We start from the raw sequence: 141,291 nt of genomic DNA, 5'->3' as shown, positions 1-141,291 counted from the left end.
GGTCTCTTATATTGCTTTCATTTTTTTGATTTGGCTTTCTGTCTGCTGTTTTGATTAGGTAATTTCCTTTATCCTATCTTCCAGGTCATTTATTCTTTCTTCTGCATTATTCATTCTGCTATTCATTGCCTTTAACTCAGCTTTCTCCGAGTTAAAGGCAAATGAATTTTCTAATTTTTCTTGGTTCCTCCTTATAGTTTCCAGTCCCTTTTTACAGTAATCTGCATTTCTATCGATAGCCTTTCTTAATTCCTTCAGTATTTTCATTACCTCCTTTTTGAACTTGATGTCTATTAGACTGAAGAGGTATGTTTCATTGTTCCTTCAGGGGAATCTCTTGGTCTTTTAACTGGGGGTGGTTCATTTGCTTCTTCATTTTGCTTATATTTCTCTTACTCTGTGAGTTTAGGAGAAACAATTATCTACTGTAGTCTTGGAGGGCTATTTTATGCAGGAGCATCCCTGTGTAAACTGTGTGGGTTTAATATCTTTTTGGCCCGAGGGCTGTTGTTGGTTTGGATGCCTGCCGTCTCTTTCCTCGGTATGTGCTGGCTGTTATCCCCTTGGTAGTGGGTGTGCAGGTGCGTGGCCTGAACACGCTCCTGGAAGGCAGGGGCAGCTGTTGGTGCCCGGTTCCTGGACCCTCGGCAGCAGGAGCAGTCTGCACCTGCCTCTGGAGTTCAAGACGGCAGTGGACGCTTACACCCACCCCTGGAGCATGTGTAGGTGGTGTTCTGCTGCCTGAGAGTGCACACGGAGAAAGAAGCTCCTATGGCAGTCCCGCCCCTCTTCTCGTGCACCTCCCAACAATAGCACCTTCCCTCCCTGGTGGGCCCAGGCTTCTTCCCATACTCCCTCAGTTGTGGTGACCACACCCTAGTCCCCTCAGGCTGTCTCTGCACAGCCAACCCCAGCCCTGTCCCCGGGGTCTGACCTTGGAAGTCTGAGCCTCAGCACGCAGCCCCTGACCACCACAATGCAAGCGTCTGAGGCTGGGGAGTAGACTTCCCAGTGTGTGGAAACCTTTCTTCTTTCACAGCACCCTCCCAGGGATGCAGGACCTGTCCCAATTCCTTTCTTTCTCTCTTTTTTTTTCTTTTGCCCTACCCAGTTACATAGAGACTTTCTTGCCCTTAGGTCTTCTGCCAGCGTTCGGTACATGTTCTTTGAGAATCGTTCCACATGTAGATGTATTTTCGATGTATTTGTGGGAGAAGGTGAGCTCCACATCCTACTCCTCCGCCATCTTGATCCAATCTTTTGTCATATTTTACATTCCACATATAAGTGTTATCATATGGTATTTGTCTTTCTCTTTCTGACCTATATCACTTAGTATGATAATCTCTAGTTGCATCCATGTTGCTGCAAATGGCATTATTTCATTCTTTTTTATGGCTGAGTAGTATTCTGTTGTGTATATATACCACATCTTCTTTATCCATTCATCTGTTGATGGCCATTTAGGTTGTTTCCATGTCTTGGCTATTGTGAATAGTGCTGCTATGAACACAGGCATGTATGTATCTTTTTGAATTATAGTTTTATCTGGATATATGCCCAGAAGTGGGATTGCTGGATCATATGGTAATTCTATTTTTAGGGCTTTTTTTGCCCCCTGCAGTGGAAGTAGGGAGTCCTAATCACTGGACCACCAGGGAAATCCCTATTTTTAATTTTCTGAGGAACCTCCATACTGTTTTCCACAGTGGCTGCACCAACTTACATTCCCAACAACAGTATAGGAGGGTTCCCTTTTATCCACACCTTCTCCAGCATTTGTTATTTGTAGACTTTTAAAAAGTATTTATTTATTTATTTGGCAATGTCAGGTCTCAGTTGCGGCATGCAGGGTCTTTAGGTGCAGCAGGCAAACTCCCAGTTGTGGAATGTGGGATCTAGTTCCCCGACCAGGGATTGAACCCAGGCCCCCCACACTGGGAGCATGGAGTCCTAGCCACTGGACCACCAGGGAAATCACCTTTGTAGACTTCTTCTTTTTTTAATCAGAGGTACCCATGTTATCCATTTTTTTAAACATTTATTTTGGTTGCTTCGAGTCTTAGCTGCAGCACATGGAATCTTCGTTGTGGAATGTGGCATCTTTCATTGTGGCGTGTGGGCTCTTCATTGCAGCACATGGGCTTCTCTAGTTGTGTGTGGGCTCAGTAGTTGCGGCACACAGGCTTAGTTGCCCCGTGGCATGTGGGATTTTAGTTCCCCAACCAGGGATCGAACCTGCATCCCCTGCACTAGAAGGCAGATTTTTTTTGGCGGTACACGGGCCTCTCACTGCTTTGGCCTCTCCCGTTGCAGAGCATAGGCTCCGGACGCGCAGGCTCAGCAGCCATGGCTCACGGGCCCAGCCGCTCCACGGCATGTGGGATCTTTCCGGACCGGGGCATGAAACCATGTCCCCTGCATCGGCCGGTGGACTCTCAACCACTTCACCACCAGGGAAGCCCCTGGAAGGCAGATTCTTAACCACTGGACCATCAGGGAAGTCCCCTGTAGACTTTTTTTTTTTAATTAATTAATCATTTATTTATTTATTTTTGGTGTGTTGGGTCTTCATTGCTATGCACGGGCTTTCTCTACTCTTCATTGCAGTGTGCGCACTTCTCACTGTGGTGGCCTCTCCTGTTGCAGAGTATGGGCTCCAGGTGCGCGGACCTCAGTCGTCGTGGTGCATGGGCTCAGTAGTAGTGGCTCATGGGCTCTAGAGCGCAGGCTCAGTAGTTGTGGCGCACGGGCTTAGTTGCTCCGCAGCATGTGGGATCTTCCGGGACCAGGGCTCGAACCTGTGTCCCCTGCATTGGCAGGCTGATTCTTTTTTTTTTTTTTTTTTTTTTGGCGGTACGCGGGCCTCTCACTGCTTTGGCCTCTCCCGTTGCGGAGCACAGGCTCCGGACGCACAGGCTCAGTGGCCATGGCTCATGGGCCCAGCCACTCCATGGCATGTGGGATCCTCCCAGACCGGGGCACAAACCCATGTCCCCTGCATCGGCAGGCGGACTCGGCAGGCCGATTCTTAACCACTGCCCCACCAGGAAAGTCCCCCCTGTAGACTTCTTAATGATTGCCATTCTGACCGGTGTGAGGTGGTACCTCATAGTTTTGGTTTGCATTTCTCTAATAACTAGTGATGTTGAGCATCTTTTCATGTGCCTATTGGCCACCTGTATTTCATCTTTGGAGACATGTCTATTTAGGTCTTCTGCCCATTTTTTGATTGGGTTGTTTGTTTTTGTTGTTGTTGTTGTTGAGTTGTATGAGCTGCTGATATATTTTGGAAATTAAGCCCTCGTTGTTCACATCGTTTGCAAATATTTTCTCCGACTCCATAGGTTGTTTTTTCTTTTTTTTTTTTCCTTCTGTTTGTTTTGTTTTGTTTTGTTGGTTTCCTTCACTGTGCAAAAGCTTGTAAGTTTGACTAGGTCCCATATGTTTATTTTTGCTTTTATTTCTATTGCCTTGGGAGACTGACCTAGGAAAACATTGGTACAATGTATGTCAGAGAATGTTTTGCCTATGTTCTCTTCTAGGAGTTTCATGGTATCATGTCTTATGTTTAAGTCTTTAAGCCATTTTGAATTTATTTTTGTGTATGGTATGAGGGTGTGTTCTAACTTCATTGATTTACATGCAGCTGTCCAACTTTCCCAGCACCACTTGCTGAAGAGACTGTCTTTTTCCCATTGTATATTTTTGCCTCCTTTGTTGAAGAGGAATTGACTGGAGGTGCATGGGTTTATCTCTGGGATCTCTGTTCTGTTCCATTGATCCATATGTCTGTTTTTGTGCCAATACCACATTGTTTTGATTACTGTACCTTTATACTATTATCTGAAGTCTGGGAGAGTTATGCCTCCCTTTTTTTCTTCTTCTTCTTCAGGATTGCTGTGGCAATTCTGGGTCTTTTATGGCTCTATATAGATTTTTGGATTATTTGTTGAAGTTTTGTGAAAAATGTCATGGGTAACTTGGTAGGGATCACATTTAATCTGTAGATTGCTTTGGGTAGTATGGCCATTTAACAATATTAAATCTTCCAATCCAAGAGCATGTGATATCTTTCCATTTCTTTGAATCCTCTTTAATTTCCTTTATTAATGTTTTATAGTTCTCAGTGTATAAGTCTTTCACTTCCTTGGTCAGGTTTATTCCTAGGTATTTTATTTTGGGGGGCACAATTTTAAAAGGTACTGTTTTTGTACATTCCCTTTTTTTTAAACATCTTTATTATAGTATAATTGCTTTACAATGGTGCCTTAGTTTCTGCTTCATAACAAAGTGAATCAGCTATATGCATACGTATATCCCCATATCCCCTCCCTTTTGCGTCTCCCTCCCACCCTCCTTATCCCACCCCTCTAGGTGGTTGCAAAGCACCGAGCTGATCTCCCTGTGCTATGCAGCTGCTTCCCATTAGCTATCTGTTTTACATTTGGTAGTGTATATATGTCAATGTTACTCTCTCACTTAATCCCAGCTTACCCTTCCCTCTCCCCGTGTCCTCAAGTCCATTCTCTACATCTGCATCTTTATTCCTGTCCTGCCCCTAGGTCCTTCAGAACCTTTTTTTTTTGGATTCAATATATATGTATTAGCATACAGTGTTTGTTTTTCTCTTTCTGACTTACTTCACTCTGTATGACAGACTCTACGTCCATCCACCTCACTACAAATAATTCATTTTCGTTTCTTTTTATGGCTGAGTAATATTCCATTGTATATATGTGCCACATCTTCTTTATCCATTCATCTGTCGATGGACACTTAGGTTGCTTCCATGTCCTGGTTATTGTAAATAGTGCTGCAATGAACATTGTGTACATAACTTTTTGAATTATGGTTTTCTCAGGGTATATGCCCAGTAGTGGGATTACTGGGTCATATGGTAGTTCTATTTTTAGTTGTTTTGTTTTGTTTTGTTTTTTCGCGGTACACGGGCCTTTCACTGTTGTGGCCTCTCCCCTTGCAGAGCACAGGCTCCAAACGCACAGGCTCAGTGGCCATGGCTCACGGGCCCAGCCGTTCCGCGGCATGTGGGATCTTCCCAGACCGGGGCACTAACCCATGTCCCCTGCATCGGCAGGCACACTCTCAACCACTGCACCACCAGGAAGCCCTATTTTTAGTTTTTTAAGGAACCTCCATACTGTTCTCCATAGTGGCTGTATCAATTTACATTCCCACCAACAATGCTAGAGGGTTCCCTGTTTTCCACACCGTCACCAGCATTTATTGTTTGCAGATTTCTCGATGATGGCCATTCTAACCGTTGCGAGGTGATACCTCATTGTAGTTTTGATTTGCATTTCTCTAATGATTAGTGATATTGAGCATCCTTTCATGTGTTTGTTGGCCATCTGTATATCTTCTTTGGAGAAATGTCTATTTAGGTCTTCTGCCCATTTTTGGATTGGGTTGTTTGTTTTTTTGATATTGAACTGCATGAGATACTTGTATATTTTGGAGATTAATCCTTTGTCAATTGCTTCATTTGCAAATATTTTCTCCCATTCTGAGGGTTGTCTTTTCATCTTGTTTATGGTTTCCTTTGCTGTGCAAAAGCTTTGAAGTTTAATTAGGTCCCATTTGTTTATTTTTGTTTTTATTTCCATTTCTTTAAGAGGTGAGTCAAAAAGGATCTTGTTGTGATTCATGTCATAGAGTGTTCTGCCTATGTTTTCCTCTAAGCCTTTGATAGTGTCTGGCCTAACATTTATGTCTTTAATACAATTTGAGTTTATTTTTGTGTATGGTGTTAAGAAGTGTTCTAATTTCATTCTTTTTCATGTAGCTGTCCAGTTTTCCCAGCACCACTTATTGAAGAGGCTGTCTTTTCTCTCTTACTTCCTTTATCAAAGATAAGGTGACCATATGTGCATGGGTTTATCTCTGGGCTTTCTATCCTGTTCCATTGATCTATATTTCTGTTTTTGTGCCAGTACCATACTGTCTTGGTTACTGTAGCTTTGTAGTATAGTCTGAAGTCTGGGAGCCTGATTCCTCCAGCTCCGTTTTTCTTTCTCAAGATTGCTTTGGCTATTCGGGGTCTCTTGTGTTTCCATACAAATTGTGCAATTTTTTTGTTCTAATTCTGTGAAAAATGCCATTGGTAGTTTGATAGGGGTTGCATTGAATCTGTAGATTGCTTTGGGTAGTATAGTCATTTTCACAATGTTGATTCTTCCAATCCAAGAGCATGGTATATCTCTCCATCTGTTAGTATCATCTTTAATTTCTTTCATCAGTGTCTTATAGATTTCTGCATACAGGTCTTTTGTCTCCTTAGGTAGGTTTATTCCTAGGTATTTTATTCTTTTTGTTGCAGTGGTAAATGGGAGTGTTTCCTTAATTTCTCTTAAAAAAAGAGAACACTTCACAAATTTACATGTCATCCTTGTGCAGGGGCCATGCTAATCTTCTCTGTATCATTCCAATTTTAGTATATGTGCTGCCGAAGCGAGCACTACATTCCCTTCCTAGTGTTTCATTGTTGGTGTAAAGAAATGCAACTGATTCTGAATGTTAATCTTGTATCCTGCTACCTTGTTGAATTCGTTTATAAGTTCTAGTAGTTTTTGTGTGGAGTCTCTAGAGGTTTCTATATATAGTATCATATCATCTGCATGTAATGCCAATTTTATCTCTTCCTTTCCCAATTGGGTACATTTATTTCTTTTTTTGTCTGATTGCTGTGGCTAGGACTTCCAATACTATGTTGAATAGAAGTGGTGAGAGTGGGAATCCTTGTCTTGTTCCAGATTTTAGCAGGAAGGCTATCAGCTTTGCACCATTTAGTATTATATCGGCTGTGGGTTTGTCATAAATAGCTTGTATTATATTGAGATGTGTTCCCTTTATACGCAGTATGGTAAGAGTTTTTATCGTGAATGGATGTTGAATTTTGTCAAATGCTCTGTCTGCATCTATTAAGATGATCATGTGGTTTTTGTCTTTGTTTGTTTGTTTGTTTATGTGGTGTATTACATTGCTTCGCGTATGTTGAAGCATCCTTGTGAACTTGGGATGAACCCACTTGGTCGTGGTGTATGATCATTTTTATGTGTTGTTGGATTCGGTTTGCTAATATTTTGTTGAGAATTTTTGGGGTCCCATAGCTGCCTTCTCTAATTTTCTCCTAATGTCTGGGGCAGATTGAGTGGTAAAATGGGTATTTACTAGGACTTGCCCTTCAGGGGAGTCGGGATTAATATTGGTATACTTTCTAAAGGCCTCCACCAAACTGTCCTGGAAGAGGGCCAGATTTTCATCTTTTCCCTGCGTTACTTCCTGTGTTGTTCTTCGTCATAACTAACAGTCTTAACAACACACCTTTTCATCCCTTCTATGAAGCAAGTTATCATGTGGCTCCTGTGTTCAAGCCCTCTACCTCCCTGTTGGTAGTCTCAGTGGGAATCTTGGTCAGGGATTGCATCCCCTCCGTAAGGTAGATTATATATCCTTGATTTTGGGCTGCCAGTTTGTTGGCATGTGCCCAGGCTGCACCAAGGATCTGGCTTTCCAAAGGTGCAGCAGGTAGAAAGGAGGACCTGTGTGTCCCCCCAAGTAAGTTCATAGAACATTGTCAACTTGGTGAATTCCTCTATGAACCAACTGGGGTCCTTTGGAAAAACGTCCAAGTTTCTCTTTGCAAGTAGCTAGGTCAGCCATAGGAAAAGGGACGTGGACTCTGATTGTTCCTCCACCACCAGCTGGCACTTCCCTTAAGGGACAGAGTTTGGTATTTGGAGGCTGGTAGGTGGCCCTGCTTCATGTAGTACTGGCTGGACTCACCTCCAGTAATGGAGGACAGGACAAAGCTTGAGGGATAAAGTGGTGGGATTTCCAGCAGCCCAGGAGGGGCGCTTGGGGCAGATGGTCTGGAAACTGTCCCCTCTCAGAACTGGGGGGTGGGGTGGGTAGGAGTTCCTGGTTGTGGACCTCGAGGAGGTAGACTCATAAGGGAATCATTTAAAACATCAAACTCCTGTGGGGGAAAAAGGCACTTTGAAGGGGTGTGAGCCAGGCACACCCAGCAGGAGTTTTTTAGATCTGGATCTTGGAATAGGGTCGTGACCATTTGGATGTGTGGGGCTTCCCCCCATTTACCATTCCTTTTACAAAATACATCCAGCTGCAAGATGGTATTGTTTTGTTTTGTTTTGTATTTTAAATATTTATTTATTTGCTGTGCTGGGTCTTAGTTGCGGCACTCAGGATCTTTTAGTTGTGGCATGCGGGATCTTTAGTGGCGGCATGTGGGCTTTTAGCTGCGGCATATGGGATCTGGTTCCCTGACCAGGGATTGAACCCGGGCCCCCTGCATTGGGAATGCGGAGTCTTCCCCGCTGGACCACCAGGGAAGTCCTGAGATGGTATGGTAATTCAATGACCCATTTTCTGGCCAGATCTCTTGATCCCCCAGTTTGTACTGGGGCCATGGAGTATTGCAAAAGAAAATTAATTTCTTTTTTCTTAAACCATCCTGTCTAAATTCACCCCAGTTAGCTAATATGCATCCTAACGGGGAGTTCTTTGGGGTGTTTGTAGTTGCTTACATTTTTGGTTAGGATGTCATGACGAGCTAGGGACTTCAGTGGATAGACCCCCTCAAGGGGGTGTTGCAGAATTAAGTTTTGAGCATGAGAGAGGCAGCTTCCGGAAGGATAGTTTTCTTCCCATAGCTTGCAGAGCTAGCCCCAGAGAAGGCCTGGTCTACTGAATCCCCCAGATGCTTCTAGACCTCGCAGGTCACCCCAGCTACAGGGCACTGGAGGGACTATCCTGTAAATAAGAAGAGGATTCTGCTCCATTGGTAGGGGTCATGTGGAGCCCGTTAGAAGACACAGGATTGATTGATTGATTGATTTAATTTTTGGCTGCTTTGGGTCTTCGTTGCTGCACGTGGGATTTCTTCTAGTTGCGGTAAGCAGGGGCTGCTCTTCATTGTGGTGCGTGGGCTTCTCATTGCAGTGGCTTCTCTTGTTGCGGAGCAGGGGCTCTAGGCGTGCAGGCTTCAGTAGTTGTGGCACGTGGGCTCAGTAGTTGTGGCGCACGGGCTTAGTTGCTCTGCGGCATGTGGGATCTTCCCGGACCACGGCTCGAACCCGTGTCTCCTGCATTGGCAGGTGGAGTTTTAACCACTGCGCCACCAGGGAAGCCTGAAGACGCAGGATTTAGACCACTGAAGAATTCTGTGATCAGCTGGCCATGTCTGCCATGGGTGGAACATGGGACAGATGAGGTGTGATGGCTGTATGTTTGCAGCCCTTCGTTGTACAGTTGGGGAAACTGAGGTCCAGAAAGCAACTCTCCTAAGACCACAGAGCAAATTAGAGACTAACTGCTTCTCCTTTCCTTCAAGTGGTGATTTCCTTAGGGCAAATTCCCAGGAACAGGACTGCCGGGTCGAAGGTCATGCATATTTTTAGGCCTTTTAACATAAGCAGGTAAAACGCCTTCAGAAAGCATCTCCAGGTCCACGTCCTTGGCGGGTTGTGAGGCAGTTATACTTGTGACCCAGCCCTACTCTGGAAGCCGTTATACTTGCGGCCTGGGACAAAGCCCCTGGAATCCCCCTGAGATAGAAGGACTCACCTGTACACACATCAGGCCTCACCCTTCCCTCTGCGGGGACTCAGGGGTAGGCAAGCCAGCCCTGCCCTCCTGTAGTCTCATGGGGGCCCCACAGCTAGACAAACCCTTAGAGCACTGGTTAGGGGGTAGTGGGCACAGCGAAGGTACTTAAGTCAATCTGGGGAGGGGCGGCTTCCTGGAAGAGGCAATGCTAGGCCAGGTAGGAGGCAGCTGGCTGGGGACAGAAGGGAGAGTCGGTGCAGTCAGGCCTTGGGGTAGCCTTGTCCTGAAGCCTCCCTGGGGCTGAGCCTGATCCCAGAATGGAGCACTCCAATTCCATCATTCCTTCCCAGGCAAGGGTTGGGGTGTGGGCGGCCCCTCCCCACACCCAAGTTATTAAACTTCCCTGGGCCTCAGTTGCCACACTCACAGTAAAATGGGAACCTGGTAGAGGAGTTTGGAGAGCTTGTGTGAGGTCTTCAGCTTTGAGCAGGGGTCACTACTGGCCCCAGATACCCAGGAGGCAGAATTCTCCTTGGTGGGGGAGCGTGGCTGAGCCCACTGGCCGCTGCCTGAGGCCCTAGGACTCCCCCCAGTCCAGAGTTCAGGCTCAGAGAGCAGTATTCAGAGTCGTACTGGCAGAGGAGAGAGGCCTGAGACCACCTTCCTGAGGGCTTGCCCACACCCCCTTCCCTTCTCTCTGCCCTCTGTCCCCTGAGACCCAGCTCTGGGGCAGAGTGACCCAGCACCCTGCTCCTTGCACCCACCTGCAGGGTCACCAGACTGTGTTCCCCACCTTTAAGGCAGCACGTCCACCCCCTCGGTCCTCCTCCGGCTGGGGCACACCCTGCAGTGTGGCTGCTTGGGCAGTGCCTGAAAGTGCATCCCGGGGGCCTTACCCCAGTGGAGTGAGGTCCTTGGAATCCACTCCCAGCCCAGGGCCAGCGGCTCTGAGGGTATCTGGGAGCTCCCCCCGCCCCCTGCCCTGCCCAGCAGGCACACCCAATAACAGCTGCTGCTCCCATTCTCCCCGGGGCCTGGTGGCTCAGACAAGTCACTTCCACACCTGGTGAGACAGGTATCTCTATTATCCCCACTGAGTGAGGCTCAGAGAAGTGAGGGGTCACTTCTGAAGGTGGGACTGCAAACCAGTCTGCAAAGCCAGACTCTCTGCTAGGCCACAGAACTCACCCCACTGGGACGCGGCTGTATGTGATACCTCCCTGGCTCAGCTGTTACCAGAGCTGTGGTTCATGAGACATCTCTGATCATGGCCACAGCCCCCAAGGAGGGAATGGACTCATGGTGTAGAGGTGGCAGCTGAGGCCCAGAGAGGACAGAGCTGTCCCTGGATCACACAGCTTAGAGCCACTCACCAAGCCCAGGGCAGCAGTGGGCGCACACCTACATGGAGGCTCTCAGGAGTCTTGGGGCTGAGGGATGGTGCTATCAGAGCATTGTGTGTTCTCCTCAGAGTGACCCTTCATGGGAGGTCAGAGGCTGAGGACAGAGTGGAGTCCCCTCCCAGAACCCTTGAGTCAGATGAGGTGACTATTTGGGATCCTGTTGACTAATAGACCATGGTATGTCTGGCCTAGCAGGTGTTATACAAGAACTCGGGGTGTCTGAACTGGGAGCAGCCCTCAATGAGTCCAGCCAGTGTGCACAGCTGGGAGACTGGGGTCCAGAGGGTGTAGGAACCTAGCTGCAGGCCCGCTGACCTTTGGGGCCAGAGCTGGAGCCAGAATCCAGAGCCTCAGCCTCCCAGCCCTGCTGAGGAATACTCGGGCAGCTGTGCCTCTCCCTTGAGCCTCAGTAGCTTAGTATAGGCCCAGCATGGGCAGGTGCTGACCACTGCTGGGGCCTGAGCCTGGGGCAGAGCCTGGAGACTTAGGGCTGTGTTGGAGCTGCGACCCCACCTAGAGCCAGAAGTTGCCTGAAGCCCCATCCCCCCAACCCCCGCCTTACCCTGATGGCAGCTGCAGCGGATCATTTAGGGATTCTAGGAACCCCCAGTGTCATCAGGCCAGGCTCCCACTTCTGTCCTCAGGCATCTTGAGGCAGCCTCAACCTCCGTTCCTTGGAGGGACACAGTTCAGAGGCTGCCTTGGAATCGAAGGAGGTTGAAACTGTGATCAGAGCCCAGGTCTCGGTCTGGAGTTATAGCAGGGGCTCAGCCCTTAACCCCCTCCCAGGGTCCTGGGCTTGAGTGGGCTGGGGGACCAGGGATTCTGAGACTGGAGGTCAACAAGATGGGCAGCTGGGACAGAAGGGGCCCTTGGCCAGGTTTGGGAGGGAGAACATCCACCTCTACTCCCAGGCTGAGCCTGGCAGCCTCTACCCAGGGCAGTGGCCCCACCCCCACATGTTCCTGGGAGTCTAGACTGGGGTGGGTAGTGTACAGGGCGGGCATGCTCTGGGGAGGGCAGGGCCAGGCATTTCCTGCTGCCGGGTGCCAGGCTCCAGTCCCCTGAAGGGGTGATTCTTTAGTCTTAGAGGAAGTGAGGCAGGGCAAATGGGCAGTGTGTGTGCAGTGCCGCCGGGCCCGGTGGGGCAGGGTTGGGCGGACAGGCAGCTGTAGGAACCAGAGAGCAGGCCCGGCCCTGCAGGTCCCCTGCAGCCATATACACAGTATCTGCCCTCGACAGCCAGCCTGTTGCCCAGCACCTGAGTAGGGTCACCTGGAGACCAGAGCCCTGTGGTGACCAGCCCCAGACTCCGGCTCCCTCCTCCCCAGTTGCTGAGGCTCTGCTGCTCACCTGCTATGTGGCTTAGAGTGGTCACTTCACCCTGAGTCTCAGGGTTCTCCTCTGTGGAGTGGGGAAAACTGTGGTACCCATGTGCCCCTGACTTTCTCCCGCCCCAGCATCAGGAACCCACCCTCCCAGTTTGTCCCACTCTTGGGTCCTGGGGAAGGAGTCCACCAGGGTAGAGCCTATCTCCTCCTTGAGCAGAAGGGGCGTTCCAGTCCCAGACTGGCTGCTTGAATGGTTTATGTCACGCAGACGTCCCCAGGGGTGACACCCCAAGCCCTCTGGCCTTGGCTGAGCTACCTGCCTCCCCACCCTCTGGTGGCCCCCAGCAATTGGAGCCCCCATGCACTCCACTGGGGGATGAGTTACCAACACCATGGCTGCCTGTGGGCACCCGCCACAAGGCCACCACCCTGTCCCACAGCCCTGCTTCTGAGGCTGTGCCTGGGGCCCCTGATGTCTGGATTCTCGGGCTTCTGTCTGAGACAGCTCTGACCTCAGGGGGTAGGAGGTGCAGTTTCTGTCTTGATCCCCAGACTGGGACCTCTTCCCTAAGGCTCCACTGCTTTCCCTCTTAGGAAGCCCCAGCAAACGCTGGCCAAGTGGAGAAGGGAGGAAGCCTGCCGGCTCAGGGCTCCAATTCCCCAGTCCCTAACAAAAGGAGGCAGAAGACAGGGCTGTGTGTGGGGAGAGTCTGTCCTGGGTAGAGCCCTGGCCCCCCTGGCCTCTTGGCCAAGTGCTCTTGGGGGGGAGGCTAGCTCAAGGATGAACAGAAGTGGCCTTCAGCTAGCTCCCACCACAGAAGGTCACTGCGATCAGAGGCTAAGCAGGCGCCTGGTGAGGACTCAGACCAAGAGACCTCCTCTGCGTTCTCCACTCCATGGGCTAGGGGCTCCTCCCCACTTTGGTGCTCTCACTAGGGGCTGGGTGCTGGCTGAGGGCAGGAGCAGAAGCGGAAAGTTTTACCCCTCAGGGTCAGGGTAGCAGATCATCTCACCCAGCCCCCTTCCCACAGATAGGAAGACCAGGACTCAGGAAGGGAAGGATGGGGGCAGAGCCTGCTGTCCTCGTAGGTCCTTAGAGCGTGGCTCTGGCGCAGCTTTTGCTGAGCCCAAAAGGTAAGGAAGGCGAGGAGGGTCTCCGGATGGATGTGGCTGGGCCGAACCGGGAGAAAGTGCTGGGCTCTGGCCGGGCTGGGCAGCCAGCCTCCCTGCCCGGGGCCTGGGCTGGGTGGGGGCAACAGGGCTCAGGCCGGAGGGCTGTTGATGCAGCCCAACAATGATGAAATGGCCCCTTTGTCCCACGGCGCCAAAGTTTCTGTGACTGGAGGAGGCGTGACGTGAAAGGGTCATTGTTCCCACTTGGGCAGCCACTCAGGGAGCTGGAGGACCGGCCCAGGGTCGGCTTCCTGCCAAGGCTGCAGCCCTGCCTGCTGCTGTGTCACTCATGGTGTCCTGGGCTCCCGGCCTCCTACCCATGGCCAGCTCCCTCCCTGGGGCCATCCGGAGCCACAGGTACCCAGCAAAGGTGTCCCCCTCCCTCCCCTCCCTGCCCCTCTCTCCTCTGGTCTGGAACCATGATGTTACAGTGTTGGGGGCTGGGCTCTGCTCTTCATGCACGTGAACCCTGCTGGGCAGGATGCCTGGGTGCCAGGAGAGCTTGCGGGGAAAGCAGGTATTTTGTCCTGGGGCGAGGAAACATGCTTGACTTCACATCCCAAGGCTCTGGCCTTCGGGGACCCCACCCTGAACCTTGCAGATTAGGGGAGAGAGGCCCAGAGAAGGGAACTGGGTGGCCCTAGGCCACACAGCATTAGCTAGTCTGTTAACACCCAGGCTAGACCTACCTCCCCACAAGTCCCCACACCTGATGGACCTCCACTCTCTCTGGACACCTGAAGCTCCCTCTTTGCCAGCTCCCACCCGTTTCCTGCCCCTCTAATCCATTCTCGCCTGAGCAATCCATCCCCCACCCCAGACCACGATCTTTCCAAAACCCAAACCTGATCAGGTCCCTCCTTGGCTTCAAACCTGCCGTGTCCTCCCACATCCAGAGAAAGTTTCAGTTCTTGTGCTGGCATTCAAGGCCCTCACTGTGCTATAGCAGCCAAGAGTGAGAGGCCCTTTTGTAGAGACTGGAGTCTCCCTCAGCCCGTGTGGGGATGCTAACCAAGTAAAGGCCCTTTTATCTTCCGGGGGTCAGCCTCCACTCCTTTGCTCCCACAGGTCCTGCCCCCTGCAGTGCACCTCTCCCCTCCTCCTCCAGGTCCAACTGCCCCTGGCCTCTGCGGCTCAGGTGAAGAGCCAGGAGGCTGGGCAGGGTGATCCATGGCTGGTTCAGGCTCAAGCTGGAGGCCCCTTATCCCCACCCCAGGTGGCCCCGCTGGCTCCAGTGCCCAGAACTCCTCCCCGTCTCTCCACTGCCCCCAGCAGCTGGCATCAGGCTCAGCCTGACCCAGGCTAATTAAACCCTCCCCCAACCCAGAGGAGGCTTTGGCTCCAGCTCTAGGCTTCTTTCCCTGGAGGGACAGAGCTAATTAACCGAGAGGGTTTAATTAATCAATTAGCGTGGCCTCCAGACCCCTCCACTTAGCCAATGTAGTGGCAGATATTTATAAACAGGAGCTCTGGCTGGAACTAGAGGGGAGGGCAGGCGACCATGGTGGGCACAGAGGCAGGGAGAACAGGGGCTGCAGAGGCCAGAGATCCTGTCAGTCCCACCTCCTCAGCATTTCCAGAGGCAGATGCAGAATCAGCAACACCTGGACACGTGAGGACGTGTACTCTGGGGACACATGCAACATCTCTGTGTGCGCAGGTCACACAGGCCTGACATCCAGAGCTGGGCAAGTTCCCAGAGGTGCCTCAGACAGTGGCCAGAGGGATGATGATGCCCAGCTGGACCCAGCGTCCTGACAAGCAAAGCCTCCAGGGAATGGGGCTGCACAGAGGGCCATGGGAGCCAGAGGAGGTGCCAGAACCTCAGCTGGGGGAAGAGGCTTGAAGGACTTCCTGGAGGAGGAGGCATTTGAGCCAAGCTCAGGGAAAGAGTAGGCAGAGGTAGCCATTTGACAGGAGTGGTGGGTGATGAAGAGTATTCAAGGGGAGGAAATAGCAGGGGCAAAGGCCTGGAGGCAGGAACAGCAGAAGCTCCATCTTTACCACAAGATGTCCCCTTCTCTGGGAAGCCTCCCTGACACCTTACCTTTTAGAATTGGGTGTCCCTGAGTCTCTGCCCCTCCAGCCTTTGCAATCTGGGACAGCCTGGACTCAACACTCCCTCCCAAACCTCCCGAGGTGATGCCAGCTCTCCTCCTCTGCCTCCCCTGCCCAGCCTGGCCCAGGGAACCCACAGATGAATTGTAATCCCTTCAGAAAGGGGGTTACAGGCTCCGTCCCTCAAGATGCTGCTCCTAGGGTTGGCACCGGTGGGAGCCCAGGTGGTGTTGGGATTGGGAGGGGTCAAAGACCCCAAAGCCACCATGGACCTCTCAAGCCTGGGATATTTGAGAGTGTTAATGAGTCCAAGCTTGTACTGCTCACTGCATGACAGGCCAGTAAATCGAGAGACAAGTTGTTGGGGCAAGGAATAACGACTTTATTGAGAAAGCCAGCATACTGAGAAGATAGTGGACTAATGTCCCAAAGAACCACCTTACCAGAGTTGGAATTCAGGCTTCTTTCATGTTAAAAGGGGGAGGGGGTGTGGTTGGTTGGTGCAAACTTCTTGGTGTCAGAATCCTTCCTTCTTGCGTCTGTCCACTTAGCCCAGGTTCCTGTAAACCTCCAACAAGACAAATGTTATTCTCTGTTCTGCAACCTTTTATCTCTACATGAATGGAAAAGTGTTATACCTTTGAAAGTCAGAGCCTTGAGAATGGGCTGTCCTATATATTTCAGGCTACAGGCAACATTCTTAACTTGTAGCAAAAGTAATAGAAGTCAAAGGTTAGAGTAAAAGAAACAGGTCCAATACGGAGGCAGATTTGTTCTTCACTATGACAAGAGCAAGTATTCCAGAGTCAGCCAGACGTGCACCCAGACCCCAGTGCAGACCCTTCTCAACTTGCTCTCCTCGTCTGCCCCCTGGGGACAATCAGCACCCCCCTCCTAGGGCTTCAGGGAGGATTAAACGAGTTCATCATGTAAAGCCAGAGGGACTCGCACTGGTGGGAATGTAAATTGATAGAACCACTATGGAGAACAGTATGGAGGTTGCTTAAAAAACTAAAAATAGAACTACCATACGACGCAGCAATCCCACTACTGGGCATATACCCTGAGAAAACCATAATTCAAAAAGAATCATGTACCACAGTGTTCACTGCAGCTCTATTTACAATAGCCAGGACATGGTTTTCATATCTGTAAAAGAACTCGAAATGTGCATCAGATACCATTATCTGGGTACTTCAATTAGCAATAATCGCACCTCAGATAAACCTCATTGGCTACAATACTGCCACTGTGCAAAGCTATCTGGGTACTTCAGAGAGGGCCTACAGCAGAGGATATGGAGGAGGGGTCTGTCCCAGGAAGGCCCCATAGGGTCCTGCCAGGTTACACTGGGACCCTGTGTTCACACCATGGGTGCTGCCTCCCATGAGGCTCAAGTGCTGCTGGTCCTGCGGTTGTGTCCTTCTCTCCGCCTCTCCTCCCATGCTACAATGGTCCAGTCCCCACCACCCACTGTGACCATGCTAGCCTCCTCAACGTCCCCTGTCCTGAACACTTGCCCCTCAGCCTGTTCTCCACTCAGAAACTAGTGTTTTTTAATTTTTTAATCAATATTTTTAAAAGTGAAGCATTGTTGGTTTACACTGCTATGTTAATTTCTGCTGTACAGCAAAGTGATTGTTATATATACATTCTTTTTTTTAATATTCTTTTCCATTATGGTTTATCATAGGATATTGAATACAGTTCTCTGTGCTATACAGTAGGACCTGTTGTTTATCTACTCTCTCTATAAAAGCTTACATCTGCTAACCCCAAACCCCCACTCCATCCCTCCTCCAACCCCCTCTCCCTTGGCAACGTCCAGTCTGTTCTCTGTGTCCGTGATTCTCTTTCATAGATAGGTTCATTTGTGCCATATCTTAGATTCCACATATAAGTGATACCATATGGTATTTGTCTTTCTTTGTCTGAATTACTTCATTTAGTATGATGATCTCTAGTTGTGTCCATGTTGCTGCAAATGGCATTATTTCATTCTTTTTTATGGCTGAGTAGTATTCCATTATATATATGTACTACATCTTCTTTATCCATTCACCTGTTATTGGACATTTAGGTTGTTTCCATGTGTTGGCTATTGCGAATAGTGCTGCTATGAACATAGGGGTGCATGTATCTTTTTGAATTCTAGTTTTGTCTGGATATATGCCCAGGGGTAGGAATGATGGATCATACGGTAGTTCTATTTTTAGTTTTCTGAGGAACCTCCATACTGTTTTCCACAGTGGCTGCACCAACTTACGTTCTGGGGGATCTTTCTAGTGACAACTATAACTTAACTCTAACTGTCTATAGTGACAACTATAACTATCATGTCTAGTGACAGCGATGGGCTTAAAGCTATTTAGGGGCTCCCCTGTCCTCTGGACCACCCCCCTCCACCCCCCTGCTGGCCCATCCAGCCCTGAAGAAGGGGCTGCAGCCCCTCTTTACTTGCAGCAGGGATGGAAGGGCCCTGGGACTGGAGGAGGAGGTGTGGCTGTAGAGGGGTGGATGGAGATCCTACAGATGCACAGAAGCCACAAGGTAGATGATGCCCCCTGGAGGTATGCGATGGAGCAGACCTGGGAAGGGGGCTGCCTTTCTGAGCAAAGGGGGTTGGGCAGGGGCTGGAGTCCCCAGTTGCCTGTCAGGGCTCATCTGGCCCAGCCAGAGACAATGGCTCTGAGGCCTCATCTTACCTCTGGGGAGTTGCTAATGATGGTCTTTAATGGCCTTGCCTGGGAAGGGATGACCTCACAGGGCCACACCCTGATGAGAGGAGGCTGGAGTCAAGAGGCAGGCGGCTCCTCCATCACTGTGAGACCTGCTTGGGCTTGTCTTGTCTGAAGAATGAGGGGGCAGTGTGTGTGCACTCGTGTATCTGGTCCTTCGCGTGGCCAGAGGGAGAAGGCTGCCAGCCCGATGGGGGAGGCAGGACCTGGGTAAAAAGTCTCAGGGCAGCAGGGTGGGGAGGCCTTGCTTCTACTCAGCGTCTCTGGCTTCTGTTAAGGGTTTGGGTGTGGGTGCCAGTGTTCCCGGCCACATCCGTGCTGAGGCAGAGGGTCTGCCCGCTGCACACATAGTATCCAGGGGCAGGCCTGCGTGTACCAGGTGGTGGCGGCAGCAGGGGTGGGAGCAGGTTCCAGCACAGGCTTGCTGCCTGTCCCCGCCCTGCCCCATTCATCAGGGATGACTATGTTTGCACTCTGGGGAGGGGTCCTGTGGAGGTGGCCCCTCTCCTGAGGGCAGCCTCCCCCTCCCCCGGGCTCGGAGCAGGACCACTCTAGGGAAATGTTCATCTCTTTTATGGTGTCCTTGTCAGACCCCCTTCAGGGTGACTCCTCCACAGTGCTACAAGTTCTTTCTCGTGTCCAGCCTTAGTCACTCTTGCTGTTGCACCTGATTCATTTATCAGAGGACAAGTTGAGGGCCCCATTATCCTGCCACCCAGTCTGACATCACTGAACTTCCCTCGGGCATGTTCCCACTACTGGGACAGCCCAGTCGGCACAGGAAATGGCTGCTGGATGAATGTGCAAGTGAGTGAGTGACTGAATGAGTGGCTCAGATCCTCCTCCCATGAGAATGCTAAGCAGTGGCTAAGAAGTGGGTGAGGGGGTTCTGGGGGCCTGGGCTGAGATGGAGACAGAAATGGGGACCCAAAGGGAGGCAGAAGGAGGGTCAGGAGGAAAGAGATGGGACTGAGGGCACAGAGATGAAGCAGAGGCAGCCGAGAGCCAGGTGTCCTCGAGCCCCACTGGCATCCAAGGCCTCAGCCAAAGATGGCCTGGGACGGACAGGGCCCGTGGGGGGGAACAGCACGACCAAAACAAGGGGGAAGAACAGGGGCTCAGAGTGAGGGACCATGAGGCAGGAACCTGGGACCCAGGGCGGGGACAGCAGTCTAGCATGACCTAGACCAAGGTCAGAGCAAGGACCCGGGGCTCCAGCCACCCAGCCATGACCTATCCCTCTGCCCCCACCAGAAGGAAGCTGCAGGGAACCTCAGCCAGGCATGGTAGTGAGGTGGGAGTTTCTACAGGTGAGGACACCAAGGGTCGGAGGCCACCTGGCCTAAGGCTGCATAGGAGGTAAAGTCCCTCAGTGCTCGGTTGGAGGGGCCAGCTCAGGAGGAGACTGCGGCTCCCACCTCCGAGCCTGTGCTTGGGTACGGTGGCACTGCCAGGCACTTACTCGGCCTGTCGAGGGCCCAGCCCCCCGCCCAGCACCCGCGGGCTTCCCCAGCCCTGGCCGAGGGCAGCGAGGGAACAAAGGTCCAGTCTCTGCCTGCTCAGGCCCCCACCCCCTTGCCCGCCCCTGGCACAGAAGGACCAGGGCCCTGAGGGAGCCCAAGAGCCAAAGCAGCCCCCGCCCCTTTGCCGACACTGAGAACCCCCTTCCTCCCCCTCCCACGGGCCTGCTGGCTGCACTGCAGTGTCCCCCCTTCTAAAGATGGGAAGGCTGAGTGAGAGGGCAGAGGAGCTGGCAGCCACACAGCTGGGATTCGAGCCCACCTAGCCCTCCTCATAAGCGTGAGGGTGTGACTGTTCCCGTTGGATGTAACTCACGGGGAGAGATGGGGCAGGGACAGAGACGGCAGAGCCTAGATGGCCCAAAGGGGAGTGCTGGGGAAGGGGCTGAATTGCTCTCACTTTTCCGGCCCTGCCCACCTACCTGCCACCCAGGGCCAGTCCAATGCTGGTCACAGCAGAAGGGATAAAGCCAGGGGAGAGGCAGAGATGGGGAAACGGAGTCAGCACCCAGGTCCCCCTAAGTTCATGACCGGGGCTCACTCAGTCCAGTCAGAGGTGAAGCCCCTGCGGAGCTTCCGTTTCCCCATCTGTAACATGGGGCTGTGGGGCCCACTGGGGGCCTTGCTCCCCAGGCCACGGCCATCATTCTTCTCTAGGACCCTTGCCTGCCCCCTGCTCCCCGCAGGGCCTGGCCTTACGCCTCCAGAGGGGCCTGCATGGAGGGCTGATGCTCATCTGCTCTGGAGAAGCTGGGCACAGCCTAGCCCTCCCTGCAGGCCCAGGTCCAGACCAGGAAATGAACATGAGGTGTTCATCATGCCCGAACGTGAAAAGCACTGGGTATTTGGGTGTGACTAGCTCCACTGTACAGATATAGATACTGAGGCTCAGGGAGGCTGAGGGACCTGTCTGAGGCCACCCAGCTCCTGAGGAGCAAAGCAGGGCTGACCTGCTCACTGACCAGGCTTCACGTCCTATAAGCATCCCAGGGACAGAGGGGGAAGGAGGGAGCTTGATAAACACACACCCCATGTCCCGTCCACAAGAGTAGCAAGAGAAAGGGTCAGGGCGCCAGGGCTACAGGGGGGCAGGTCAGGAGCCTGGAGCGCTTGGGCAGTCTGGGCAATGTCCAAGTGGACAGCCTTGGGTGGTTCTGGGCGAGCAGGGGCTCAGTTCTGTAACCTTGGTCCATAAAACCTCTCCAAGCCTTGATCTGTTAACCAGTGGGCCAAAGCACATGGAGAAAGCCCAGATGCCCCTGCCTGCCTGCGCCTGAGTGGCTGGGGAAATGCCCACACCCCAGCTGCTCCTCCCAGCTTTGGGCACCTCCAACCAGTCAAAGCAAGTGCCCAACAGGCCCCAGGCAGGATCAGGCTGCTGCCTCTCGCAGAGCAGGCACTGGGATACTGGCCACGGTGCCCCTCCTCGCTGCCTCCACCCCTGGCCCTTATCAGACACAACTCGTTTTAAAGAAAAAATAATATTTATTTGCAATATAAACAAAGTCCCGTTGCTGGATCGGGATATATATATGTATGTGTGTGTATATATATGTAGGGTCACAAATTTTCCTTCATAAGTTCATAAAGCAAAACTGGCCACCCTCTTGGCATACCCTCATTTACACAAATCTGATGCATCTTTCTGGGTTTTTCTTTTTAAAGGTAAAAAAGAGAGAAAGAGAACCATGTACAGCATGGAAGCTTTTTGTCAATTTCTTGACTGTGGCAAGATTTGAATCTGCTGCCTTAAAGAATCCCTGAAAACCACCCCTGTGAGGTAAGATGCAGTGGGGGCAGAGTTTCCGTGGCCTTGCTCACATGCTGAGTGCTGGCTCGCTCAGGGACCCCAGCCCGACTGCTCACCCCTCCCCAGGCCCTACGCAGTCCTGACACCTGGGAGAGCTGAGGTTGGAGAAGGAACAAAACTGGAGGAGGATAACGGAATCCGTGGCTTTGTTCTGTGGATATGGGGGTGGAGGGATGGACAGAGCCTCACATCCCTTTCCTTGTCCATCCTCGCCACCCACCCCTGCCCTGGGATTGAAATGGGTGCGAGTTTCTTAATAGAAGGCAGGGGCAAGATGAGCACGGGGCAGGCTTTCATGGGTCGAGGGGGCTGGGAGTGGCAGCTGAACCAAAGCAACAACCAGGGTGAGGGAAGAGACTCGGGGGAGGCAGGGCTGGGTGCCACCACCTACGCCCCCCCCAGCCACTGGGCCTGCACCCTCAGCTACCAACAGAGAGAGGAAGATACAAGTAGTGGGTACATATAAAAAGGGCCTGGGGCCCAGGCCCCCCTCGGGGCTGAGCCCGGAGGGTTAATGCTACTGCGTGGCAGCCCCCTGTGGCCCCACCTCCAGCAGGACAGTGGCAGGGCCTCCCTCTGCTTCCTGGGGCAGTTGGCAGGGACCACCAGAAGGGCAGTTGGGTGGGCAGAGAATGCAAAGGCCACCTGTCCAGCCCACCACTCACCACTCGCGGCAGTCATCACAGGCAAATGCAGAGCCAGGTCGGGCTGGGCCGAGGTGGGAGGTGTGGGCAGGCCTGGGAGTCCAAAGCTGGCGAGAGCAGCGAACCACCCCTTTAAGGGCCGCTGCGGAAACGGAGGCTTCACACATGTGCAAAACGCTTTTGGTCAAGATCAATGCGGGGTTTGTCTTTTCCATTAAAAACAAAAACCCAAGAATTGCTTTTTGAAATAAGAAGAAAAACAAACTGATAACACTTCTCTCTCTCTCTCTCTCTCTCTCTCTCGCAGGATCAAGAAAGGGATGAAATACTGGTTTATACAATCCACTGTTGCATGTAGCCTGAAAATAACACTTTTCATTAAAAAAGAAAAATCAAGAAGAGCTTGAACACTCTCTGCTCCAGGGAGCTCGGATTTACCTGCCAAAAATAAAAAGTAAACTCAGGTCCATGGATGTGTCTTTAAAAAAAAAACAGCCAAACTGGCTGGGCCATCAGCAGAAAGGAGTGTCCTGGGACAAGGACGAGGCCCCACTGGACTCCCAAAGCCACATGTCTGAGAGCTGAGGGCCCCTCCGGAAAGTCCTGCCGGGGGAGGCCTGGCTGTGGGCTGCACCCTCCCCGGGATGGTGAGGGAAGCTCACCTCTGGGCACAGGCAATGTCCGGGTTCCTCACGCCAGAGGCAGCAGGCGTGGGCCCTCCCTGCGGGCCCTGTAGAGGCCCGGGAGGGGCTGGCCCGTTGCCCCGTGCCCCCGGCCTCACGTGGACTCGAGCGTGTTGAGTGGGAACAGGTTGTGGTTGGTGGGCGTGGAGAAGTAGAGCTGCTCGCTGGGGGTGTGGTTGTCACACGGGCTGCTCAGCCCCAGCGTCCGCTCGAAGTCCAGCAGCTGCCCCATAAAGTTGAAGTTGGGTGAGATGTTGGACTTTTTCCTCTTGACAAAGTCGTAGGCATCATTGAGCGACAGGTTCATCTTCTGCATCAGGTAGGCCACCGTGACCGTCACTGAGCGGCTGATGCCTGCCAGGCAGTGCACCAGGACACCGCACTTCTTGGAGCGGGCCTCGTCTGAAACACACAGGCACGGGTCAGGGCAGCACCTCCTCCAGGGAGCCACCGCAGGTGGGGCTGGGGCCCGGGTGGGGCTGGGGGCAGCATGGTGACTGGCTGGTGCCTCCCGACTCCCGAGTGACCTGGTGAAGTCCCACGCGGGTGGGACAGCAACTTGGGATCGAGGTCAAGAGCATGACTGTGGAGAGGGCTCTGCCACACGGTAGCTCCAAGTCACTGGACATTGCTGCGCCTCAGTCTTCTCCTGTCAGAGGGCCTGCTTACTCACAGTGCTCTTAGAGGTACGTGAGCCAAGGGAGGGCCTCACAAACACTGTGATCACTGCTAGTCCTACTGCTGCTATAACCATGTGCTACTACATGCCAAGGTGTCACCTGCATCCTCTCAGGTCATCTGCACCATGGCTACCAAGTTAACTTTGTAAATGAGGACACAGGCACAGAGGCCAAGTGACGAGCACAAGGTCACACAAAGGTTCCTCCTAACTCGCAGCACTTACCCCCGCTAGCCCACGACCTGGGGCTCAGGGCTGAGCTTGCTCTCCTGGGGCAGCTTCCATGGGTGCCCCCGAGAGCCTCCTCAGAAGCAGGCCTCATGAAGGCTCCTCCACAAGGGAACGGCAGGCAGCACTCGGCTCTGCCCTGGGCCCAGCCAGTCCCCGGGGCCTTAGTCCTGCTCCGGAATAGCCAGGGACGGGGACCAGGGCCACGCCTAGTTTCACGAGTGGGGTTTGCTTATGTGGGGCCTACCCAGACCACTTACTAGACTTTCCCTCCATGTGCCAGTGACATCTCCCACCACAGCCAACCAAGTTCTGCCAACTCTCCCCTCCACCGCTCCTCCCAGATTCCCCCAGTGCGGTGCTCAGACTCCTATGCCTGACAGGCAGTAGGAGCTCAAATACCAGTCGAGCCACCGGCCAACTCAGTCCTGTAATCTCTCCTCCCCTAGACCCGAGCACAGCTGCATCTCCGTGCCAGAGCTGTGCCAGGGGCACAGATTAACAAGAGGCAGGCCTGGGGTCCCCAAGGTCCCCGCCTGAGCTCACTGGGAGCCAGGTACACTCCTTCAAGATGCACTCCTACAAAAGGCCACAGGTTCACAAATTGTTCCTCGTATGGCACTCACTGCTTCTGGCCTGGCAGGACTTCCCTTCCCTAAGCCCACATGAGGGTTCCCAGGGCAAAGCATGCAGTAGGTGCTTAATCCAGACTCGGGGACCAACTAGGGGCCAGACCAGCGGGGGAAGAGACCGATTGTCATGGATTCACGTGGAACCACGATGTCTGACCTTTAGATTTGGGGCAGGAGAAGGGGGTAGTGGAGACAAGCCTCCAGTGGTGACACATCAAGATAAGGGGAAGGCCTGGTCCCCAAACCCACTCCTAGGTGATCCAAAGTAAAACCACTTCCGCTGGCTTTATTTTTAGCCCTCTAAGGGTGTGGCTGAGCCTTGGGGGTGCTGGTGCTTGATCCTGCCCCACTGAGTCCTATGGGATGCTTGGGCTTCAATTCCTTCACTTGTCAAAAAGGGAGTATGGTTCCTCCCACCTCTACACCCTGTTCTGTCCCCCTCCCGAGATGTAAAGGGACCTCCAAGAAGGATAAAAACACCTACAAACCAGGCTCAGCCCTGGGAAATCCGGGGGCCCCCTCTTCACCCCCCTCTTCACTGGGGCGAGCACAAATGCTGAGGCAGCACCCACAGCCCTCTGGGCCATGTCCTCCCAAGCAGAGCTGGGAAGCTCTGGATAGCCCCCGACACAGCCCCTCCCCCAGGCCTCAGCTTCCTTCCTTCCTCCCAGCCAGGCACCTACTTTTGGTTCCCAGTAAGCGGATGAGGCGGGGAAGCCTCCCACTTCCTGTTATTAATGCGAGCCCAGCCCAGCTGACACCAAAACGCCCTCCACTGGACATAGCCGCCAGAGGGAAAAGACTGCCGGGCCACCCCCTCCCTGCCACCGGAGGCTAGACAGAACACTGGGTCACCAGGCTCGGAGAGCCCAGGGTTTACATTCACCCTGATCTTGTGTCCCTTTCCTGAATCCTGGGTGAGAGCTGAACCCAAAGACGACCTGCCATCTAAACAGCCTCCAGCTGGCCAAGGAGAAAGCAGGATGGGAGGTCAAAGATAAGGAACCCGAGTCAGCTGAGGCTGCGGATGGAGGGGGCTCAGAGGGCGCTAAGCCAGACAGCAGAACACACTGCCCCCGGGGAGGACTTCCTTAGCCTCTCCCCATACTCTCTGAATACCCCCTATATGCCAAGCAAGCCCCACAGGCTGCCGGGAGCATCTGAGGCCCCGCCGAGGCCCTTTGGGTCATCACGTTCCAACAGCTGCCAGTTTGGGGTAGGCCTCTGGCTCCAGGCCACACTTTAGCCCCTTCAGGTACACAGTAAAGCCCAAAGAGGCTCCGTGACAGCCCCTAAAGAGACATGTGCGCTGAGGCGTGACGCAAAGCAAGCAAGACTTGTGGGAGGTCTGAGAGCTGGGATGTTTCAGCTTGCTGAGCCTGAAACAGCACAGCCAGAAAAACCCAAGCTGGACAGCAGAGGCCACGAGGCTCCAACAGCTGCAGGGAGCCTGCGAGTCAGGGGACTGCTCAGGCCCCGAGGGCCTTGGTGACTCACAGTGGGCCTGGGTACACCCATGGGCACACGCTGGCACATGCAGGGCACACACAGGTCTTGACAGGCCCAGAGATACCCAGCCAGGCACGGGCAACACCCAGAGTCCCACACACACCTTGATGCGCAAGCCCACCCACCCTGCCCGAAGCGCAGCAGCACTTACCGATGAAGCTGATGGCCTCAGGGAAGAACTGGGAGAGGTTCTGGCTCCAGTGGTCAGAGATGGGGATCTGCTTGTAGGTGAACTCGCCCCCGTGCTCGAAGGCATTGGGCAGGTTGGGCGTGACGTTGAGGATATACTTGATGCCGTACTTGCCGAGCACATCCAGGTTGGTGGAGTCCTTGGCGCAGCCGAGGTAGAGGTAGGGCAGGATCTGGACGGGGAAGGCCGGTTGGCTGGATGGCACAGGGCTGCCGTCTGACTCGGTGGCACTGCTGGGCAGCTCTCTGTCCGACTCACCATCTGAGCAGTCAGAGCTGATGCGTAGGCCCCCCAGACCCAACACTGAGGTGGGCGGTGAGCCGCTCGGCGAGGACGAGCTGTCCACGTTGGTCTCGCAGTGTTCTGAGTACTCTGTCTGGAACTTGTTGAAACCACCTGTGGACAGGATGAGACAGGGCCTGGATGAGAGACTGACGATGCCAGTGCCCCAAGACCAAACAGGCTGCACAAGACCAACAGCAGCCATGCTTCCCCACGGCAAGCACCGTAACACCAACAATGGACAACACGGGCGGTGCTACGTATTTACACATGTACCTCCTCCTGTTTTCTCCACAACAATCCTATGATCCACTTCACAGATGGGGAAACTGAGGCCCCAAGTGATAAAGTAACATGCTTGAGCTCCATACCCTTACCCATAGGGCTTCAGGGCCCCAGCCATACAACCAGCTTTAGGGCACTTGAGGACAGACTCCAGCTCATTCCTCTTCCACAGCTCCCATGTACACCTGGCACCCATGGGTGCTCAGTAACTGCTAAGCGGTAAAGGAGAGCAAACCACCCCATCTCAAGCCAACACCTGTGGGTTTGCAAACCCCTCTTATAGATGAGACCGCAGGGGCCAGAGCTGCATCTGGGTCAGCTAGAGGCAGAGAGGGCCTGGGCCCCCTGACTGGGAATAGGGTGCTTGAGCCCCACTCTCAGCCACACGGGAAATAGTGTGAAGGTATCTGTTGGCTCTTTCCCACGGCAAAAGCAAGTTCATAAAAGGGGTCCCAATTCCACCTCTCCAGAACCCACCCCCTTATAACACAAAGGTCCCTCTCAAGCCTTGGACCCACAGAAGGGGAAGCTGCTGGGGGCTTTACAGGAACAAGAAATGGGGAGCGCCTTGCAGCTAAGGATGGGCCCTGCGCCCGAGGGTGCCGCAGGCCTCCTCTCCCCTCCCGCCTGCCCGCCCCGCTGCCAGCAAGAGGCCATTTTGGAATGTTAATTGGAAACACCGGCTGCAGCCACTCGCCTCCCAGCGCTGCCTCCCCCTTCCACAGTCTCTGGGGTGGCAGGCTAAGGACTTGGGGGTCCCAGAAAACCAGAGCTGGAGCAAGGAACACTGCTTACAGCCGTGCCCCAAGCGCCTCCAAGAGGCGGTGATTCCCAAGTGATGAGACCCACGCGGGGATGCCCGGAGTCCCCCAACCCAAATGATCCCTATTCCCTGGCGGGGGCGGGGACGATTATGAAAAGCTCCTGTCCTAACCCGGGCCTTCCAGGAACACGCATTCCAGTCTGTAGGAGCTGAACTTGGGTGCCCAGGAGGGGACCCTCCCTCCTTTGGAGGGCTCACGGGGAACCCAGGAGCTGCTATGGCCCCAACAACACGAAAAAAGGAAAGCCCAGGCGGGGAGAAGTTTGTTCGACCCACTTAGATCGTGCCCAGAAAGGGGTGTAGAGAAGGCCTGCGTGTCAGCCTAAACCCGCACAGCTGGGGCCGGACGCCCGGGAGAGGAGAATGCGGGCCGGGGGCGACGTGGCGCCGGCCGGGCAGGCTGGGCACGGGAAGAGAAAGCGGCCTCCGGCTGGGGCACCCGGGAGCGCGGGAGAGCCCCAATCCCAGACAGGGTCTCGGTGCTGCCCTCACCTTGGAGGTAGTAGGCCTGGCAGCCGTCGTCGCGCAGCTTTTGCAGGAGAAGGCCAAGCACCGAAGCGGGAGCGCCAGGCTCTGGCTGCCACTCGGCCGTGGCCTCGTCGTAGAGCAAAACGGTGGCCGCCTTGCAGCGCGTAGCGAAACGCTCCTTGTCGGCGTGGTTGGGGATGATGGAGCGGATGGGCAGGTTGCCCTTGCGCAAGCGGCGCAGCATGAGGCCCGGGATGGCCAGGTTGATGGCCGTCTCGATGTGCGACGACTCGAAGAGCTCGTGCGGCCGGCAGTCGAGCAGCAGCAGGGACGCGCCGCCGCGCGCCTCCAGCTCCTCCTGCAGCCACTCGGCACTCTTGCAAGGCATGGCCCCCGCACCCGCCGCCGCGCCTGCCCCGGTACCGGCGCCGGAACCAGACCCCGCACCGGGCTCCGACCCCGCCCCGGTGCCCCCAGCCGCCGACGCCCCCGAGGCCGACATGTGCGCCCGCGCTGGGGGGCCGCGGAGCTGGTTTTTCATGGGGAGCGCGGGCGGCCCGGGGCCGGGGCCGGGCAGCCCTGCCCTGGGACGGCGCCCCGGCCGCGCGGGCCCCAGCCGCGTCTCCGGGCGCCCGCCTCCCGCCGAGCTGCACGCCCGCCGCCCCGGCCTCCCGGCCTCCGTCCCGCCCGGCCCTCCGCGCGCGCCGCGGCCTGACAGCCCCAATTAAACGGCGTCTCGGACGGCCGCGCGCCGAGGCGTCCTCCGGGGGGCGGGGCCGCGGGGCCGGCGCCCGAGCTTAAAGGCGCCGTACCTCCGCCGCCCCTCCCCACGGGGTACGTGGGCGCGCGAGCGGTCCCGTGTGCCCGGAGACCTGCGCCCCGGCCTTCGCCCCGCTTCAGCGCTGCTGCATTCTCGCCTGGCCCAGAACTGATTATGACTCGCCTGGGGGCCTGGCCAAGACCCTCTCGGTTCCCCTATCCCGCGCTCCCAGCTCTTCTGTGCCCTACCCTGAAGGGCTGCCCTGGGGGCGTCCTGCGCGTGGCATCCCCTTCCTACGTTCACGGAAGCAGAGTTTCCCCGGGGATGGGGCGGAGGGAAGGGGCGATCAGGCTGAGCCAAAGCCCCCTCCTCCTGTCAACGCCATTCATTCATTCTCAGCGAGTTCATTCAACAAATGGAAATTGAACGCCTACTACGTGCCATGACCTGTGCTTAGGCGGTCACCGTTTCTGGCAACTTGCATAGTCCCAATGAGGGCTACACGCTTGAAGACCTGAAGGTAGTCTCACCCCAGCAGGCCTGAGGGGAGATCAGCACCTAGGCAACTGGCGGAGTAGGACGGCCCAAGGCCGTGCCACCCTCCACGGGTAGGGGTGAAGAAATCCTGAAACGACCTGGGAAGAGAGAGCGGGCCCTTTAAGGAAGCTTCACAAGCGGGGTGGTGACAGGCGCCGAGTGAAGCGCCACGTGACTTTTCCACGGGAGCGGGTGCTGGGGGGGATCCTCTTTAATCGGCTCTCCTCCTCCCACCTCCCAACGCACCAATCAACTTTCGTGGTAGGCGGGAGTGCGTCACGCAGGTGGCCAATCGCGGCCGAAGGAGACGGTGGGGCGGAGAGAGGAAGGCGGGGCCCGCCGAAAGTTCCACCCAGCGCGGGAAGTGGGCGGGGTCTCAGCGAGCGCTGTGTATCGGCTCGCAGGCTGCCTAGGCGGAGTAGGTGAATGGATCCGCAGGTAGCGCTGGAACAAAGCGGCTCGACTCGAACGGTGCGCGTGCGCAGGGCCTGCCGCACTTTCCCTACTGAGTCAGGGTTGTCTGTGTCGGGAGGGAGCTCGCGGCTGATCCTGCGGTTCGTCTGGTCCGTTCCCTGCTGGGTGGAGTGCTCCCACATCCTTGGGGTTTATCCTTCCCACTCTGCCCGAGGCTGGTCAGCTCACCGCCACCTTGCCTCTACACCCAGCTGGAGGGAGGTTAGCGTCAGAGATGAAGGGCGGTGGCGCTTGAGATTTGCCGAAGGGAGTGCTTCTGGAACCCGCAGGATTTGAGCTTTCCGCTGACAGGAAGGCACGAAGAGGGGCGGCCCTGGGTTAGTCCCCGCTGCCCACCTCCCTCCCCCCACCCCCCCTTTGTCCATGCGAAGGATAGTCTATGTGAAGGGTTTCATCCCGCTGCAGGGCTGTGTCGAAAAGAAGCAGGGATCTCTCCCACAGTCACACTCCCAGCAAGATGACAGCACTGCAGTCATAGGTGGCCTTATCACCCAAGATTCGATGCCCAGAGAGGTGATAGGAGAATCAGGTCTCTGGTCTCCCGCGCAGGCTTGTCCTAGGGTTGCTGGGCAGAGCCTACTTCCCTGGGGACCTAGGACGAGTGGAAAGGGCTCCCGGGGCCTGAGGGGCCCAGATATGGATTCTGCCCTGCCACCTGCTGACGTGTTGTGTGGCCCGAGTATGGTTCCCACCTCTCTGGGCCTCAGTTTTCCCCACGTGGGATCGTGCTGGTCTGGACACTGCCCAACCAGTCCACCACAAATCTGTCAGCCTGGGAGGGTGGTTCTCTGAAGCCAGGCCCCTTAGCCGGTAGTCCAGGTGCTGGTTGTCAGGGATGGAGACAACCAGCACCTCACTCAAAAGGCCTGAGCAGACCCACAAGGGAGGGGACCTGCTGGCCAGTGAGTCATTCCTCAACGGGCTTGTTGGGGGCCTTTTGGAGCTTCACCTACAGCAGTGCCTGATGAGGAGTTGACCATTGTTCTCACTAGTGGGGGCACAACTGCGAGGGGACCCTCCACCGTGCCCCCCCAGTCTCCATTCCCCGTGTGCGAGGAAGCCCCTCCCGGAAGAGGGGAGGAGGCCCACCACCCCTCACATTAGCTTGTGATGGCTCCCTAGTCTCCCTCACCCTCTGGACTCCTCTAGCGGGGACAGCTACCCTGGAGGAGAGACCTGTGAGGATGTGTGGAATTGGGAAGACTCCCTGCGGGGTGGGGGGCATCCTCCCGCAGGGATGTAAAAAGAGGCAGGGTTTGACTGAGTACAGGAGAAGGGAGAGCATCTGGGGAGGGGGTGACAGGGGGAGCAAAGGGGTGGAAGAGAATTAGCCTGACCATGGGAGATGCTGCAGTGGTCCTGGGCCCCCATTACCCTGGCTGGAGGAGAGCCGCAAAGCCTTGGTTCCTGAGTGGAAGCCCTGCCTACAGTCTTGAACCGCTAGACACAATGCGTAAAGTGGATCCCAGCAGGGCTGCCCTTGGGTGTTAGGGAAGGGGGCAAGGGACAGACACTGAACCCTCTGACATACATGGCTCAGAGCATAACAAGAACTTGCCTATGGTCAGACAGCAAGAGGCCAGAGCTGCCCCTGCCCAGGGCCTTGCTCTGCACCTGTGACCCTCCCTCAAGGATACTGGGAGAGGGGACCTGGTACCTTGGGTGAGAGCATGGGATCAAAGACATTCCTCCTCCTCAGGAATGTGGCCTTTCCTGCCCTTCAAGGTTCAGACCCTCCCTCACCTGCAGCCCCTGGGAGAGGTGCCCCACTCACTAGGGTCTCCCTGAGGGGCAGGGGGGCCCCAGAACAGGTGTGAGTCCCTGGGGGTGATTGGGTCTCAGGAGGGGAGCTGCGGGTGGGGTGTGTTTGAACTCTCTGCGGGCTGTACCCCTCTCCCACACCCCTCCAGGCCTTTGCACATGCTCTTCCCTCAGTCAGGACATTTTTTCGCCCTCACCTTTTGCCTGCCTTCTAGAATATCCCAGCTCAGTTGTCACCCTCAGGGAGGCTTCCTCTGATCCTCCAGGCTAGATTAGCCCCCCTGATCTGTGATCCCAGGACCCCTGCCCCCCAACTTTGCTCTGGACTCTATCACAGTCATGGTTACACCGCCCACCAGACTTTCTCCCTTTGGATGTCCAATGGTATGCCTGCCCCTCCTCAAGGCCATTTCTCCTCCTGCCGTCTCTGTCTCATCCCTCATCCCCCAGTTGCCAGGCCCAAACCCATGAGGCACGTTTGGAGCTACCTACCCTGTCTGCACATATCCAGCCCCAGAGCCACACAGTGAAGGGGGCTTCCCAGCCCGGCAAGGCTTAGCTGTGATGGTGGGATGTTTGATGTGAACTGAACAGATATGAACTGGTGTGTACCACCCCCCCCAAACACATGTCCACATGGCATGGTGACCTAGGAGCTGTGTCACCAAGAATAGTTTAAGCATCTTGGAAGCAGACTTTCCTTTTCTCACTGTTGCCCCTGGATTTCTTAGAGATGGGCCAGCATGTTTGAATGGCATATGCTGGAGGGGCAGGAGGGGAGGAGGGTCAGTTTCTTGCCCTCCTACCCTAAAGAGGCTAGCACAAATTTGGGATGAGCTCCTGCTTGCTTCCAGGAGGGCAGCTTTCCAATCAAGGTCTATTTCCCACTATGAGAGCTGAGCAGGGGCTGGAGCAGGGGCTGGGGCAGGGCACTCCAGTCCGTGATGCCTGCTGCTGGTGACAGAGCTAGTCTCTGCCAAGGGCAGCTCCACTAGGCTTGGGGAGATGTGCCATCAGAGCCCTGCCTGAAACCCAGACTAGGGGTCACTATGCTTGCCCCTGAACCTTGGGACAGCTTCTCCCACATCCCTTGGTGAGGTGCCTGCCTGGGTTACAGTCAGAACAAGTAGTGTCTAAGCCAGGCCAGGAGTGGACTGTGAAAAGCCTGGCAACTCTCCTGCCCTGCACAGAACTCCTGGCTGTACACATCCATGCATGTGCACGCACGCACACACACACACACACGTAAGGACACATAAGACAGGCCCAAACACCCATAGATCTACCTATACATGCATATATGCTCACAGGCACATAAGCGTGTACGTAGAAATACACAAATACAGACCTATGCACGAGTGCAGAAATGTACAGTACACATGTACACACACACTCACTGTGATATGCACACATGCAAACAGACCCTGTATGTGTGGGCACTTGCCACTCTTGCTGGAGGGGTGCCCACAGACAGATAACCCGGAGGGGCTGTTACAGGCTGATGGAATCCATGTTCTTCTCCCACAGCCCTCCAGTCAACTGGGCTCACCCTTCCATATTAGCCATTGCTGGGATCTCCGTGGTGACTAGTTCTGGATGGAACAGAAGTCCATCCCGGCCTACCTCCCAGCAGGGGGCTGCCAGACCCTGCCTGGGTGATGGCAGCATGGCACAGGGAAGCTGTTGCCTGGGACAGCTCTGCTGCTGGGGGCCCAGCCTATCCACCCTCTCCCTGCCCTGCCCAGGTGTTGGGGCAGAGGGGGTAGGAGGTCAGGGCCCTGGGGAGCAGGTGAGAGAGAGGGCCACACCCAGGAAAATCAGAGAACAAAACCTGGCAGGATGGAAGCCAGGGCCTAGAAGATCTGGGAACTCCCCAAAGCCACCTGGAGAGGGTGGAGGGGAAGAGCGAAGAGAGCCTTGCCTCTGCAGGAGCCTCCCCTCCCATTCAGGCTCATTTTCTGAGCACCTGCCCTGAGCAAGGGAGTGTGCAGGGCAGTGAAGTGGGACCTCAGAGGGGGAACTAGACATATGTAATTCCTCTCTCCCTGCTCCCCACCCAGCAGTGACTGCAGGCTTGGCCAACCTCCCCAGGTGGACTCCCTGGGGCTACTCACTTGAGAGCATGCCTTTCCCAGCCACACACCAGCCCACTGGGGCCTGCCTCAGTGTGGAAGACTCACCACTCGGCCACGTTTCATCCCTGGCAGGCATTACTAGTCAATCACAGGACTTGCTGAACCATCCTCTGGCCTGAAAACCCTTCCAAGCAGGCAGGACCAGGTGATCAACTGTGGTAGACACGGGAGGTAAAACCTTTTTGCTAACGTCTCAATTCATAGCCAGACCAGCTATGCTTCTCTGTCCCCACCCCCAGCTCACTTCACTCTGACCACCTCCTGCTTCCTACTCGGTGCCCAGACACAGCACCCTTGCCTCCACACACTTCCTCATTCCATGCCCACCCCCGAAATTATCTCCAGCTTCTGAGGGGCCATGGCCTCAGGAAGCCTGCCCTGCTTAACCACAGCAGAGTCTGCTCCTGCTCCGAGTCCTCCCCTGCAGGGCCCAGCATTTTCCACTCTCTACCCAGTGGAGCCTCCCCTCTGTGACTTCCCCTGTGTGAGCCTCCCTTCATCACTGGAGTCCCCCACGTGGTCATGCAGAGTCCTGGGGCCCAGCCAGGCCTTCCTCATGACCCCAATTGCCCTCTGTTCCAAGCTGTCTTGGGCATGGGGGTTCCCCTTAGAGTATGGGGGTCTGCTGGGCTGGTCAGCCTGGGCAAGTGAACATTTCAAGGCCTGCTCGGGGCTGGCTGCCTTGGGACTGATGTCAAGCAGGCCTGATCCCAGCACAAAGGCCCTACCCCATGGCCCTCATGCCAGTGCAGTGTTCGCCAGCTCAGCCCCGCATTGCCCCAGTGTCCCCAGTGAGGTGAGTAGAGCAGGGCTTGTCTGTCCATTCTACAGATGAGAAAACTGAGGCCTAGGAAGGGAAATGTCTTGCCCAAGGGCCTGGCTCCAGCCCCAGCCAGTTACTCACTTACCCATGGGGCCTGGGGTGAGTCATTGTGGCCCAGGTGATGGGAAGGAAACACATAAACACAAGCAAGTGGGAAGGACGGTCTGGTAGGAGGGTGGATATGCCTGCCTGGGGCTCCCACACACAGGCCCCTGTGGTCTTACTGATCAGGAGCCCACCTGACGGTTTCAAGTCTTGTTTCCTTCTGGCCCCGTGTCCAGGCTTTGCACCAGCCCTGGGAGGGCTGTCAACTCATTTGACAGGTGGGGAAACTAAGGGCCATGGTTACAACCCCAGCTATGGCAGGGGGCTGGGCCCCAGACTAACAACCCAGAGCTCCTTTCCCCCAACCCAGGGGTTTCCAGCTGGCTCTTACCTGGCTCCAGGCTCTACAGGGAACCCCTTGCTCTACCAGCTGTTTCCCATCACTGGGGTGGAAGGGAGCCAACACTGCCAGGGTGGGGGTATGGGCAAGCTACTCGCCCCATAAGGAGAGGGGGCTGTATCCTGCACATAGCATGTGTGCTATCAAATGCTCTTTCTACTTCCATGGCTAATCCTTCCCTACCCAGAATCTGTCCACTTTCACTACACAGTCCAGGCCCTCCTATCTCTCCCATGGACCATCTCCCTAGCCTTCTTCGCAGCCTCCCCACCCAGCATCCAGAGGGATCTTTTTTTTTTTTTGCGGCATGCGGGCCTCTCACCTCCGCGGCCCCTCCCATTGCAGAGCACAGGCTCCGAGGCTCAGCAGCCATGGCTCACGGGCCCAGCCACTCCGCGGCATGTGGAATCTTCCCGGACCCGGGCACGAACCCGTGTCCCCTGCATCAGCAGGCGGACTCTCAACCACTGCGCCACCAGGGAAGCCCAGAGGGATATTTTGAGAATCAGACCTGGTCCTCCCCTGCTCTGAAGCTTCTCACCATCCGGGCACAGGCCAGCATAGCCCTCAGTGATCTGGCATGGCCCCTCTCTCCACCTCCTCGCCTCCCATCAGGGTCCAGGATTCTCTGGTTGCCCAGCCCAGGCCCCTACATCATCTTGCTCTCTCTTCAGGGCCTTTGCACTCACTGGTCTGCTTGTTGGAGCCCTCCTGTCCTGGCTCTTTCCTTTGACTACCTGCTTATCCTTCCCCCCAAACCAGCTCATCCTCCAGAGCCAGGGGGGGCACCGGGAAGTGGGATCCCACCTTTCTTCTGGACTCTGTGTTGTCAGCCATGAGCACATGGTCCTGTGATTTAAAATGCCTTTGGCTCTTCTCTGCCACACTGGAGGATTCCAGAAACCTCTCACTTCCATTCTCCACCTGGGCCTCAGCCAGTCCTGCATGACCTGCCCAGAGTCAGAAGGCTTCTTACCATGAAGGGATGGCTCCCCGCTCCCACCATGCCTGGCAGGGCCTCATCCTTGTCCTTGGGCTGCAGGCCTCAATTTCCCTGTTTCAGAGAGAGCACTCCACCCCCAACTCTGGTGCAGCTTATCCTTCCTCTGCAAATTGAGCCCAAACTCCCACCTCCTGGTGGACCCAAGAGTCCCTCAGGTCCCAAGCCTGGGTTCCAGTCCTGCATACCACCACTCTCAAGCCTGGAAGAGGGGCTGGGATGGGTGGGGGAAGCCCCATCTGCTGACACTGAGGTCATCCCTAGAGGGCCAGGAGAAACAGCTCAACAGCCCCAAGAAACCAGGCAGCTGGCTCTGATTTCCTTGGGGTTTGGAGGAAGGCAGAGGAGAGAGGAAAAGGACTCAGGTAAGTTTGGCTGGGCTGGTTCCCTGCCCCAAAGTCATAGGTCAAGGTGAGCCCTTTCCTCTTGCATGCCGCTCACCAGAATCTTTGCCCTGGGTTGATCTCCCCTCCATCTTATGACACTTTAGGGCTTGTGGGCAGCACCTCATGAGCCCACCTGGGGCTCTGAGGGATGGAAGCCAGGGCTTTAGGGGAGCAGGGGTCCTTGGCTGCTGGCCTCTGGCCACCGTATCACCCTTGGCCTCCCACTTGAAGCTTCTGATCCTTCTGAAGCCACCTCTGCCAGGAAGGGCCTGGAGCCCCAGTGGTTTGAGCAGGGGTGGGGGGCAGGAGGGTGACTCGGGCAGGGATTCCCAGCCAGAGCAAAGGCAAGGAGCAATGGTGGAGTCCGGGGTGATGCCCTGGTCCGTCTTTGCCAAACCAGCTATGGCTTTTTGATTAGGAGAGCCAGCAGTGGCAGGCTCCTGACAGTAAAGCCAATCCAACCTCTGAGGCTGGGAGGGCGAAGGGGGCTGGGAATTCCCAAAGCACCTGGCAGGCGGATGTGCCAGGGGTCTGGGCTGGGTCTGCTTCCGGTGGGCCAAAGGGCGGTGCCTGGTAGGTCTCACTGTAGCTGCCAGGCCTAATTGCCTCATTTGCATCTGCCTACTGCCAGCCTGGGCCTGTCTGGTCCCCTCCCCATCAGTCCACACAGCCGTTTTTCAGGAATTCCTCCTATAAGGCATTGATGGTGACAGTGATGGTGATCATGTGACCACGATGAGGTTGGGGAAATGGCCTGGGACCCAGCTGGCCTGGCCCTGACACAAGGTTGCTGTGTTGAGGCCTCAGCACTCAGCCCTATTCTAGGTTTCATGCCCAGCACCATCCCATATGGGCTCAGCTGTCCAGAGGTCGCCTGGAGCTCTATGTGCCATGTGCTCAGGTAGGCAGGCACGGGTGGCAGCACTAGGAAACAGTCTGGGGAACTCCCCTTCTTGATGTGGCCTCACCCAGCCCTATTCCTGCCAGAGGGGTACATGCCCTCAAACCTGGGATACTCCCTCCCTGCAAAGACTAGGGTTCTCTGGGAGAGAAGAGGGACCAGTGAACTCTCAGGGCTCCTAGTGGGGCCCTCTGAGGTTGTTACAGGGAGGACCAGGGATCAGCTCTGCTTAAGGCCCCCTTCCCACCTCCCTGCCCCTTGCCATGGCTTATGCAATCTCCCATTAGAAGCCAGCACTGCCCTGACCCCCACTGCCAGATGGGACAGCCCTCTGGCCTGAGCCATAGGGGTGGCTCCGAGACCAGGGCTGGTGGGGGTGAGGCATTGAGAAGGCAGTTTGGCCAGAGCTGGAACTCTCTGTCAAAACCTCCCCAGAAACAACAGGCCAGGCCCAAGAACTCAGGCTGGGGAGTGGCTGAATTCCCCAGGCCATGAGCACTACTGGGACACAGAGCTCCCACGTAGGAGGCAGCTGGAACCCCCGGATCTGGGGTGCTGCTGTGGACTTGGGTGGCCCCTGGAGGTGCCCCAGCCTCTTCATCTATAAAGTGAGGCAATACCTTCTGCCTACCCTAACTCCCAGGGGTGCGGGGCAGCTAGGCAGGTTCTGCCTCGGAACTGTCAGAGGGAAGGGTCTCTTTCGCCTAAGGAGCTGGGCACAGACTCCCAACCACCCCCATGCACTGCAGGAGTGCCTTGGCCTGACACCTGTACCAGACGAGGTCAAGTGCTGACCACCTGCCAGACCCTGCGCTGGACATAGCCGGACAACCCGTTGTGGCCCTCAGATGACCAAGGTGTGAGTGTGCCATGTGTGTTGGGACAGGGCATGGGTAAGATGGGAGAGGTGGAGACTGGGGAGCCTGCCTGTAATGCTGACTCCACCACCGGCCTCCCCTCTCCAGGCCTGTTTCCTCCTCTATAGAATGGGGTACTGTACACCATGCGAGGCTGCTTGAGGCAGGAGGAAACATGCTGTGTGAAGGCTCCAGTCCAGGGCTGAGCTCATGTCCCCCTGCTGAGCCCTCTTATGCCTGGACAGTGGGGAGAGGGCCCCGGGGGCAGGCAGTGACCCCTGTGGGAAGGGGTCCTGGAGGGGAGGCCTGGGAAGGGGGCTTGTAAGCAGCTGTGCCGGGGAGTGTGGGCAGAACGGACTCTGAGCAGAGAGGCTGGCTCCAACAGGAAGAGAAACAGAGACAGAGGAGACAGCAACTCTTCTGAACCTGCAGCTGGTGGCTGTCCTGTCCTGAGGCTGATGTGGGGCCATGGACATGCCCAACACCCCATGGGGCAAGGCCCTGCCCACCAGCCTCATGCCTCTGCCTCTGTGTCCACCCCTGCCTACCTACCTGCCATGAGGGAGGGAAGCGGAGTCACCAGGCCCTGGCCCAGCTCCAGCCTGGTCCTACCTCCAAGTCTCAGCCACACCAGCCCCCTGCTGCCTCCTCACCCTTCCTTAGCTGTCACCACCATTCGATTCCCACCCTTTGCTCAGACCCAGCAGACAACAGCCCCTGCTCTGACCCTCAGGGAGCTTTCCCATCAGGGGTCTTTGACCCATGGCTCCTGCCTCTCCAGGGCTCTTCCTGTAGAACTGTCCAAAGTGGGATCCATAGAACACTAGGCCCACCTCATAGAGAGGGTCATGTGGTCAAATGTCTGAAAAACACTGTGAACTCTGTGGCCCCAGCTGCATAGCATAGGAGTGTGTTAAAGGCTCTGAGAAGTCCTGCAGGGATATAGCTGGCTTAATTTTGTTCATCTGGCAATTCCCAAACTCTGGTGACCATAGCATCAGTTTTTTGCATAATCTCCACTCCCAGCGCATGGGACTGTGCACTCAGCCTGTCCTTCAGGAGAGAAAATAGCCTTGTCTTGCCCAGTGGCTGCTCATACCATGTTCTCTTCCCTGGACTTCCTTTCTCATTTTCAGATGAGAAGCTGAGGATCATCAAGTAGCTGCTCAGAACCCCACACCCTCCCTCTGGCCGGCTCTAGGCGCCCTGAGGTCTGCTTTTCACCAGCAGGTCCGACTGCCATCCCAGCCCGGCTCCTGGGAGGCTAGGATGATTAAATGGGTACCGGGCAGAGATGAGTCGGAGCCTGGCCAGCTTCCCCCAACCAGCACCAGCCAGCTCTTGGCCATGACCAGCTCCTGTGGTCTCTAGCTCAAGGCTGCACAGGGCCAGACAGGGGCCAGACAGGGAGGCTGGTCCTCTCAGCATGGGGGCTGTGGACAGGGCCCCCTCCTCAAGCCCAGGCCAGAGTTGGGTTACAAGCTCTGAGGGTCTCCTAATGAGTTCCACATGCGAGTGAGGGCCTCTGAGAGGAAATGGGAAGGGGCTGGGGGAGGGGGAGAGGGGCCTGAAAGGGGACTGGAAACATGTGTTTGGAGGAGGAAGCCAGGGGGAGGGGGAGTGGAGGGAAGGCTCTCCCCAGAAGTCTTGTGCTCACCCCCACAAGGTGGCTACCAGGCTCCCAGCCCCTGCAGCAGGCCCCCAGGCCAGCAGTCTTGGGGGGAGACCCCTTAGAGGGCCCACTCCTCTCCAGGCAGAAAAAGCCCCAAATCCTTGGCCCTGCTTGACTGGGGTTCTGAGCCATTAGAGGCAGGATAGAACCAGGTGGGTGGGAGGGCCCATGGGGGCATGATGAAGCCCCTCCACAGCCAGCCAGCTGGCCAGCAGCAAGATCCTCATTCAGATCCAGCCCAGCTACCCCTACCCAACCAGAGAGCCCTGGATGCAGCGAGGCCACTGACCTGTCAGCCCTGACCCCCACCTTTGCCCCTCTCGGCTAGCGGGTGGGCAGGGAGCCCTGGCATGTGGGTTGGCTGCCCCACCATCCCTCCCTGTCCAGTGGGGGCCATGCCTGGCCATTCAGATTGGCCTGGTGGCTGGAAGCCTCATTAGGAAAAGGCTGTCTAGGAGCCATGTTGGCATGTGGAGTGGGGTGTCCAATGAGAGAGACCCATGGTGGTTAGGGAGCAGACTGAGGGCCTCATGGGGTACAAAGGGTGTCCCTCCCAGGAACACTAGTTGAACCCCAGGTTTCTAGTCAGCTGACCAAGGCTGAGCCTGGAGTAGGCCTTGTAGTCAGCTGGCTGGCCTGTAGTATTCTGATGCTGGGGGCCCAGACCTTCAGCCCCCACCCACCTCCAGCCACCTCCCCAGGCCATGGATTGGAGCCCTGCAGGCACAAAGTCTGTTCTTAGAGCTTTGTGTGAATTGTGAGAGCAAATCTTTCCCGCAGCCCTGTGAGGCCAGTACTACTTTTACCCCATGCTGTGGATGAGGAGGCCAAGGCACAGAAAGGTAAAGTCAGGGCATTCCTGGCAGTAGGGACAGTAGGTACAAAGGCCCTGGGGCTGGAATGTTCCTGGTGTGTCCAAGGAATAATCAGGAGGCTGGTGTGGTGGGAGGGTCATGAAGGGAGGGTGGAGGGTGGTAGGAGATGGGGGTGGGGGAATGGGCAGGATTGAGTAGGGCCTCTTGGCTGTGGTGAGCATTGTGGCCTATACTTGAAGGAGGCTGGGGAACTGCTGGAAGGGGTTGAGCAGGGATGGCATGAACTATCTTACAAGTTTTCTTTTTATTATTTATTATTTTTTAATCTTACAGCTTAGCCGACTCTGGCTGCTATGTTGAGAACAGAGGGAGTGGGCCAAGGGCAGAAGTAGACCAGGCAGGAAAGGAGCAGGCATCATCTCAGCAGGTCCTGGCTCCTTGTGGGGCTAGCTCAGGATGGCCTGAGTGGTGGGCAGATTGGAAGGGCTCTCACCTGACCTGCCCCAGCCTAAGCCCCCTTCCCTCACCAGAGGGGCCTCCAGAGCTGAGGTTCCCCCAAACCAGAGGCAATTATCCCAACAGGAGCTTTGGGAGGAAATACAGATGGCCAATAGGCACATAAAAAGATGCTCAACATCGCTGATTATTAGAGAAATGAAAATCAAAACTACAACGAGGTATCACCTCACACCAGTCAGAATGGCCATCATCAAAAAGTCTACAAACAATAAATGCTGGAGAGGGTGTAGAGAAAAGGAAACCCTCCCACACTGTTGTTGGGAATGTAAGTTGGTGCAGTCACTGTGGAAAACAGTATGGAGGTTCCTCAGAAAACTAAAAATAGAATTACCATATGATCCAGCAATCCTACTCCTGGGCATATATCCAGACAAAACTAGAATTCAAAAAGGTACATGCACTCCTGTGTTCATAGCAGCAGTATTCACAATAGCCAAGACATGGAAACAACCTAAATGTCCATCGATGGATGAATGGATAAAGAAGATGTGGTACATATACATGATGGAATACTACTCAGCCATAAAAAAGAACAAAATAATGCCATTTGCAGCAACATGGACGCAACTCGAGATTATCCTACTAAATGAAGTAAGTCAGACAAAAAGACCAATACCATATGATATCACTTATATTTGGAATCTAAAATATGACACAAGTGAACCCATCTATGAAACAGAAACAGAATCACAGACATAGAGAATAGACTTGTGGTTGCCAAGGTGGAGGGGGTTAGGTGAGGGATGGAGTGGGACTTTGGAGTTAGCAGATGTAAGCTTTTATATATAGAGTGGATAAACAAGGTCCTACTGTATAGCACAGAGCACTATATTCAATATCCTATGATATGGGACTTCCCTGGTGGTCCAGTGGTTAAGAATCTGCCTTCCAAAGCAGGGGGCATGGGTTCGACCCCTGGTCGGGGAACTAAGATCCCACATGCCACGGAGCAACTAATCCCGCGGAGTGCAACTACTGAGCCCATGTGTTCTGGAGCCCATGCACCACAACTAGAGAGCCCATGCAGTCTGGAGCCTGTGGGCCACAACTAGAGAGAAGCCCGCATGCCACAATGAAAGATCCCGCATGCCGCAGCTAAGACCTGACACAGCCCCAAACAACAACAAAATTCCTATGATAAACCATAATGGAAAAGAACATTAAAAAAAGAATGTATATATATGTATAGCTGAATCACCTTGCCTTATAGCAGAAATTAACAACACTGTAAATCAACTATACTTCAATAAAAAAAATATTAAAACTGGAAAAAAAGGAGACTTTGGGACATGTCTCAAAGGGCATGGGCATCCTTGTAGAACCTCACAAACGACCCTAGCACACCCCAACTGTGAGGGGAACTGGACCCAACCCCAGAACCAGGGCAATCCTGGGAGCAAAGGTCAACTTCAGAGTTACAGCCAAGAAGTCCCACAGCAGCAGCCCAGACGCGGGCCAGCCCAGGCCTCTGCAACAGAAAGCACCTTCTGTTTCCAGTTAGCAGGCACATGTGAGCTGCTGCCTGGAGGGTCTGGGAAGACTAATTACATTGCTTCTCTAGCTCCAAGTTCCAGAGGCTTCTGGGGGAGCCAATCCAGCAGCAGCTGTCATGGAGAATGATCCTGGGGGTGAGGGTAGGGGTGGGGGGTGTGCTGGCCCCGGGGAACACGATCAGCACTCCCATCCCAACCCTGGGCATGAGGGCATGTCCTCGGGTGGCACTGGCTGGGGTCAGTTTGAGGGGCTCGGTGCAGAGGTGGGGTGGGGCACCACAGGAGCTTCTGGGGGAGCTGGATGGTTCCAGAGAGGCCTGCCAGGTCAAGGCAAGGCCCTGGGTTGAGCCTAGCCAGGGAAGGGCAGGGGCAGGGCAGAGATCTGGAAGAGAGGCCAGGTGAGCAGAGCAGCTGCAGGGCACCTGTGCCCTTGGCCAGGCCTGAGACCAGGAGAACAACATGGACTGGGTAAACGTGGGCCCCAGGTGCTCAGGGACGGTCACAGCTCTGAAGTCAGTCTCCATTCCTCAGCTGAGTCCAGGTGCCCAGCTGAGGAAGGATGGAGATGGCCAGGGGCTGATGTCAGTATGTTGGCTGAGTGACACTGCTGACACGGGCCCAACTCCTGCAGGCCAAGCCTCTGCCCACGGAGCACCCATGAGAGATATCAAAGTCCCACTTTCAGGAACAGGCACTTGTGCCTGCAAGAGCAGCTTAGGACTGAGAAAGGAAAGCTGCCGGAAGATGTGACTTCCTCTCCTGCCCAGGTCCCCCATCCGACAGTGCTCATTTTTCTCATGGGTGGTAGGAGACAGTGGGGGCGGGGGGAGGCCTCCTGCTATAGGCATCGCCCAGGCAGAAGGGGCTCGAGGTGGCCTCACCTGAAGTGAAACCACTCCCCAGCCTTACTCTGTAAATAGGGTCGGGGAGAGTGTTTCCAACACAGCAGCTGACAGCGGAGGAGGGGCCGGCACAGAAAGCTTCCTCATGGCTTTGCCCCAGGCTGTCTGGCCTGGCTCCAGTCTCATCTAGAGCACGAGCATGGCTGTGAATGCCCCACGTTCTGGGCCTCTAGAGAGACTTCCCCCAGAGTGGCCGGCAGAGTGAGCCCGGGGTGCTAGGGCTGGAGGCCACTCAGCAACGGGACAAGGCCCTGTGTCAGGGCGGTGATGCTCACAGGAAGTGAGCAGGGGCCCGTCTGCCTGACACTGACGCCTTGGCAAGGTGGTTCCCTCCTCAGCAGCATGGGGCGGGGTGGGGTGGAGAGGGGGTGCTTGGAGAAAACCCTGGGGCCCAGTTCTGTCCCGCTTAAATGGCCACCCACCAGTTAAGGCTGGAGCCATTAGGGGCCCATCTTGAGCAGATAGTTTAGGAAGATGAGGTTAATGACAGGGAGCTGGGATAGTGTGACTCACCATGCTTGCGCTTGCGCAGCGGGCTGGGTTTCCGGGATTCCCAGCAATCACAAACACCCACCCGCAAGCCTGTGCTGGCCCTAGTGGCGGCCTCGGCCTTGGTGACAGCAGAAGAGGTGGGCTTGGAGGGCTTGCCTCCTCAGGTGGGGCAAGGCTGTCTGCCGGCCCAACTCCCTCCTCACCACTGGGGATCCCTGTAGCACGGGCCACGGGGTCAAGAGATCGTAACCCTGGCCACCCAGAACTTCAGAGCCAGAAGGACTCTGGGACCACCAGACTCCATCCCCATGGACATACAGGCCAAGTCCCAGGGAAGGGGTCGGACCCGCCAGAAGTCTCCTTCTAGTCACACACGGAGCACATTCTCCCTCTGAGCGCCTCATGTGCCTGATGAGACGGGCACTAGCTCACAAGTGGTCTCCACAAGGTTACTGAGCTCATTCAAGGTCATGGAGCTAGCAGGGGGCAGAGCCGGGATTTGGACTCTGGTGGTGCCCCTGACTCCCAGAGCGACCCGGACTCCCCTGCTCCTCCCTCTTGCCAGCCTGCCGTCACGCAGCGCGCCCCCACTGAGATCATGGGACACAGGACAAGGATGGTGCTGGGCGGGAGAATGGCAGTTTCCAGGACAGACTGGCTCGTGCTACTCAAGTCTCTGTAGGGACACAGGCCTGCAGGGATCCATCAGCACTTTGTCTGTCAGATACCCCTGGGAGTGGTGACTCAGTAATGAAGGGCGGCAGGCTTGCCATGGGCAGGGGTTGGACTCAGCTGCTGCCTTCTGGCTTGGCCTTCCAGCCCACCTGACCTGCCTCCCTCAGTTTCTCCCGCAGGGAGTACAGATTCATCCCTGGAACCCTGAGGATCTGGCACTGGGTAGGTGGGGGATTGCAATTTAAACCACAGACACCTGTTCTTTCACTTCACATGTTAGGAAAATTAGGGGATGAAGGGATGGGGGTGGGGGCTGGGAACTGCCACTGAGATGTACTTCCTAACAAAACCCCACTAACCTTAAACACATCTTCCTAGCACAAAAAAAAAAAAAAAAAAAATTTGCAATTTGGTTTTCTGGGAGCTCAGTTACCAAAATCCAAAATTAGGAGAGATGATGGCTGAGCTGAGGCATTTACATTTCCAGGGGCTGCTTCTGAGCTTGGCAGCATGGGTGGGGGATGGGGAAGAGCCCTCGGCCACAGGGGAGCTGCCTGGGAGGGCTAGCAGGGAGTGTCATCTGGGGAGACGCCACAGGCCCTGTCATGTGGCCCTCAACTGGGCCGAGCCACCTCAAGCCCCGCTAGGCCTCCCCACTCCTCCTGTGCTTATAAGGGCCCCTCCCCAACCCCCCCATAGTCAGTCCTGCCTGCCACCAGCCCAGACCGTGTTGCCCAGCTCAGGGGCCTGCAGCACCTTCACGGGGGCGGGGCTTGGAACTGAGGCTAGACAGACAGTCCCCAGAGCGGTCAGAGCACCCTAGGGTTTTCTGCCTCCCTCCCGCCAGGAGCAACCTGGCCCCTAGATTCTCAGAGCAGTGAGGTCCTGGGTCAGGCCCCACATGAGCAAAAAAAGGAACTCTTTGGGGTAGAACATGGCCAAATGTGAGCCTGAGCCCTCACAGCTCTGCCTTGGCGAGGTCACACACACTGACCCCCAGGCTTGGAGATGGCAGGTCTCTGTGCTGTTTTAAAGACATATGCAGCTCTCCAAGAACCATCCTTCTCCCCAGTTCCAGATCTGTCTGGTGGCTCCGTCAAGGCAGGTGTGAGTGGCAGGAAACCCCTCAGGAGGGCTTGGCCCCGGCCACACGTGCAAAGCCCTCCCAGAAGCCCATGGCCACGGCTCTGGCCCGCCTCCATCTGGGAGGGTCCAGGTCGGATTGTCCCAGGACATGACAATACTGTCCTACCAGACAAGGGGGGTGCTGTGTGTGGGGGTGGTGGTGAGTACCCCTCTCCGGACTGTTTATATCTGACAATGGTGATGGGACTTCCAGGGGAAAACAGTACACCACTACCTCCCAGGCCACTTCCCAAATCCCTAGCAGACCCTCAAAAATCCTCATTTTCTCCCACAGAGAAAGGGAGATTTCAGAGAAAAATTCGAAACTTGATCCTGGTGTAAACTGAAGACACGATGGGTGGCAACCCTTGCCTGGCCTGTGAGCAGAGCTGCTACACAATGCCTTGGAGACCCTGCTCCTGTCCTGTTGCACCATCTGTGTCTTTGGAGAGGATCTCGCCTGGGCTGGCTGCTCGGATCACCAGAGCCCCAACACCTGGGAGCTCCAGCTCCACTGGCTGCGACACGGCAGCCAATGTCTCATTAGTGGCAGGGCAGCCAGCATGGGAGGGGATGACAAGCCTGGCCCCACAAGCTGTGTCCCCTCTGAGCAAGCTGACTTAGCATTGCTCAGACTCCCTAAAAGCCTCCAGGGACGGGGAGCCCATGACCTCCCGAGACAGCCAAGGGTCTTACCTGCCAATTTAGACCAGCAGGACTTCCAGGCTCTTCTACACACTAGCAGGGCCACGTGGGAAGACTGCAGCAGGTTCCTGGGGGCCTCCAAAGCGTCCCGAGCCTGCAGCCTCTTCCCACATCGTCCTAGAGGGACTGATGGGGGCGGGGAGCCACGGGCCTCTGTTGAGTACCTACCTCATCGCCACCTGGTGGGGTGGTTACCACCACCACCTGACACAAGAACCTGAGGCTCAGAGAGGTTATGTCACCACGTTGAGGTCACACGGCTCGACCAAAGGCAGAGCCTGAGGCCTAACTGCAGACTACAGCTCTCTCCCCACCCAGGTGGAAGAGGCAGCCCCTCCAGGCTTGTCGTTCATCAGTACTCAACATAGGCTGCCTCTTGTCAGCCCAAGCTCTTAGGCGTTCAGACTCTGCTCCCACCTGGAAGCTGCAGAGGCTGGGAACCTCATTAGCTGCTTGGTACTGACAGCTCCCGGGAAGATCTAACACAGCCCTCCCCCCAGGCCCCAGGGCAGGGCAGGTGTGTTGGAGGGTAAATACCTCTCTGGCTGGCTGGGCCCCAAGAAGCTGAATGCATAAGGCATGGACGACACCCAGACATATGGGAAACACTTGCCTGGCCTTCCTGCAAGGATGCAGCGGAAGCTGACTACGGAACCCTCACGAGCAAGAGGAAAGGCAGGTGCCTGAGGCCTCCAGGTCTCAGCTGAAGCAGTCAGCCAGGCCAGCCAGAGGGACAGGGTGTAGGCAGGGGCTCTGGCTGTCCTTGCTCCTGAAGACCCCGAACGGCTGCAAACAGGGTGTGCTGGGCTTCAGAGGTGATCCTGGCAGGGGCCCTTCCAAGAAGCCATTTTCATTCTCCCTTTATAGGTCCTGGGGATGGGGGGACTAGGTCTCACTCAGAGACAAGCCATTTCACTGACAAGCTCCATCAAGTCTGTTTTAATGTTCAGTTTCCTCTGCCCTCATGCATGCGGAGGAGGAAGCCATCAGGCCCCAGTGAACATGTGTGGGGCAGAAATCAAGGCCACTGCAAAGCCACCCCCCTCTCCAGAGTGCTTGTTCCTGGGTAAATCAGAGACAGATGGGCCCACTTTGGGCCTTTTGTCAGATTTATAGGAAACTCCTGGCTCATCCAACCAATGAGTAGTCCATTTCTACGCTGGGAAAGGTCGGTGGGGGAAGCCAGTCATACAGTAGAAAGGTTCGTAAGGGAAAAGTGGACTCCGCTTAGGACTCCAAGGTAGCAAACATTTTCAAGTGGCTCCTTCACGTTAAACTAAACGTGGTCATCTGTGGGTATGTGGGGCCTCCCACAGCCAAGTGGAGAGTCTCCAGGTGCGGACAGCTTGGGTGGAGGGCAGAGGTGCAGGACCCCTGGGGCTCTGGGATGGATGTGATTCCCAGAGCTGAATCCCCTTTATTTATTTACCCAAGTTCCCTAGTACAAATCCCCAGCCTGTCACCCCCCAAATCGACCGAGCTCTTGATTCTTGCTCCCCTGATCATGGTGGTGTTCTCTGCATGATTAGCTGCTGGTTCTCCAGACACTGCTTCAGCTTGTCTTCTGTCAGTGTCAACCGCTGCTCCAGGATGGAGACTGTCTGCAAAATAAACGGTCAAGCTCAGAGGATGGAGGGGCCATCGGGCTGCCCTCAGGCAGTCCCGCTCAGCTGTCTCAGCCCGCTGAACAAATGCCAGCTCTTCCCACCCAGGGTTCCTTCCTGGCGCCTTGTCTCTGGTCTTCATGTCCACTCCTGCTGGTTCGGGATGGTTGTTCTCTGATGTTTGTTGGGCAGCGGGAAGGACATAGTGAGGGAAAGTAGGCAGCAGGTCCCATAGTCCTCGGTCATTGCCCGAGACAGCCAAGGGTGAGGAATCCCCAGCCCCGGTGGTCTGGCATTTAGACTGGAGCTCCAGAGCAGAACCACTTGCTCGTGTGGGCCAGACTCTGTCCATAACCAACCAGAGACCGTCAAGCATCTCCATTCCAAAGGTGAGAAAACTGCATCCACGAAAGAAGGCGCCCCACCTGGGTCCTGCCCACACCTCAGGCCCTTTATCTCTACACCTGGAGAGGCTTCCCAGGCCCTTGAGCCCAGGAGGGCCTCTGCCTGTCCGAGTCCACTGAGGACCATTGCAGGAATGTGCTGTTTGGGGGTTAGGCCCTAATTCCCCAGCTTTGAGCCCATTTTCTCCTCTGTAATGGGAAGGATAATGCCGAGCTCACAGCAGTCCCGGAGACTGAGAGGTGACAGCATGGTGCCCATGTTGTCCACCATGACAATCTGTCATGTTGACTTCCAGAGGCAGAGCCTTTGCTCCCTGGCCTCTCCTGCATACCCAACATGACAGCTGGCCTGTGAACCTGGCTTCCAGACAAGGCTGCAGAAAGCTGCCCCCTTCCTCTGGCTTTGGACAGAGTGTTGACAGAGGGGCAGTGGTGTCCAGGCCCACACCAGGCCCTGGGCAAGTCCACTGTGAATGAAGCAGGCTTGGCTCCTGTGCCATGCAGCCTACCGGCATCAGAAAGGGGTCAGATTAAGAAACAAAACTTTCTATTAATTTTACTCATTTGTGGGCTTTCCCAAGAGGTTTTGCCACCTTCCCTGAGGCTCCATGGAGGCTCTGGGCCTTGGTCCAGTAGAAAGGAAACTTTCCTTTCACATATTTAATAAAACATTGAAACATTTTGGGAGGGAGTTTCCCCTCTAAGACTGCTATAAATTTTTGCAGCATCCCGCATGGATGTCAGCCGCTCATGGAGGCTGCTCCTCCTGGCGGCTGGCCCCTTCTAGATGAGTTGGCTGGGATGCAAAGGCTCTGAGCCCTGGGGCACAGGACAGAGCCTGAAAAGTTACTGCCTGTGGAATATGAACTGCACCCTGAGAGGTAGAGCTGAGCTGAAAGAGACGGTCACATTCCCCTCTGCTGGCCGGTCAGCCATGGAGGGGGTCTGCAGCTCATAAAAGTGGCGGCGGAAACAGCCCCCGGCTGGCCCAGAGCAGCATTCCTGGAAGTTTCCACTGGCTGCTGCAAAACTCACACTGAGCCAAGCTCCAAAATCATTCCTCATCCAGACTTTTTCCGATGGCTCTGGACTCCAGGCCCCAGTGGGGGAGCCAGCCAGCTTTTCCTCTTCTGCCCAGCACCATCCCCCTCCCAACACACACACACACACACACACACACACACACACACACACACACACACTTAAAAATTTTTTTTTCTTCACAGGGACAGAATTTCCAAATGTGGAGGCAGTGGGTGCTGGGCCAATGTCAATACCAGGGGTGCCACGCATTTCACGAGGCCTCTACTTAGTTCCATGGGGGGCCCCATACTTCAGCTCGGTAGAAATATGGCATTAAATCTGATGATGTTAAATTTCTTTGAACAGAAAAGCATCGCTTATTTCACCTCCAGCCCCCTGAATGGAGGGAGGGTGTTGGGGGTCCTTCCTTTGGGAGCTATGAGGGGATGCTTCATAGCACGTTAGAGACAAACAGGCTGAAAAAAAGTCCACCCTTCTCAAACCTGCAGCTTCTCCCCTTTCCCAGGCAAGCTTCTGGAAGAGTCACGTCATCTCTGTGTTTGGTGTCCACTTTCCCTACTCCCTGCGCCCCCAGCCTACTCTGCCAAGATGCTCAGTGGCAGCCACCATCCAGAGATTAAGTCCACCCAGCTCTTCCCCGTCACATATGATCCCGTCCAAACCCCTTTTGAGCTGGAAGGATGGGCCAGGGAGAGGAGGATGGACACTTTGGATTCCTGTGCATTAGAACACAGTCTCTGCTTCACAAATTTGTCTTAATAATCCCATTCCACTAAAGCATGGGACCTCATTTTCATGGGAAACGGTTATCCCTCCTGATAAAGTGAAGCCTGGAAACCCTGATCTCCGATTTGCTGATATGCCTTCCCTCCACCAGGAAAGGGCTTCCCCACTGATGAAAAGGCTCCGATCGGGGAAGCCAAGTAGCAGAGGTCAGACACGCACGCTCAGGGCTGGCGATGCACACAGCGAGAGGGCAGGCAGGCCGGCCACCTGCAGGGAGTCAGCCAGGCCACCACAGCGCGCGCCACCGCCACCGTGCTTCCCCACCTGCTGGGGCCCCATGCGAGGAGGGAGCAGCATCGCTAGCAGGGACCGATTCCAGGCCATGTCATGTGGCTGTGTTTGCAGTGTGACCTTTACCTGTTGGTTCAGAGCAATATCCCCACAACCAAGTGTCAGGGACACAGCAAGCCTCCATGAGTATGTGCTGCCTCAGCACCCAGAGGGCAGAGCAGAGCCTGCAGCCGTGCCCTCCTGAGGCTCGGGGCCACACCAAGCAGGCTGCTCGTGGCTCACCCCACCTCGCACTCTGGCCCAGCCCTGGGAATTCTCGTCCTGCTACATGGTGCCCATGCTCCCCAGGCCCGGAGACAAGGCCCGCCTGCCCTGGAAGGTGAGGAGAAGCACTGGAAAGGCAGACACCTCTGCAGTCCCTCTAAGTCCATGCTCCCAGCCCAGTCACCATGCTTTCCTTTTATTCAAGGGTGAATGACCTGGTCCCAGCCTCTCACAAAGTCCCCAAGGGGTTGAAAGCTGGGTGTAGTGGCAGGTGTCAAAAAAGGAAATGGCCCTGCCTGACATGGGTGTCCGAGGGCCTCTGACTTAATTTTAAGTAGGGCGAAGGGAAACTGGAGAAGGGGCTGAGGAGTCTAGGGTTCTGGCTGCTGGGCAGATCTGTCTGGGCAACGCGTCTGGGAAAGACGGCCATTAGCTGGAACTCCTTCATTCTGGGGTCCAAACTCTTCCACAGAGAGGGCCCTCCTGTCTGTTGACCTTGGAGAAAACAGGCAGCTCATGCCCTCTCCCTGGCCCTGTGCCATCCAGACACGAGGTCCCCTTTGTAATTGGGTGTGAAGCCCAGACTCGAGGGAAGACCCAGGACTGGGTTCTGGGGGGCCATTCTGATTCCTGACACACTCTGCTCCAGGGGCTGCTCGACAGCTGACACTCACGGAGTGCTCACAGTATGCCAAGCATTCTATTCCATACAATGACCCCTCAGGGTGGGAGCCTGTATCACCCCCATTTTTTCCGATGAGGAAACTCAAGGCACCAACCAAGTGATACTAACTTGCCAAAAGTCACACAGCTTATAAATGACAAACCTGGACTGTGAATCCTGGTGGCCTGGCTTCAGAGTGCTGGCTAAGGCACCGGGAACTGTGTACCTTTGCTCTGTCCCCATCCACCACATATAAGGAGAGGCCTAACCTACTCCTTCCCTCGCCCCCACCCCCACCCCCACCGCTAGCTCTGGCATCACCCGAGGGCTACTGGCCCTATGACCCAGCAGACCTGCTTGTCCCCCACCCTATGGCCAGGCTCAAGCAGCCTGAGAACATGCTCCTGGGCCTCTGTGCTCACGCAGCGGCAGCCACCTTCTGTCCTGTCCAAGCCACTTGGTCTGGTGGCTCTGGATTAAATGAGCAGGAGCGGTTGGAAGGGCCATCCCTCAGGGTCACCCAGCAGCGCCCTCACACCATCAGGCCACCCTCCAAGGCAGTTCCCAGGTCTCAGACACCTCCAATGCCCATGAAGTAGAGTCTCTTATCTGGCTAAACATTTAGGTTTGGAATTATCACAGAAGTCACAGCTATGAAAAGGCAATATTATAGGGTTAAAAGGGACATACCGACAATAACCTTTTAATAGATATGCAATGAGAAACGACCCTAACACCTTAATTTCAGATGTCTTCTCTCACTGGGGCGCTTATGCTGCTACAGCGTAAGAGATCAGCCCCCAGACATGGTCTGGTACTCGCCCCGTCACTGCTGGCGCCCCACCCCTCCCAAGACTGGGCTTGACTTCAAACAAGGCACCTCCCTCCCTGAATGGGAGCAACAGGAAGCAGAATTCAGACTCCACGCCTGGACACTGTTACCCCTCGCCCAACACTGTCTGCCTCCCAGGGTCATGGCCTTCACCTGCAAGCCACACGGGAGCCTCTTGGGGCAAGGTCATAGGGGATCCATAATTGTCACCTTCAAAGTCACACCTGTCTGAGGGTCAGGTGGGGGCTTGTTTCAGAACCACCTTCTCCTGCTGTTACCAGCGATTTCCAGGAAGCCACAGCCCTTTCTCATGGAAAATCGTTTCCTTAGAAACACTCCTTTCGCTGTTGAATGAATTCTGTTGTTTCTCTAGACCAAGGGTTGGCACACTCAGCCTGCTGTCTGTTCTTGTAAATAAGGTTTTATTGCTGTGCCCATTTGCTTACATATTGTCTATGGCTGCTTCCTGGCTACAGTGGCAGGTTGAGTAGTTGTGACAGACTCTTATGGCCCCCAGAGCCTAGAATATTAAGAAAAAGTTTGCCAACCTTGGCCCTAGACTCTTCACTCACTCAGATCCTCCCCAGGCACCGCGCCGTACTGGCCTGTGCCAGGCCCGGGGTGACAACGGCCCAGAGCAGGCAGACTCAGCTGGGCCCGCAGGGTGCGCAGCGGGTTGAAGAGGCAAGCACTAAGCAGCTGCGCAGACCAGCGGGGTGCGCTGGGAAGATGGAAGGCGCTGCTTGGTCAGAGCCAGGGGAGGTGGCCCTAGGAAGGGAGTGAGCTAAGACTGAGGAGGAGCTCACCAGGAGAGAGGGGCAGGAAGGCCCGAGGTGGGAGGGAAGGCAACGAGCAGGAGAGGGGCCTCGGAGGAGGCAGGAGATGGGGCCGGGCCCTGCAGGCCATGCCTGGCGGCCTCATCTTCAGCCGCAGAGCAGCAGGAAGGTGCTGGGGGTTCAAGGCCAAGCGGGGATGAGACCCCTGACTGCTCCATGGGGATGGCCCGGGGCATGGCTGTGTGGCTGTGACTAGGCATGATGGAGGCAAAAGAGAATGAGAGGGGATGATGGTGGCTTGGACTAGGGGAGAGGGCTAAGGAGCAAAGTGGACAAAATCAGAGATATCCATGAGGTATGAACCACCACCATCTGGTGGTGAGTCAGATGGGGGACAAGAGAGAACACGCTCCTGAGGCCGAGAACACAGGCTGAGGATGGGCCCCGCAGGAGAGGCCAAGGATGGGCACCACACTAGACAGGCTGAGGCCCCTCTGAGAGGGATGGGAGGGTCAGGCAGGCATGAGGCAGTGTCGGAAAAAGCCTGGTTATTCTGGATTTCTCAGATCATCCTCATTAAGAGGGGGAGAGGGGGCTGGGGGAAGACAGGGAGAGGGAGAGGGCAGTGAATCCACAAGCCCCTGGATACTGGAGAGGAGAATCCAGTGCAGGTGAACTGGGGGCTCCGGCCAGGGCTCACCAGGACCATGTCAGTGATGCTGCTGAAACCCCCTGGAAAGCAGCCTGGCCCCTCAATGGGCACTGATGGAGGGACGGCCCAACCCAGGGACCCAATAGGGAGGAGGATGCTGGAGGCATTGGGGAACAAACCCAAGAGCATGGAAGAGGCCAGCCCGGGCTAGGGGGCGGGATTCCCAGCATGACTCGCCACTGGAGCTCTCCGAGGAAAATCCCCCTGGGAGGCTCAGCAAGGTCATCTCATTCAGATCCTGACTTTCCTGCCGAGTGGGGAGAAGACACTGTGATCTGTCTCCTATTGGGGCAACATTAACAGGGCGAGAGGCTTCTCTCACTCACAGTTCGACAGTGTAAGACGTTTTATGAAACATCCTGAAGGGCCTTCTGAGTGGTGTAAAAATAAATTTTAAAGTGACAGGCTTCTATTTTTAGTCCCCTCTGAATTGTAGTGCTGCTCAGAGAAGTTGCACCAAAATGCCTGTCCTCAGCGATAAGTCTGGTACCTGGGGCCCCCAACTCCAAGTGGGAGGGAACACAGCACTGGGGACATTTTGACAGAGCCACGGGTCCAAACTTCGCTGCCTCAGATGCCTTTTCTCTACTGGCATCGAGTCATCAGGTGTCTGCACCCCACGGGGCCCAAAGTGGCCTGCGTGGGACAGAGCCTGGGTTTGTGTATCTCCACTGGCCTCCGAGGTGGCCAAGGGGAGTGCCTCCACCCCTGAGTCCTGTGACGGGGCCTCACGCATCTGTGATGCTCGGAAAAGGCAAAGTGGGTCCGCGGGGCCTCCGCCTGACTCTACAGCCACAAGGGGCCAGGCCGCGATACTCCCATGGGCTCCACGCGGGTCCAGGGAAGAGTTCTGCGGGCAATGCACGGAGGCGGTGGGAGTCCAGGGCTCCCCGGGAGAACAAATCCCCCACCCTCAGAAGGGGTGGAACAGAGCAGAAGGGGGGCGGTGCAAGTTGCCCACAGCCTTGTGGAGCAGCGCACAGTTCTTTCAGGCCCACATGCTCTCCCTGGGCTCTGTGGGCCCTTCCTTTGCCCCCGCTTTCTCCTGTTGACCGCCCACTTCCCAGGCCCCCACTTCCTCACGGTGTGTCCTCCCCTTCTTTCAGCCCTGCCAACCTCTTTTTTCTCCTCAGCCTGGTTTCCTCTTGAGGTGGGCTTGTCCTCCATTTTTCCTCAGCTCTTTCCCCACGAGTACTCATTTCTGTCTCCTTTTCATCCCCTTTTCACTTTGTGTTTAGGGAGAAGGCAAAGAGAAAAGCAGCAGGATGTGTCGGTCTGGCCCACAGGGACTGAGCTCCGCGTGGAGTCCAGGCCCCTGACTCGGCTCACGTGCTCTGGGGCCAGCAAACCTGGGAAGGAGGGTTCCAACCCTGACAGGAGGCCCAGAAGGCCTCTGTGAGGAGATAGCACAGGACAGGCCAAAGAAAGTGTGTTCCAAGCACAAGGTGCAAAGGCCCTGAGACAGAGAAGAACACAGCACACTCTTGGCACTGTCAGGAGTCCAGTGTGGTTGGTTTGGAGTGATTAAACAGGGAAGAGAGTATGGCGGTCACAAGGAAGGTGGAGGAGGGGTCCCAGGGCCCTTACCCAAAAAGGGACAGGAATGGGACGCCTCCACTCCCTAGCACTGCCTCACCAGATTCACAAATCTGAGCAGGGACAGCCAGGGAGGATGGTGCTCCTGCATGCCCGTGGCCACTTTTCCAAGCACTGGATCCAGAGTGGACTCTGGGAGAAGGGGCTCAGTCTGGGAACGGATCATGGCTACCTAGTTTCACAACAGGTGGTGAATCCAGAGGGAGTGAACTGGCACTTCAGAAACGGACCAAAGCGCACCCCCGGAGCCACGCCCCTTCCAGCAGCTGCTCCTCCTTCCAGAGCCACTGCTGCCACCACCTTTATTGAAGGTCTCTTGCACATACTGGTGTGCAAATGTAGCAGGAAAACTGGAGCCATAACTTCTACAAAGCTCTGAGGGGCCACAGAACCCTCACGAGCCCTCCTGACATCATCATCCACTCTCACACTTGTCAGGTGCCCATCACATGCAGCAACGAGAGACTCTGGCTCTGAGGGGCTTCCAGGCACTGATGGGATGCAGTACCAGTCCTATCTGGGAGGGCTTTTGGCAAAGCTGCCACGATTGATAGTGAAAAACATTTTGGAGGAAGGGAAAAGAATGAGGGTGACCAGCCAGCCGTTCTCTCCACATTTCTCAGCTCTTGGGCTAGTTCCTTATGAAATGCTGCCACGTGTGCAGGCCTCACTCACTCCAGGCCCTCCCACCACACTCCCCAACGCTGTCCAGCTCTGCAGGCAACCCTTCTTCCCAGCAGACCCCACTCCCCCAGCCAGGGCACTTCCATGGCCACTTTCTGCTCTAAGCAGAGCCCCACAGGGTGCATGGGGCCCCTCTTAGGTGAGTGGTATTGGTTTCTATGGTTGAAAGGCCCTCCTGGGCCTCCCTGGAACATGGAAGACAGGTTGCACAGAGGTGAACAGGGTGGCTGGGCCAGAAACAAACTGACGATGGAAGCAGAGAGCTGACATCCAGCCACGTGCCCCCTCTAGCACTCTGCCTTGTGGCAAGGGGGAACTAAAACTGCTCTGGGATGGCAGTCTCAGGAAGCCAGGAGACTGGGACCTCAGTGTCCGAATGGGGCAAAGGGGGCAGTGGGGCAAGAGGGCTGAAATGGTTGGGGGTAGGAGTGCCACACAAGCACACACCTACTACAGCGTGGGGAGAAGGTCAGGCTGAAAGAAGCGACGCATGTAGGGCAGAGGCAGCACCTGGGAGAAGGCCGGGGGAGGGCAGTGGGAATGGTGAGCATGGAAGGGCACTGGAGCGGGTCGGGGAGGCCGCAGGAAGGGCTGACGAGGGTGCAGGGAATGTCCAAGCCCCCTCTGGCTGCTGTGTTGGGCTGGGCATGGTAGTCGCATCAGGGCTCTGCCCAAGGAGTCTCCTCGCCTGACCCGGGACCCCAGGGCCCCCAATATACAGTGAGTGCTGAGGACCCCAGGCATGTCCCACTTGGTGACTGCCTCTTCTCAGTCCCCATCCTTTTGCCTCAGCTTCCTGGTGACTCCTCACCTCCTTGCCCTCCATGCTGCTTCTGCTATATTCCTTTTCTGTTCAAGAGCTCAGGAAGAAAGGCCAGACTCCTGGATGTGGCATTCACATGGCACTCAAGGCCTGCGTTGCCCGTCACTACTGCTCTCCCTGCCCAAAGCCCACCTACTCGAAGCCCCACTCTGGCCCTGCTCCCCCAAGAAGTCCCCCTCATCCCCCCCCTCCCCACCCCCCCGTGCTCGGGTCCCTGCCCTCCTCCTCTCTCACCACGTCATGGCTGTAACACAGGTGTGGGCCTTAGAAAATGCTGTCAGAGTGACTCCTGGTCCCCACCTTTGTCCCAGGTGGTAAGAGCACAGGCTCTGGAGCTGTACTGCCTGGGCTCAAATCTGAACTTGATCACTAACTTGCTGAGTGGTCTTGGGCAAGTTACCTGACCAGGGGTTCAGATTCCTCATCTGTGCAACGCACCTCTTGTAGAGCCATCGTAATAGGGTTGGCGAAAAAAAAAGTTCGTTCGGGTTTTTCCATAACATCTTATGGAAAAACCCAAACGAACTGTTTGGCCAACCCAACACTTTATTAATAGCTACTATTTACATGGCACATGCTCTGGGCAGGGATGCACCGTGGGCAACATGGCTCCCCCAGCTCACAGGGGCCATGGCTAAGCTCTGGGCTGTTTGAGGGGGCGGCCCTAGGCACAGGTGGGGCTTGATGAGGCTCCAAAGAAGGTGGCCTGTGGTCAGGCCTCGTAGGGCCTGAGCCATCAGGGCACGTGGTGGTCTGGCTGCTTCTTAAAGTTCTCCTGTGACGGAAAGTTCCTTTTAATCATTTCCAGGCTTATGGTTGATTCTGGCTCCTCCAGGCGGTCTCCCCAGAGGGGCTGGGGCACCCCAGCCCCCTTCCCCCAACACAGGAGTCAGATTCCTGCGGGGTAGGGGGTCCCAGGTGCCCTGGGCCTCAGGGCGAGGGCACAGTCACCCAGCCATGCCGCTGGGGGCACTTGTGCCAGGCTGTGGGAAACATCCAGGGGCTGGCCATTGGCTCAACGCCCCTGTCTCGACAGTGCCACACAGAATGTCTAACTTTCCTATGGTTTCACTGCAAAGATGGAACAGTGTGGAATTAATCTCCCTTGTAGAAGGGTTTTGACTTCACTCAGATTCTAAAGATCTAAAACAGATGCAACAAAAGGGGAATCTCTTTGCTGTGGGGTCTTGTGAGCTATCAAAACAAAGTGGGGCTGCTGGGCTCAGCGCCTGCCTGGCTCTGCCTTGTCTCCTGGCAGCTCTGGCTCTGGCTCTCGGTGTTCGTGCACGTGTGTGTACACACACGCAGGGCCCTGGCTTGCTGATGGTGCCCTGGCCAGCCCGTTGCCACATGTCAGGGGTGAGTGGGGGCCGGAGGGGCCAGCCCATCTCCCTGGGGTTGCTGGTCTGGGCCCAGCTCTTCCTACCACCAAAGGCTCTGCCTCTCAGCCCCAGCCTCGGCCCAGCGCCTGAAGGTCTGTGGTACAGGGGCCTTCGAGTCAGAGTTGTGAACGCTGGCCCTCGAGCGGCCTGCTGACAGCCATCAGGGTGCCAGCCCCACGAGGACAGGGGTTTCTGTCTATTCTCGCTCACCACTGTCTTCCTGCTCCCAGGCCCAGCTGCTGGCACATCACATGTGCACAATGAGTGCTGGATGGACACAAGCCAGACCCTGAGTGCCATGGGAACGCAGAGGAGGCCGGTCCTGCACCAGCCAGTCCAGGTCCCCCGGGCCTGGGGCAGCCCTACTCTGGGGATGAGCCTGGCTGGCTGGTGAGGAACATTTCCCCCAGCTTGGGCCTTGGGCCTGGTGGGCTTGAGGGGCTGGCAGAGGAGGGAGTGGAGGGTGGGCAGGCTGGAGCCCGAAGGGCCACCGCCAGATGGCCTTGGGAGGGAGGAAGCCTCCTGGCCTCAGCAGGAAGTAGGGGTGCGCAAAGTGGGGTAGGAATCCAGGAAGCAGCCCAGTTCCTCCCCTCCCCACCTCATGCGGATTTGATGAGGACTAAAAGTTTCGGGGCCTAAACTTTAGAGGGGGAGGAGTGGAGATTCCCGCTCATGCTGACGTCTGGCATGTTAACTTGTCCAGCATCACACACAGCTGATGCACAGAAAAACAAGTTTCTACAGAAATTCCTCGCAACCTCTCTGGGCTCAGTAACTGTCTTTTTAACCACCTCTCGTCACCCCCCAGTCTGCTGCCAACAACACAAATGAGCTTTTGTCCCTTGAGCCCAGAGGTCCATGTTTCTGCTTCACATTGTCTCAGGGATATAGGATTTCTTGGGCGTTTCTGCATCCCCCAGCCCCCACCTCTAACGAGGATTAGCTCTCTTCGGGAAGTGCATGGGACACTATTTTCTATTGGTGGATTAGCTATGACATTAAGGAATCTTGGCTAATTTACTTTCCTTATGGCTTTATAGCAACTCCTTTTAAATAAATGCAGGCTTTTCCATATTACTGCTTACCCCCAAAGGAGAAGCTATTAAAAGTGGGGCCACTCACCAACATCCATTAAAACCGGATGCTGCGGGGCCCCGTGGGGTGCTACCCACACCAGGAGGAAGACCTGAGCCACAGTCCCCGCCATGCCGACCCTGGCCTGGGTTCAAGCTCATCTCTCTGCCAGCCATGGGCACGCCACCAGGGAAGGCAAGTGTCTGACAGGGACAGGCCCCAAGGTGCAGGATGCCAGTCACTGCTCAGCTGTACTCTGGCTCCAGGGTAAGTCCAAACAGGGCTGACAGCGGGGCATGAACCTTGGCCTTGACCACCTTCAGTATCTCCTTTCTTCAGATGCTCACTTTTTCAGCAATTCATATAAAATAGTTAATTTGCCAGCACTCGATAAAACACAACCATCACAAGTCAGAGACTGCTTGGTAGCTTGTTGGAGGCCCGGAAAAACTCAGTGCAGCCTGGCAAGTCAGACTGTGGCCCCTGTCCAACAGTCCCACCTCAGGGACGAAGGCTCACAGGCTCCCCCTGCCCTGTGGAGTGCCTGCTGAGCCACAGTGGGAGACCCAGCCTCTCATCTTGGCTGGTTTTCTGGAGCTACCACCTAGGCCCAGATCAGAATGGGGGGAACAGAATCGCTCCCCCAAATGCCACGCTCTGCTGAGTTCAAAGCTCCTTTCCGTTTTTTCTCCTCCCACAGAGCCGAGGCTACCGTGGGTACAGTGAGGGTCTGTACCAACAGTCCAGGCCCAGAAAGGGTCCTCTGCAGAGCGGGCGGAGGGAAATGGCAGGCCCGACTGCAGTCTTTCCCGACCCAGCTCTCACGGCGCTTCATGCAGGAGGGCGCCAAGTGGCCATGAGGCAGCTAGGGCTTGGTTAATCTCAGAGCCATGTAGGCCCGTTTGAGGCTGCCTGTCACAACCAGAAGACTCGTAGGCCCCTTCTTGTGGCCTGTGCTTGACCCTTCTTTGGAGGGCCCTTGGGTCCCCAGAGCAGTGAGAGCAAATCGCCTGGGTCCCCTTCCTCCCTCCTCTCAGAATCATCCAGAGTCAGTCTGAATGAGATGTCCCTGCATGGGTCTAGCTCTCCTAGATCTCCCGCTCCAGCTTCTGCTCCCCAGCCCCCAGCTCCAGGCCTGCTCTGGGCCTCACAGGGGAAATCTCATAAGACCGTGAATGTTCCCAGGCCCCAGAGGTAACCGCAGCCATCCCGAGCCCATCTGGTGGGCAGGGGCCTTCCATCTGCAGCTTCTTTGGGGAGGGGGTTCTTTCTGCCACGACCACAGACAGGATAGAGTACGGAGCTGCCATCCAGCCCCTCACGCAATAATAAACACAAGCTCGCCCCGTCTTTGACTGCTGCCTGCACACTGGCCCTGACTTGGTACTCCCCATGCCTCTGCATTTGCAAAGCCAGAGAAGCCTCTGGATGAACTGTCAAAATGAGCAACAGGGCTGGGGAAGGGCCAGGGCCCAGCCCCTCTGCAACTGGCTAGAGTCAGACCCCAAGTGTCTAACAGAGTGTCTTCAGTCCCTTGTCCCCAGGAAGCAGGCTCTTAACAGAGGAAAAACAAGTCTCCAAACCCCAAGTGGTAGGAGGTCCGGCTGTCCTGAAGTCGACTCTGGCTCAAGGGCAGCCCTTAAATATCCAGAAAGAGGAGGCTGGCTAAACCCACTTGGGATTATACATTATACACAGTCAAGGCTAAGTGGCGAGATAGGCTGCTGTGGAGGGAGGGCCCGCTCTTGCGGAAACCAGCCAACAATCACCCCTGCGGTCCTGCCTGGGTGTGCGAGCGCCGTCGGGAGGGCTGCACACACCTCACAAAAGGGGATTACTTGCGGGGGGCAGGGAGGTGCTTTCACTGCACATCATCCCGACAAGTTCCATCTGGGCACACCTGGGAGTACCCGCCCCCAGGGAAAATGGCAGAACGGCTCTAAAGTCTGGAGTCTCTTTCCACAAACAACAGCTGGTCCATCCGGGAAAGAGGCACCCCGAGAGCCCACACTGGGCCTGCCCAGTGGTCCCACCTTCTCTGTGTGGGATGCCTCACCCGAGCAGCCCATCAGATAGGAAACTGCCAGGAACTTGGGGGGCTGGGGCAGGGTGTCTTGAAGCAATGGGTCACTCTATCCAACTCCCCAAAGCAAACAGGCCAAAATCCTTATCCTTGTTGAGTCTGGTCAGCAGCGCTGCAACAACCTGGACCTTTAAACCACAGGGCTGGGTGGCCTGCCCACGGCTGCTTCCCACGGCGCACATGTTCCGGTCCCCGCGCCCATCGGCCCCCAGTGAGTCACAGGAACCTGAATGTGTGACATCACAGCCTTGCTGTGGCCAGCCTCAAGCACAGCTGCCATGAGAAAACACAGTTGGAGCAGGAATTTCATGGCTTGGTATTTTTAAAAAGCAGCAAGACGTGAAATCGGAGTCAAAAATAACTGCTGTGGGCTTCTGAGGCGAAACCACCGGCCGCCTGCCGGGCCCAGGCCCCGCACTGCAGCCTCCCTAGCTCCCGGGTACCGCCCACATTGCCATGCCACGCCCCACGCCCACACCCTCGCCCTCGAGGAAGACCCAGGGCCCCTGCAACTTCCAGACACCACCCAACCTCTGTCACTCAGGAGCTGGTGAAGGAAGTGAAGGGAGCCAAGGTGGGAGGTGAGCTCCCAGGGGACTCTGGCTGTGAAAACAGCCTCTCCCTGCTCACTGGTGACCATCCCAGCACCTGCGAGAGGGACCCTAAATCACTTGGCAGAACCCCCAGAAGAACACCAGGGGAAAGGTCAGGGCCTCTGAATGCCCATCACCAAGCAGGCAGGCCTGGCAGGGGTCCACTGTGGAGCCCCTCCTCTTGGAGTGGCCACAAGGGGAGGGGCCCGGCTAGGGGTGGAGGGGAGGGGCGACTTATGGAAAGAAGGCCCTAAGAGCAGTCCCGGCCCCACCTGAGACGCCGACCTCTGCTGCCCACCCCAGAGGGCAGACAGATGGGCAGGGCCTCAAGTTTCCCCTCAGTGGAGGAGGAAACCATGGCTTTCTCAGGAAGAGGCAAGGCTGTGCCAGAGCATCTGCGGCTTCTAACTCCTGGTCTGAGCTTTGCTCTGACTCCTGCAGGCCTCTGGGATTGAGCCATCTATCTCAGGAAGAGAAGACTGGGGCAGGCCCAGCAGGACAGTGACCAGGGTGGCGGCAGGACAGGTGTGTGTTCTCCCCAGATGGGGAGGGGAGAAGGTGGGGCCCAGGACAGGCTCCCGAGAGGAAGAGGGGGGGCACACACACGGCTCCCAGCACCCATACTTGTGACCTCAGCCCTAGTAGCTTTTGAGAATTCCCATGAGGGGTTTTGAAAACCAAAAAGTCACCCAAAGAAAAACCTAAATCCTATCGTTAGGAAATCTATTTCCCCCACAACCATTACGGTAACTCAATTCAGAGGATGGCTGTCACAAGATATATATATACATCTTTGAAGAGCTTCAATCCTGGCCCCAATGCCTGGGTCTGGGTTCAAGGACCGCATCTAATGGGCCCCACGACCCACCCCTGATTTTCAACAGTCCCCAGGCACCCAGTCCCTCTCGTCACCTCCTGGGCCCTCCTCCTGGGCCTTCCTGGACGTTGAGAAAGACCTCCTCTTTGTCTCCCTCTCATCCTAATGCCTAGTCAGACCACTAGATCTCACTGGCAGCTCAAAAGCATTCATGGGACTCCAGCAGTTACAGACATGCGTGGAATGTCCACTCCTGTGTCACCTGACCACACTGGTGTTTTCCCACACTGACCCTTGGAGAACATCGACCTAGCACACCCAGGTAATCCAGAGCTTCACCATAGTGCTCAGAGGACACGAGCAGGCTTGGCTGTCCCCACTTTACATGCGAGGAAGCTGAGGCTCTGGGGAGCAACATCACCTGCCCAAGGTCACCCAAGTGATGAGCAGTGGAGTTGGCCCTCAATACCAGGAGGGCAAGTACGCCCAGGTTAATGGGCAGTGGCTCACTGGGCTGAGCAGAGCAGCCCTGACACCCAAGGGAGGTACCTCTGTTCCCTACAGCTGATAGGGACGTGTAAGGCCAAACACACCCTGGCTGCTCAGGACACAGGGTCCAGCTGGGATCAGCGTACTGAGGAGCTCAGTGAGGCCCTAAACAGCAACCTCACAGGGGCAGGGGGGGGGGTTTCCCTCACACAAAGAAGGGCCAGGGCAAGGGGGTGTGCTCTCTGGCTGGTGACCTCAGGGGCCGGGCCTGCTGAGCTCTGTGATCACAGAGGGCTGAGCAAGAGCTTCTGGCCTTAACTTTCAGAAAGGTCAAGTTTGGTTTGCAGATAAACTTCTCAATGAAGCCATACCTAACTACACAGTTAGCAAGGGAATGGTTACACAATGGTTAGCAAGGGAAGCTGGGGAAGCTCTGACCTACAGCAGGTCGAGCTCAGGATCACCTGGCATCCTGGAGAAGCCCCAGGCTGAGTGAACCCCAGAGCTGGTCCAGGCACAAGCCGTATCTAGGCACAACACCCTATCTGCACCGGGCATGAGGTGACCTGTGAGCACCAGGCAGGAGGATAACACAGGGCTGCAGAGGAAAGCCCTTGGAAAGTTGCAGGCCTCAGATAAACATCAGGAGGAAAATTATGATGAGGATGTGATCCCCACACTCTGAGGACTTCCCATCTAAAACAACACTGTGGGGAGACCCGACAGCCCGGGGCAGCCCGAAGAGTGAACCTGTCCGGGCATGAGATGCACGAAGGGCTGTGTACCTTGCACTGTGCTCTGGAGGAGCAGAGGTGTCGCGGGAGTACCTTGTACTCCCATCCTATCTCCCTGAATAAATACACTTTTGAAAAACAATGTATGCACTCTACTAAAAAGGTATTCCTAAAAAAATAAAACCACACAACCCCAATTCGGGAGTTAAAGGGCTGGATTCAGATGCCGCACATGTCCCTGGGGCAGTCTGCTTTCCATGGGGGCTAAAGGAAGCGCCTCGCTCCCTCGGGAGCCCAGCGGCATCGCAGGGGCTGACTGCTGTGCTGTCCTGCCCGTTTCCTCACCTGCTTCCTCCCTCCTGCCGCGAACCTGAGCCAGGGCGGCTGCAGAACTCACCTCCTGGGAGAAGGGCCCTGACAGCTCCACCCCCGGCCCAGGTCCCAACCTCTCTGTGTCCCTGTCCCTACTCCATGACAGACCCTCAGCATGGGTCTGGCCCGACTCTGCCCTGCTCAGTGGCCACACCAGGAGCGCAAATGCCTACGCTGCTTCTTCTGTTAGCCCAGGCCAAAGGACTCGTGGCCCTCTCCACCTGGCCCACGGGACTCCCGTCTGGCGCACTCTGCCCAGCTGTCTCCCACGGTCCTGGTTGCCTGCTCCTCCTAGGAGGCCTGGCTCTGACATCAGCAGATTCAGTCCTGGGCCCTCCTAAGGTTGGGATTGGGTCTCGCTCAGGGCCCCACACACAGAAAAGGCTCAGTGAACGTGTGTGCACGGAGGGAACCCTCCACACCTGCTGTGAGGGCGGGGGAATGGCTCTCCTGGGCAGGGAGGCAGGGGGAACCGGGGAGCTGTTTCTGGTGCCGTCGTGAGGATCCCCCTGCACCCATGCCAGCCAGGCCCTGAAGAGTGACAAGGTCAGCAGCAGGAGCAGCACTGAACACGTCAGCAGAACATGGCATTGCTGGGCACCGTTCAAAGAGCTTCACACAGGCTGAAACATCCCATCCGCACAAGAGGCCCGTAAAGTGGACGCAATTATCAGCTCTGTGTCCCGGATCTGGAAACTGAGGCACGAAGAGGTTAAGTGACTTGCCCAAGGTCACTGAGCTAGAAGTGGAAAGCCAGGATTTGCACCCAAACAAGCTCTGAGCCACATTTTCCCCCAGGCCTGCTCAGCCGCCTGACCTCTGGGCCTCTGGTTTGCACAGAGCGGCTATGGATGAGGACTGAGGCCGGGTCCTTAGCCTTCAGACGGGTGCCAAACGGGCCACACACCTTCAGAGAGGGTTCGATCATTGGGCCGCATCCAGCCTGCTGAGTGGGAAGGCAGGCTCTGAGGACAGTGAACCTCCAGAGCGGAGCGCCTTCTGTCACTTGGGACTGGAGGCTCTGTGACTCGCTCAGTAAACATCCTGGCCACTGCCCACTGCAGCCCTGGGCTTCTTCCCTGAAGGATGTTCTTCAGGACGGAGGCCCACAGGACCTAGAAGGCAGTGTCCCTCTCGGAGGCCGCTTAGAAATAGACTTCCTTGTGGGGGAGGGAAGGGGCAGTGATGGGGCGGGACGGAGGAGAACAGCATGATTCAGACAGAGAACTCTGAAGTAGGTGTCAGTGTCGGGGTGGCCACGACACCTCTGCTCCTCCAGAGCACAGGCGCACGCCAGGAGGGTGAGGAGCGCCACTGAGGGGAAAGCATCTGAGGCCAACACCCACAGGCCAAGTAGGCGCAGAGCCCCAGCTGAGCTACCCGCATGGGGAGGACAGCGGTGGTCACCCGGCTCTAGGCCTCAGGGGAGCCTCCAGAGAGGGGGCTGCCCGCAGCCAGGCTGGTCCCAACGGGAGGGGAGGCTTTGGCTGGAGCTAAACACCTCAGCTAGGGCCCCAACTCCAGGAGGGGACGTGGGCCTGGAAAACAACTGGCGACCAAGCCCGAGGTAGTACGCAAATTCGTGCAGACGCCTCCCCACACCATTTTGAAAACAGGTTGCACTCTAAGGTCCCAACTGGGGGCTTCATCTGTGGAACCCAAGTTGCCTCAAAATATGTTGACTCCATCAGGAACACGCCACACTTTGTGGCCTTCAGGAATGCAAAGCGGGCGACTGGTTGATGGGCTTGGCCGCTGGTGGGGGGGCAGTGCTGTCTGGATTTGCAAAGGGGGCTGAGCGGTGTGACCCCGGCCACAGGCCAAGGTTTCACTTATTCCCTGTGATGCCAGTTTCTTACAAAGTTACTACCAGACTCCTGACTGCTAACACATAACAAAAACCTTCCATGTATGCCCTTAACACACAGTGACGGGAAATGTTTCTAGTGTTATACTCCTCTGGATCCAATGAGGCTATTTTTAACTACCTTCTCAGACTTAATTTCCAATTTTATCCTATAAAGTTCTAATTCATTCCACCTCCCCTGAACTCTCACTTGATGAGGCTGTGAAGAACATGAGGCAGGCTTGGCAGTTTCTGACGGCTCTGAGGTGGGAGAAGTTTTCTAGGTCTTTGCTCATCTCCCTCTCTCAGCACACGCCTCCTCCTCCAGGGCTTAGAGGCTCTCGGCAATGTCTGTATGATGTGCGCATAGTCCCACCATCCCCTAGTCACCAATGCCTGACCTTTCCCCTCAAGTGTCCTTCCTTCAGTGGGTCCAGGGTGTGCAGTACCAGCTGGGATGCTGTGACACGCTGTGGACCATGGGACACAAAGTTGAGGAGGTTTTCGCACTTAGCCTCAGATCCAGAGGTAGGGAAGGGACGCCACGTCACTTCAGCTCCATCTCCGTCAGAGACCCAAGGGTCCTCGGCCTCCCTCTTGCATTCCCCCTCTAGCCGTGAGCCAGCACAGACGGGGGGGTCTGCACCCAGAGCCCAGGAGGGAAGGGGCCTGAGGACCTTTAAGTCCTGCCTCGGCCCAGCTGCCACGACCACCTACATGCCCCATGTCAGCTGTGCTGGGCTCTGCTTGTTGCCTGGATGTGCCCATGGCCCCTCCAGACCTGCAGGCAGGCTGTTCCTTCTGCAGGACCGCTCTTCCACCCCAGCAGATTCAGACAGAGAACTCTGAAGTAGGTGTCAGTGTCGGGGTGGCCATTGGGCATGCCCGCAGTGCTGGCTGCCACCTCTCGTCAGGGCGCTTTGCTCTCACTGGAATTGCTGCAATGCAAGTCTGTGTTATGAGCTGCCAGATGCACTTACGCTCCTGGTAGTGATGGGGCCACATTGATCTCCCTGATGAGGGTGGTCAGTGCCACAGCTAACACCTACTGAGCAGCTATCTAGGGCCAGGCACAGGTCAAACACTTCCTGCAGATTCATCTCCTTCAATGCTGACCACAAACATGGCAGGCTCATCACAGATAAACACACCAGGGCTTGGAGAGCCAAAGGGATGTCTCCAAGGTCGCTCAGAGGATAAGAAGCAGTACAAGCTCGAACCCAGAGCCTAGGCTCTCGGATGCCTTGACTCACTGCACACAGTTCCCTGGCACGTCCCTGGAGCGCCCACCCAGCGAAGAGTCAAATGAACGGATAGCGTTTCTTTCAAAGCTCTGTTGTGGCCCAGGCCAGCACTGGGTGGGCACTCCCTGGCAGGATTCAGTGTTGGTGATTTTGGGGTCCAGTGGCTTGGCCAGGGATCAGATGGCTCTGAAAGCCAGGAGCCCAGGGCAGGCACTGCTATTTCATTAATTTGGGCTGGAAAATAGGTACGTTATTATTTTTTAAAAACCCAGCAACCGGAGGTTGTGGTGCTGAGAGCTCGGTGCGGGAACAGGCATCAGGAAGAGCAGGTTGTGGGGGACCCGGGAGGGCCGGGCTCGGGAGCCAGTTGCAGCTCCCAGCCCTGCCGGGAGACGCAGGTACCGCGGGGGAGGGCTGGGGGCGCAGTGCAGGCAGCTGTGTCAATCGTTTCCCCTCCAGGAACTCGCCGGTGTCTAGGGACGGTGGGTTGTTCAGCTGCACTGGGCCTGCTGGGGTCGCCGCCTGGGAGCCAGGAGGCAAGGAGCTCGCGGCTCCAAGCAGGCCTCGACCTGGCCTGGCGCAGTTAATGACAGCAGGAATGGGGAGGCCCAGGGAGCTGGGCACCCGATCCACGGCCACAGCCGTGAGCGATGTCGCCTCGGCTCTTTAATGTGCCGCCCGCATCCCCTCGGTCCTTACCTAGTTCTTTCTCCCTCTGTGCGTCCTGAACCCGTTAAAAGTGACCCCTGAGTATACTGGATGGTATTGAGGAATTATCGTTAACCTTGCTGGGTGTGATGACGGTGATGTGGTTAAGGAGAGAAAAAAAAAAAAAAGACGAAATACTAAAAGTTTTGACAGATTAAAACAAACAAACCAGCACTCGCTGGCCAACTTCAAATGGTCCAAATGCCAGGCCAAGTGCAGACGATGGGGTGAATTCACGTCACGGCCTACCTGGGTGAGGACGTCCAGCTGGCCTACAATGTGCTCCAGCGTGCTGGTCAGTGTCTGGGGAATGCTGACGGGCTCTTGGGGCTGGCTCTGCATCGACTCCTGACTCCTGCCCCTGCCTGGCGGGACAGGGGAATCCACTTCTGGCTAAAGACAATGAAAGGAAAGAGAACCCCTTAGTCTTGAGTCAGTGCTTGAGGAAACACCGAGAGGAAGAGCTCCTTGAAGGATCAAGTGGAAAACCACCAGCAAACTCGAGAAGATGAGTTCCAAATGTTGGTGAGCAATGGCGGTGTGGCGGGACTCCCACATCCGGGCTTGCGCGCTCCCTTCCAACCCCCCTTTCTGAGCAGAGGCCATGAGTGAGGAGTGGAATCAAAGCACCTGGCAGTCCGGGCTGCAGGGGCCTGGGAGGGATGTGCAGTTGGGCTCTTGGAGGCCCTCAGAGAGACCGGGGGCTGCCAGCTCTTCACACGGCATGCCCTCCACTAGGCCTGTCAGAGTGCGGGACCCCTGAAGCCCAGCCTGGCTCTGAAGTCACCCTTCCTCCTGGTTAGCTCAAGGTCAATTCCCCACCCCGGGAATGGGGATGGCCCAGAACCAGCGAGAGGTTCCAACCCTGCCCTGGCCAGATCCCCTGGGAAAACAGATTCTACGTGAACGTCCTGGCCTGATGGCTGGCGGGAGTCAGACTCCACAGGACAGGCGCCCCAGGCTGCTTCAGACAAGACTCCAGGAACATGAGGGACTTGGTATTTCTGCCTAAGATCCTCAGTTCCCAAATGCAGAAGCCATCCTACTCCTCCTCCATCACCACTGAGGGCAAGTGATTTCCTAAGGGGGCTCATTCCAGTCCAATGCGTGTCCCCCAAAAGTCAGGCACTGCTCTGCACACAGACAAAGGCTTCTCCTGACCCCAGAAGCATCGTGCACGTGTTCAGCAGGGCAGAGTGCCGGGAGCCTCCCAAGGACACGGTGGTCAGATGCTCAGGAACCTACAGTTCCTCTGTGGACTCGCCCCCCAGTGGGAATGACACGCTCAGTGAGGCCGACACTCTCGGCCAGCCCCCAAACCCCAGTAACCCATAAATGCAGCCACACTTGGGGCTCAGTGTTTTCAACCACAGCCTCACTGATGGACATTCCAAATGTTACCACATCATTCCCTGGCTTTGCCAGTCATCCAGGGCTCTCTATCGGCACTGGGAGAAAATTCAACCCCCTGGACGGGGCACCCTGCTCCTGCCTGCCTCCTTCCGCAGCTCCGCTCCCACCTCAGTGCTCCCGTGCCCAGCTCCCAGGGCCCCTCATCTACCCTTTCTCCCCCCTGCTCCGAGCATCCTGTCCTCCACTCACCTTGCAACCCCCCATGCCCAATCAGAAGCTCCTCTGTGCTCCGCACCTGGGCCTGCCCCATCCCTGCCCTGTTCCTCCAGCCACTGCGTCTCCAGGGCCAGGACACATGAGTGGGATGAATCAATGCCACACCACCCACAGGGCCTGCCACCTGCCCATGTGCCTGTGTCCCCTATTCCTGTCTTCTGCCTGCACTCATCGCTCCTCTCCCCTCTAAACCCAGGGCATCACTAGGCTCAAAGCTTGTCAACTCCCCATACACCACAGAGCCAGGGTACTCCACCCAGCACTCCTCCACCCCTCAATGCCACAGCCACTGGAGAATACTGGCTATGACTGGGTCTCACCTAGGATGCCTCACACCTGCCACTGGCAGCCGGCTTGCATCTCCTCTGAGTTGGCCCACCTTTTGGATAAATCCAGTGGCCTAGCCCCAGGAAGATGCTCTGCCCTGGACATGTTCACCTGGGCAGGTCTCAGAGTCCTTGAGAAGAATCAGCCCGGAAGAGGATTCCCAACCATCATAGAAGGGCAGTTTAGCACGTGGACCCTACCTGCACATTTTCCTTTATTAGGAAAGTGTTCTAATCTCATAGATAACAAACTCTCAAGTGCATGTCGATTTGAACTTGGAAAAATGCAGGCCCTGGTGGTTAAAGAGAAATTGAATGTGAGACACAAGCCTGAGGAGGATTCTTGAAAGCAGGAGCAGGGCCATGTCCACATGCCCACCGTCGGCCTGTCTGCTTGCGGCACTGTGGCCATTTTGTAAGACCCCGGCCCACCGGGGCTAGGCTCTTCCAGTCCTCCAGGAATCGATACACTTCAGCTCTCAAAGCCCATCCCAAAAGGAAATGTTCCAGAAGCCCTGACTGGCCTTCACCTCACCGCAGCAGCCCCCAGACCCAGGCAGTGCTGTCGGGAGACAAAGCAGAGTGCAGCAGGGAAGAGCAGTGACTCAGACAGGCCATGGTCGATATCTGAGCTCTACCACTGACCAGCTAGGCGGCCCTAGGCAAGAGGTTTCATCCCTCTGGGCCTCCACTTCCTCATCTTCTATAAAATGGGGGTGATGACTGGGCCTGCCCTTCCAAGGGCTGGGCTGTGAGAGGCACTTATCTGCAAATCACCCACAGGCCTCTCTTGAGAAGCCAGTGCCTACTGCTTCCAAAGGACCCCCTTCCAGACGTGCACGCTCTTCCTCTGGACACTGAGTCCCCCTGGCTCCCTCAGGAAAGGGCACCAGAGGGAGGGTGGGAACCTGGCAGCCGTCTGTCCTGACAGCCAGACGGGCGCTGCCTGCTGCCTGGGAAGGAGGGGATGGAAATTCGGAGTGTTTCTGCAGAGCGGCCCAGAAATGGACAGTGCCGAGTCGAGTCTCTGGAAGCAGGGGTGGGGGGGTGAGCGCCGCTGATTTTACCAACAGGAACCCTCCTTCTGAGCCCAAGCCCAGCCAGCTGCAAGAGTACTGAGGACCGCAGCCACAAGCCCAAGCCAGGGAGGTGGCCTCTGGAAGAGAGGGCTGCAGGAACCTGAGGCTCAGACAGCAAGTGACTGTCAGAAGGTACCCAGCCTCCAGCCTTGCTCACAAGTCCAGGGTTCTGCCTGCCCTGGGCTATTCCTCCAGCCACAGCATTCGCTCCTGCTCTTACCTTCACCAGGACACAGCCCTTCTCTGCAACCTTGTCCGCTCTTACCAGAAGACATTACAGCACTTGACACACCGCACGTAAAGATGGCTATCGCTGTGATTTACTTGCCACCCATGTGTCAGCATTTTATACGTCACTTCATTTACTCCCTACAATGACCCCTCACAGCAGGCATTACTAACCTTAATTTTCAGATGGGGAAGCAGGCTCAGGGAGGTTAAATCACTTGGTCTAATACAAGAAATGATGGCTGGGATCTGAACCCAAAGTACAGGCATTTCCTGACAGAAAGCAGCCTCTGACAGGTGACATGGCCTGCGGATTTGCTTCCACACCCCCAGCTCCTCTCTTCCATCCTTGTGGAGGCTCCTGGCTCCTGGCTCTAACACTTTTTGTGTCATTCCCCCACCCCACCTGCCCTGGAATGCCTGCCTGGCACAGAGCTGAACACAGAGCAGGCCCTCCACACACACTTGATGCCTCAAAGAGCCAAGCCCATCATGGTGACACTCCTGTGAAATGACACCTCCCCAAGGCAAGGGGCCAGCAGTCCTGCCCCGCACACCATCACAGGCACTCACCTGCACTCCAGCACTCTGCAGATGTGGCATTTCCCCGAGAGCTCAGCAGATAAGCGATAAAGCAAGAGATAAGAAGATGATGGGCAAGAGCAGGAAGAGACGCACTGCGAGGGCTGTGACGGGATAACAGGAGCAGTGTTTAAGGGGAGAAATCCTATCAGTGCTTTGTCTGTTCCACATCCAAGAGTACTAGGGGCCCTGCCTGGTGGTCCTCGTTAGTTCTCTCACAAGTAAGATTACAACATTAACCCAAACACACATACCTAGAAAGTCACACCAAGTGGACAACTTTCACTTGTACCAAATATAAACATCTTAACATCAAAAGAAAAAAAAATGATCAAACTCAGAATAGATGAATCTATTTAACTTCGTGGCAATCTCATTTGGGGTCTGTAGGTGTCCCCACCCTGGTGTGGGATCCCGGGCTCTCACAGTAGTTTAATCTACTTGCCTCAGTTTCTGTTGCTGCCAGCCTGTCATACGCCACCATGAGCTCAGCACTGCGCACAGTAGGAATTGCGTAAATATCTGTGCTTGCTTTCAGCCACTCACACACATGGGTAACCAACCCATACATTTTCATTAAAAAACAAAACAGCAGGACTTCCCTGGTGGCGCAGTGGTTAAGAATCCGCCTGCCAATGCAGGGGACACGGGTTCAAGCCCTGGTCTGGGAAGATCCCACATGCCACGGGGCAACTAAGCCCGCGAGCCACAACTACTGAAGCCCGCGTGCCACAACTACTGAAGCCCACACGCCTAGAGCCCGTGCTCTGCAACAAGAGAAGCCACCGCGATGTGAAGCCCACACACTGCAACGAAGAGTAGCCCCTGCTAGCTGCAACTAGAGAAAGCCCGTGTGCAGCAACAAAGACCCAATGCAGCAATAATAAAATATAAAATGAATAAATAAATCTTTCTAAAAAATTAAAAAAACAACAACAAAAAAAACAAAAGAGCAGAGCTTGCAGGTCTTCCTTGTGACAAGAAATCAATCCATCTGGGATAACTTCTTGACTGGTCTCTGGATTGCCTATGGTCTCACCTTTTCATCATCAAGATGTAGGTGTGGATAAGAAGCTTCTGCCTAAGGTAGAGAAAGTTGGGGGAAGTATTAATCCTATCCTAACAAGAAAAAGAGCAACAATCTAAAGGGATCTTAACTTTTCTTAAATCAGAGAGCTGAGATCACAGAGCCTGAAATCTAAGGAAAGGCAGACTCTTCCAAGGAAAACAGAAAGTGAGCATCGGCTCACCTCTGGCAAAGCCTGGGAAGAAGGGACACTGACCGCCACATACGTGGGTGAGAAGAACTGAGTTATGCATGTTAACAAGTTGCAGAGGCTGAGAGTGGCCAGGGTGAGAATGAAGAACGCCTGGGAGCCACAGATACAAGGGGAGTTTGTACCTGCTCACAGGGTCTTCTCCACAGACCTCCGCTGGGCATTCATGAGAAAGACCGGGTGGGGGAAGAAAAACATCCTTGAGGGTGCAGGCCTGGAGGAGGGGAGTAGACACAGAAAAGGCACGAAGCCCTGCCAAGACCCTTCTTGCCTACAGAACAAAATCCTTAAGCTACTGGGGGAAGAGCAAAAAGAGATGAAAGCCCCTCTTCCCTTGTGGGAGAGGCAGGAAACCATCCTGAGTGGAGATCATCGAGGTATTCAAAGGCTGAGGGAGGGGCAGGACTACTGAGAATGACCTACTTCTTTTTTTTTTTTTTTTAACATCTTTATTGGAGTATAATTGCTTTACAATGGTATGTTAGTTTCTGCTTCATAACAAAGTGAATCAGTTATATATATACATATGTTCCCATATCTCTTCCCTCTTGCGTCTCCCTCCCTCCCACCCTCCCTATCCCAACCCTCCAGGCGGTCACAAAGCACCGAGCTGATCTCCCTGTGCTATGCAGCTGCTTCCCACTAGTTACCTACCTTACGTTTGGTAGTGTATATATGTCCATACCACTCTCTCACTTTGTCACAACTTATCCCGCTCCCCATATCCTCAAGTCCATTCTCTAGTAGTTCTGTGTCTTTATTCCTGTCTTACCCCTAGGTTCTTCATGACATTTTTTCCCCTTAAATTCCATATATATGTGTTAGCATATGGCATTTGTCTTTCTCTTTCTGACTTACTTCACTCTGTATGACAGACTCTAGGTCTATCCACCTCATTACAAATAGCTCAATTTTGTTTCTTTTTATGGCTGAGTAATATTCCATTATATATATGTGCCACATCTTCTTTAGCCATTCATCCGATGATGGACACTTAGGTTGTTTCCATCTCCGGGCTATTGTAAATAGAGCTGCAAAGAACATTTTGGTACATGACTCTTTTTGAATTATGGTTTTCTCAGGGTATATGCCCAGTAGTGGGATTGCTGGGTCATATGGTAGTTCTATTTGTAGTTTTTTAAGGAACCTCCATACTGTTCTCCATAGTGGCTGTACCAATTCACATTCCCACCAGCAGTGCAAGAGGGTTCCCTTTTCTCCACACCCTCTGCAGCATTTATTGCGTGTAGGTTTTTTGATGATGGCCATTCTGACTGGTGTGAGGTGATACCTCATTGTAGTTTTGATTTGCATTTCTCTAATGATTAATGATGCTGAGCATTCTTTCATGTGTTTGTTGGCAGTCTGTATATCTCCTTTGGAGAAATGTCTATTTAGGTCTTCTGCCCATTTTTGGATTGGGTTGTTTGTTTTTTTGTTATTGAGCTGCATGAGCTGCTTATAAATTTTGGAGATTAATCCTTTGTCAGTTGCTTCCTTTGCAAATATTTTCTCCCATTCTGAGGGTTGTCTTTTCGTCTTGTTTATGGTTTCCTTTGCTGTGCAAAAGCTTTGAAGTTTCATTAGGTCCCATTTGTTTGTTTTTATTTTTATTTCCATTTCTCTAGGAAGTGGGTCAAAAAGGATCTTGCTGTGATTTATGTCATAGAGTGTTCTGCCTATGTTTTCCTCTAAGAGTTTGATAGTTTCCGGCCTTACATTTAGGTATTTAATCCATTTTGAGCTTATTTTTGTGTATGGTGTTAGAGAGTGATCTAATCTCACACTTTTACATGTACCTGTTCAGTTTTCCCAGCACCACTTATTGAAGAGGCTGTCCTTTCTCCACTGTACATTCCTGCCTCCTTTATCAAAGACAAGGTAACCATATGTGCATGGGTTTATCTCTGGGCTTTCTATCCTGTTCCATTGATCTATCTTTCTGTTTTTGTGCCAGTACCTTACTGTCTTGATTACTGTAGCTTTGTACTATAGTCTGAAGTCAGGGAGCCTGATTCCTCCAGCTCTGTTTTTCGTTCTCAAGATTGCTTTGGCTATTCGGAGTCTTTTGTGTTTCCATACAAATTGTGAAATTTTTTGTTCTAGTTCTGTGAAAAATGCCAGTGGTAGTTTGATAGGGATTGCATTGAATCTGTAGATTGCTTTGGGTAGTAGAGTCATTTTCACAATGTTGATTCTTCCAATCCAAGAACATGGTATATCTCTCCATCTATTTGTATCATCTTTAATTTTTTTCATCAGTGTCTTATAATTTTCTGCATACAGGTCTTTTGTCTCCTTAGGTAGGTTTATTCCTAGATATTTTATTCTTTTTGTTGCAATGGTAAATGGGAGTGTTTTCTTGATTTCACTTTCAGATTTTTCATCATTAGTGTATAGGAATGCGAGAGATTTCTGTGCATTAATTTTATATCCTGCTACTTTACCAAATTCATTGATTAGCTCTAGTAGTTTTCTGGTAGCATCTTTAGGATTCTCTATGTATAGTATCATGTCATCTGCAAACAGTGACAGCTTTACTTCTTCTTTTCCAATTTGGATTCCTTTTATTTCCTTTTCTTCTCTGATTGCTGTGGCTAAAACTTCCAAAATTATGTTGAATAAGAGTGGTGAGAGTGGGCAACCTTGTCTTCTTCCTGATCTTAGTGGAAATGCTTTCAGTTTTTCACTATTGAGGACGATGTTGGCTGTGGGTTTGTCATATATGGCCTTTATTATGTTGAGGAAAGTTCCCTCTATGCCTACTTTCTGGAGGGTTTTTATCATAAATGGGTGTTGAATTTTGTCAAAAGCTTTCTCTGCATCTATTGAGATGATCATATGGTTTTTCTCCTTCAATTTGTTAATATGGTGTATCACGCTGATTGATTTGCGTATATTGAAGAATCCTTGCATTCCTGGAATAAACCCCACTTGATCCTGGTGCATGATCCTTTTAATGTGCTGTTGGATTCTGTTTGCTAGTATTTTGTTGAGGATTTTTGCATCTATGTTCATCAGTGATATTGGCCTGTAGTTTTCTTTCTTTGTTACATCCTTGTCTGGTTTTGGTATCAAGGTGATGGTGGCCTCGTAGAATGAGTTTGGGAGAGGTCCTCCCTCTGCTATATTTTGGAAGAGTTTGAGAAGGACAGGTGTTAGCTCTTCTCTAAATGTTTGATAGAATTCGCCTGTGAAGCCATCTGGTCCTGGGCTTTTGTTTGTTGGACGATTTTTAATCACAGTTTCAATTTCAGTGCTTGTGATTGGTCTGTTCATATTTTCTATTTCTTCCTGATTCAGTCTTGGCAGGTTGTGCATTTCTAAGAATTTGTCCATTTCTTCTAGGTTGTCCATTTTATTGGCATAGAGTTGCTTGTAGTAATCTCTCATGATCTTTTGTATTTCTGCAGTGTCAGTTGTTACTTCTCCTTTTGCATTTCGAATTCTATTGATTTGAGTCTTCTCATTTTTTCTTGATGAGTCTGGCTAATGGTTTATCAATTTTGTTTATCTTCTCAAAGAACCAGCTTTTAGTTTTATTGATATTTACTATCATTTCCTTCATTTCTTTTTTATTTATTTCTGATCTGATTTTTATGATTTCTTTCCTTCTGCTAACTTTGGGGTTTTTTTGTTCTTCTTTCTCTAATTGCTTTAGGTGCAAGGTTAGGTTGTTTATTCGAGATGTTTCCTGTTTCTTAAGGTAGGATTATATTGCTATAAGCTCCCCTCTTAGAACTGCTTTTGCTGCATCCCATGGGTTTTGGGTCGTCATGTCTCCATCTGTCATTTGTTTCTAGGTGAGAATGCCCTACTTCTGAGACCCAGGGACACAGGGCCTAAGACTGAAACTGGCCCAGGACAGCAGAGAATTCCTCCAACAAAGCTAGCAAGCACCAGGTAACAAGCAACGGCAGTCTACTGCTGGGGGAGGGACAAGACCATGGACACAGACATTCTCTGAGGGGCAGGACCCCAGGGTAGGCTGAAAGCTGGGGGTGGAGCAGGAACACTGAGAAAAATCCTCCAACACCCAGACCTCACCCTAAGTACAAGGTATCAACTCCTGATAAGACTGACTATTTACCCCAGTCTCTGCTATTCTGAACATGATGTCTGGCATTCAATAAAAACTTATGAGACACTCAAAAAGGCAAGGAAAAAAAACCCCCACTGTCAAGAGACAAAGCAATCAGCAGAATTAGATTCAGATGACCTAGATGTGGGCACTATCAGATGGAGAAAAAATAATTATGATTAATATGTTAAAGATTTTACTGGAAAATGTGGACAACATGCATGAACAGCTGGAGAATTTCAGCAGAGAGGTAGAAATTATAAGAAAGAGTCAGTGGAAATGCTAGAAATAAGAAACCCAATACCAGATATGAAGAATGACTTTGTTGGGCTACTACTGGGTTGGCCAAAATGTTCGTTTGGGAAGAGGTTTTGGAAAAACCTGAACGATCTTCTTGGCCAGTCCAAGAGTAGGCTCAGCTCAACTGAGGAAAAGAAACCAATGACCTTGAAGACAGACCAATTCCTTAAACTGAAACATAATAGGGGAAAAACAAAACAGAACAGACTACCTGTAAACTGTGGGACAATATCAAATTATCTAATACATGTGTGACTGAAATCCCAGAAGGAGAAGAAAGAGAAAAGAGACATTTCTTATAGTACAACTTTACTGGTAATGAATTCTCTCAGCTTTGGTTTGTCTGGAAACAAAAAAGGGGGGGGGGTCTTTATCTCTCCATTTTTAAAAGATTTTTTTTCTGCATATAGAATTCTGGGTTGACAGTTTTTTCTTTGGATACTTTAAAAATGTTACTTCCATGTCTTCCAGCCTGTGCAGTTTTATGAGAATAGTTCTGTAATTCTTACCTTTGATCCTCTGTATATAATGTCTCCTTTCTTTATCTACCTTTAAGAATTTCTCTTAATCTTTGGTTTCAGAAGCTTGAATATAATTTGTGTAGGGTTCTGTTTTGTTTTTGTTCTTCAGCCTGCTTGTCATTTCTCTGAGCTTCTTGGATCTGTGGTTTGATGCCTTTCATCATTTTCCAAAAATTTTTGGCCATTATCTTTTCAATAGCACCAAAAAACATGAAATGTGTTATCAGTTTCCTATGGCTGTTCTAAAAAAAAACTGTCACATTTGGTGGCTTAAAATAACAGAAATTTATTCTCTCAGAGTTCTGGAGGCTGAAAGTCTGAAATTAAGATATCAAAAGGGCCTCACTCCCTCTGGAGGCACTAAGAATTCCTTTCTTGCCTCTTCCAGCTTCTGGTGGCTCCAGAATTCCTTGGCTTATGGCTGCGTAACTCCACCCTCTGCTTCCATCTTCACATGGCCTTCTCTTCCCAGTGTGTCTCTTATAAGGACGCCTATCACTGGATTTAGGGCCAACCTAATAGTACAAGATGATCTAATCTCAAGATCCTTAACTTAAGCACATCGGCAAAGACGCTTTCACCAAGTAAGGTCACATTCACAGGTTCTGGGGGTTAGGATGTAGACATATTTCTTGGCAGGGGCGACACTATTCAACCCACTACAAAATGCTTAGATATAAATCAAACAACATATGTACAAAATCCGTATGCTGTAAACTAAAATACGCTGATGAGAAAAGACTAATATCAATGAAGAGATACACCATGCTCATGTACTGAAGGCTCAAAGTTGTTAAGATGCCAGTTCTCCCCAAAATCATCTATAGCAATCAAAAAGCTTATTCCAAAATTTATATGGAAAGGCAAAGGAACTAGAAAAGCCAAAACATTTTTGAAAAAAAGAACAAAACTAGAGGACTCACATTACCTGATTTTATGACTTAGTCTAAAGCTAAAGCAATCAAGACAGTGTGGCATTGGTGAAAGGACAGACACATAGATCAGTGAACAAATAGAGTCCAGAAATATACACACAGGTATATGGCCAATTAATTTTTTTAAATGGTACACCACTTACCAGAGAGAAAATAACATAGTATTTTCAACAATTGCTGGAAAAGTTGGAATCCTTATGCGAAAAAATGAGTTTCAGTACATGTCTCATACTGTATACAAAAAGTAACTCAAAAATGATTCCTAGACCTAAATGTAAAACCTAAAACTATAATACTGGTATGAATTTTTCTTCTAAAACATAGGAGAACATCTTTGTGACCTTGGGATAGGTAGATTTCTTAGATATGACAGCCAAAGTATGATCCGTAAAAGAAAAAGCCAATACAATGAACTTCATCAAACTTCAAAACTTCTGCTCTTTGAAAGACACTGTTAAGAAAATGAAAACACAAACCACAGACTGGGAGAAAATATTTGCAAGTCACATATCTGGTAAAGAACTTGTATCCAGAACACCTAAGAACTTTCATAATTCAATAAGACAACTAATTTAAAGAACAGGCAAAAGATTTGAAGACACTTCACCAAAGAACATATAAAGATGACAAACAAACGTAAAAAAATGTTCTACATCCTCAGTCATCAGGAAAATGCAAGTTAAAATCACCACGAGATATCACTTATACACCTATTACAATGCTTTAGAGTTAAAAAGACTGACCATCCCAAGTGCTGGGGAGGAGGTGGAGAAACTTGAACTCTCATACACTGCTGGTGAGAATGCAAGATGGAACAACCACTTTGGAAGACAGTTTGACAGTAACATAAAAGGTTAAGCACATACCCATTACACGTCTCAGCCATTCCACTCCTATTTACCCAAAAAGAATGGAAGCATATGTCCATAGAAAGATATGTATGTAAAAGTTAACAGCAGCTTTATTTGTAAGAGCCCCAAAATTGAAAATAACCCAAGTGTTCACAGACAAACAAATTGTATATCCATTTGATGGAGTAGTACTCAGCAATAAAAAGAAACGAACTATTGATAAATGTAACAACATGGGTGAATCTCAAAATAATTAAGCTGAAAGAAACCAGACTGAAAAGAACATATAACTATACGATTTCAATTATATCAAACTCTGAAAAATGCAGAAAAAAGACTCGTAGTTGCCTGGAGCTGGAGGTGGAGGGACTGGATTGACTACAAAGAAGCACAAGGAAATTTGGAGGGACGATGGAAATATTCTATAACATGATCATGGTGGTGATTACACGATTGTCAAAACTTTTTAAAATGGTGAATGTTACTATTTGTGTACTAATAAATCTGACTTAAAAAAGAAAAAGATGCAGTTACAACCAAAATGCCCCTAGGATTTTGACACTGGCCCAACAGGCCCATCACATGACACTGCACTTGACACTACCCATCATTGCCACTCTGCACTCAAGGTGAAAATCACTGCCTCGCCGCAGGACATTACCAGTGGGCAAAACCCAAGGCTAAAGACCGCGGGTCAGGCCCGTGAGGTCCACCATTGGTCTGGGGATGACGGTTCCCAAATGCAGAAGGTCAGAGTCACATTTCAGTGACTCCCCAGTTGTTAGCAGATGTCTCAAGCAAGGTTTTCCAAGCAGCAGCTGCCCAGTCTATGGAACTTCAGGTCTCAGCGGCTTAGGGGTCCATACACAGTTTGACAGTCATGAGCAAGTGAGGTCTACATACACCTGGCCAGAAGCCAGGAATGGCTGCAGTTCTACCATAAAGATGTCATGAGCTGACTTGACAGAATGCCCCCCTCTAGTTGGGCGGGGTGGTCAATTATTAACACCTGCTTAAGATGGAAATTTCTCCTTCTCTTTTAGTCTCTAACACTGGACCTTGCCCCCTGCCCAGCCTGCTCCAGAAACTAAAACTCTGTAACAGACAAAAGTATCTAGGAACTAACTGGTCCAAGGCTTGGGTCTGGCCAGAGGGGAGCCAGAGGTGACCCAGGCCCAAGATCTGGACTGTCTCACCAGTTACCCTCCTAGTATAGACCCTGAGTACAAAACGAAGAAATGGACAGACACACACACCATGGTTGAATCTTTTCAACTTAATCTTTCATCGAACTGCTCATCACATAGTCTGCTAAGCAAGGGTGCAGATTCACAGACACAGACGTTCCTTGGTTTTCACCTCAGGCCTTTGGCTTTGACAATTTGCCTCATGGAAAGTTAACAGGCATCCAGTTCGCCTGCCTCCCTGTCTGCTAAACCTGGCCCTGGCGAGGAGAGCAGGGGACAGAGCGGAGCTCACTTGGGCTCTGCTCAGCGCCAGCTTCTCAAGTGGAAATAGACACAGCTGTTTTCTCAAATCAAAGCTCAAAAGAAACCTGGTACTGTATTCCCCGCACATATTTGTGGACTAGATCTACTACAGCCTTGTCTGTCCTATAATTTAGGGTTCCGGCCTGGAGTCCAACAAGAGAGGAAACTTCTGGTTCTAAACATAGCCTTGAACCCAAGAGGAATTCTAGTTTCTTAAAATCATCTAATTGTTTGGCAATCTTGCCAATGTTCTTCCAAGCCAGCCCAAGTATGTGTGCGGGGCTTGGTTACCGCTGCTGGCTTTTGTCTAGAGTATGAATGTGCAGGGTGCCTCCATGTGTTCCCCACACCAGGCTCCCAAGGACAGTGAGCCAAGAGGCTCAGGGGGATGGGGCTGGACAGCTTCCTTTGAACTCAATCAGACTCTCCAAGATGACAGATCCCAATTCAGCATAAGAGCCACCCTGTGACCCCAGGCTCCCACCAACGGGAAGCAGACAGGGTGTCCTCTGAACTAAGAACTGTGAAGCGGTCAAAGGATGGGTCTAACCTGGAGGATGAGGGATCCACGTGCCTGACCCAGGTCTCCTCACACAGAACCAGTGCCGTCCAGGCACCGAGACCACAGGCAGCTTGGCCCACTTTCTCACCTCACAGTCCTCTCCTGAGGGTCCCTCTGAGGCAGGGGCCACAACTGCCTCTGTCATCCTATTACACCTGTGTGGGTCACAGGCCTCCCTGGCATGTGGGAGATGTTAAATGCACAAACCACGGAACCCCCGTCTCCTCACTCAGGCCCAAAGCAAGACCAAGGCTCCCACCCCCAGGGCTATGTCAGCCACTCCTGGGCTCAACCCCAGCCATCTCCTGCTGACTCCCCAGACGTGCTCTCCAATACTTGGTTTCCAAGTATTTCTCCCCACACAAGAGGGCTGACTTATACAGCTAACTGTGTTTCAAAGGCGTGAAAGGACGGCCTTGGTGAGAAGCAGGAAACAGGAAGTCATTCCAATGTCCAGATATGCCCCCAGGAGAAAAAAGTAGGGCAGGGGAGGACTGTCCTACTGAAACGACACGCGAGGGAAGCTGTGGGGAGAAGCGGGGGAGGACGAAACGGGGAGAGGAAGGCTAAGCAGTTGCAAACTGGTGGCAGCCATGAGAAAGCAAGCAGACCATCATGCAGCGAGAACTTTCCTGTGCCCAGGGGAGGTCCTGGCTCTCCTGCTTCTGAGCGTGGAGGAAAACCAACCCAGACTTTAGGGGTGGAAGCCCTCCAGGTCATCACACCTGGTACAGCCAGAAACACGCTGACAGGTAGCAAGGCAGAGCCCAGGGCTCAGGGACACGGATGAGAAGGAACAGGGCAGGGCAGAGTGGCGGGGTCCTCCACACAGCCCAGGGAAGCCCCAGGAGGAGGCGATGCTGCAGAGCATCTGCTGCCAGTCCGCCCAGAGTTCCTGGAGAAGGTGCACCTCCGGAGCATTTTGAGAAATGACAACGTCCACAAGCAGACAACGCCGCCCTGCGGTCCCCATGCTGCCGACCAATACCTTTGTAAGAACTCCCTTTGAACACGACCTGTTTCCCGTAGGGCCGGCTCCTGCTCAGTTCAGCTCCACACACGTCACTAAGGGCCCACTCCAGGCTGGGTGCTAAGTAGCTCAGGTTGTTACCTCCTACCTTGAGACAGAAACACCTGCCCTCCCCACCACAAACACCTGAACTGAGACACCCTAGGCGGGAGATCAAGGCTTCTGATAAAGCTTAAGTGTTGACTGTTGTTTGTGTTTTGTTTTTTTTTAATTAAACTGCTTTGAACTAATTTTAGACTTAGAGAAAAGTTGCAAAAAATAGTACAGAAAATTTCCATATATCCCTCCCCAAGGCTCCCTCAGTGTTAACGTCTTACATAACCATTAGTACAATGGTCATGCCAGGAAATTAACATTGGGACCTTTCCATTAACCAAACCAAGGAAGGGCTCCATTTGAGCTTCACCAGTTTACCCATTAATGTCCTTGGATCCTGATGTATCCAGGATCCCACACTGCATTCAGTTTTCTCTTAGTCTCCTGCGATCTGTCCAGCCCCTCAGTTTTCCCTTGTATTTCATGACCTTGACATTTTTGAAGAGTACTGGTCAGTTTTGTTGTCAAATGGCCCTCAGTTTGGATCTGTTTGATGTTTTCTCACAATTGGGGTGAGGTTATGCATTTTTGACAAGAGCACCACAAAAGCTATATGCATGACACCACAGGGCTCACACGGACAGGTCTTATATATCAGTGATGCTGACCTCAGTCAGTGGTGATGTTTACCTCCCTGCCAGGTTTCTCCAATGCAAAGTTACATCTTTCCCTGTGTAGTCAATCATGGGGCACTGTGGCTTGGCACTGTGGCTCTTTAAAGGGGAACGTGTGGCTGTCATTACAAACTCTGCGTGTCAGCCCGGGTTGCTGATGGCCGCAGCTGCCCCACAGATGAGAGGCATCTAATGAAGATGAGCGGCAGAGCCGACGTCTCTGGAAGCCGCCGAAGCTCTCGGTGACAAAGAGGAACAGTAGCAGTTTATTTATAGATCCACTTGAAGACAGCTCATTGTAACTACTGGAGTTGAATTTTTAAAACCTCGGGAACAAAGGCTGGCTATTTTAAACTCTCCTTGCACTTAGTTCAATGGAGAGTGTTAGAGGCACCAACCATCCCCGGGCACCACTCCCACCACTCGGCAATTCATATTTTGTGCAGCATCTCAGGACAGGAGCAGAGCCTGTCAAGACAGATAACCAGGACCGGCTCTGCCTACCCCGCAGAGGCGGCGGGCCTCCGATGAGCCAAAGCCCTCACCCTGGTGCTGCCCAGGGAGGAGCTGAGGGAGGCTGCCTCCCCCCACCCCAACCCCGGTGTCTCACAGCTTCCCTTTCCTGGAAAATGAAGTTGCACACAGCTGTTGTGAATCAAGGTTACATCACCCCTCTCCCTCCCTCCCCCTGCAGGCTGTGAAGAGGGACAGCGCACCCCAGCGGACGCCTGCCCCAGGACAGCTGGCAGTAGCTGGCCCACCTGCGCTGACAGATCTCCAGGCTGGGACAAGGGCGTCCTGGAGCTCAGAGTACACAACTCTCCCTTGGGAGGGTGGGAGGGTGGAGCCCCAAGGCTCCGCCTGGCCCGGCCCAACTGCAGCTCTAAGCTAAGAGCGCTCAACCTCTCCGCGTAGCAGGACCGTGGTGAGAAGGGGAGACGTGGGCTTTCAAAGGCTCCCATGTCCCTATTTGAACAAAGAGCACACAACAATATTCTTTACACAATGCAGAAAAATGTGAACATGGACTAGGCATCTGGTATTAAGGAAATATTAATTTTGTTGGATGTGATAAGAGCACTGCAGTTATTTAACCCAGAAAAGTCTTTATTTAGGGTAACATATCTGGATTAAACAAAAATATTCCAACTCTTCTAAAAAAGGGTGGAAGGCGATGAACAAAATAAGATCGGCAAAATGCTAAAGCTAGGTAAAGGACACATGGGGGGGGTGGTTCATTATATTATTCTCTCTACTTTTTGTGCTAGCTTGAAAATTTCCACAATACAAAGGGTATTTTTTGTTGTTGGTAAAAAAATAAAAGCTCCAGGCTACTTGAATGAGCTGTGGAGCTGAGGCCAGGCAAGCGGGACCCCAGGAGGAAGGTGAGGCACAGGATCACCCCCACTCTGGTGGCAAATTAGGCTGAATCCACAAACGTTCAGACCAGCTTTTGGCCCTGCCACAGAGAAAGCCCCGATGGTACCAAGAGCATTCAGTGAACCCTGCAGCAATGTCCGGACCTTCAAAGAAACTAATTTTAAGATAATCTCCATGGAAACCATCTATTCTGATTTTTTCCATGGTAACCAATGAGAACATAAACACACACATTATCCAACACCCTTACACCACATGGGCAACACTGCCATCCAATCTGGAAAATACAAGCTGAAAAGGGATTTTTTCCATTGAAAATGAAAAGAAGGACTAAAACTTCTAGTCCAGACATGTAGATTCTCCCACCCTCCACTGCCCACACCACCCCTTGCCACCTGCCCCCAAACTGACAAACCAGGTGAGAAAGTGGTTTCCTTCATTTAGCCTGGGACCATCAAACACGGCAAAAGGAAAGCGCCAGAGCCTGCCTCTAGCCTCACACACTCAACCCACGCTGCCCACAGACAGCAGGATGTGTCCACTGAACTCTGATTTCCTGAACATCCTGCTCAGGTGTACAGATACATGTTGGGCACCACACGGAGACCAAGGTCCCGGGCCTCCAGGGCAACAAGTTCGGCCTGTGAAAAACTGACCGTGGCAGAGAGGGGCTGCTCCACCAAGCACAGCGCTCTGGGTAGGTGGACCAGGAAGATTTCACAAGCTGCTGTCCTTCCTAGGAAGGCTGCACGGAGGAGGTGCCATCTGCAAAGAGACTAAAAGGAGGAGCACGGCTCTGCTGGGGAACAAAGGGGTGGAGCCAAAGAATCACGGTCAGATTTAAGCAACTGGGTCTATTTCCACCTGTGGCTCATTTCTTCCATTTTCAGGTTTCTAGGTTTGAAAGCAGCATGGAAGGAAGAGAGAGAGGGAGGGAGGGAGGGAGGGAGGGAGGGAGGGAGGGAGGCAGGCAGGCAGGCAGGCAGGCAGGCAGGCTAGCTAGCTCTCAGATGCCACCCTCTCTACTTCGCATGCATGGCCTCTGCTGGCTCTCTGTGGAGAGGGGACTTGTCAGCGTGGCCTAACCAGGCTGTGGATGTTTATCATCGCTGTCACCAAAATGGTAGCATCACTGCAGTGGCCCCAGGGCTGAAACAAAGGCACTCTGAGGCATGCGGTGTGCCCTGCCCAGGGCTGTGTGTGCCTTGTAGTAAAGCACCACAATGTCAGGACCCCACTGTCCTGTGATTTGGGCTCGATTCCCCATGTGCAACTGTGGAATCTCCACTGACCTTGAACCCATGCTTTGGCTGCCAGGGGGAAAGGAAACCCAAAACAGCTCTGAGTCCCTTGAAAGGGATGAGAGCTCTCACAGGTGTGTGTGAGCGAACAGGTTCACACACCGGGTGTGTCCCGATGCATGCAGAGCTGGACACAAGGGCGTCCAGGCTTTGTCTGGGTTCCACACTGTGACTAGCTTAATACATCTTGCCCTGGATTTCTGAGACTACGTCCCCTGTTGGTTTAAGTCATTCATAGGCCTTCCTTCCTAAGAATTGTGCCATTCTCCTCTGGATAGGGGCCTTGTGAAAGGGATGGGAATTTTCCAGTGGCGGGAAACTACCATCAGCCCCTCAAAAGGGCAGATCAGAGAAGGGAGTTCAGTTACTGCCCCATCCCACAGCCCCATCCTCTTGGTGCCACTGCTGTCATCGTTGTTTCAGGGCTTGTTCCCGCTCTCGCTACCTGGAGGCACTTCCCCAAAAGGCTCTACAAAGAAGACCTCCACCTGGGGGTTAAAACGTTGGGCCACAAGCACCCAGGCCGTCTCAAGCTCAGGTGTCAGAGACTCACCTGCCAGCTTCCCTAAAGACCCAGCAGACTCTGGAGGATGGGAGGTGACCTAGGCACGCCCATCTGCAGGGTAAGAGGTGGACACTAAGGACAATGCAGGAGGCAGGTGGCCTGGAGAACATGGATTCAAGCACTGATGACTGAACTGATGCAGCAGCACTAATGGCCAGGATAGGAGCTGAGAGAGGATGACAGGCCCGGCGGAGGCCCACGGAGGGCTGCCCTGGGTCCCATCCTCTAACTGATGTCCTCGGCTGGGAATAAAACCACACATCTGCCTGCCCAGTTGTAAACAGAGCTCAGTGGGTTTAAAGAGTGCCTTTAGGTCTAAAGAGCCTAAAGGGCAGCACTGGGATTTCTTTGAACACCGCACCAAGATCAGAACCAATCACACCGCTCTTCCTCTTCTGGAAGGAGGAAGACTACAATGCTCCAAACTGGGCTGAAGGGACACCAATTCTCCAGGTGCCTCTCCCAAGCTGTAGCCCCGTGAGCCATAGAAATTGCTAAGAAGGACAGAGACTCACTCTCTCTTTCCACTCTTTCCAGCCACCTCCCTGCCCGCGATGCCAGGGTGTCAATCGGCTAGACTGTTTTCCAACCAACCAGCAGCATCAGCGTCACCTAGAAATTTGTTAGGAATGTAAATTCCTTACTGAATCAGACACTCTGGGGATGGGGCAAGCTGAATTTTAACAAGCCCTTAGGGTGATTCTGATGCACACTAAAGTTTGAGAACCACTGCAAGAGGCTTGCTGCAATCAACGTCAAATGTTAAAAGGCCTGTCTCCTCACTCCACTGCCAGGAAGCCCAGTAACTCTGCCTGATGCGTTTCTGCAAACATTGTTCTCGTGCTTGTCAAAGGCAACCCCTCCCTTCTTGTAAACACAGTAATTATATAACATGTGCCTTGTAGCAGCCCTGACCCACCTCCCAGTAAGTCAGTTGTAGCCTCTGGAAGGAAAGAAGAGGGCGTCCCTCCTGCCTCCCAGTACTGGATACAACAGGTCAGCGGGGAGGGCTCAGCCCCTCACTCTGATCCCTGGGCCCAGGAAGCCCCTCTGCTAGGGGCGTCGAATATCTGGTGCTCCTCGACTATGCACAGCCACGTTACCCATCAGCTACTGTCCAAGGGTGCTCTCTTTCAAGCAGGAAACTTTCTTTAAATATCGCAGTTTGGTGACAAATATTGAATCTTCTATATTTCTAGTCTCCTCTGTCTTCCCATGGAAACTAAGAAACCTAGAGCACTTTCCATGACTTCCATTCAGGTAAAGGTGGGGAAAATGCAATCTGAGTGTGGAGTGAGGCATCTGTCTGAGCACCTCTATCACCCAGGGTCAGCAAAGGCTGCGGCGGCTGCCCTGCCCTGCCCTCCCGTCACCCCTGCAGGATGGTCTTTTGCAGAGTGAGCCGGTAAAATGGAAAATGCCCAGAGAAGTAATGTACTCTGGGGGGAGAAATCACGATACAGAGAATCCAGATGACCTGTCTGAGGTTACAGGAGAGATGTGCCACATCCAGCCAGGCCCCAGCCTCAGCTTGGAACAGGATACAGGGCCAATACTGTCAGCCGAGCTCTTAAAGTGGCTCCCAGAGCCAGAAGTTTCCAGCATCATCCACCTCCCTAGTAGGGCTGCCCGAGAATCCTCTCCAGTACAGCCATCCTCGTAAGATTGCTGTCCTCACCACGGGAAGCACCTGGCCAGCCAGGTCTCTTATTGTTCCCCTGTACTGTGCCCAGCCCCAGGCCATTCCAGGTGATCTGGAGACACCTCACAGAACAGGAACCTCGGGGTCTTAGTGGGGGGAATAATGGGGACCAGCAACGGGGAGTCAAATTTCACCAAGGGTGAGGGGCATGCAGACACCAGAGGCCCCAAGGTGGTGCTGCCAGGACTCAACACAAGTGCACAAACACAAAAGTGATGAAGAGCTGTTTCTGAGTCACCAGGGTCTGTCCTGTGCTGGGCTTGCATGTCTGTTCCAGGGGCTGAGGAGGCTAGGATGCCCACTGAGAAATGGGGAGAATACCTCTTGATCGTTTCCAGTCTAGGGTCTCTTACTTTTTTTGTTGTTTTTTTTAGGGTCTCTTACTTTTGCTAACAAAAGGGCTGAGACCCAAGGGCACAGGCTTGATTGGTACCTGGGCCACTCACCAGCAGGTGACCTTTGGGCTCAGGTCTCTCCTCTGGGCAGCACAGCGGGCAGGAATGAATTTTCCCGTGGGAGTCATCCACTAAGTCCCAGGAAACATGAAAACAAAGTCCCCACTGTTCCTAAGTCAGCCCCCAAGGCCCAGGCCCTGCCAGGCCCAACAATGGCCAAACCAGGCAAGAAGGTACTGGGAGGGGCCAGGGAGCATCTGCTTTCCTGTGCTCCTCACCAGGCTCTCGCTCACATGGATGAAGGAGACTGTGGAAGGCCAGCTATTCAGCCAGGGGGTGCAGCAGAGAGCCCCCAGCACATTAAGAGGCAAATCTCGACCCCCACAGATGCCCCGAGCCCAAGGCAAGGTCAGCCGACGTGTTAGGAGTCTGGGTCCCATGAAACCAACACTTTTCCAAGATGCCTGTGTGCCTGGCATCCTCTGACTGAGGATCTGCTGCCAAGAGCCCCTTGCAACAGCTTGGAGAACTCAGAGCCAGAACTGGCCTCAAGTGGAGAAATGAGAGGCTCCCCTCTAAGACACTTGGGGTTCACAATGCCCCATCTACCAACCCACACTTCTCCTCACTACGAAAAGCAAATGCCAGCCAGAAATGTGTGTTCTCAGTAAAAGACCCAAGTCATCCAAGTTCCCAAGCAAGAAAGCAAATCTATGAGGCAGGTGGAAACGGGTCCCTTCCCCAAACCTGACCCAATGACTTCTCAGTCCAGGTGCCTGCATGAGAACCCAGATCTTGAGCAAACGCCACCTGGGACTCCCAGATCCTCAGAGTGGGGCAAGATCCAGTGCCAAGACTCTCTGCGCCAGGGATCAGGGCCCAAGAATCCCTAAGTCAAGCCCACTCTGTATAGCACCCCAAAATGGAAATGTGGGAGCTGAAGGGGGACACAGGGGGTGTCTGGGGCTCCCCCTTCAGAACCAGAGAAACTAGGAAGAAGAAACAAGCCATCCTCAGGGAAGGCTGAGGCCTTGGACCAGATATCCTCGGCTAACCTGGCCTCCTCTTCCTGGGGACAGTCCTAGCACTGAGGCTCAGGGGGTCCTGGGCAGCACACCCTGAGGAGCAGGGGGTGAGGGGGGGAAAAGAGGCTTGTTTCCACCCACCTCATGGACTTGCTTTTGTGTCTGTGAGCAGAGAGGACTTGGGCTACTCATCAGGAAGCACAACTGATGCCCGCAAGAGTCCAGAAGCCACAGTGGACCTCACAGGGACAGTCTGCTGAGCGGAGTCAAGCTCAAATGTGACCCAGTCAGAAGGGCCCCCACCCCCGCCTGCTGTCCCTCACCGCAGCAGGTTTGGAGCACATTAAGTTCCCTGCCCGGGCAGGGGACTCGCCTAGCTCTGTTGGACAGAGGAAGGAAAAGGAACATTTTAAAAATAGCTAAAGCTTGGTGAGCACTTGCCACATGCCGGGCACGGTTCCAAGTGCCTGCTTGGCACGTACCACCTCGTGAAATCTCCCAAAGGAGGACCTGGCATCTCCCCATTTGAGGTGAGTGGAGAAAAGCCCTCGGCCCTAGACCTCAAGGTTCTCTGAACTGGAGGGCAGCCAGCCCAGAGAACTCAGGAAGTGGTTTTTTAGTTTTACTGAATTACCTAGAATTCGGCCTTCTTCCGCTCCCGCCCCACCCAGCACAACCTTCCTTCTCAATTGCATAGCAGGCTCTCAGATGTTTGAAGAGAGGGCAAGAATAAGATTATATCAGAATAGATGCATCTTTGCTATTAAAAATGGTTTTACGACGCTTCTGTGGTTGAGGTAGAAGTTAGCTATAGCGGCTGGGACTTGGGGGGCACATGCCAAATCCAAGGTCAGCCAAGACACAGTGGTCCATAGCCTCGGACAGACCAAAAAGCAGAGACGGCAGGAGGGAGTGAGAACGGTGAGGATGAGTGCAGAGAGGGCGAGAGGACGAGGGCTGTAGCAGGAACAGAGCTAAACAGGAGCCCCTTGAAAACGCCGGCACAAGCCCCTGCCACAGACAGCTCACGGGGCCCCACACAAGCCCCTCTGGGAGGCGGCTCATCTGCTTGAAACCTTGCAACCTTCCTCCAGCCATGCAGCGTGTCGTGGGGCAGACCACGGAGTTTCCTGCCCACCCTCAGCCCAGTGCACGGGCTGGAGTCCTTCCTCTGCAGGCTTCCAAGGAGAGAAAGCTCCCCAGCCACAGCCCTGAAATCCCTCCTCATCGCAACTCAGCCAAGAATAGAGGGAAAATGGAACCCATTATTCTCATTCTGAAGGGCTGGGAAATGGCTTTTGCTTTTCAACATGAAATGTGTCTAAAAATAAGCTGTGAATTTCAACCAGAGGTTGAAAATAGCTCCGGCAGTGAACAGAGCTCTCTGTTCAGAGTGGGCTCAAGGATGGCCTTCATTCCAAGAGTGGGAGTTGAATGCCACAGTCAGGGCAGGGGTCCAGGGCAGGGGCTGTCACAGGCTCACAGGGCTGCCCTTGCCATGGTCTGCCCCTCTGGCTTTAAACTGCCAAACTCTAATAGGCATGTGGTCCAGAATTCAAGATCCAGCACCTGGTCCAATGTGCTTCCTAAAATCCCCAAACGTGCAGGAGTGACTCGTGCGGCATTAGAATCTGAGACCCAGTGTGCAGACAGAGCTGAAGGGGTAGAGGCCTTCAGGTTTGAGAGCTCCTTGGGCATGGTGGTGGTGCTCGTGGGCTCTCTGAGAAGCCAAGCCACCAAATCACTCACGAGGTACTACCGTAGAGCCCGGGAAGCCCGCAGGCAGGAAGGGTAAGAATACACTCCAAGTGTAGTGAAGAAAACCAAGTTGCTCAAGGTCTTTTTTGTTGTTTACCATCACTCATGGAAGATTCCACAGTTTGATAAGCCAAACGACATTTCTACAAAATGGGCTTGTGTTAGAAAGTCAGGCTGAGAGACCTGGGCCACAGCTGCGGGTGGGGGAGCCCAGATCTGGCCCATCAAGCAGGAGCACAGGCTCCAGAGTCCTCAGTGCCCCCCCTAAGCTCCTCCCACCATGACAGCCATGCCCGCATTCCCACCCTCCTCCTGCTGCTGCAGCAGCCCCCTTTCTGGGCTCACTCTGAGGCAAGAGTTACTGCAGTGATTCTCAACTGGGAGCAATGCTGCTCCCCAGGAGACATTTGGCAATGTCTGAAGACATTTGTGACTGTCACAACTGGGGGCGGGGGATGCTACCGGCAGCTAGTGGGATGTTCCTAAACATCCTACAATGAACAGGATTTCTTTGGGCCAAGATTCATCTGGCCCAAAGAATCGACGTGCCGAGGCTGAGAACCCCTGGGTTGCTGGAAGGATGGTAATGTGGACAGAGCTAGACGGGTGGGGGCTCCCTGAACTTACAGCTCCTGGGCTCCCTGAGGAGCTGAGACACCCCAGCCGGCCACAGAATCGGTCACCAGTACTATCTCGGCACCAGGGAAGCCCTGGTGCAGGACAGGCGAGACCATACTCGTCAGCTTGCCTTCCCAACTCAGGGGAAGACCTAGCCACTGAGCCGTGCTATACTGACTAGCTTGTCTCAGTTTGGGAAGACGAAAAAATTCTGTGTACGATGGTGATGATTGTTGCCCAACAGTGTGAATGTACTTAATGCCACTCAATTGTATGCTTAAAAATAGGCAAAATGGTGAATTTTATGTTACGTATATAAAACAAAACAAAACAAAACAGCCTCCCCAATTCTCCTCTTGACCTGGGAGTCCTGAGATCAGAGCAGCCCCTGAAAGGGTACACCGGTGGTATGCGTGTGTGGACATAGTGCGTCTGGAGGAGGACCTATAGGTCACGTCAGAGTCTCAAAGGGGCCTGAGACAAATGAGGAAAAAGCCCCAAACGAAGAATGATTTCAGCATTAACAAGTCAAGTCACTTCATAGGTTAGCAGAGGTCACCTACATCACACATGGGGTCCTCAGAGCCTATGAGTGTATTCGGGTCCCATCGTGGAAACGGAGGCTTGCAAAGAGTGGAGGCTTGCAAAGAGTGGGTGCTTTACCTGGGACCACACCCCTTCCCCAATTTGAGCCCCACGTGGTGATGCCCACTGGGCAGAGGGCCTGAGGGGAATACGGGAACAAATGGTTTTCCTGAGCCTGGCTGATGGTTCGAGCACCCAGGCCCTACCCTGCCCTGTCCTGCTGGCTTTCCCCACCCCACATCCTTCATCCTAGATTATCAGGCCCCACAGCTATGGGAGGCAAGGGTGCCCCACACCCCGTCTCCGAGCTAGGGCTGAAGGGACAAGAGGCAGCTGGTCCAAGTTACTTTCTCAATAGTTACAAGAAAAGGAGCATGGGATTCTCCCCTTGCTGGTGATTACTAACCATTCCCAAGAGACAGGTGGCAGGGCCCTCCCCCAGGGTGGGAAAGAGCTTCCAGGCAGCCCTCTGCCACCTGCAGTTTCTAGCTTACTCAGCCCTGCTCAGAGGGACCAGCATGGTGGGTCCCCAGGTCCAGGCACCAGGCAGGCAACTAAGCCCCAGGTGTCTCCTCTGTGAATGAGAGCAGTAACTTTACCCACTCATCCTAATGAGGTAAGGAATACACAGGGCAGTACACGTAAAGGCCTCGGCAGGGCCTGGCTCGCCGTAAATACCCAAGTGACGGGAAGCTGTCGGGGAGTGGGCATGGACCCCAGAGGATCCCAACTCCACAGTCTGGAAGATGCCTTTCCAGGTGGAAGATGAAATGGCAGCAAGCACACCACCGTGCGACCCAGCCATCCCCTCCCCGCGCCCCCCAACAAACCCAAACGCTGAGAACCGGCCACTCCTTAGCAAATGCGGTGGGAGAACAAAACCTCTGGGCCAAGGGCAACCCTTGGAAGAAAAGCTTTAAATCCCAACCTGGCCTGTTCCTAGAGGGAGCCCCAACACACAGGATGGGGTGTGGGCAGGGCAGGGCCCTCTGCTGGAGCCAAAGAAAGCCCCGGGATGGACTAAGAGGCTTCCTGGTTCTATTCTGGGCCAACCTTGACTTGCTGGGGACCTTGGGCAAGCCGCTTCCTGTTGTTCAGGCCAGTTTCCGCGTGTGGGAGAGGCCACACTGCCTCTAAGGTCCAGGAGGGAGAGATTTAAGCAGCCTGAGGCCACTGGAGCTTACAACCCTCACAGTTCCACCTCCTTGGCTTCACCGTTTATTTTAGCCAAAGCTGAATGTGACCTTATTCAGTGAGACGGTATCAGTTATCTTTTTTCCCCAAAATATTTGTCCAAAAAATATTAACTATTTTAATTCAGAAACACTGAATACCCTTTTACCAACAAAGGTACTAAAAATGGTTTGTGGCTGAGGAACTTCCTTTCCATGGTTAAAATAAAAAAAAAAAAAAAAGGAAGTAAGAACAACAGGGCTGGGGCCCTTCCCATTTGTCCCAGCTGTGGCTTCAGGCCCCACACCCTCTAGGAACCCGACATCAAGCTCAAGGATCAGCAAAGGATGGGTCCTTCCTTTCCTCAGGCCTCAAATAACCAACGGCTTACAGCATGGAAATAGTCCCCCACCAGACGGTACAGGGCCTAGGCACCCAGCAGTGTGCGCTAACAGCCTCTTCATGTCTTATGTGTTCATTCCAGATTTGAAACAAAGCACCACAAGCACTTAAGTTTTTGGTAAATGATGAGATCTTACCAGGGTCTCTTCCCTGCGACCGGCCTAAGCCTGCAGCACCCCTACCACCCCCGAGCCCAGTGCTATTCACCATGACCCAGCGCACCAGTCACAGGGCTCAGGATATGCCTGTCAAGCCACTTACCAGAGTCCTGGAGGAGCTGGCCAGCATGGCCGGGGGCCTCTGCACTCTTAGGACTTCTCCGTAATTGACAACATCAAAGTTACTCTTCCAAACCATTACCTGCCGAGACCAATGAGCACACAGAATCAGGGGGAGAAAAATCCCTTACCAGTCCTTCTCCATGGAGAAAATGGGCCCAGAGGCCACCCCCAAAGTTCTGGGCCAGTGGTGGGATTGTGATCCCCACCTGGCACCCCACTCCCTCTGGGACCTGCCCCATCTCTGAACAGGCCCCGAGAGGATCGGGTGCTCCACCAGGATGGAGAGTCACTATCACCACTGGGCCTCTGCACTGGCTGCTCCCTGGGCCTGGCTCTGTGTAGCTGGCACCTCAGGCTGAAGTGTCTGCTCTAATACCACCTTCTCAGAGAGGCCTTCCCTGGCCCTCCTGCTAGTTGTTATCATAGCCCTCTATTTCTTTCCTTCAAGGCATCAGAGTCGGTATTTAGCTAATCTTTGTCCCTTTTCCTTGTCTACCATCTGTCTCCCCACTAAAATACAAGTTCCTTAGGGTGGGGGCCTGGCTGGCTTCACTGTGAGAAGTGGTTCAGGTACAGACTCCAGGCCAGATAACTAGGGTTAAGATCCTGGCTCCACCCCTTACTATGTGGCTCCAGGCAAGGGACTCAACCTCTCTGTGCCTCAGTTTCCTCATCTGTGAAAAGGGAATGGTCATAGTTCCCACCTCACAGGGCTGCAATGAAACTCACAGGAGACAGTCTGGCACAGACACTGGCCCCCAGGGAGAAGTCGGTAACATGTCCATTATTCTACATCCCACTGGGAGGATTTTCATGCCCTGAGGCTCCTCCAACAAAGCTGGGCAAGATCGCTCCCTGCTGGAGGGTGCAGGCCACCCGTGGCTGCACTCCTCGAGGGCCACTTCCAGGATGGCAGGAATTGTGAATCGTGGCCAGTAGTCAACTGAGGCCACAGAAAAACCAACGAATCCACATAGGATGGAAATTCAACGTGCCCTGGATGCATGCCCCATCAGGATGCAGCCACGAGCCTGGTTCTTTGGGAGGCTGCTCGCCACTCCCAGAGCAGCACCACTGTTCATTGCTCCCCAACTGATGAGCATCTAGGGTCTCTCATCTGTCCCCTTTACAAAAAGAACATCGGCACACACCCCCTTGTTTATAGGGTCCTGTGTACTGCACAAGTCTAACTGCTGAATGGTCCTGAGCCGGGGAATGGCTATCAGGAATGTGAAGAGAGAATGTCAAATGTCATTCCCAAAAGGCTCTCAGAGCAGACAATCAGAAGGCAGCCAGGGAGCTGACAGCAGCAGCTGCCCAAGCAGGGGCCAGGGTGGGGGAAGCCCTACTTCCTACCAGGTTGCCTCTTGTGCTATGTGAATTTCTTTTGCCAGGACTTTATTTATGGTGTGAATTTACTGTACTAGTTTCCCTAGTCTTCTGAGCAAGGAGCCAGGCCTCCATGCCCAGGGAAGGCTCAGGGGTTCCCTCTGCCCTCCTCCTGCCTTGTGTGGTCAGCACAGGAACCGGTGCTGGTATGGGAAGATGCCTGCCATCTCTTAGCCGTGCTGTGCCTCCAACCGCCCTCTGCTTTACTGGCAGAGACTCAACCAGAATCGGTCCATCAGGCCGGGGCTGGCGCTCACTGGGAGGCCAGCAGCACTTTCCTGGGCAGAGCTGTCAGAGCTGTGAGGCCCGGGAGCAGTTGGATGAACATTCTAGGTGACACACCAGGTCACCAGTGGCTCGGAACAGCCACCCCTTCCTCCCTGCCTCAGGGAAGTGTGGTTTTCTAGACAAGTAGCACTGCACCAGAACCTGGAGAAAGATTTCCAACGGGTGGACACTTCAACGGCCCTGGAGCCTCCCAGGTGCCAGACTCTGGGCCAGACCCCAGGGACAGGGTGCCCCGCAGGAGGCAGGTAACCAGGGCTGAGCAGTCTGGGCAGGAGGCACCAGGGTGGCTGACAGGGTGACAAGGCAGGACAGGACCTCCTCACACATGTCCTCGCTCCGCAGCCTGGAGCTGGAAAATGCTGCCCCCTCAGACAGCACAGGAGCAAAGGACGGCAGATGACAGAGTGCAGGCTCTAGCGCAGGCTCCAGCTCTGCTGCAGCCGAGACTCGGTTTCCTCACCCACAGAACAGCTGAAGAGAAGGCTTGCCCCACGCGGCTGCCCTGAGGACTGAATGAGGGGTGACGCTCTTGCCATGTTGCCCTCATTACCAGGCCCACAGTAAGCATCCAAGAGTTATCTAATTATTCACCTATAATCAGGAGAAAGAAGTTCCTAAAAAAACGTTTTAACTTTCTCACGGCAACAGTAACCCAGAATTCCTACCCACTCTGGTTTGAGCTGTAAGGGTTTTGAGATGCTGCCACGCGTTGGCACCTGCAGCACTCCTGCTCTGGGGAGGCCAGGGCCCAGCTCTGGGGGCCCCACCCCAAGATCCAGGCCTCAAGATTGCTGAAAGCCACCAAGGAAGCTGGTGAAACCCAGCCTGTCCATCCCCAAGACACCTCGGCCCCCTGTTCTGTTCTGCTCAGTATCAGCTGAGACCCTTCAAATCATTCTTTACTTACTTGTTCATCAGAACCTCCAGAAGCAAAATACTCCCCCGTTCTTGAAAAGGCAACAGTGGTGGCTGGACCCTAGGAAAACAAGCCAAAAAGAGCAAACACCAAAGGTCACTCTAGATTCTCAATGCACAGGAAGAAACCAGAAGCTCGTGAGTGAGAGTGGCAGCAGGACTCAGGGCTGAGCACCTCATCCAGCCCATGCCCTCCCCAACCTTTGGCGGAGGAACTGGCAGGTGCCCAAGCATAAGCACTACTGCTGAGACTCTGGTCCCAAGCACCACTGACAAAAGCCAAGCCATGAGGTCGAGGGTTGGGCCAAAAGGAATGAGCAGGAAAGGCCACGCTGACAGCCCTACTAGACTGACATCACTGTCCTCACTTCCCAAGGAGAAGCCGGACGTCAGAGAGGTGCACTGACCTATCCCAGGTCCAGCACTGGGGCCAGAACTCAGTCCCCCTGACCCAGACCATGCCCCCCACCACCAACCCCACACTGCAGCTGACCAGAGAAGCATGGAGTCCCGTGGAGGAGCCAATGAGCAGAGGCAGGGCACTTGGGGAGCTCAGGCGAACCAAAAGGCCAGAACCAGGGCAAGGAGGAGGATGGGGTGGGGTTACTGAAGGTGCCTCGGTAGGGGAGCAAAGTGACGTGTCCCTCTAATGGGCACATCACTTCCTTCATGTTGGGGCCTTGGGAGGAGACATGCCACTCTGGCTTCTCACGTGCTGAAGGTCCACTGAACTGTCAGGCCTGCACCTGGCCGCACCAGTGCGCACATTCAGGCTTGGGGCAGGGGGCATGATCTCCTGGTAAAGGGCGGGGGCTCTTCCCCTCACGCCTGAAACCCACTGCAGAAAGATGCACAGAGCAAGAGTCTGCTCGGCACACCACCACATTAAAAGTTTGGCCAGAAGGAACCATTGCTTCCTTTTGGCCAAACTGTTAATGCGGCAACACCTGGCATTCCCCAAGCAAAGCCAGATATAAGAGGTTCTCGCCTAGATGATGACAGCGCGGGCTCCATCAAAGGCCACCTCAGTTCCTCCAGAGCAGGACAGGGAGCAACAGGAGCTCCAACAGCGAATATGAGGGGCCTCCAGCAGCAGGGCTGACACAGCGGTGGACCCGTGGACAACAGGAATACTGGGAAGCACTTCCACTCGGCGGCAGAAAAGACTGGACAGGTTGTGGGCTGGAAAGGGACCCGACAACACGGAGCAAGGCCAGCTTCTGCCTGCCCAGAAGAGACAGGCAGGCTAGACAGAGCTGTCCCCTGGGCCCAGGCACACTGGGCGGGAGGCAGCACGTCTGCCCATGCTTCTGGAATCTACCCACGGCTCCTCCTCTCCGAGCTGCCCATAGTGGGGGTGATGAAGAAGTACAAGGGGCCCGAAGGGGCTGGGCTCACAGCAGCCCGAGGGTCCTCTGCAGCCATCCATCAGGACAAAGGAGATCCATTCTCACTGATGGCGAACAATGTCCACTTGCATAGGTGAGTGTGCAATACCAGGAGCGCAGCATCACGGGCTGCAGGCGCAGGGCCTGGGGGTAGGATGGGAGCAGGTCGTCTGTCACGCAGATACCCTCCCAGGCGGACAGTCACCACACACTGACAGGACTTAAGTGGGGGGAGGCAATTTCAGGTGACTTACTTGAGTCTTAGAAATCTCTGTAATTTCCCATACTTTGAATTTTTTAACGAGTATAGAGCACTGTTACATTAATACAAAAACAAAACAAAACTGTTCTCATTTTGAGGAAAAACAAAGAGGGAAGACAGAAAAGGGAAGGAACACAGTACGTGGAGTGTCAAAAAAGCCAGGCTCTCTGGCTGCCCAGAGCTCATTGAGGAATGGCAGGTTTCCAAGAAGTCACAGCAACTAAGGAACCAAACAAATATTCGTGGGTCAGTCTCCTTTCCTGTTGACACTCAACACCAGATGCCAAGCTGGGGACAAGATGTTAGAGGCCAAGCAGCAGCAGGACCACTGAAGAATGTGGCCGGCAGCCCAGTTTGGCAGGGGGATCAGGACCAGAAAGCAGGTGCTAGGAGCCCTCCAGGCAAGAAGAACTAGAGCCTTCCCCAGAGTCCAAGTCCCAGGAAACTCCAGGGAGGGCGCGAGCGACAAGGGTGCTCAGAGGAGCTCTTGAGTGTTGAGGCCTACAGTCCTCCCCAACACTGCCCATTTACCAAGAGGACTGCATGGCTCCTGCACCAGGTACCTCGGTGTTCCTGGAAAGAGTGGTTTCCATGAAGGCTCCTACCCATCCACCCTGGGGCCCACAGAAGCAGTCCAGGGCACTCAAAGCACAGCCCAGAGAATGGCTGGCCCTGGGCTCTGCTGTGGGCCAAAGTCATCATGGACTGCAATGCAGACTCGGCTCTTCACTGCTGACAATCTTCAACCCAACCCTTGGTGGGCCTTCGGTGCCCCAGACCACCCAGACCCCCAGAGACCTCACCAGGCCCTCTCCTCTGCCCTTCCCATCAGCACCCTGGCCACACTGAACTGCTCACCGCTCTGCAAAACTGTGAGCTCAAGAAGGCCTCTTTCCGTGTTCTTTCTGCAGCTTCCTACATTGAGCTCTGAAACCCATTGCAGAAAGATGCACAGAGCAAGAGTCTGCTCGGCACACCACCACATTAAAAGTTTGGCCAAAAGGAACCATTCTTGGTTTTAAATAAATTCATTTAAGGCTACAAATTTGCCTCTGACTGCCATCTTAGAGCTTGGATCCCCAAAGTTTCCCATATGCAGTATTTTCACTGTCCTTCATCTCCAAATGTTCCATTTCCACTGGGATTTTCTCTTTAGCCCAGCAGTTATTTAGAAGTGAGTTCTAGTTTCCAAACCCTGCGGGCTGGGGGAGTCTCTTTTATCACCGGCAGGGATCAATTGTGATCAGGAGTGTTCTCTGAGACTGTCCCGCCTTCACAGTGGCTGATTCCTTTCAGTCAATTAGTCACTCTTGATGCATTCGTTCACCGGCTAGGGCCAGGCATGTGGCCAAGCTGTTTCTTCCCACAGGCAAGGCCCAGGGCCTCTGCAGCGCCTCTCGAGCGGGACTCCGAGCAGCAGCTCTCAGCTGGGCCCTTGGCAGCGTGGGTCTGAGCTGCCCCTGATCGCCAGGGGTGCCCACCTGCCTGAGGCCCTGGTCCCCATCTGGCTCCAGGCCAGGTCCACTGGCAGGAACGCTGCCTAGCCTCAACCAGATCCTTCCCCCCTCTCTCTCTGGATCTGGCCAGTTGGAGCCTTTTGTGAGATGATCATGGTGAGCACGGTCCCCCACCTCTCTCTCCCCCCTGACCCAGCTGCACGTGGCCCTCGAGCTCAGCTGGACTCACACCCAGTCATTTCACCACATACCGCCTCTGCGTTGCCAACCTCCAGACCCAAGGGACCCATACTGGCCGGTTCCTTCACTCTCAAACAGCAAGGCGTCAATGGAGGGGGGAAAAAAAGACAAAACAAAGGATGCCATGGTGTTTAGATCCCACAGCTCCTGACGACTCTCACTCCACAGCCCCTGCAGTTTGTCCAGACCTCTCCGCTGGCCTCACCCCCTCCGGCCTGACCGCTGTGGCCACAACAGCTACAGGGGCAAAGGCCCAGCCAGGTACCCCCACCCCCACCACGCAAGGGTTTTGATATGTTTTTCACTGGCTGCCAGTGAACAAAAAGCAACGTCACACCACCTGCCCCACATCAGAGGTAAAAGAAGAGCGGCCATCAAACAGATACACGGAGACCAAGGAGGCCTCTGGCATGGGTGCTCTGGACTCTGACGCCCGTGCTCAGGCAAAGACACTGCAACCCAGTCCACCAGGACGATTCTTCCACAAATCCCCGCGAGGGAGGCTTGGCACTCACTCGCTAGACCTGTTGTGGGCTGGTGCTTATGTCCCTTTGTGGGGCCCCGCAGAGAAGGAGCGGCCACCTAGGCTGCTCCTGACCTTGGCCAAGGACACCTGTTCCCAGCCCTGAACTCTGGGCTGCCGGCAGGGGACAGGGGGTCAGGCTGAGCTCTTGGTTACTTCAGTTGGAGTAAGTGAGCTCCTCTCCCTCTTAATGTCCCCTCACTTCTCCCGGGAGCTGCTCAACCATCCAAGGCAGACCATCCAAGCCTCTCAATCAGCAAAGCGAGTCTCCAAAATGAACAACTACACAAGGGCCACAGGGCGCAGAGAAATGAGGTGGGAGGGGCCCATTCTGAGAGCTTCCTTCCTCCTGGGGCAGCCAGGGGCGGGCCACGTGCCCAGGCCGCTCTGTCCCCCTGCTGTCTCTCCTCCTAGAGGGCGAGTCCCCCTTGTTGCCACTTCCCCAGCCCCAGCCCCTGGCATGGCACAAGCTGCCAGTAGCATCGGCCGACCCCGTGCTCTGAGCCTGTGATTTCTCGACAACCGAGCACAGCCTCTCACACAGCTGCCCCGGGTTTGGGGCTCTGGGCCCTGGGTGATGGGTGCTCGCTCCACTGCGGGCCAGCTGAGGCTCGGGGAACCACGTGCCCACTGATCCCTGTGCGGTTCAGTCACTCCACAGAGACACGAACGCCAACTGCACAGCCGCAAACACCAGATTTAACGCCCCACCCACGCCCCGCCTACCCTCCTCTCCCAAATAGCTCTGGGGACTAAAACCAAATGAGCATGTCTCGAGATTATGTTTCGGAAAATACAGAAAAATAAATCTGTATTTCTAGCACGATGCCCCCACATTTGCCACACAAAACTATGGGGGCCTTGCTCGGGGCACAAGGCTTCGAAAGACAGCAGCCGTTGGTGGGAAAGCCCTCCCCTCTCCTGGTCTTCCCTGTGGCAAAGTGTGGGGTGAGCGGGGTGAGGAAGCTCCCGTGCAGCTGACGCCCTAAGTCTGTACAGGATCCAGCAAGAAGCAGGGTCTCCCTTTCCTCCTGCTTAACTGTCCCGGTCATGGCAGATCCCCACAGCAAGACTTCCCAGAGCCTCAGAGAGGGCGCTGGCACCCCTACCCAGCCCGGCCTGTCTTCCAGGAGTCAGGCCCTGGAAAAGACCCGATGGGCGGGACTAATAAAGGGCAACGGAAGCAGACCTGTAGACCAAGGCAGCAGCAGGCCGAACCCACTCAGGACAGCTGGTGCGGACAAGCTGTCGGGGAATCACTACAGCCCACCCACTGTGGGACGGATTTTAGGAGTTGTGTGACAAAAGAGAAGCCAGAGCAAGAGGATGTTCTGGGGCAGATGAGAACAACCCTCAATAAAATAAGAAGCCAGAGAAACCCTCCAGAGACTCTGTGGGTGAGTGGGAGGAGGGGAAATGGGTGAGCCCCATCCCAGAGGGGGAGGGGCTGAAGGCTATGGCCCTGTGCCCATCAGTGGGCGTTAAGTCATCAGAGCCCCCTAATATGTACTCAGTTTCCTAACAAACATTACCCATCCATGGTGCCAGGTCCATGCCCATAACAGAAACTTTAAACAGCCTTTTAAAGAGCTCTCATCTAGAACAGCATGGGGTCATTTTCCAAGAGCTGTGCAGGACAGGGACCGGCATCTGTGAGGACATGTCTTCTCCCATTATGACAGATATGGGCATCGTTCTTACAGAGGAGGAAAGGCTTGGCAAAGTCAAGGTCTTGCCCACTGTCACAGGCTAAGAGGTGGAGCCAGAATGGTTTGACCCCAACGTCCAAACCCTTTCCTCCCATTTGTGGTCCCCCAAGGCTCAGGCTTTTCTGGCTGAACAAGATGGGAGAGTGTCCACCATTTTTCTAAACCAGAAACAGGTGGGTACAAGCTGTTCATCCCTGGAAATGTTGGGGTGTTTCCTTAGAAATCTGGGCATCAGACAAGGCTGTGAACCCTCCCCAACCGAACGTATCCAGCAGGTGGTCTCAGTCAAAGCAGCTGGCAAAGGTGACCGGTGCAGGCTCTTTTCCAGCCCAATCACTGAGAGAGAAGTCACCCCGGTGTCCCCAGTGGCGGAGGAAGGAGGACAGTGCACCATATCCAGGCTGGCAGTGCCTGCCTGCCTGCTCTGTCCACTCTCCATCCGGATGGGCAGATTTGTCTGGAAGCAGAGGGCGACCCAACCTCTCAGCCCCAACAGGCTCCTCAGCCTGTCCCACCCCCCTGCCCTGGCAAAGATGCCAGTGTCTGCTCGGCTTGAGTTTGGAAACCTGCCGCCCCTGCACAGCAGGGGTAGCAGGGCGGTGAGGGGCCAGGGCCCGTGTGGGGTTGGAGCCAGCAAAGGGCCTGCTCAACTCTCTGGCCTGTTCCCCAAATCACCTGGAGACATCCACCCTGTGGAAGCCTCTGAAGAGCCACATGAGCCCCAGCTGCAGCCAAGGAGCTGTTTCTGGGGTACAGCACACGTGGCGTCAAGCTCCCACGGGGCAGGAGCCTCACTCAGCCACCAGCCACACCCCCTGAATGGCCCTTTGTGGCTCAGAGTCCCAAAGCCAGGACTGCAGGGGAGAAGCACTAGAATCCTTCAGGCTCACAATAAACTTGTAACTGCCGTCCAGCCCCAGCCCCACAGGTAAGCCGGCCTCACATGGGCGATGGAAGTGTGACCAATCACATGCACGCCAGAGAACCACCAAACTGCCGGCATGGTCAGACTCCTGGGGGCACAAGCTGTCCTCAGTGCCAGCACGTGGGCCCAGCCCACACTGGGTGATCCTGATCTCAGCTTTGCACTTGGCATGTGCCTGTCCTGGTGCCCCTATGCCTTTAGGAAACAATGAGAGACTTCTGGCCTCAACTCAGGCAAGAGAGCTTCTACCCAACAGCATGGCCTCCCCTGACCCTTCCTCACTTTTCCCCCAGTGGGGCTGGCTCAGGCCGGCCCTCTCACAGGACACGGAGACACTTCCCTGCCACACACAGAGCCCCCTCTCCTGCTCAAGGTCTGGCTCCCCGCAGCACCAGCTCCCTGTGGCAGGCTCCTCTCGGCTGGCCTCTGACCCCCGGCCTGCACTATCTCTTCTCATAAGCGTGGACCTGGAGGCCTGAAGGGGTGGCTGCTCCACGTGGCAGAACAACTCAATAGCCCTCCCTCTACGGCTCCCTCGGGGCTATGCCTGAGGGCGGTTACAAGGAGGTCCTCCAAGTCCAAGCCAAAGCTTCCTGGGGATTCCTCTCCTGCTGGACCAGAACGCCATCACCTAGCAGCAAGGCTGGAACACAAGAAGCTATGAGGCCCACTGGTCTCCTACACAGACCAGTGATCTGAAAACAAGAGTGAGATCACAACTTCTAAAAGCCATACATATGAGGTCAGTGGGTGTGGTGGGAACCGCAGATGTGGGTGCGCATTCCAGGTCAACAACCCTGAGCTGCACGAGACCCCTACACGTCCAGATCATTCTCTGGACCTCGGTTCCCCCGCCAGGACTCAAAAGTGCTTTCAAATCTGTCTTCTCATCTGGGGGACAGAATCCCTGGGCATCTGGGACCACTTGGGAGCTGTGGGCGCCACAGGCTTCAGGAAGTGGCTGGTGACAGCTGTGCTTGGTGAGGCCCTCACTACCTCCTGGAACAGAATGTGGAAGCTCCAGTCACCAAGGAGTGCAGCTGTGCATCTTCCTGGAAGGACGGGACAGGGAGGGGACTTCACGAGCGGGAGAGCCTAAGAGGACCAGACACTGCACAGAGCATCTGGGCGGGGCTTCAGCCCACTCCTCAGCCCGTGGTGCAGGCCCTCTCCCTGTGGCTTGGCAGGGGCAATACATCCTCCGAAGGGGTGTCAAAGAACTTCTTCCTGGAGCTGAGCCACTCTGGCCCGACAGCATGTCACAAACCCTCATAGGTCAGGGACATTTTCGGAGCACACTGCCTCCCAGTGACAACACAGGCCCAACTTCCACAGATTTGTCCCCTCGGGGAGAGCAAAGCTGCTCCCGCTCCCGGCCCAGATGCCCGCCCACACTAGGTATCTGGTCCAGCTGGCGGACTGATTTTAACAACTGCCCGAATCAAGGCTGCTCAACTGCACTCTCCTTCCTTAGGAAGCCACCCTTAGCTGACTTTGAATCGCCCCAAACCCAAGGGCAGAGTCAGACCCAACAAGGAGACACAGCAAACCCTGGCAGACTGGGGCACAGAGGGGGGGCTCGGTTTTGCAGCTCCCCTCACACACACACACCACGTACTTGCCTTCCGACATCAGCCCAGAGACCAGACTCTTCGAGACTCTGTGCCCAAAAGAAAGCGCCCTGGAGGCAGAGAGGGCAAAGGAAGTGGGCCAGGTCTGCCCACGTGGCCCGCTGGAGAACCCAGCACTGAGCTGCCACCGGTGAGTGCATGGTGGTCTCACTATAGGTCTTGAGAAAGAGGAGGAGGAGAAAGGGAGAGATCAGCTATCCAGGAAGAGGAGAGGGGTTAAAGCTAGCATGGGGCTCTGGCCAGCTCCTTCCTCCCAGAATTGGTCTGCGGAACCCCGAGGAAGCCAGGCCCTGGGGCTCCCACACCCTGCACCCCACAGTGGGGCTGTGTTATGGGTACTCCAGGAAGAAGAGCCCCTAAGACCCATGGCACACCAATGCTAAGTTTCTGTATTTGATAGGGACTTTGGGGGGTTGGAACAGAAACAAATGTGAGCCTCACACTCCAACTCCCACTTTCATCTGAGCGGGGAGAAGCCTACCCTGCTTCACCCAACCCTCCAAGTACCACCCAAGACTCAACCTGCCTCTCCTGGTTTCCTAACACATCTCATGCCACCTCGGCTCTGCTGATGTCCCCAGAGAGTCCCCTGCTTCCCAGGCCATGAGCCCCAGGGGGTGGGACCACGACATCCATTTCATACCCCTGGCGCCCAGCCTGGTGAGCTGGGAAGCGGATGATGAATGGACAAACGGACGGCAAGATGAACAGAGGTGAGCTCACTTCTCCTTCTTCCCCCTTCCTCTGGGCACTGCGAGTTTGGTGCCCTGAGGAAGAAGTGATTTCTGAAGCCATTTCCCGTTCTCCACACCCCCAAACCACTGCTGTCCCTCATCCTGTCTCCCATAGTTCCAGGTTCAACAGCAGATAGGCAACTGCGCGGTTTCTCTTGGCCCCTGTCTCACTCCTCCGGGAGAACAATGTCCACAGGTTTCCCATATGTGCTGATGCTGGGCCCGAACACAGGAATGGCCTTTTAAATGCCGCATTCAAGCCTTCTCAGGCTGAGAGGTGAGTCAGCTGTCTAAAGAATGTCCACAAGAAAGGAGAAAGTGCTCGGCGATCACTTGGTATGCACCTGCCTGCACAGTGTTTCTGTGCATTGCTTTTCCTTCGTTTTCGTGAGAGCAGGAGAGGTAGCAGCGTTCATGTGGTTTTCAAACGCCCTCCGGGTTATAAGATCCGAAACTGGTTACGTGTGAATCTAAGTAACTACTTGCCAAAGGGCTAACAAAGGTGGCGCCCCCACAGGCTGACAATAGGAGCAGCGATCACGCCAGTGCAATGGCCATACATGGCACCTAGATGTGTCGACACCAGGGGAACAGGCCTGCTGGTCCTGCACACCAGACATTTCTCTGACAGAGGACCAGGGGTCACCATAGGCTGAGGGCAAGCGGCCTCCAGGTCCCAAGGAAGCAGAAGAAAAGGCCCATGCCCCCACTCCAAGCCATGGCCAAGGCCCCTTGTGCTCTGACTCAGATGGCAGTGGGATCCAGAGAGCCCTGGGCTAGACGCCTCACACCTAGCTGCTGGCCCAAGAGACATGAGCAGCCCAGGGCCTCCCTCAGCCCTCAAGAGCCTGTCCCCACTCTCCATCCCATCTTCCCCTGCTCATGGGTGGAGAAGTGGACAAACTGAAATGCTCTGGTCTCTGCACCCGTGACCCACTTGGGTGTGGCGACCACGCCCCAGCAGGAGACAGCTCAGCCACACCCAGGCCAGCTGTAGGGGAGAACCGCAAGCAGCCCACCGCCCACTGGGCCCCGTGCCCAGCTACTGCCCACATAGGGGGCCAGGGCACTGGATGTGTTGGTGAAAGATGCTCAGAGAGAAGGCCTCTCTCCCTCGATTCAATTCTAGGAATTCCCCAATGAATGTGCAGGGAGATTTCCCTCCTTCACACCCGCCTCTGCAAGACACCTGTTGTTTCTGCCTCCAAAGGGCCCCAGAAGGCCTGATGGCAATTCAGGGCATGAGTTCCAGGGCTCTACTCAACTGCTGGACCAAGTGATGCCTGAGGTCACTGGGGACAGATTCCATTCAGCCCCTGGGAAAAGTCTGCCAACCATGTCCAGAGGCCTCCGTTCCGACCCCCTACCCAACTGAACCCCTGTACTCCCTTCTCAGCTGCAGCACCAGGCCCAGCACTTCTGCCAGAGGTCACAGGTCTTGTGGGTGGGAAACCTGCTTCTGCACCTCACCCCAATGTGCAGTCTGCGAGGGGACCACAGAACCCCTCCATCGGGCTCCAAGGGAAGGGCCACCTCAAGACAGCGCCTCCACCCCACTCCATGCTACTCAGCCCAGGCTGATGCCCTCACCTGATGTCCATGGAGCGTGTAGAGCAGCCGGCCCTCCATGAGGTCCAGGATCTTCAGGGTTGAGTCACTGGAGGCCGTGACCAAGTAGTTTCCCGACGGGTGGAAGGAGAGGGCGTTCACCGCCGCACTGTGCACTGGAGGAAGGACGTCACTCAGATGGGCTGGGAGGCCCACGAAGCCAGAAGACAGGCCAGAAGGCTCGGCACAGGTCTGGGCCGGGGTGGCCATTGCCCAGAGCCGCTATGAAGAGCCCCACAAGGACCTCCCAGGAGAGCAGCACAAACAAAGGACAGGAGGAGACTCATCCAGAAATGAGGGCAGGCAGCGGGAGACGCAGGGCAGGCGGGAGCACGTGTGGCAAGGCCAGGGAGATCAAGCTATTCCTCCGCCTCTCCCTCCTCACCAAGCAGTCAAGCTAGAGCCGAACAGAGTGCTCAAACATAACGCTCAATCTGTCTCACATGCTGCTACGTCAGGGAAACCGAGTCGAAAAGAAAACCCCTGGAAATGCCAATATGATGCCCCTGCCCTGGGGGAAAGGATGGGCATGGGAGCAGGCAAGAAAACAGCTTAAGACCCGCTCTCAGGAGCCAGTTAGGCCCGGGTTCCAATCCCAGCCTCCTGACTGACCCACCCCGGGACCCTGAGCGAGCATCTTCACACACTGAGCCCGTTTCTCCTTCTGTGGCACAGCACCCACAAGTTAGGGTGTTGTAGGCATGCTGCCAGGTGAAGCCTGAGGCCTCTGTACAGAGTGAGCCCTGATGTCCCTTTCTGCTACCCCAGGCATCCCATGCTACTCCAGGTCCTGTCATTTAACCCACTCGACAGCTCAAGCCCATCCACGATTCTTCCCCACTGCTCCAGCCCAAGCCCCACCATCCATGCTGGTGTCCCTTGCTCTCCAAGATCTGGCCACACCAGCCCTGTCAGCTCCCTGGCTGTGGGACCTTCCCACCCCTTGTTCTCCCTGGGCCGGGAAGACTCTTGCCCGCCTCTTCCCCAGACCCTGCAGCTCACTCACTGCTCAGTCACCCCCTCAGGGAAGTCTCCCCTGACCTCGCCATCAGGGTCACCCCCTTGTTTGGTCCCTCCGGAAGCACCGTGAGTCTCTTCACAGCAGGGTTTTTACATTTATGTGCAGCTATTTGGTTCCCGGCTGGGTCCCCCATGAGACGGTGTGCTCCATCAGGCAGGGGGCTGTGTTGGGTCCTTGGCTCCTGGCTCAGTGCCTGACACTGAGCGGGACTCAAAAAGCAGTTGGTCAGTAGGTGAACTGGACCAGGCAGGCCACATGGGGACATCAACGTAGAGTAGCTGCTGAGGAAGACCCAGGTGCCTTTGTACCCATTAACACAGGCCTCGTGAGCAAAACCACAGGGGCTAGGATAACCATGACCCCGCCAAGTCAGAACTGCCACAAACATAAAGGCAAATTCTAAAATCAACCCCTCATCCTGGCACCGTGAGACTGCAGGAACCACTGCTGGACCAGTAAACACACCCACCATGAAACGGCCCTCAGTAGAGCTGACAGAGGTACACGGAGCCCCCCAGACACCAGGTCAGCCGATGTGCAGACGTGTCGGGGAGTGTGGATTCACGTTCCCAAGATACTTAGGGGAGACACTAGGGCTTTACATAATACGATCTTTAGGTCTAAACACTCTCTCAGCACCAGGAACTCCAAGAGACGGCCTGGAGCAGGGCTGATGGGGTCTCCAGAGCCAGCTCCTGGAGGCGGAGTCCAGAGCCCCACGGCCAGACGCTCTCCCACACTCAGGGCCATGAGGCAGGGGGCGGCACCCTCAGTGTTTACCAGAAATGGGGGCATGGAAAGGACAGAAAAAAAGCCAGAGCCGACCCCAGCAGAACTGAACAGGCACCAGCCACAAGCAGCAGCAGAAAGAACGTTAGTGGCGCACAGGGTGTGCCCGTGACTCCCCACGTGTGGGGGGCACACCCACGTGTGCAGACCCAGAGGAAGGAGTGGACAGAAGCTCCAGACACAGAGCAGGGGTGCTCTCTGGGGAGGACAGGAATAGGGGGACTTCTAATTATTACTCTACATACTTCCAGAAAATATTTCTTCAGCATTAGAATATAGTCACTATGATTATACAACTGAGCAAATGATAAAAAGTGAAGCCTTCCCTCCCCCCAAACGAGTGTGTCACGCCTGGGGAGAAGGAGACCCAGGCTCTGCAGGTACTTCAGGCTGTGCTTCTATAGGCTGCGAGCTAGTGTGTGCTCCTGAGGGGCTGGCTGTGCTCGCCAGAATGCTGGTTCACAGCTGTGGTGAGTGGGGGTGGGAGAGGGGCACAAACACTGCGAGATCCCCCTGAGGAGTCCCGCCCACCCCTGACCCCTCAGCCCACAGTAGGACAGCTTTGAGAGGCAGCTGCCCTCTATCTATCTCACCACGCCCCAATCTCCCCTTGGGCCTCCTTAGATGCTGCTCCTGGCGCATCTGCCTCACGGAGCCTGGAGAAGGGCGCGCTATTCTTGCTTCTGTAGCTCCTGGCAGCCTGTGCTGGTATGAACACCCCCCAGCCCCTCCCCGAGACAAAGCTGGCAGGGGACAGCCAGCAGCAGCGTGGATGTGGATCGGGGGAGGCAAGCTCAGGAAACACAGGGCTTGCCCAGCACCAGCAGGGCGGCAGGGGCAGGGCGTGGTTACCAGCCAGGTTCTCCCACCTGGTCAAGCCCACCCAAGGGAGGGAACCGCCGCCCATCCCCCCAACCGGCCCAGGGAGGGGTGCCCAAGGCCCTGCTCCACTATTAATGGCAGAAATAGCTAAGGCCTCTTGGCTGGGGTAGAAATATCTGGAACCACTTACTCCAAAACAGGGCTCAGCCTGGCAAGCCAGGCTTTCGGGAATGTGCCAGCCCCACCTTTCCCCACTTGCTCTCCTGCCTCACCCACCGGCCCCACCAGCCTGGAGCAGCCTCTCTGGCTCTGCCGAGGGTGGGGCTGTACCAGGGAGGCCTCATAGAATCAGCCCTGCATGACAGTCTCCCACGGAGGCCCGGCTGCCCCACGAGGGGGTGAGCCGCCCATCACGAAGCCCTGAGCAGTGACGGCACACAGACAATCCACTTTTCACCAAGCTCAAAGTTGTAGGCCCTCTGCCTAGCTCCATGGCAGACATGGGTGACAGCTGATGGCAGGCTGCCATTTGGGCACGATGTGGGCTACACCCCACCCCCACCACGACCCCAAAGAAGGGACTCCAGCTCAGGGTCAGAGATGTACCAGCGTCAATGTTCTATAGGTCACCAGGATGCCAGGGAGGGTGGGACTGAGGCCACTGCAGACCCTGCCCCCAAGTACTGGGAACGGGCCACAGCCTGCGGGCAGCAGGTGGCCTAAGGAGAGACCTGGCTATCCACAAGCTGCCCGCACAGCTCTGCTTGTAGAACCCTCAGCAAATCTGGCCCACTGCCCAATGGGTTCCAAACTGGCCATGGGGCCCACAGAGAACCACAGGTGCCCAAGGTGCCCAAGCAGGAGGTCTCCTTCTGGGGCAGGCCACGCCAGCGCCGAGCCCCACCACATGCCCACCACAAGGGGCTCGGCTTGCTCTGCCAGGGTGGCCTCTCAAAACGCACAACTGGCATTACTAGTGACACAGTGGCTGTGGGCTCACAAGAGGCTATGGGTTCACACAGTGAAGGTGCTCTGACACCAGCAGCAAAGGACACTCCAAACAGTCATCTCGCGAATGTCGTAGGAACACCCGCTCAGGGATGGTGGGTGAGAGCTGCTGAGTTGGCCAGAGGAGGTGGGACGGTACACTGCCTCCTGATCAACCCTTTGGTGTTTGGTCTCCAAACACCAAAAAGGGTGCAGGCCTGCCCTGCTGGTTGCACAGCGGCTTTAAAACCCTCCGTGACCATGTCTGGGGTAGAGAGGGGGTCCAGGGACGTGCTAAGGACCAGTGGACAAAGAAGCTGGGACTCTGAGCTCTAACTGGAGTTTCTAGAGAGAGCCAAGCCAAGCCCTCTCGGGGGCCTCAGGCAAGTAAATGACTAGAATCAACACGGTGAGAGGAACCTATAGCCTCCCAGCTGCGTGACCTGGGCAAGCCTCAAACACCCCATCTGTGAAATGGGGAGTAGCCCTGCCCTGCTGACCACTCAGGCCTGTCCCTGGATAATGAACCCACACGTGCTTGGAAACGGCAAAGCACATTAAGGGATCCGGGACAGAGCTGCTGCTGCTCAGATGTCTCAACAGTCTTAGTGTGGGCTCAGAGCATACGGAGCCTAACCCACCTCCGTGCGGACTGGCACTCCCGGGGCTCCAGTGCCCCACCAACTCCTTGCTGAATTGGGAAATCAGAACTGCTCCCTGCAGTGATAGGCCAGAGCAAGAAACTCCTCGCCTGAGACAAATGGTGCCAGCTGCCTGCTGTAGCCCAGAGTGATTCCAACAACCCAAAATGGGACTGGAAGTGCCCTCCACGGAGCAAGATCATGGCGGCTGGCCACAGGCTGGCTGCGCTCGCTGGCCACACGTTTGCAGTATCATGAACCAATTTCTCTCAGAAGAGCCCAACAGCCTTATGCGCCCAAAGCCCAATCAGGAAAGACACTGGATGTCACTGTCCTTAAACACTTCCGCCTGGGTGTCCTAGGGGTCAGGGATAGAAAACAGCTCACGTGCCTGCTACTGGGGGGCTGGGAGCCCTACTTGGGCAATCAGCTTCCCAAGAGATCCCCCGGCACCTCTTCTGGGTGGGGGGACAGCTGCTACTCAGGGGCTAGGAGGGTCTCTCAGGTAGAAGGTTCTGCCACGGAGCTCTCTAGGGGAGCTGCTGAGCACACCTGACCAGGTCCCTCCCCAGCAAACAGGGTGAGGGCTGTCCCCCCCAACCAAGGAGCTCAGACCTGCCAGGCTCTCCTTGAGCCCCGGAGGCTGAGCCCAGAGGTGGTGGGATGAGTCTGCTGCCTTGTGAATACCCACCGTGTGCCATGCATTGGGCAGGGAGCTCAGAGGGAACCGGGTTATTTATGGGATACTCCAGGCCCCCTGAAGCCTCTGGTCTCTATTAGGGGAGGCTTAGGAATAAGATGCTGCAGGCTCGCTGAGTGGCTCTATCACAAGAGGAAAGGACAGCAGCAAAAACAGACTGAAATCTCACTGTGCGGCCTGTCAGCCTCATGCACCTCAGGTCCCCTCAGGACTTGACCTCTGATGCTATCCGAGTCCACCCCCACCCCTGGGCCCTGCCAGTCACTGATCTCCCACCGCCACCCACTACCAAGCCTGCTCCCCCAGGAATCTCTCCCCAGCACCCTCCACTCTCAACTGCTCTGCATCATGCCGCCCCTGACCACCCTCTTTAGGAGACCCTGCTTTCCTTCAGTCCCCTGGCTCTGCTCTCCTCAGCCCTCCGTCACGGTTTTCTAAGCGGGCTCCCCCTGCTCACTCTGGCTGCTTGTGGACCTTTTTCTTCCACAGCCCCTCAATCACAGGGATGCAGGGTGTGGCCTTCTCACACCCCAGATCCCTAGGCCCAGCTGGCCCCTCCACCCCATAGCATCAGCTTCTGCCTCTATTCAGTCTCCAAAACCCACCCCATGGGCCTGACCCCTGCCCCACTCTGATGCCCAGCTCTCACCCGACATCGGGCATTGACAGCCCACCCACCAGTCACCTAGGCACATGGCTTCCTACCCAAGCAGGCTCTCAGCACTGCTGTCCTCTCAGATGCCCCTCACCCTTTCACCTGTCCCAGCACTTCCAGCCAGGCTGTATCTTTGGGACCCTGGGCTAGAGCATGGCATTCAAGGCCCTCCCCCACAGGTACTTGTTGCTGCACATCGCCAACACCAGACCTAGGTTCCTGATCCATCACAGGTGGGTCTGGACTCTCCCAGGGTCACCTGGAGATTCTCTTCACCAGTATCAAGATATATGTGGTACAAACCACGTACCCAGTAGTGTATTGTAATTCTCATGTGGATTCTCCCATCAGATCCTCACAAACCCCATAAGGCGGGCTACCACCAGCCCTTCACAGACAGGAAACAGAGCCCGTACTCCTAACTACTGCTCTGCCTCATCACCTCCCTTCCTGTCTCTCCCTGTCCAAGTCCTCCCTCCTGACCCCACACTCAGAGGTGGCCTTCCTGCCCAGCACTCCTCTGCACCTCCCACCTTCCACCCAGTCAGCTATCCAGATGTACCCAGTCTCCAACTCAGGCCTGGCCCAGAGCAGGAGAAGAAAGGCCTCTGAGTGTGAAGGAGAGGAGGGAGAGGTGTGGTCTCCAAGTAGAGGGCAGACCCTGCTGGGGCTCTGTTCAGGAAGCCTCTGTCTGAAACAGCATCAGTGACAAACCCCAGGACTCCCTGTTGAGAAAAGAACCATTCTCATGGCTGGCCCCTGCCACCTAGTGGTGGTGTACAGTACTGCAAGCCTGGACCAACTGGGCCCACCTTGCTGGGAGACCAGACCTCCTGACTGAGACTCAGCATCACTGTCATTGTCACTAACACTGTGCCTGGTTCCTGTTTTGTGTGAGGCACTCTGTAAGTTCTTGTCATGGACCAACTCATCACCCTCCCAACACCACCTAAGAAACAGGCCTTATCATTGTGCCAGGGGCCCAGAGAAGTCAAGTAACCTGCCCAAAGTCACACTGCTAAAAATGCTGAAGCTGGGTGCAGAGCCACCCTCCACCATGTGCTTTTCAAGACCAGGATCCACTCCCCCTTCTTGGAAGATCTGTTCTTTCAGTTACCCCAAGAAAGTCCTGGCCTCAAACATCTGAGAATTGGAAGGGCTTGTGGGGGGTGTTAAGGGAAGAGCTCTGAACCCCACGCCCCACACTTTTCTCCAGATATGTCCTTCCCATTTTCAGGTGTGAATTTTGGAAGTGAGCCCATGGACTTGAAACTTAATCTCAAGTCAACAACCGCAGTTCTTTAAACAATGCCAGCTCTGACTCTCCCTGGTCTCTGCCCTGAGCCCCCAGGCCTGCCCACCCATTCTGCCCCTTGCACAACTCCCAGTTGACGGTGACTCCCTCACCGGCTCCCTTCCCTGGGCCCCATCCCCACAACTGGGGTGACTTAGGACTCTGCCCAGTCATACCTGCTCTGAGGCCAGTTCCATATCCCAGTACCTTCAGCTCTCTCATCGTAAGCTCACCCAAATCTGCCCCCACTCCCACCTCCCTCCTGCAGCCCAATACCAGCCCACGTAGACAGCCCGCTGCCCTGCCTTCCAAGGGCTATAATTAAATATATATATAAATAAGGGGGCACAGCACCAGGGCTGGCTTCCAAGCCTGGCCCCCTACCAAGTCGACCCTCCATATGGCTCATGGCTCCACATCTGTGGAGGACACTGTGGAACCAGAGGTGGCCAAGGTCCCACCAACACTGACCTCTTTTGACAGACCTGTCTCCTTCACCACCTCCAGGGCTGTCACCTTGGCCCTGGAGGACAGAGCCTCCATTACAGGGGGAGGTGAGTGGCATCGGCAGCCCCTGAGAAGTGCCCCTAAAGAGGAGCCCTGGCCAGAGCCCCACTGAGAGCCCCCATCTGGACCGCAGTGTGCATGAGGTTCTGCCACCTCGTAAGTGGGCACCAAAGGGCTGGTGGATGCCAGTTAGCACCACGCTCTATCTCCAGGCCAAGGTTCCTGGACAGCCACGCCACAGACTACCCACCCCTGAAGATCCCAACAGACCCAGGACTCCCCCCTAACCCCAAGCCAGCCACAGCTGTCCTCAGGCCCACTTAAGCCCCGCAGCCAAGAGCCGGACACCCGGCGTGGCACAGTCCCACTGCAGCCGCTCGGGGACACTCACACTGATAGTGCTGCAAGAGCCGGTGAGTCCGCACGTCCCACACCTTCACCGTGTTGTCCATGCCGGCGGCGGCGATGCACGTGCCACTGGGGTGGAAGTCCACGTAGGTGACAAAGCTGGAAAGGGGGCCACCGCATGCTGTAGGAGGTCTGCCCCGGCTCAGAACAGACCCCCAAACATCCAGCACATCCCCATCCCCACACACCTGCTCACACTCTTCCCTCAGCCCAGAATACCTCCCTATTGCCCTGTATCTTTACCAGGCGGCCAAGGGAGAACAAGAAGGAGAGGGTGAGAACAGAGGCTAGCGGTGACCTGAGGGGCACTTACCAGGGAGCAAGTCTCAGCACCAACTTCTAAATGCGAGCAGAGAAAGTGGACTTCAGACCAAAGGTCAGCCAGCTGCTCGGGTGCTTTCAGTTAGAGCTGGTGCCCCTACCAGAGCAGGAGGCAGGGCCACCTGAGGCCCAGACATCAAGGGCCAGCAGGGTCCCAGAACCACTGGCTCACCTATTTCTAGAAGACAAGCCAAGAGCCCTTGATATACTCATATGTGACACCCAGGCTGGTATCGTGGCCAGCCCTCAGGAGGGACCCTTACCTGGGGCTCCCAGCCTAACAAGGGGCAGACGCTGAGGTTCATCTAGGAACCCAGATTGGGTGGGTCCCTGCTCAAATGCAGGCTCATCCCTCTCAGTGATGCAGCATGATATGAACAGCCACCATCCACTACAAGAACCTGATTAGCCTTTCATTTATAAAGCCATCACCAAGGAGAACATCCTTTTGGGGGTCTGGGTTCAACTTCTTTAGACAGACGTGTCACAATTTTGAGAACTAGAAAGTGAAGGGAAAAGAGAGGCCTTGAGAGTTTCATGCCTTTACCTTTATCTTTATTCCTATCCTGCCCCTAGGTTCTTCATAAACATTTTTCTTTTTTTTAGATTCCATATATATGTGTTAGCATACGGTATTTGTTTTTCTCTAAAACACAGACATAGAGAATGGACTGGAGGACACGGGGAGGGGGAAGGGTAAGTTGGGACAAAGTGAGAGAGTGGCATGGACATATATACACTACCAAATGTAAAACAGCTAGCTAGTGGGAAGCAGCTGCATAGCACAGGGACATCAGCTCGGTGCTTTGTGACCACCTAGAGGGGTGGGATAGGGAGGGAGGGAGGGAGGGAGAGGCAAGAGGGAGGAGATATGGGGATATATGTGTAGTTGACTCACTTTGTTATAAAGCAGAAACTAAGACACCATTGTAAAGCAATTATACTCCAATAAAGATGTTCAAAAAGAGTTTCGTGCCTTGAGGTTAAGCACTCTTACTGTTTGTGGGGATGGGGATGAGGCAGAAACTTCCACCCACAAGCGAAAAGATACAGAGCCAGGGAGCAGCAGAGACATGGCGGTGGGCCCCAAGTGCCGCCACTGGAGGCCACTAGGGTCTCTTCGAGCCCAGGTCTATGCTTTTCTCGAGCGCCTACAAGTGGAGGACAGGGTCTGGGGACTCACCTGCCGTGCTCACAGTACGAGTGGACACACTCCCGGCTGGTCTTGTCCCACACCTTGACAGTCTTGTCGTCACTGGCAGACACGATGAGCCGCCCATCCGGGGAGAACCTGAACCAGGCGGGGCACAAGTCACATCACCAGTCAACAGACATCACGGGCACCACACACCATCTTCCACAGTCACCCTTCCTGAGCTGCCCACCACCTGACCTCAGGAACCCACCTGGGCCACATGCCCTGCTCTGACCCTCAGTGATCCTGGGCAAATGCCTTTCTCTCTGCAAGATGGGTCAGAAGGGTGCCTACCTCCTGGTAAGCAGGTAGGCAATAGCGTCGCACACGAGGCCCCCAGCACTGCACATGGCAACATGAGTGCTGACTGCTGGTACTTGGCATCATTATCCTGTTCCCAAGTGCCCTGAATCCACATCTAACTCTGAGAATGGGTCAGCAAAACCAACCTGCTAACAAAAAAGGAGTGGAGGTTCTGGGGACCCACCACCAAAGGCCTGGTGTGAGTTCAACACTTGTTTGCTGGCGGGGCCCCTCCTATTCTCAGGAGCCCAATGGTGAGGGCCTCTCAAGAGTAATCAGGGACCTCCCAGGACAGAGGAACGAGGGCCCTGGAGAACAAGTAACTTCATGGGGTCCCCAGAAGAACACAGCTCAACAGTTCCCAACCTCTGACTCCCATGGTTTCCCAGTGTCCCCAGACACCCCATCCTCTTCCTCCAGAGCACAGAGATTCGACACGTGAGATCTCTGTTGAAAGGAACAGAATAAGCTAGAAGCAGGCACAGCTGTGTCCGCAATTCTTAGACCTTGAAAGGTGCTTTGAATCAGCTGGCCCCCATCCCCACGGCACTGGCCCCCACACCAAAGGGAGAACCGGCTTCCAGACCAACCCCTCTCAGAAGCCTGGGCCCCCATCTGGCAGCTCTGAAGCAAAATCAACCTCTGAGGAGCAGAACGTCCTCAGAGGAGAGTAGGCAAGCCTTAGTGCCAGACACTCGGCTTCCAACCCCAGCTCTGCCACTTACTCCCAATGTGCCCCACGGCAAGATACTACACTATTCTGAGCCTCAGTTTCTTCATCTGCAAAATGGCAACAATGCCACCTACTTGCGGGACTGCCATGAGGAGTTAGAAGAAAGCGTCTAGTGGTGGTACTGACGTTATCTTGTTGTTGTTGCTATTGCTAATAAGTGGCCCCTGATGACTCACCTTGGGCTGCAACAGCACAGACGTCAGGGGTCAGTCGTGGCTGACAACGGACTAACTTACTTGTCGTGCATTAGCTCAGTGAAGCTTGGACAACTTACAATGTGAGAACTCTTATTGTTCTTTTTCACACATAAGGAAGTTGAGGTTCAGGAAGATAAAGAGTGGCTAAGTAACTCATCCAAGGTCATGGTGCTAGCACCTGGCAACTCCTCTGTGCCCTCCAACCCCCGGGGTCCCTCCAGTAGTCTCCAGGTAGGACACTACTCACTTGGCACAGCGGACCCAGTTGATGTGCTGGCTCAGGGAGAACAGGAATTTCTGGCGATGAGTTGACCACACCTTGACTGTCTTGTCGTCGGAGGCTGTCACGAAGGACTGGCCATCGCTGCAGAAATGGATGCTCCTCACTGTGGCCGTGTGTGCACGAAACACGGTTGACTCGCCTTTGCTGCAGGGATGGGTATCCAGAGTCAGGAAACCCATAAACCCATAAGAGCAACAGAAGGGCACATCGAAGCCCTCCCCACCACTCAGAACCCTCCCAAAGTAAATCCAGGCTTGAGTGCCTCAGTCCCCAAAAAGGGAAGCCAGAGCCTCACCCACGTGCAGGCAGCGTCAGGTGGGATCCCTTCCAGGATGGCTGAGGTCAGCCCAGGATCTCCCTATTGGCCCTGAGGGGAGGGCCCCGACTGAAGCCCCAGCTTCTGATGTTAACCTCCTCGGAAGTGGGGCAGATGTGCCACTGTGACCAGTCCAGCACTAGGGCCCAGACTCAGACAAGCCCCTCCAAGTCTTTAACTCACACGTTGGGTACCCAGATGCGGACAGTCTTGTCACGGGAGCCTGAGGCAAGCAGGTGTCCCGAAGGGGAGAAGTTCACACAGGTGACGGTGTCCTTGTGGCCGGCGAAGCGGTAGGCACGTGACTGGGGTTTCATGTGCCACACCATGAGGCATGAGTCCATGGAGCCACTGGCTGAGGAGAGAGCAGATGCCATGACGCTCGGCTCAAGCAGGCCTGGAGCCTCCACCAGGATGCTGGAGACGGGCGGGGGGTGGGGTGCGGGCAGCAGGGACAGCCCAGCTCTGCCTTCTCCATGGGGACAGGCCACACCTCCAGTGACTGCTGAGCAGGAGTTCGGAGAGCCTAGGGCCTGTCACCACTCCAGGCAGCGGGCCCACACAGCAACCAGACCTGGGCTGTAACCGAGGGTCCCGGGTCTCCCCACAGACACACTCTGCGGCTCGAGAGAGCAAGTCCTCGCAAAACTGGGGAGCCAGCTCAATCCAGTGGCCATTTTACCATTAAGAGGACCCATCAGAAGCCTAGTGGAGGTCCCCAGAACAGACCAAAAATGACTTGTTTCCTCTTCATCTCCAGCATATATCACGAGACCAGCAGCTTCTGGCAGGGGACCTTGACCATTGGATGAAGGGGGAGCCTCATCCATAGAAACAAGAAAGCTGCAGCCGTGACAGCTGTGTATGAACCCCCAGGTGGCCAAGGAGGGAGCACTCAGCTGCAGCATAAGGGCAGTGGGGGGAGGGGAGCACCCAGCTCTGCCCCCCATCCTTCTCAGTGGTGGGCGTCTTCAACAAGGAGGTGTGCCCATGGTACTGTGGACAACAGAATCAATAAAGACCCAAGGAAAAAGCCACTGTTTAGGGCTCATTCTGCAGGCCAGGCCTGAGAGGTGGATGGGGTGTGCACGGAAAAGCCCAGAACCGGGTCCTAACCTCAAAGGCTGTGTGACCTTAGCAAGGCCCCCAACCTTTCCGAGCCTCACACTCCACATGCAGAATGGAGCTCATAAAGCCTAGCGCCCAGAGAGCAGGCCGGCTGAAGCAGGAGGTAGGTCTAGACAAAGCACCTGGGTCCTCGCTGTGCCCCGCTCCCCCCACGCCACACCTCCCAGGTAGAAACGTGACCTTCTCAGCTCATAACCTAGTGCCTAGAATAAGATGCCTCTTCTTACCCAGCTGCTTCGTGTTGAGACTGAAGTCCACACAGGTAACTGCATCCCGGTGGCCCTTAAAATGCCTCTCCAGCGAGGGGTCCTCCTGAGGGATAGCCAGGGTCAAATATGTGAAGCCTAGATGAGGAAGGGGCTTCCCCAGGGCCAAGACTCTTCCTATAACAGCCAGCAGCATTTAAAAATGCTCAAGGCATGGGCTTCCCTGATGGCGCAGTGGTTGAGAGTCCGCCTGCCAATGCAACGGGACACGGGTTTGTGCCCCAGTCTGGGAAGATCCCACATGCTGCGGAGCGGCTGGGCCCATGAGCCATGGCTGCTGAGCCTGCGCGTCCGGAGCCTGTGCTCTGCAACGGGAGAGGCCACAACAGTGAGAGGCCCGCGTACAGAAAAAAAAAAAAAAAAGCTCAAGGCATGATCTTGTATGTAGAAAATCCTAAGGAATCACTAAAAAATCTATTAGAACTAATAAACAAGTTCAGCAAGCTTACAGGATACAAAATCAATATACAAAAATCAAGTACACCAACAATGAACAATGTGAAAAATAAAAGTATGATAACAATTCCATTTATGATACATAAAAAAGAACAAAATACTTAGGAATAACTTAACAAAAGAAGTGCAAGACATATGAGAACTAAAAAACATCATTGAAAGAAGTATAGAAAGACCTAGATAAATGGAAAGACATCCCATGTTCATAGTTTGGAAAACTTAATATTGTTAAGATGAAATACTCCTCAAATAGATCTACAGAGTGAACAGAATCCCTTTCAAAATCTCAGATGCCTTTTTTTTGCAGAAATTGACAAGCTCATCCTAAAATCACATAAAATGTAAAACAGCCAGAATAGAAAACACTGTTTAAAAATAAAAACAAAAACCAGTCACTGTAGAAAGCAATTTGGTAGTTCTGCAAAAAGTTAAGCACAGAGTTATCAAATGATCCAGCAATTGTAGGTAAATACCCATAAGAGTTGAAAGCATTTTCACACAAAAACTTGTACACAAATGTTCATAGCAGGATTATTCATAATGGCCCAAAAGTGGACAAAGCTTAATGTTCATCAACAGATAAATGGATAAACAAAATGTGGTATATCCATACAACAGAATATTATTCAGTCATAAAAAGGAATGAACTACTGACACATGCTACAACACAGATAAACCTTGAAAACATTATGCTAAGTGAAAAAAGCCAGACACCAAAGGCCACATTTTGTCTGATTCCATTTATATGAAATGTCCAGAATAGGCAAATCTATAAAGATAGAAAATGGATTAGTGGTTGACAGGGACTGGGCGGGGGCGGCCGAGGGGGGGCAGTCACGAAGAAGGGGAGCAACTGCTTAATGGGTATGGGTTTCTCTTTGGGGTGACAAAAATGTTCTGGAAATAGACAGTGATGGTTACACAATATTGTGAGTGTACTAAAAACCACTAAATTTTACACTTCAAAAGGGTGAATTTTATGGTATGTGAATAATATCTCAATAAAGTTATTTTTCGAAAGACCCAAGAGAAAATGGGGACTTTCAGCACCCCCATCTCAGGAATCAGATCCTATACCTTCAGTCCCACTGCGGACCGGCCAGTGAACCCAAAGGTCAGCCCTGAATAAGCCCCCAGTGGCTTTACGACCACCTCCACTCCACCCAACATCAGAGAAGCAGTAGCTTAGGAAGACATGGAGATAATATTCCAGAGATTCTCTCCATCCAACAGCAATTCATGTTGAAGAGTTATAGTCCAGCCATGCAGACATCTCCCCCTACCCCAAATATCTTAAACCTCAAAGAAGCATTTTGGGGGCACCAGGGAGCCCAGCAAAGCCTCCTCTTGAGGAAAAAACAGCCTTGGGGCAGAACAAGGACTGCAGGGAGCTGTAACCAGAACAAAGGCTCCCGTGGCCCCTTGCCCAGCTCCACCCCCCAACACACCAGCCTGAGTCCTCCTTTCAACAAGAGAAGGAATGGCAGCTGGAGGAGGGCAGAGAACTGAGCAGAAACTGCTCCACCTGAACTTGTTGGAAGAATAAGGGTAAAACAGTGCACCCTCTAGAGGCAAGTTCAGATCCGCCCCTAACCAGGGGACGCCTGAAATCTCCCAACACCCTCTCTTCCAATCCCACAGGCTTGTTGGCTCCTCATCTTCCCCAAAGGTGGTTTATATATTGGGGTGGGGGGTCAAACACCACTAGAGATCAAAAGGCCTAGTTCCTAGTCTGAGCCCTCTGCTCACATGCCCAGACACCCAAGGAAGCCAACAGGCCACCACCCAGCGTCCTTGACTTTCAACCCAGCCAGAGGACCAGGCAGGTTCAGGTTTAAAACAACCTCTCAAAAAGAGGGGCTTTGGAGTGCTCCCCTCTGGCCTCACGAAGAACCTGGGACTCAGAGAGGGCAGTCTGGCCCAGGTCACACTGCAGGCCTGGGCCGTCCCGGGCATCCCGGGGGCCTGCTGTTCCCACACGTCGGAACAGGGTGCACCCTCAACAAACCCCCATTCAGCCATCCACTGCTCAGGATAAGGAGACAGAAGCCAGAGAGGCCCGGCGCTGGCCGCAGGTCACACCTCCAGTCGGGACATACAAGTGTCTCCCCCGCTAGGGGGAGATGCAAATCCTGGGGGCAGAGGCTGGTTTCTTAGCCCCATTAGCCCGAACAGAGCCTGGCTCGCAGGAGGCGTTCACCAGGTGCCCGTACTCAAGTGCCCCCTGCACAGACGGTAAACTGGGGCCAGAGAAGACCGGCTTGGAACCCTCCGTCCGGCTAGGCGGGGAGACTAAAGCCCGGGCGGCCGCAGCTGGCAGGAACTTACCAGGCAGGGTGCGGCCATGGCGGGGCCAGGGGCGTCCAAGGCGCCAGAGGAGCCCGAAGAAGCAGCGGCTGCAGTTGCGTCCCGTTCAGTTTCCGCGCCCCCAACCGCCGCCAATAGCAACGCGGGTCGCTTCGCCCCGCCCCGCCCACCGCGGTTAAAGGAGACGCGGCGCCTCGGCTTTTTGCCCCCCGACTGGAAGGAGAGCTGTATGGCCGGCTCCATGGTCTCTGCGTCCAGCGCCCCCAGGCCAGGCAGTGTACAGACGGCGCCGCCAAAGGCCTCTGTCCACCGTCACTCATTACCCCTGAGAAATTAAAAAGTCCAGGATGAGAGGTTCGCCCCACCGACCCGTAGCCGGGCTAACGCGACGGCGAGCACAGTCTTCTGGGAAATGCAGTTCCAAGACGCCCTCATCCTTGTGTCTGGAGGAAAGTGGGACTACATTTCCCAAGATGCCATGAGGGCGGGGCCATGAATAACCCGAAGCGAACGCTTTAAGGATCCCGGAAGTGGAGATGCTTAAAGCGTTCACTTTGGGATAATTGTGGCTCGTTGTGATTGAGTCCTCTTCAAGCGCCCGCGAGGCCGGCTTTTCTCTCAGTACCCCATTAAAAGCCAATTATTCACCCTTCGGGAATTCTCTAAGTAGTTCGCTCTTCCGAACGCGCTTAAAACAGGCGTCGATTTAAAAGAACACTAGTCACTCGGAATCACACCCTTGGAGTGGAGAGGCCTGGGTTCTATTCTCAGTTCTTGCCCTGATTCGCTGCGTGACCTCGGGAAAAATAACCCTGCTCTGTGGACCTCAGTTTCCCCATTTGTGACATGAGAGGGTGTGACGCAGCCTGGCCCTCTCAGGACCCTCAGCCCTGAGCAGCCGTTGTAAATTACAAGTTTAAAAGAGGAGACAATCCAAGGGCCTGGCCGCCAGAGGTCGTCCTTGCTCACTTTCTTGGGTCTCTAGACCTTCCCGCTCGACCGCCCACCCCACCCTACCCCCGCCCTCGCCACAGCACGCACACGCGCGCGCGCACACACACACACACACACACACACACACACACCCCTACCTCACTCTGGGCATCTTCCCAACCTGGACCTGATCTGGACTGGACATTTGTCAAGATTTGGGAACATTGTGTCACCTCTCTGGTTAAGTGTGGATTGGCCATACTTCAACACTGATTAAGATTTGGCCAGGCCCTGAGGTTTCTCAGGACATCCTGAGACCTAAGATGGTGTGTCCCTAGACCTGCAAACCAGAGCCCAATTCAGTGAACTCAGAGACTGGCAGTGGGGGGGAGCTGGCATGTGGAAGAGTGAGTCTCTTCTTTGGACCTGGAAGGTTTGGGGCCAGACCCAAGAAATAGACACATTTAATCCCATCTTCGCTGTGGTTTGGCTTAAAACTGGTTCCTGTATGTTAGAAATGTTCAGGCTCACTTAACTTATACAATATGAAATTCCACTTAAAACATGTATAGTATCACTTACACACACCCGAAATTGTTCAGCACTGTTCAAATGACAATTTTCAAGCCTTCCCACCAATGTTTGCATCTTATTCAGCTATTCTCTTGCCTACTGGACAAACATTTAAAGTGAAAACATTAAGGAAGAAAAAAATTTAAACACAGAAAAATATATCTATTACACATAAGGGTTCAATCATTCTTGTTGGTGGTGGTGTTTTTGGTTTTGTTTTGTTTTGTTGTCAATTTTAGCTATAGAACACCCATGGTTTACAGGAGTTCATAATCTACATAACTAAATTTATGAAACCCTTCTGTAAAATGATTTTCAAATGTCAGGTCTGCTCAAAGCAAGAGGCACTGGAAGATTTTACTCATCCTTGCTGGTCTTTCCAGATCCCACTGTCTGCTACCCTTACCCCTCAGGGAGGAGCAGCTGGGGATGCCCCACTCCCTCTTGCTCATTTACTCGCCATAAGAATGCAGAGTTCAGCTCTGCCAAAACCACATAGACAACCTAGGATACAACACTGGCACAGCCTGCATAAACCAAGATTGGTGCCTCCATGTTCTGATGGAGCAGTCCCCACCCCATGCCACCTCGACCAGATTGGACTCCATTTCTGACTGGGGCCTCCATGGGAGGGGGGAACACTCAGTGCTGGAAGAGCTTTAATACTGGGGGGCTCCATGCTGAGGCAGCTCAAAGAGAGCTTCTTTTCCAAGCCCCCCTATGGCAGAGATGTCTCTATCCTGGTACAAAGCCCACACTCAGGGCCCCCTGTGAGGGCCTCTCACCCTGTCATCACTCCCAGACTCCCTGCCCAAGGGCCACATGTCCCCTCCTAGGGCTGAGGTGAGCCAAAAGAGACTGCTCATAGATGCAGCTCTGGTACCAGGTCTCCCTGTTGTGGGAGTGACCCCTGCAGGGTGACCCTCCCCAGGAAGACCCATTGTAATTCTGGGCCTCAGGAGAACCCGCTGTGAAATTAGCGTGCCCCTGCAGGTCAGCCTTCTATATGGTAGGCCCACCCCAAAGTGGGGAGAGGTCCCATGGAGCCCCAAGCCTTCAACCTCGCCTAGCCCTGCTCCTCCATCCCATAGCAGTGGCCACTCTGAGTAAGCATCCAGCTTGGGCCTGTCCTTGCATGTTGCAAACAGTGGGTAGCATGACTAAAGTTGCCACAGCAATTCCTGGGACAGTGATATCAAGGGTCCCAGGGGTCCCTGGGACCGGTTTCCAGAAAGACACAGAGCTGGCCAGTAGCCACATTCCACACCATCCACTGAAGTCAGATAGGGATGCCTCTGGGTACTTCTACCCACCTCCCATAAGCATGACAGGCATGATGCATGGCCTCTCTCCCACAGCCTCAAGCAACCCCGTGAGAGATGCTGGGCCTCCTTTTCACACTGTCCAGAGAGACGGGAAGGGGCCAGGGCAGCCCAATTGTGGTAAGAGAGGGAATTCCACAAAACTGAGCCCCACCCCCCAACCTTGGCTCTGCACACATGGGCTGGAAGCGGGATGCAGACACTCACAAAAAGTCTGAATTCAATTTGAACCGTTTAGAGAAACCTTTCCAGTAGACAATGCAAACAGGGCTTCGGAGCAGTTCTCAGCCCTGGCTGCCATTCAGAACCTCTGCAGGTGGGGCCAGGCACCAGTGTTTCTTAAAAGCTCTCCAGGTGAGTCTAGTGCACAGCCAAGGCTGAGAACAGCCCCTCTAGATCAGTGTGACCGAGAGAACCTTCTGTGACGATGGAAATGTTCTGTAATCACACTGACCAACTGGTCACATGTGACTATCCAGCACTTGAAATGTGGCTACCGTGCCTAAGGAACAGAATTTTAAATTTTATCCAATTTTAATTAATTGAAATGTAAACAGCCATATGTGGCTAGTGGCTACCGTATTGGACTGCACAGCCCTAGGCTATGGACTGGCTCTGTGGCCGTGGGCAAGTCATGGAGCCTCTAGGACTTCAGTCTCCTGGTGAGGCCGCTAAGGAACTCAGTGTCCTGTCCACAGTAGCCAGAGCAAATCTTGGTCCCCATGTCCCACTGCCCACCTGAGGGGGGTTTTGTGACACCAGCCCAAACCCAGGGAAACTGGTCAAGCTAGAAGAATGCAGGCCACAGCTCCTCAGGCCCCCTAGCAGATTTTACTGGCTGCCCCCAGAGCATTTGGGGTGGGAAGATAGGGCCAGGTACCCATGAAACCAGAGGATAATCAGATTTCCCTCCTCCAGGGAGCCCTGAATTGTGGTGTGGTGAACCAGCCTGGAATAGTGCCAGCTATAAAATAACTGATGATTTTCATTTACCAAAGGTCACTGTACACCAAAAGCCATGTGAAGGTTTAGCTACAACCCCAGGAGTAGTACAATATTATGCCCATTTTACTGATGGGGAAACTGATGCACAGAGTTACTAAATGGGGAGCCAGGATTGCGAACCCAAGTCTGTCTGTCTGCACAGCCTGAACCGTTAATCCTAACAAATACAGGAAGAAGAACTAAGAATCCTTAAATAGTTCAGGGCCCGGTAAAACTTCAGAGGGCCTCAAGACTTTACCCCCAATAGCAGGGATGGAGGCCAAAACAGTCCCAAGGCAGTGAACCCCACATTAGAAAGTCCTTTGTTGTCTCATATTTTATCTTAAACTGTCAAGTAAGTTTAGCATCTACTCTTCTTTTCCATATCTTTTTAATATCAAATTAATGTTTTAATGATGGACCAGTTAATGCCAAGTCACACTGATATTCAGGAAGATGCCCCAGTTTATCCTGTGGTTTTATGAGCTGCCCCCATCCTCAGTTTGAGAAGCAGGGCCATAGAAGGGTCATTCAGCTGCTTACCAAAGGGAGTGGGACTGCCAAGACCAGGACCACAGGGGTCCTAGGGCACAGGGTTTCCAGAGTCTAGGTGCAGCTGGTTTAAATACCAATTCCCAGACCAGCCATAGAGTCTGACTCCATGGATCTGGGTGGGGCTGGGAGCCCACATTTATAACAAGCCCCTGGGATTGTGACATGGTGGTCCCAGGACCTGATAAAGAAACCCTGGGCACCATAGTGCCTGGACAGCTCCATCCTACCCTCGAGGAGCCAGGGGACTGTCACTCAGCTACGATGCCTTGGCCAGGGATCCGGACTCGACAAGCCCTAGCTCTGACCCCAACCTGCTCTGTGATCCCATCTCAGGTCTCAGGTTCCCCATGGGTACAACAAGGACATCCATAGGTGACCTCTAGGGCACTTCTGGCCTCAATGGGTGGATGTGGTCAGCTGGAAGAGGAAGGGCTGGAGGCAATCGTAGGCAAGGCCCCTTGGTCTCCCTTCCTCATCATGTCACATTGGCCTCCCTCGTGCTCAGACCCTCCAGAGGGCCTGTGCGCTGGCTGTTCCGTCTGTCTGGCTGCTCTTCCCCCAGCTCATCGCTTTGCTCACTCACGGTCTTTCGGGCCTTGGCCTGGACATCACCCCTTCAGAGACACCTCTGCCAGCCCCACCCCAGACACTCCTCATGCCTCCATCCCCTTCACTGCTTATATGCTGGAGCTTTCTCATCTATCTCCCCTGGGCTATGAGCTCTGTGCAAGCAGGAACCACACCCTGCTGATCACAGGGGGCTCCTGGGCACTCAGCCCTGGCTTGGCACCGGAAAAAGTCACCAAACTTGTGTGACAATTCAATCCCTGGAACCACCACTGGGCCTGAGGAACACCAGGAAATCCTTCCTAAGGTCCCCAGTGATGCTGGGACTCACGGAGGGCTTGCTATGTGGTCAGGAGCAGACAATTCTATTCCACAAGCATCTGTGGAATGCCAGCTGTGTGCCCCACCCTGTTCTGGGGTCCCCAGGCATTATGGAGGGTCATGGGGGAGGCAGGTGATGAACCAGAGCCTCTGCTCCAGGAAAACCAGAGAGGGAAAGGGCCACCAAGCAGGCTGAGCCCTCTGTGTGTCCTTCCAGGTGTTCTGGCTCAGCACTGACGGTGTCCCTCTGTTGGCAGGATTGGGGGGCTTCCAGGAGAAGGCGCATGTGGGGATTTGAAGTAGAAGCAGGACGGGGTTTTCTTGTGAGGATCCAAGTGCTTTCAGAGGGAGGGTCCTGTCAGTTCATTCTGGTCCCCTCTCAAGAGCATATGGAATGGATGAAGGTGTGTGACTGTGTGTCTGTGTATGCCCACGTGTGCCTCTGAGTGCTTGTAGGTGATTGTGTGTCTGTTGTACATGTGCGCATGCCTATGGGAGATACTCGAGGTGTGTACCTGTGCCTGTGTATCTTGGTTCGGGTTCCTCCAGAAGCTGAGAAAGGATTCAAGGTTAATTCATTTATTTGGGAGGTGACTCTAGAAAACACCAGTAGGGAGTGGGAGTGGGAGACAAAGGATGGAGAGCATCCAGTGAAGGGCATTATTAAGCAAGTTACCACCTCAGGTGACCAGAGCCCAAGGTCACTGGAGAGCCTGTGACCCAATACAGAATGTGCCTCAGGGTCATTTCACCTGAGGTGAGGGAGTCGAGGGTTTATCCACCCACACTCGACAGCCTGGAATTTCCAGCCAGTCCTACACCAGGCCTAGGGTCTTCTGGGGCAAAGAAAGCCCTCAGCACAGGGTCTCTGGTACTGGCAGTAAGAAGTCAGGCTTGTGGGCCCCAAAATGGTCAGTAAGGAGGGAGCAGGTAGAGCGCCGACACCAGCTGCTACACCACATGTCTACGCTCCTGTGTATGAGCCACTGCCCAGTTACATCACATGGATGCATGGACTCCAATGACCTCTCCTTGTGCAAACCTTCACTGGGCCAGAGGAAGGCTATTGCAACATCAAATGAGCTATGTATGGCCTTGCTCTCCTTCCCTTTCCTGAACAGGCTGGCTCAGGATTTGTCAAACCATGCCAGGCCTCCGCCAAATTTGGCTGAGCAGACCTGGACCTGCTTTGGGCAGTGGCAGCTTCTGCCCTTGGGCCAGGGTGGAGGTGGCGGAGAGGGGAGTCAAATGGGCTGGGGGCAGGGAGATGGGGGAGGCCTTCTCTACTGCAGAGAAGGCAACCGGGGCCTCCTCTGTCTGAACCTTGCTGCCCACAGGAGCCTGGACAGTGGCCTCAAATGCCACTCGGGGGCAGTGGGGCCTGTTCATAGCTTGGGGTGCCAGGGAGGGGGTGCAGTCAGCACTCCCCTTTAGAGGGTCCATCCTGAACAGGGCTGGAGGGGGAGAGGTCTGGGGACAGAGGCCTGGCCGTGGAGATCTGGGAGCAGCAGGAAGAAGGGGTGTGACCACGGGGAGATCGTGACTGCACAGAGATGCACAGGAGGATCCGGAGTCCGGGCCGTGGAGTACCAGAACTCCCACGTGGACAGCTGAGAGCAGCACCAAGGACTGAGGCTATGTGGGGTCTGAGGGGACAGTGAGGGGCACCCCTGAAATCTGCTGGGGAAGGTAAGACTGGAGCTTGGGGAAGCCAGGACATGGAGGAGTTTTAGGAGCTAGTGAAGAAGACTAGCGGCCCCCAGCTGGGAGGGGATGGGGTCTCCCCTGAGGCTGCAGGGGGTGGGGTGCTATAGTGGGTCAGGGAATGGAGCCAAGGGGGGTCCGTAGGGGAGAGGCTGAGCCCACAGGCTTGAAGTTGTGCAGATCTGGGTTCCAATTCCATGTGCAACACTGACTTGCTGTGTACCTGTGGGCAAGAGCTTAACCTCTCTGAGCTTTATTTCCTTGTGTAAAATGGATATCCTAACAGAAACTAGGTGTATTAGTTTCCCAGGGCTGCTGTAACAAGACACCACAAACTGGGTGGCTAAAAACAGCAGAAATTTATCCTTTCCTACTTCTGGAGGCTAGAAGTCACAAAGCAAGGTGTTGGCAGGGTCCTTCCAAAGCCTCTAGGGGAGGAAACTTCCTTGCTTCTGGTAGACCCAGGGGTTCAGCTTGTGGAGCGTAACTCCAATCCCTGTCTCCTTCATATGGCCTTCCTCTCTATGTGCCTCTGGGTCCAAATTTCCCTCTTCTTGTAAGGACACAGTTATGGGATTAGGACCCACCCTCATCCAGTATGGCCTCATTTTAACCTCGTTACGTTTTTAACGACCCTATTTCCTAATAAAGTCACATTCACAGGTACTGGGGAGTTAGGACTTCAACATATCTTTTGGGGGAACACAACCCTACGGCATAGGGTTGCAGTAGGATTAAACCACAGGCCTGGCACGGTCAGCTCTCAATAAATGGTAGGGACTTCCCTGGTGGCACAGTGGTTAAGAATCCTCCTGCCAATGCAGGGGACACAGGTTCAAGCCCTGGTCCGGGAAGATCCCACATGCTGCGGAGCAACGAAACCCGTGCGCCACAACTACCGAGCCTGCGCTCTAGAGCCCGCAAGTCACAACTACAGAAGCCTGCCTGCCTAGAGCCTGTGCTCCGCAACAAGAGAAGCCACCACAATTAGAAGCTGCACACCAACACAAAGAGTAGCCCCCGCTCACCACAACTAGAGAAAGCCCGCCTGCAGCAATGAAGACCCAACGCAGCCAAAAATAAATAAATTAAATAAATAAATTTTTAAAAATAAATTGTAGCTGAAAAAAGAAAATTTCCAGTTATAAACTGAATAATTTGTGGGGATGAACTGTACAGCATGGTGACTATAGGTAATGATACGTATTGCGTATTTGAACATAGGAGAGTGGATATTGAAAGTTCTCATCACAAGAAAAATAATTTTGGGGGAACTGTGTATGGCAACAAATGTTAACTGACTTATCATGGTGATCATTTTGCAACACATACAAATATCGAATCTTTACATTGTACACCTGAAACTAATATAATGCTTTGTCAATTAAAAAAACGAAGAAGGGCAAGCAGAGGTGGAGGGTGGAGGTACAGGAGCGCAGACTGCAGACTTTTCCTGCACCTGCACCCATGTGTGTGGGCAGATATGGACACATGGGAAGCAGGACACTGCTCATGGAGTTGCACCCAGGAGGGCCGGGATGAGTGACCTAGAGACCTCAGCCTGCAGTCCACTGGCCGGGCAGAGCCATTCAAAGCAAGGCTCAGGACCTGATGCCAGTTCCCTGGGCAGGAGGACCCTGAAGTCAAAGCCTTGCTTGTCAGGGACTTCCCTGGAGGTCTAGTGGTTAAGACTCCATGCTTCCACTGCAGGGGGCACGGGTTTGATTCCTGGTCAGGGAACTAAGGCCCCACATGCCACGCGGCACAGCCAAAAATAATAATAATAAATATTTAGGAATAGTTAAATAAATAAATTAAAAAGCCTTGCTTGTCAGAAGATTCCTTGGGAGTCCTGAGCAAGGCCACCACTGACATCATGGGCAAATTCATGGACTATCCCAACACCCAAGGCTGCCTAAACCCACAGCCTTGACATGACACGGGAGGACTGTGGGTGTACAGCCAGCACAGCCATTTTCGGAGGGAGGCAGAACACAGACTCAGACAGGCCCCAGGGACTCCAGTGCAGATTCTGGGCAGCTACCCCGCAGACCTCACAGAGGACTAGGTCAGAGGGGAGTCTGCCATTCCAGGTGTGGTCCCAGAAGCACCACCTGAGAACTTGTAGAAATGCAGATTCTCGGGTGCGCTGCTGAATCTGGAGCCCTGGGGTGGGGCACAGAGTGAGTGGTCCACGGATTACTGGTGCCCCCCAAGCAGCCTTGCCCCAGTGCTCCCAGCCCACCAGAGGCTCTGAGAAGAAAGCGTGGGTGGGAAATGGGACCCACACTATCACCCCCCAACACCACCCTGAATGCTCTGGCAGCACACACCCTGCCAAAACCCACAAACAAGAAACCGGTTCACCTTTGTTCAGCCCAGCTGAGTTATATAATATGCTTTCCTAACTTAACCACAGAACATTTTTTTCAGAGAACACCTATTAAACAGCCTGAACGCAGACCAGAGCCACCTCAGGTGCACTTCCATGTATCTTCTCTGGTCTCCTGCCTGTGCCTAACACGCAACTGCCCTTTAGAAAGTGCACGAATGTCCCAAGGTGACGCTGACTGGACTCGGGTGATTTACAAACCACTAACATTTCCCAAGCTCCCAAGGGGGACGTACTGACCTCATAGCCCTGACCTCATCAGGGATGCAGGTGGGGGAAGGGACAGCGATGACACAACCCAGGGAGCTAGTGAGCACTCGGGGTGGGGGGACGGTAAGGGTGAGAGGTGAAGCACCATGCACAACCCTATGACCCTACGCTGCCCAGCCCATGTGTGTGTGACACCGCGTATCACCATGGTGCATGGTGGCGGTCCTTGTATGTCTGCCGGCAACAAGTGTAGCTTTTGCACCTACATGTGGCTTTTTCATGTGTGTTGCTGTCCCTATGACTAGAGTGGCTGGGCATGTGGCTGTGCACGAGGGGGTGTTAGTGACTCTGGCACCTGTGGGCCTGGGACCACGTGTGAATTTGAGAGATATCCAGTGTGTGCACCTGTGAGTGTGACCAGCAGGCTGCCCTGGCCCCAAGAACTCCCAAACCTGAGCTGTCATTTCAGAGCTGCCAGCAATTTTCTGTCTGCTAAGACATGGGCAGGCTGTGGAAAACTATGTTCTAAATGTAGTTACCCAGATATAAAGTGGGAGCGCTGCCACGCAGAGCCATGGTCATCTGATGTGCTGGCCACAGAGGCAACAGGAGAAGGACCAGGAGAGAGGCTTAGGGTCTGCGATGGGGAAGACTTGCCACCTGCCCTCCGTCTGTCCCGCAGCCCTTACCCCGGCCCAGCCCCACGGGGCCTCAGCTGGGTCCTGACCACACACGCGGTCCACAGACCAGGACCAGGATCAAAGACAGCCAGCTCCAGGGTGAACACAGGGGACGGCGTGGAGGAAGATGGCATGGACCCCGGGGAGGGCCCTGTGAGTCTGTGCATGGACGAGGTGGGGTGCAGTGGTAGGGTGCTCGCAGATCTCACCGGGGCAGACTCATGCAAATGCCAAAACAACCGAGTGCCTGGTAACGACCTTGCTCAGATTCTCCTGCCCATCTCTGCACTATCTGCTGACCAGCCATCGGCTTCCCACTTTCCACACTTACCTCTTTGCTGACACAACTTGCCCACAAGCTGCCCCCAGCTCTGGGGCCTGAGAAACCACCACACACATGCATTCACACACAGTCCATGGAGAATCCTTGTCTATTTACCCACTCCATTCATTCATGCATGTGTACATGCACTCATTCATTCACCAAATGCTCATGGAGCACCTCCTCTGAACCACCAGCTCTGCTGACCCCTCTAGTCCCCCAGGCCCCCCCAAGTCAAAGCAATGAAGGCAAAGTCCCAACGGACCTCCATGTGGGTAGCTCAGAAAAGAGGAAGCTAGGGGCCGGGTGGGATGGTGGCCGTTAGCTGGAGGGAAGCTCTAAGCTGGTGTCACAACCAGGTCTTTGTATCAAGCCGGATGGGCTCTGGAGGTTGGGTAAATGCCATGACTGCCCTCCCCTGACCCCAGGCTCCCCTGACTGGACCTGGCACTTCACTCTGCCTGAAGCCCAGGGTCTGTCTCACCTAGGATTGACCCCAAGGCTTCAAGCTGTCCCCCAATCCCACACCCCACAGAACGAGGTCCACCTCTCTGTTAGCTCTTGGGGCCCCTCAGTTGGGCCCAGGCTGCCTTTGCTGCCCCTCATGCTCATTCTCACCAGCTACACCAGCCTCTGTGACTTCAACGGGGGTTTGGAGGCCTTCCAGCTCCTCCCCACTCTCCCTCCTCAGGGTCCTCAAAGGCCTAGAGAGCCCGAGCCCATCTTCCAAGTACTGCCCACTTCCCCCAACTTGTCATCCATGTGTCCTCGTTTGCATTTTGCTCATAATGATAGCAATATAATGAGACGTATCCAACACCTCCTTGGTGCCTGGCACGATGGGTGATATTTCCAACTGCCTATATCATGAAGCGCAGTGACTGGAGCTGGAAGCAACCAAGGTCATGGATCCCCAGCCCGGCCTCCTCCTCCCCAACATCACCTGGTTGGCTCTTCTCATTCTTCAGGACTCACCTGGAATGTCCCATCCTCAGGAGTCCTCTCCAAGCCCCCAAATAAAGCAGTCCCTGTTCTGGCCACTCAAACCACCTGTGTGAGCTCTCACTCTCATGTGATCACGTGTTTGGATGGGCTTGTGTTTACATCTGTCTCCCCCACTAGACTGTCTACTCCATGAGAGCAGGACTGCATCTGTCTTGTTCACAGCCGCTACCCTGGGACCTAGTTCAATGCCTGGTAAACAGTAAGTACACAATAAGTATTTGCTGAATGAGTAAACCTATTTATCTATCTTTTGAAAACAACCTCACTCCAGCAAGAATCTGAGGTTGTTTATAAGAATGCATACAATTCTATATGAGAGAAAAAACAAAGTTGGAATCAAAGATTTTGACCTTCTCTACAAACAATAAATGCAGGAGAGGTTGTGGAGAAAAGGGAACCCTCCTACACTGTTGGGGGAAATGTAAATTGGCACAGCTACTATGGAGAACAGTATGGAGTTTCCTTAAAAAACGAAAAATAGGGCTTCCCTGGTGGCGCAGTGGTTGAGAGTCCACCTGCCGATGCAGGGGACACTGGTTTGTGCCCCGGTCCGGGAAGATCCCACGTGCCGCGGAGCAGCTAGGCCCGTGAGCCATGGCCGCTGAGCCTGCGCGTCCGGAGACTGTGCTCCACAACGGGAGAGGCCACAACAGTGAGAGGCCCACGTACCGCAAAAAAAAAAAAAAAAAAAAAAAAATCTGGATGTGAGGCTTTTCTTGAAAAATGGGAGGAAGGCCTGGCCACACCGGGCTGTGTTCCTTGAGATGACAATGACCAGAGCTGAGATGGGGCCTCCCCTCAGCCCAGGGGGTGCAGGGCATGCACTGCCTCACCCCATCTGGCCTCTGTGGGCCTCTGTGCTGCTGACCCCAGGTCTATGCTGCAAAGAGATTAGCTTGCAAGGTCTGCAGAGTGCAGAGCGGGGCTGAGAAGGCTTCCCTAAGGTGAAGGGAAGCCATCTCTCCTGGTTGATTTCACTCACGATGACTCTAAAAGCCACAGCACAGTCACCACAGTTTTAGGGCTGGTGAATGTTGACATGTCACAAGCCTGTTAGTCTTGCACAAGAATCAGTTAACTCAGTACCCGCCAGGCCCCAACAGTGCCTCTGGTCTCACCCCCAACCAGAGCTTGAGGGCTTTAATTAAACCCAAAGGGAACCCCTGGAGCGAGGGAGCCACGAGCAGCCCCTTGGGCAATGAGGTGGGTGACAGGGCAAGGACATATTGGGAGAGGCAGGAAGGCAGCCCTGGCTCTAATCTTGACTCCAGCTCTGAAACTTTGGACAAGTCACTTCTCCAAGCCTCCGTTCCCTCATCTGTATCCAACAGCTGATACTAACTGCATACCGTTTCCAGGGGCTGGTCCCTCCCCCAAGCATGGAGGCAGGGTCTCAGGGAGTCCTCGTGTCAACCTTGTCCATAGAAAGTATCCCAGTCAGGGGTCTCCAAAGAGACAGAACCAATAAGATATATATTTAGCATATATGGAGAGAGAGAGATTTATTTCATTTTAAGGAATTGGCTCATATGATTGTGGAGGCTGGCAAATCTGAAATTTGTATGGCAGGCCAGGAGGCTGGAAACTCAGGCAGAATTTCTATATTACAGCTTGGAGCAGAAGTCCTTCTCCAGGAAACCTCAGGTTTTGCTCTTAAGGCCTTCAGCTGACTGTATGAGGCCCACCCACATTATCAAGGATAACCTCCTTTACTTAAATTACAGATGTTAATCGCATGTACAAAATACCTTCACAGCCACATCCAGACCAGTGTTTAAACAAACAATAGGCAACATCGCCTAGCCAAGTTGACACATAACATTTAACCAACACAGAACGCATTATTTCCTTTTGCGCATGAGGAAATTGAAGCTCAGAGAGGCTGTGCCACACACTTAAGGCTAAGGAGCACAGAGGGATGGAGCTGGGAGGTGAACACGAGCCAGAGTCGGCTCCACTCTGAGGATAGGGCTGCGGGTGGCTACTCCACACGGGGCGTGTGAGGATCAGATAGGAAAATGCACAGAAGTGCATGGGACCATGTCTATGGTAGGGACAGAAATCAATAGTGCAGTGGGTGGTATTACGGAATTACTGTTAGTACTGAGAAAGGACAGAATGGCGTGGGAACAGGGAAAGGAGGTAGAGGAGTGTTGCTCCACCCCATGAGGGATGGGTTCTAGAGTGTAGGGCAGAGAACCTACAGCCCCCGGGCCCCCCAAGGAGGAGGGGGGCAGAAGGTGGACTCCAGCAGGCTACGAAGTCCAGAGCCTCTGACCCACATGCAGGGGACAGAGAGGGAGCACAGTGTCGCCAGCGTGTGGGGTCAGAAAGAAGTCTCGCCTCCTGAGGCTGTGGCTGGTTGCCCAGACACGTTCCTGGAAGTGGGTGATTTCCCCTAAGGGTCCAGCTGGCTGGCTCCTTGGCTGGTCACTGCCATGTGCCCACCCTAACTGGACCAACACCCAGAGGTAGAGAAAAGCTTCCACTGAGACCTGAAACCCTTAGACACAGTCCCAGCCTCATTCCTCCCAGCTTCCTTAATCTCCCCGGGGTGGAGCGCTAGATCAGAGGCAGAAGGCCAGCAAGTCAGCCATGTTCTCCACCTGCTGGCTGTGTGACCTTGGGCAAGTCACTTAACCATTTTGAACTTGGGTCCAACGTATGTGGCTAATCATTACACAGACCTAGAGGTCTGCTTCGGGGCTAGAGGGCTGCTTTGCCAGGACCAGGCTAAACATCTGAATAGAGCTGTTGCCAAACATCTGAATAGAGCTGTTACTTGTTGCCATACTTGTTCATTATAGTATCATCCTCCCTGGCCTTCTTTTTACGCCTGTCCACCCAGCACCACTTCGCAGAGCCTCGCTCACTCTCTCCCCCATCCTCCCTTCCTTTTTCCAGCTCCCACATCTTCTGGTCAGAATGTGTGCTGGGTAGGCTTTTAAATGCCTCCATGGCCAGAGAGAAATGAAGTCCCTTGCCTTGGTTGATAATCGCAGTGTTGATAACAGTGGGATTCTGGCAATGGTTGGTTGGGACTCTGACCCCCGCCCTCCCCTCTGCCACATACCTCATCCTTCTCCCTCTTGCCTCCAGCCTCCCTGGCCCCCTAAGTCCCTCCTCCACACCAGGCTCCTCTAGCCTCCCCAGAGGGCCCCTCAGCCTGGCTGCTCCATCAGAGGCGGTATCTCATTGATACCAAGTCCCAGTTCCAAGGTGGGTCCCCCCTCCCCACTACTGTCCATCCCAGGCCCCTTGCCCACACTGGTCACAGCCTGTAATGGTTCCTTTCCTGGGATGCCTCCCCAGCAGCCCAGGGCAGGGAGCGAGGCTCCTTCACACTGTGCATCCAGCACCAGCTGGAGGAGGCAGGCTTAGCCTGCTCCCTTCACCCCCCATCACCACTCCATCACCTCAGGGGGCCTGCTCTGGCCTGACCTGCAGGCAGGGGCTGGGGGTGAGGACAAGCACTGGGGAACCCACTTCTGGGCCAGCCTGATTCTTCCCCTCACCCCGCAACCCTCCTCCAGAGGCTGAGGGCAAAACAGCCTAGTGTGTGGGCTAGAAAGCAGGACACCTGGATCCCTTTGCAGCACAAACCTCACTTGCTGTGTGGCCTTGAGCAAGTCCTCTCCCCTCTCTGGGTCTTAGTCATCCCGGCTCTAAAATGGGTTAGGGCTACAGACACACACTCAGAGGTCTGCAAGGCCAGACAGTTGTCACTGCTTGGACATCACATGTCCACAGGGTTGGGGACCCACTGAAGGGAGCGCTGGTGGAGAAGTGGAGAGAGCACGTCCTGCCTGGGCCAGCCCAGGGGCTCCAGGTCTGCTGAGTCCTCAAGAGAAGCTGGAAATCTGAGTTTCAATTTAACGATCTCCTGACTGCAAAATCTTGACAACTAATTCACATGTTTAAAAGCACTGTGTGGGGACTTCCCTGGTGGTGCAATGGATAAGACTCCACGCTCCCAATGCAGGGGCCCCGGGTTTGATCCCTGGTCAGGGAACTAGATCCCACATGCATGCCGCAACTAAGAGTTCGCATGCCACAACCAAGGAGCCTGCCTGCCGCAACTAAGACCTGGTGAAACCAAATAAATTAATTAATTAAAAAAATAAAAGCACCTTGTGGGTCAAACAGAACATGTCTGGGCCACAGTTTGTGGGTGGTAGACTAGAAGGCTAGGTTCCAGGGCCCTCTGGGGCTCTCTGGAAGGATAGTGTTTGCTCTGGGGGCATTTCCTGCTCTCATTTGGCAAGAGGGTGGCGTGCTGTTCCTTGTGTACCACCCCAGACCTGCTTCCTGGAGCATTTGATGGCTTTGCTCCACTCTGGCCTCTTTCCCCGACTAGTCAATCGGAGTCTACCCCTTGACCTGTAGATGGCTTCACAAACACAGGCCCAGGCCTGCCCCAGGTAGGCCAGAGCCTGAGAGGGTTCCAAAGGCAGGGTCAGCATAAGGCAGGTGTTGGGGGCCTCAGAACCCTCTTGCCCCGCCCAATCCCCAAATTCCTATCATAACTCCCGGGCCCTATCACTGTAAACCCTGGAGCTCATGTTTCCAACCCTCAGGGCAGACCTGAGCTGTTTCTAGAAACTCTAGCCACTCTGCAAAGCTGGCCCCTCACCCAGCACTATTCAGACAGGGACTGACACCCCAAGGAGCACTGTTGGGCCAAGGCCAAGGCCACACTGACCATGAGCAGCACAGGCTGGAGGTTTTGTCTGTCTCTAAAACTGTCTCATGTCCATTCGGGTCTCCTCGAGGTGAAGGCTAGCAAGATTTCTCAGCTGGCTGGCAGATGTGGAAAATGAGGTCCAGAGGAAAGCAGTAAGCTTGCTCAAGGTCCCTGGGCTGCGTGATCCTTATAGAGGGGCACTGCTAAAAATAGTTCCTGGAACCCAGAGTGGAAAAGGATGAATCCTGGGGCTAGCGTCAACGTTTTTCTTTTGCCTTGATCCCTGGGCAGATGCTGTATGCAGCAGCCCCTGAGGGTGAAGATGACGCAGACGGGGCAGAGAGTGGGGAGGAAGGAGAAAGTCAGGGAGGCCAGATCCCAGCATCATCCCCAGAACGGAGCCTGACCTTGCCTGAACTCCGGAGGCTTGGGCTCCCCTGCCCAGGGCCGGGGTGATAAGATGAGTTTATATCGCAGCTCTGAGGAGAGAGGCAAGACAGGATTGAGGGAGAGAAAAGAGAGGGAAGGAAAAATCACGGGGTAGGGAGAGGGGAGTAAGAATGCTAAACCTAGGAGAGGGACGACAACTTTGCCAGAATGGGGCCCACCCAGACTCATCACTGAGGCAGGAGGGGCACTCCCACTTCACAGATGCAAAATCTGAGGCTTAGGGCATGGGGTAATTTGCCCAAGATCCCAGAATCAGAAAGTAGCACAGTCAAGATTAGAATTCATGGCTTTAGCCTTTGCCCTTCAAGCAAGGTCTCAAACTGGAAACCACTCAGGCAGCACTTCCCAAAATGTGGCCCCAATATACCCTACCCTTGCATTACCAGGAGGGAGCCTGGTTAAAATGCAGATTCCTGGGTCAGAATCAAAGGGGCATGGCCCAGGAATATGCATTTTGACCAGTGCCCTGCTGGTGGTTCTTTGAGACCTAACACTGGGAAGCTCTGTGGCTCTCTTTTGGCTTTTCTGGTCTGACTTCCTAGCCCTACATCCTAGCTGTACCCCTGCAGCCAAGCTATTCAAACTGAGTCACCCTGCCCTCCAGGACAGAACTGGGCCTTTCCCATTCAATGACTCACCCACCAGTCTCCCAGTCCCATATAGACCCACCCTTCCAGCCAGTACCTCTCTTCTGGAAGCCTTCCTTGTGGCTGGGATTCCCCTCTCCTTCAGTTTGTGTTGAAGTAATATTGGATTGGCCCAATAGTTCGTTTGGGTTTCCCATAACATCTTACGGAAAAACCCTAACGAACTTTTGGGCCAACCCAATAGCCTCCTCCTCCCTCTGGAATTATTTACAACATCCTATTTTACTTTCCCGGTGGATCTGCTTTGTTTCCCAACCTTTTCCTCTATTAAACAGGAAACTCCCAGAGGACTAGAAACTTATTGGTTTAAACAATAAGCCTCTGAAATCCATGACTTCGCTTGACCCTCTGCCAACCACAAGTGGCAAGGCTGGGAGAGCTTTACAATGAGGAAATGGAGACTTAGAGTGATTGTAGCCTACCTAAGACCAAATAAGATTGAGCCAGGGTTAGAACCCATGTCCAGCTCCGA

General features: G+C 54.3%; 2 protein-coding genes, 1 non-coding gene and 1 pseudogene across 4 annotated transcripts; all 4 read right to left on the bottom strand.

Annotated features, from left to right (window-relative positions):
* Positions 1-6,372: 6,372 nt before the first annotated feature.
* On the bottom strand, positions 6,373-6,479 carry LOC136130120 (U6 spliceosomal RNA). The gene has a single exon (XR_010656312.1). It is a non-coding gene; the product is annotated as a U6 spliceosomal RNA (small nuclear RNA).
* Positions 6,480-16,750: 10,271 nt separating this feature from the next.
* Positions 16,751-16,817, bottom strand: LOC136130115 (U4 spliceosomal RNA; annotated as a pseudogene).
* Positions 16,818-23,045: 6,228 nt separating this feature from the next.
* On the bottom strand, positions 23,046-28,588 carry DUSP7 (dual specificity phosphatase 7). The gene is made up of 3 exons (XM_065885606.1): positions 28,072-28,588; positions 26,151-26,585; positions 23,046-23,353 (listed from the first exon to the last, which is right to left on the bottom strand). Exons 1-3 carry the CDS (start codon positions 28,586-28,588, stop codon positions 23,046-23,048), a joined length of 1,260 nt encoding a protein of 419 aa, XP_065741678.1.
* A 19,333-nt stretch (positions 28,589-47,921) lies between these two features.
* Positions 47,922-123,886, bottom strand: POC1A (POC1 centriolar protein A). Of its 2 annotated transcripts, XM_065884870.1 has the most exons (11): positions 123,492-123,886; positions 120,669-120,753; positions 119,497-119,668; positions 118,962-119,141; positions 117,470-117,577; positions 115,949-116,064; positions 108,124-108,257; positions 97,657-97,725; positions 95,053-95,151; positions 68,536-68,679; positions 47,922-48,125 (listed from the first exon to the last, which is right to left on the bottom strand). In XM_065884870.1, exons 1-11 carry the CDS (start codon positions 123,711-123,713, stop codon positions 48,027-48,029), a joined length of 1,428 nt encoding a protein of 475 aa, XP_065740942.1. In that variant the 5' UTR covers positions 123,714-123,886; the 3' UTR covers positions 47,922-48,026. The 2 variants fall into 2 exon arrangements, with proteins under 2 accessions (XP_065740942.1, XP_065740943.1); XM_065884871.1 differs by lacking the exon at positions 68,536-68,679 and having other exon boundaries at positions 123,492-123,509.
* Positions 123,887-141,291: the final 17,405 nt, after the last annotated feature.

This window comes from Phocoena phocoena, chromosome 10 (genome assembly GCF_963924675.1).
Source record: "Phocoena phocoena chromosome 10, mPhoPho1.1, whole genome shotgun sequence".
NCBI classification, from domain to species: domain Eukaryota; kingdom Metazoa; phylum Chordata; class Mammalia; order Artiodactyla; family Phocoenidae; genus Phocoena; species Phocoena phocoena.
This window is presented reverse-complemented; position numbering and strand designations above follow the sequence as displayed.

Coding starts and splice junctions, on each gene's coding strand:
- DUSP7 (XM_065885606.1), bottom strand. CDS start 28,588: ATGAAAAACCAGCTCCGCGGCCCCCCAGCGCGGGCGCACATGTCGGCC. Junction 26,586..28,071: donor CCAGGCCTACTACCTCCAAG/GTGAGGGCAGCA, acceptor TCCTGTCCACAG/GTGGTTTCAACAAGTTCCAG. Junction 23,354..26,150: donor TGAGGCCATCAGCTTCATCG/GTAAGTGCTGCT, acceptor TGTGTGTTTCAG/ACGAGGCCCGCTCCAAGAAG.
- POC1A (XM_065884870.1), bottom strand. CDS start 123,713: ATGGAGCCGGCCATACAGCTCTCCTTCCAGTCGGGGGGCAAAAAGCCG. Junction 119,669..120,668: donor TCTCAACACGAAGCAGCTGG/GTAAGAAGAGGC, acceptor CTCTCTCCTCAG/CCAGTGGCTCCATGGACTCA. Junction 68,680..95,052: donor CCAGCTCCTCCAGGACTCTG/GTAAGTGGCTTG, acceptor CATTGTCTTTAG/CCAGAAGTGGATTCCCCTGT.